We start from the raw sequence: 144179 nt of genomic DNA, 5'->3' as shown, positions 1-144179 counted from the left end.
GAGGGAAATGGAACAAGCTTTAAAAGTTAACTATAGATGACTATAATCGTCTTATAAAGTTGTTGTGGTAAACCGTTTAGCAAACAGTTGCATATTTACATGCAACAAAGCCAAATATTCACTACTTTTAGCTCTGGTTTTGGTCTCCAAATAATATATGGGAAATATTTGGCCCTTTAGCTGCTAAATGCTTCACTACGTTCAGCAACTAGTCATTAAATTTGTCAGTCTGTTGTTTGGTGCTGAGCAGGTTGTGTACAGTGGGTTGGTTTATCACAGCTGTTCTGTTGAAAACAGCTGCTTGTTGCATCTGTCAACAAGGTGGTCAGAGCATTTCCAGCTGAACTGAGACTGAACCAAAACAGTGAAGTTGCAGGTTGTAAAACCAAAACAAAGAGCTCTGTAGAGCTGAGAGGAACTTCCTTCTCTGTGGGTTCATCACTTTGAGTAACCCCTTTCACATTACACACAGTTATCTGACCCATTTTCTATATAAAGCTATTAATTGATGCAGCTTTAATAATTGGTATATGGCTATATGGTGACAATTCAATGTATCGATATGTTTATGAATTTGCCATTTCAATTACATTTTCTGAAACTATGCAAAAACACAATTGCTATAACAAACCTAGGGCACAGTGGGTGTTAATAACTAATATTAGCAATTTTATTGAAAAAAGGCACAACCACAATCGTAGTGTGAAAGAGGCGGGAGCTGGATGAATACATTATTTGTAGGAGAACTGCAGCATCAGCTGGTGGAGTTTTAATGATGATTCACTAATGGCCAATCACCTCCGCTCCTCTAATCCCCTTTGAAGGAGTAACTGCAGCCTGAAAATCCTGGTCATGCTGCCATGTAGCATTTTCTACATGCTCTGCCACACCCTCACTGCAAGACTTCAGAGGGAGCAGAGTCACACATGGGTGTGGTCCTAAGTGCAACTTTTCACACCCGACCACACCCATGTGATGTAACGTGTGTAGCTCCCTCCAGTAATGAACATGAGGCCGAGGTCATGTTTTAAAATACGAGGGTTTATTCTCATCCTTAACATCCTAATCCAACCCGTGAGAGCTGGGTTGAAACAGAAAACATAGAAGTGAACAATAAACAAATATGTATGCATATGAAATCAATCGATGCCACCAAATCACACAATAAACGGCACGCATCTAACACGCAGCATATAGCACAAGCTAACACATACAAGCATGTAGCACGTGGCATTCTAGCATTCATATACACACACGTAACCTTCAACTCAGACACAATTGCCCAAAACATTATGGAAACATACCTCGTAGGCTGCTTGTCATCTAGAGGGGCTGATGTCTTAAACTACATCTTATTGAGCTTTATATGAGTTTATATTCTAAGAGATTGCAAGCTCACACTGTGCTGCAATGGTCTGGAGCCGCGATCACTAAGTGCATCGATTAAATAAACACCACAGATTTGCTCCACCTCTATGAACCTGTACCTTAAAGGTAGGAACCAAATTAAAGTGCAGTACGAATACATAAACAGGGAAAACGTGAAGAGAGTTACAACGTGGTCTGAATGCAACACATTGAACCTTTCAACCTATATAGGTCGGTGTTTTCACACACACACACACACACACGTTTCCGATGTCAGGTTAGGAGGTCTGTGTCGACCATTTTTTGTTCGACTCAATTCCTAACCGACATTGCAACATTTACAATGAGTTGATTGGTCATGGTTTGAACGGCTGTGTTTTGTCCTCTCTACATAAATATTTCTGTCATGGTTTGTGTGAAAACCTGAGAGCAACACTATGAAAGTCTTCCAGGAGAGAATGCCTAAAAATGTGCAGCATTACACCCATATTTAAATGAAATTGTGTCTCCCCACTTACTGATAAAAGGCTTTGCGCTCCAGCTTTGAGTTTGGATCAGCTATAGACACTTTTAATTTCCGAAGTGGTCGGACAACACACCGTTCAAACTAATTTTCAATGAGCATAAAGAAACCCTGGGAAATCCTATTAAGTTATGAATTATAGCCTATTATTGTGGAGAACCATCCATTAATCATGAAATGGCCAAAACCAACAATGCTTAGCTAACCGTCAGCACTGTTACTTTAGATTAACAGTGGATCCACTGCAGTGATCCACATGGAGTGAGTCTAGTGAGTATTTGTGGCAGCAGGACGGTGTATGTGGGGTTGAGTCAAACTAAACTACAGTTTGTGTTTATGGTGAAGAGGAAACATGTGACCCAATGCAACAGTGGGGCTCATTGATATGTTTTTAATCAATTTTTGGACAACAATGGAGCTCTATGGCACCATATTGTAGTATTGTATTGTTTTTTTCATTAGATTTCCTGCTAATAGTGAAACTTTTTACTTGAAAGGAAAACTATGGTTAATTCCAACTTTGGTTATATTTTCATAGCTCTGGCCACCAATTCTATCACATAAGAAAACATCATACTTATCAAAGTAATTGCTGAGATCTGGGTCTGCAGCGACATCACTAAGCAGAAGCAGTCAATAATGTTTTTGGATGTAGCCCTGAATGTTATTATTAGCCATGCTTGTGGTATGACTCTATACAACCCTGTCTCCTACTAAATATTGCCCTCAAACAACTAAACTGCATTCTCAATTACATTTCAAGGGAAACATAACTACATAAAGTAACTCTTCCATATTGTGGGGTGTAATGAACACTGCACATTAGCTCTCTTACTGTCAGCAAAGCCTTTGTCTTTCTATTGTCCTTTCTCTATCTCCCTCTGTTGTCCACAAGATGCACATGATTCCACTCCAGCATTTATCCTCCCTCCGTTATCATTTACTGAATTCCAGTTTTTCTTGAGTTAGTGTTCTCCCTGTCCCTTCTTTTTGAGAGATTTCTGTTTGTTATATAAAAACATAAAAGGTTCTTTCCCGGCTGCTAGTAGAAAGAAAATCTGTTTTCTTTTTCCTTTTTGTTTCTGTCTGGGTCCTGCTGCTTTGCTCTGCTGCTCCCCACCCCTCTTTCCCTCCCTCTTTCTCCCCCGCCCTCCCTTCCTCTGCTTTTGCTGGCTCTGCTTTCATTCTAGCCTCCTCCCCCCTCTGCTCCTCCACCCCTCCATCTTCCCTCTGGAGAATAGGGGTCATTGCACAAATGATTACTCAGACCCCTGTCGCCATGGCAATGCTGCCATGTAACGGGCGACAGGCATGCATCGAGCACAGCAAAGACGCCGATTAGTAAGCTGGCGATGGAGAAAGCAAGCGCTGCCTTTGTGTAGCTCCGTTTTGCTTCCATTTTTTTTCAGACAGCCTGTGTTTTTCTGTGTGTCTCTAGCTAACTGGGGTGGAGGGAATGAGGGAGGGGAGCAGTGGAACAGAAAGTAGCCTGCGAACATTCTGCTCACAGCACTCCAGCTTTGTCTCCTTTTCTTGCTTGCCTTCTGTGTCTGAATGAGGACTGCTGTTGGTTTATTTCAGCAGCCGTTAAGAAACGGTTTTAACGATTCTGTTAGCGTATATCAAATCTATTCTGAACAGTAAGCCAGAATCTAGAGATGCAGGTATGGTGGCAAATGTGTACATGTAGGGCAAGATTTATAAAAAGTAATTATTTGAGTTTTGTACAAAAAACACAATATTTCCTATCTATGAGTTGAACTAGCTCCTCATTGTTTTTAAAGGCTCTCCTTTTTCCCCATTTTCTGCAGTGGGAGCTATAGAAGCCCATATAAGGCCGTAGAACCGGTCCATTTGTAGAGGTTAGAATCCCCTAAATTGGTATTTAACCCATTGGTATCTAACAATGTAGATATTTTTGGTTTTATTTAGGTAGGTTTTGCAGCTTGGTCTCCTTAACTTCCGTTCCCATACAACTAAACTGTATTACTGCATTTCAATTACTTTTTCAGGGAAGGAATACCTACGTATCACAGATATGATGTAGATGTAGGTGGGAATACTTGGTGAGTGGGGTCAACACGTGTTCAAAATGGCTACCATTTTCCAGGATAAAATGTAATTACGTTTCACTTGAAATGTAATTGATTTTGTAATGCAGTTTAGTTGTATGGGAATGTCATTTTGTAGGAGGCAGGATTTTTTTTGAGATATATACCTTTACTCCAATGCAATGGCTGGTACTGTGATTTTGTTTATGGTAGGCTAATCACAGCACTAATTAATACATTTGAAAAACAATGTCATTAGGATTAAGTAAGAAAAACCTCATTCAAAATGTAATTAACGTGTAATAAATGTAAATACAAATCCTATATGCCTTTGGATTTGAAAAAAACTGGCAAAATAAGGTTGGTCGAAGAAAAGGAAGCTCTAACTGTTTACCAGTATTTACTATTTTCACCTGTCTTTTCCTGTAGCGTTAGCTTACATGTCTTGACAACCATTGGCTGGAATGCTGTGAAATGTAGAACAGATATTTGCTAATAAGATTCCCATCGGCTTTGGCAGTCAGCTAGACTACAATATTAAACATAGTTATAGTTTTACCTGCTAAACATCAGCTTATTAACATTGTCATTGTATGCATGTGCAAAGCACCACTATGCATTAGTACTCACAGAGCTGTTGTTGTTCAATTGTTCAGTTTTCAGCTCTCTCTTTGTTACATACGCCAGGAAGGATCTTCTGAACATTTGACAAATTCACTCATCAAACTTTTGTTAATCTCTTGTCACTGCTTTTACACACGGTGATTTCACCAGAGTAGACAACTGAAGACCTAAAGCAAGGGTTCTCAACGGGGGCGGTAGCGCCCCCCAGGGGGCGTTTAGAGGACTTTGGGGGGAGGGCTGGAAGCAATATTTTAGAAAGGGGGGCGTTTACGTGTCTTTGGGGGGCGTTTGTGTGTACGGTCCGCGAGGTAATTCATAAACACACGCAAAAAATCTACTCCCAAAAAATGAATCCAAATCTAATCAGATATAGAATATAACCGGCAATTGACTGTTTTTCCTGGCCAAGGTCAGGGTCCTTGAACACAATACGAGCGGAACGTGTCATCATGTGGTCACGTCATGTCAAAAAACTTCAATATTAAACTGTCATTGACATCAGCGAACGCAGCATGGCGAGTGTAACAAAGAGAAAGGTGGATACAGAATGTTCCAGGAGAAATGGACAAACAATTATTTGTAGAAGTAAAATGCCAGTGTTTGTGTGGATGCGCCTGCGGTCATGAAAAAGGCTCTCAAGCTGCATTACAGCACGAAACATTCCAAACTGCACGAGCTGAAAGGACGAGTCGAGTGCGTTTGAATAAAGTTAACATTGTGTGTTTTTAGACTTTTATTTTTATTTTGCTGAGCGATAAAGTGCTGCTTGAAAAACAAAAACAAGCGCCGTCCCCCTCAGCCACCATTGCTCGAAAGCATTAATGTTATTCCAAAGATACACCAGGAATAAAACTAATCGGAATTAATGTTAAAACACTAACGCTCTGGTCGGGACTTGGACCAGCAGCAGACGAGCTGCACTCTGGCTGCCCGTGGCAGCAGAGCTAACATCAGCAGAGCTAACACCTGCAGAGCTAACAATCAGCAGAGCTAACACCAGCAGAGCTAACGTTATAAATCAAATCAAATCAAATCAAATTTATTTGTATAGCCCAATATCACAAATTATACATTTGTCTCAGTGTGCTTTACAGACTGTACAGGTTACGACATCCTCTGTCCTTAGACCCTCGCATTGCACAAGGAAAAACTTCCTAAAAGAAACCCCAAAATTAAAGGGGGAAAAATGGAAGAAACCTCAGGGAGAGCAACTGAGGAGGGATCCCTCTCCCAGGACGGACAGACGTGCAATAGATGTCGTGTGTACAGGATAAACAACATAGTACAAATACAACATTTGACAGAAATTATGTTGTGTTGGAAGAAAAAAAAAATAGAAAGTATGGATGAATCCAGGAAAATGTCAATAAGGCTTCCCGGTGTCCAGCAGGACCAGGGCAGCAGGCGCTGTCACGATTCATGATCCTGACGTAAACTTTATCAGTGGCAACCTGCCACATGAGAGACAGACACTCCGGGGATGATACCCCGGATGGTGAGTTAGTAACATACATTTACATAAATGCATACAGATAGAGAGGGAGAAGAAGAGAGAGGGAGAGAAGGAATAGAGCAGGGAGGTGTCCCCCGGCAGTCTAAACCTATAGCAGCATAACTAGGGGCTGATCCAGGGCAAACCTGAGCAAGCCCTAACTATAAGCTTTATCAAAAAGGAAAGTCTTTAGCCTACTCTTAAATGTGGAGAGTGTGTCTGCCTCCCGAACACAAACTGGAAGCTGGTTCCACTGGAGAGGAGCTTGATAGCTGAAGGCTCTGGCTCCCATTGTACTCTTAGAGACTCTAGGAACCACAAGTAACCCTGCAGTCTGGGAGCGTAATGCTCTAGTTGGTTTATAAGGTACTATGAGATCTTTAAGATATGCTGGAGCCTGACCTTTAATTGATTTGTAAGTCAGGAGAAGGATTTTGAATTCTATTCTGTATTTTACCGGGAGCCAGTGCAGAGCAGCTAAGACAGGAGTAATATGATCCCGTTTCCTTGTTCTAGTCAATACACGTGCCGCTGCATTTTGGATCAACTGAAGAGTCTTAAGCGACTTTTTGGGACAACCTGATAACAATGAGTTGCAGTAATCCAGCCTTGAAGTAACAGAGCTAACACCAGCAGAGCTAACACCTGCAGAGCTAACATCTGCATCACTGCTGCTGATTCAGGCTGTGTGTTTAAAAAACGTGGATATTTTTGCCTGAGTCGACGTCGCTCCTTATAATTAATGTGTTGGACTTTTGAGTTTTTTGCACTTTGTAGTTCTCTCTTCTTCTTTCCTCTCGTTGGAGAAATGGAGAGAATGTGAATGCGCAAGGCAACGCATTAAACACGAAAACGTGCACATAAATTAGATAAATAACAAGCGTTTAGTTTATTTAATAAAAGAGCACATTTGGCGCTATATATTTATATAAAATAAAACACGGGGTTCTGTTGGGTGGGGTGGGGGGGGGGGGGGGGACGGTAAGCACCTCAGACTTGTTCCTTTGTGCAAATTGTTTCACATTTCTGAGGCTGCTGTGTTTAACACCGGTTACAGTTTGAATGTCTGACCTGTCTCTGATTGGCTGCAGTCTATGGCACAGATTAAAGTTTGAATCTTCTTACCGTTGCATTTGTTTAACACTCCTTAATAAAATGTCTTTGTTTTCTCCCTGGGTACATGGTGTATCAGGGCAATTGAAGGTAAAAAAAACAACACATTTGTTTAATAATATAATATTTATTATTATTTTGAAATATTATTATGTAACTTCAATCTCAGATAATTAGAATTTTTATAATAACATAATATAGCTTAATAATAAGAAAAATATAGCCTAATAATAAGAAAATATTATAAGAATTGAAATACTAAATTAATATAATCAATATGTAATATAAATTATAAATACTAAGAATAATAATTATAATAATACAAACAGAATAATAATCAACATTAAAATTCAGGTGAGACAAACAGGAAGCCTACATTTTATTTGATGGGGGCGGTAAGGGACCTGGATAATGGATAGGGGGGCGCTGGCCCAAAAAAGATTGAGAACCACTGGCCTAAAGCTAGGTCTATACTTCCTACAGTGTCCCGGTGCAAGCCAAAAATGACCTCATCACGTAATGTGCGTAAAGCAGGAAGGCTCTGCAAGTTGTTGAATCTTCTCTAACTAGGCGCCCACTGCACCTGTCAGGCTTTTCAGACATGACTGACACAAACAAATACTGAACTAAATTAAGTAGTAAAATAATTAATTACTTACTTACTATGCCTTAGGATTTTGTAAAGATGACCAATTTGTTTTTAAATGCTATAAAAGCAGGAGATCTTAAAAATCTACATTTGAGTAAATATTTTGCCAGCCGAATCATATTGCTTACAGGATATTCAAACGTTCACCCTTCGTTTTTAATTGTAATTGTTGTTCCAAATATTTGACTCCATTCTTTACAGGAATTGTATAAAGACGATAAAGAAGGGTGTGTCCATAAATATTTGATATGAGATAGTAGTTTACAGTTAATTATTCCTCCTCGGTATTGAGGAGATTCATGTTTGGCCTCGTTAACACTTGTTGACTTCTTGCTTCATCACTGAATAATTGCATGTATGCCCCCTGACATTTTGGAGAAAACTTTGACCACCATTGCATTTATAATTTGTAAAGATTTCTCATGAAATGTTATTTGTAAATCTAAAATTCTCAGTGTGAAGTGTTGAATTTGTGGAACCACCAATATGCGCAGTAATTCCTCTTTCCGATTATCTCATTTTGAGATATTGTTTTTGCTCTTTTGCGATCCACACACACATAGCTGTTTATCCACACACAATTGTCCCCCCCCCCCCAACCCCGCGCACTACTGCACAGATCATTACTCCCTCTGGTCCATAGCCATATGTAGTCTCTTTGAGCAGCCTACAATGTGATTCTGAAGATTCTGCACTAATGGATCTGCAGCGTAAATACTCTGTAGAGTGAATGGCCTGTATGCTATTCCTGCCTTTGACACTGCTCTACCAGCTTCTGATATCTGTTCCTCTTTCCATTGTGGGGCTACTTAGTCTTGTGTTCTCCCGGCACATTCTTCTGATTTGAGTCTTCTGACAGTTGGGCTCAGTGACGTTGGTGTAATGGTCTCATAGTATCATGAAAGTTGAGCTTCCTCATATTCTGTAGTGCAGGGGTCTCCAACCTTTCTTCATCTAAGAGCTACTTTGAAAAAATTAAAGTGCTACTTGCATCACATCGCTTACATTTATTCACATAGCCCTTATCAGTTGAATTAAGCTACTTTTTGTACACGTGTGAAATTGCAATACCCAAACCATATCAAAAATCTTAACTTCACATCAAGGTCCAAGAAAATGACAATTTTTCACATATTATGGCCCACATAGTAAGTACATCACCTTAATCACCACCTTACAAGCATCTTATGGCACATGTGTACAATTAGTGCATTCACTCTTTTTTACAGTTAGTGAGATGACTGGCACTGCATGGAGTCCACCATAGAGGTGAATGCTGGAGTGTACACACTTAGATTCACTCTAATAGAATTATTTAAATGTTTATCAGTCAGTCTTGTTCTGAATTTAGATTTCATGACATTCATTTCAGAAAAAGCTGTTTCACAAAGGTATGTAGCGCCAAATAAAGCAGAAATGTTCTGTGCTGCTTGCTGAATGTTCTTATAGTTTTCTGGGTCTACAAGGCTCCAGAAATGTTGTGAGTGTTGCTGAGACTTAAGCTGAACATGATTTTGGAGATTTATAACCTCCATCTCCACAGGATTGACACTGAACAGTTCAGCCATCTTCTCTGAAATCTCTGATGTCTACCTCCATGAAGGGGTTGGCAATGAATGCCACACAGGGTTCCAGCTTATCAAAATCATTAGCACCAAGCGGTACATCAGCGGTAGCGGACATGATTTCTGTCTTACTTTTATGGTCCTTTACCGTCTCGGCCACTGTGGTCATCGCTTCCTTCACCATCCCACCTTCTGGGAATGGCATTTTGTGCTTAGCTAAGATGTGCTTCACTTTAAAAGATGCCTCCGTTGCCGCATTGGCCTTCTTCGTCGGTTGGGTGAATAAACACTGCTGTTTTTTAAGTGTTGCTTTTAGCTGGTTCACCTTTTCAGTCCGTAGCGTGCTGCTTGCAGGAAAATCCCATGCAAAGTTACTGTGGACTTGAAAGTTACGGTGGCGCTCCACGTTGCTTCTTTTGCCAACTGAAACACTGGTCTCGCAGATAAGGCACACAAAAAAAAACCTCTCTTTCCCACTCCTTGTGGAAATAGTATGTTTTCTGCTTTTTCTTGACCTGGCCACCTTCATTGTCCATCTGAATAAACTCGCTATTGTACCAAACTCCTCACTTTAGCTCAGCTAGCATAACTAACTCAACATGTAGCTATGTAACCTATGTGACTATCACCTTTTTATTGACAGCTGATAGGCCTATCTTATTATTTTGCATTGGAGGGGGTGGGACATCTATGTGTTCGATTGAATTGAAGTGGAAAGAGATGCATTTATTGTCGTCGGATGTTTTGAACACTGTATGTGAACCACGAGCTACTGAAAAGCTGCAACGTGTTGGAGACCCCTGCTGTAGTGGGTAACTGTTGGAACCCTGACTGTGGTTGGTGCTGTAACAAACTGCATAAGATTCTGAAGTGGATGGAAGGTGCTTGTTGATGTTGATGGCTGCCACTTCCTTTAGCACTTATTAATGGTGCCAGAAATAGCATCTTTTGCCCAAGGCCTTTGTTCAGCTGCTAAGGATGGGCTCAAAGGTTCCTCGATGAGGGAAAAGTTGGTACCTCACTGTTGCCCAGGCATGGAGGCAGGATATAAACAGAATAACATAGTACACAGAGGAGGTGTACAGAGACTTCATTATCTGTTCAACCAACAAAATGATCTGTCTCTGTTTTGTACACAGCCTGGATCATTAACTTGAAGCACTGGGGTTCTGCCTGCCGGATCACTCACGACAGTTCACTCTACCCTTCTAGCACACTCTACAATCTAGTCAATGCTCCCATTGGCTGCATACTTACCATCCTTGTGGCGCATTTCTCATCAACAAAGGCCATTAAATTTAACATGATCCTGCTGTAAGGTTTGCACTTTTTGTCCAACCTTAAATAAGGCATTTCTTTAATCCAAAAGGATCTGCAACTGCACCTGAGAGCTGTTGCAAAGGGGAAAAAGACAAATATCAAAACAGTAGTCAGGAATCTTTTGGGGTTATCAGCTCAGCAAGTGCTTTTGGATAAATCTTATGGCAATCCATCTTATGTGTGTGAATTGAGAACATTTGTTGGATTTTGAGAAGTGAAGCAATTTCATGGCTGCCCTGGTCTTAGAAGACATTTGATATGACTTAAGGAACCATTTGTTTTGTTGCTATTGCATCATCAGAGTGAGGGGGGCAATGAGCCGGGCCAGGCCACGGAAAATGTTCCATTATGATTCAATTACCCTGAGAGGCCAACGGTGAGTTAGCACCAGTATGTGACTTTGTCCTGTCAATCATGTGTGTAGGTCATCAGACAAGGAAGAGGACTTTATGTCCATCACTTCTCCATCTCCAAAGACATTCAGGTTCAGGTTCAGGTCCTTACACAGAGTAAGACCTTGAAGGAAAAGAGAAGAGAAGGGCAGAATTACTCTGTTATAGTGAAGCAGCCAGCAACGTAGAGGGGAACATAATACTTTATTTTTTTGTGTCTTTGTTGGAATATTATAAATTGAGTAAATGGTAGTTGAGCTGGAATATCAACCAACAAGCCTTTTTAATAATGATACATTTAAAAGAGTGGTCCAACTATTTAGTATTGCACAAAGTTGGGCGACTCACAGGAGGGAATTTTAAACAATGGTCAAGATATCCTGACTTTTAGTTCCTAGTACAGATCAAACTACTCAAAAGCATCTTGTAGATGCTTGTAGAGGATCAGCACCTTAACATCTGAGGCCATGGCTCTCAGCAGGAAATTGCCTACTCCGGGTAGGGAATGAGCCCTTACCCCAAGTTAAGGAGTTCAAGTACCTCGGGGTCTTGTTCGTGAGTGAGGGGACGATGGAGCGAGAGATTGGCCGAAGAATCGGAGCAGCGGGGGCGGTACTGCAGTCACTTTACCGCACCGTTGTGACGAAAAGAGAGCTGAGCCAGAAGGCAAAGCTCTCAATCTACGGGTCGATCTTTGTCCCTACCCTCACCTATGGTCATGAAGGCTGGGTCATGACCGAAAGAACGAGATCACGGGTACAAGCGGCCGAAATGTGTTTTCATGTCATCATGTAAGATGATGTTAAATACTTTTACGAAAATAATATCATCATTTAGTTAATTTTTAGTTGCTGTTCTGGAAATTATCATAATCACAACACAGAGTTTGCCCAGTTGTTATTGAATTCTAAACATTTTTTCCTGAGCACTTCTTCCAACATGAACTTCTCATCAATGTTGGCCTTGTTGGTTTGTACAATTTGTGTCCATGTTTTTATTAGCAACACTAGTGGCATGGCTGAAATATCTCAATAACATCCATGTTCCCAAAAGGATCTTAATCGCTTATTTTTCGCTTAGTCCAAATGCTATTTTATCCGATACTTTAGCACTAAACACAAAGTATAGGCAGATGTAAATGTCATTTGTTTGGTCATAATTAGTCAATGCTAGCATTCTAAGATTGTGAAAATAATCATATCGACACTGTCACCGTAATCATGTTTATATACTGACCGGTTGCAGCTAGTGACTCAAAATATTGCGACGGACAGGAGGAAACCCCATATCTCTTCTTTCTTTTGTTTGAGAGTAAATTAAGCATTAAAATGGCTTTCTTAAAAACAACCACTGAGACTTTGGATTGGAATGAACCCCATGTGTGCTTAATGTGTCACTAGAAGCCTGTCAGTCCAGTGAGGGCTGTTGTTGCAGAGTGAACTGGGAACTATGCTCAACTCACCTGCCAGACCTTGCAGCATGGCTACAGATGAAAGCTCAAGCAATTTGGGGCATTTGGACAGCAGAGCTACTTGACTTTATCAGGTTGACAGGGCCATACCCATCAAGAAAGACCAGCGAAGCACACGGCCCAAAGTGTAGGCACCGACGGTCTTACTTTGCGTGCGGTCTTACTAAGAGCCCGCTTAACTGAAGCCTTCTTTTTCTTCTAAACTCAAGCCTTATTGCCCGTTCTGCAACAATAAGAAAAATTATCTAAACGAGTTCAAGAAGCTAGATCCAGGTATGTAACTGGTATTGGAAGTGCAGAGCACAGTGTAAAGCACACTACCTGCACTCTTAAACCTGTAACATGAGGCCATTCAGGAGACATCTCAGAAAGTCCTGATGGTGAGCAGCTCTAGACCTAAGGTCTAACTGTGCACTGGCCAGTCAATCAATGACCAGCTCCTACCTTGACTGGGGCATCCGTGATTGGTGTCCTGCTTAGGTTTCGGCAGCATGCTGTGGCAGTAAGTGGAGATATGAAGTCCATGTCCCAACAGATCCGCTTGCTGCCGAGTGACCGGCCAGTGCTACGATTTCTCTGGCGGGACATGCAAACCACTCTGAAACCAAGCGTCTTCGAATGGATCTGATCTTGTAACGGAAACTGAGATCAGACGGTTACTGAGATCACCTTTGTTACACACTTATTGTGAGTGAAAAAAATTATATTAAGACTCACTTCTAGCAGTTTCAACATATTTTAATAAGTCACTAGAGCTTTTAATGAGACATTGAGCTTGCTTGTCTTTCATAAGCTTTGATAGTTCTCGGGGCAGTGTGGCCACAGCCGTTACCAGGCTGCTCTACACATTCAGTCTGTTCCTGTGGTTGGTTTTGATGTGAGTCAGGGCCGAGAAGGTAACTTCACACATATAAGTAGATCCAAAAGGTAAGAGTTCATTCAATGCACATTCCCCCAGCTCTGGATACTCCTTTGTAACATCACACCAAAAATCTGTCAGTGACCTTTCAGCATATGATCAGAGAACAAATCCACCAGCTTTTCCTGCAGTCTGGCAGGCAGGCTGCTGCTGCTTTCAGTCCCTCTGGATGGGTTCCTCACCCAATCCAGCTGTTCTGACTTTGCTTCAATGTCATGAAAGTACTGGTTAAAGTCAGTATTGAGTTTGGACAGATGTGTTTCCCCAATTTTCACCATAGGCTTTTTTCAGCATCATTAGTGGCAAGATAGGCATCAAGCAGTGGGAAACAGCTTATATCCCCCTTGTCGCATATCGTCTCCCAGAAATTGACTTTATTTATGAATCCATTCACTCTATCACACATGTTAAGGATATGTGAGACCTTGCCTTGAAGTGTGAGGTTAAGCTCATTATGCTAGGAGAAGACATCGGCAAGATATGCCAGCCGTGCAACCCAGCCGGGTTGACTTAGCTACAAGTAATGCCACAGCATAGGATGCCTCCATTGCTTTGCTTGGCACACTTGTCGCTTTCTTTAGTGTAGTCTGACATGACTTGAATTCTGACAGTTTTTGTTTGAAAAAATCCTCGGTTTAACTGACATTCCCGGCGTGTTTGGTGGTCTGGTGCTGCTGCAGGTGGGCTGGCTTCATATAATTATTTGCCAGCACTTCGCCGGAAGAAAAACACTGTGGCTGCTGATCAGATGTACAAGTAAATTACTCTGTTTTATATTTTGATCTCCCTCTCGCCTCTCAAAAATAGGAGCAACCTCCTCTGCGTCTATGGACCAGCCTCTTCTGATAGCATCTAAGCCTCAAGGCGGTGAGGGTGGCTGTAGACTCTTAGTATTGTTTATATCATCTTCAATGTTCTCTTTACTTGCCTTCTGTGAAAGCACTATGTTTGTTGCACTGATTTTAAAAGTCCTATTAAAATAAAGTTTACTTATTCTTCTGCGTCTGTAGTAGGCTACCACTCCTTCATCTGTGAAGTAATTTTTCACTTGTGGTATGGTATTGTACAGAAGAAAGAAGCTACAGTGTTTGTGTTACAATAATGTAATAATATATAAATAATGTATAGCATAAGAGCAAATGACAAAACAGAATGCACTTACAAATGCTGAGCAAATTCCAGTGTACAGGAGGCCAAAAATGTCCCTCTCTGCTGTTCGGACAAAAATGAAGGTAAAGAAGCATCTCAGTTATATCAACAGTTCTGGAGCTATTGAGAAAGTCATCCTTCTAATGCTGCATTTCTCTATGCTACTGCACAACTATTCTGGACTTGCTCTTTTTTGGTTTTCCATTAGCAGAAGTTGTGGACAGTACCTGGTACTTTTTTGGTATGAATATATTCTGTCTGTTGATAATACAGTGAGCTGATCCGATACTAGAAGGTGGAGTGGAAACACTGCAGATCACTGATTGGTCAGAGAGAAATCCTGCACAAACCCCCCATTTTTAAATAGGCAAGCTGCAACTGCAATCTTTTATTCACTCCACTGAGATAAAAAAAAAATGTCAGTCAAAATTATACAATGCACTACGTACACTACCCTGTACAATTATTGAAGTGCCGATGAAAGGTTTAATCGAGTGTCGCGTTGAAGATGATGTCACAATATCAGCTATGAATCCCGCCTACACGGAGGGGGTACTATCTGCATTGAAAAACGAAATAGAGAAAAGGACCTATTACCAAAAGGGAGTTGAGTTGAGTTGGGCAGTGGAAACATGGCAAAAGGTTAAAAGTCTTGAAGGGCACTCCACTGATTTTACACATCAAGATGAGTTTACTAGTCATTGGGAATAGACAGCCTTGTGGATTAATGTCTTCTGAAGCTTAGTCAAGTCTGAGAAAATAACCCTGATGATGGAACATCTGACAAAAGATTCTATCTAGTTGCATTATGGGAAGCGTAAGATGCCGTCTTTTAGAGCTTGACCAATAGTAGGGACTAATGGTCCATTAAAATGCTCTCATTTACCACTAAAATCAGAGATTAGGGAGAGATATAAGGTAAAAATAATGAGTGTAAAACAGAGATGTGGAGTGAGGAGTGCAGGATAATGCTCAGTGTTCCTGCAAGAATCCAAAAGCACAGCAAGCTTTTTCACATTTGCTGTTTAGTTCAGCTTGGTGTTTTTGTCTGTGTGTGGTTCTGTCAGCTTTGTCCCTCAAAGAGCTTTTTTTCCCCCTTGCTTTTCTTTTCCTAGAGAGAGAGAGAGAGATAGAGAGAGCAAGCAAGAGAGAGGAGAGAGAGAGAGAGTCTGGAGCCAGCAGTCTGGAACGAGCATGACAGAATTTGAATTATAGAAGCAGCACAGCAAAGAGGAGAGGGCGCGGGAGGGAGAAGGAGAGGGAGAGGGGAGGGTGTTTCAGTGTGTGTGTGTGTGTGTGTATGTGTGTGCATGTGTATGTGTATGTGTGCGTGTGCGCGTGTGTGTGCGTGTGCGTGTGTGCGTGCAACTGTTTCTGTGTGGCAGAGAAACAGAGAGAAAGGGAAAGAGAGGGAATCATTTCAGCAGTTATTTCGAAGGCATTGTTGAATAGCATATTTGGCACAATGTTTCAATGATTTTTATTTATTTACATGAGTCTCCTCACTGTGCAGTAGTGAGGAGTAAATAGTAAAGGCCTAAATGTATTCAGTAACATATAGAGTGCAACACTAATCACTCTCAAAACCACATCTGTGGCGGATGGTGACTCAAAAAACTGGGTATGACAGTAAGAGTGCAGCACTGCACGCCACAGGGAGTCCTCCCTGTCCAGCACGGAGAGCTGAAGCAACGAGGCCTGAGGCTGCACCAGTAGAGTGGAGCTCTCCAAATCCATTCTTGCTGTTAGCTTACAGCCTTTCAGGGCTGCTACAACAAGCTAAATGACAGTTGCGTTGGCTTATGCAAGTAGCTAGCTACTGCTCAATAAAAAAAGTACATTTAGTAGTACATTCTGTAAAAAGGGCCTTAATAAAATGTACATTTGTAGTGGTGTCTTTAAAGTAGTCTGCAATTTGCACATGATCATTTATTTTCTAATATACTACTGTATGGATCTTTTTGGATGCTATGGCACGCAGTGCATGTAGATTCAGTGGCATGTAGATTCAGTGGCCTGTAGCTTCCGTGAACTTAGCTACATTCTTGTTTTTAATTGTTGTCTTTGTTAAGAAATGTTGGATCTAGTCCTATAATCCTAGTCCTATATAGTCTCTGTACATATTTGGAGACTGAGACTGTCTTTCCGATGGCAAAGCATATAGAAATAGTCTTTATGTAAAAGGTCAGCCTACAGAATGTACCTTCTCAGGTCAGGCTGATCCCAATCTATAGCTCACCCTGGATGACTCCCCGGACCCAACAAACCAGAGATTCAAGTTAAGAGTTAAGATGGGCCCAGTGTATTCAGACTGGCAAGGTCAGGGAGATGCGATGGCTGTCTTACTTAGAATGTGTTGACTAGGATTTAAGGAGCCCCCTAGGGGATTTATCTTTACGTAAAAAATGTATGTAATGTCTTGTTTTAGGATAAATGTCGAGGGAAAGTGGCTGTTCGCCACTTAAGTCTCCATCAGCTCCTTTGGTTTTCAGTATGCACTGCCTCAAATTCACATCAATTAGTACATCAATGGTAATGAGTAAAAACAAGATTTAAAAGTTAAACAAACTCAAAATCAAAACTTGATATCACATTGAAAAAAGAAAAAGACGATGTAAAAGACGTGACTACGGCTGCATTCGTCTCAGAAGCAGAAGCTACAGTGCTGTTGAATGCATCACTAGAGTAAGGGTTTAAGGCAATACTGGTAAGCACCACACCACCATACACACCATAGTTTGAAGCTTCATGCTTAACGTTGACATTCAAATGATTATTTATAACTTCTTTTTTTCCAGAGTGCTCCGATTTTCTTGTGCGGCTGTTCCAAAGCTTCTAGATAAAAATCTCTTAAGTCTGCTGTTCGCCACTTAAGTCTCCATCAGCTCCTTTGGTTTCCAGTACACAGTTTTTTCGTCTTATTTTTTACCGGAGCACGTATGGCATATGACAGAGATAAACTCATCGATATTGGAGACGGAAGTGTTGTGATTGGATTAAGTGCAGAGAACCTTGAGACGATCACTGCATGTCAGCATCTTCCGACCACCCAGCCAGACCTGCCCGACCAAAACCTACCAAGGGCGGAGTGACCACCCATGAGGAGAGGGAGGAGGGCCGAGAGGTGTGCTAAACTAACCCAGCTAGGACCTAAGGCTATTCCACTACCCAGCCTGCTCCTGGTTGATGTCCGGTTTCAGGAAACTAAGTCTCAGGTTAACCCAGCAACATGTGGCTCCATCATAACATCCCGAATCAAGCTGTTGCACATGATGGGCGCAGGACAGAGCGCAAGAATCCGGTAATGCTCGGTGCTCAATTGTCAAAGTTGATGCACAATGTTTTTCTGATATCTAATTGCTTTAATGTTAAAGATGCCAGCCATATTATCTGCCCAGAAAATTCACCATTGTTTTTGTTTGTTTACATTATTCCTGTTTCAAATTTAAGAAACACATTTCAGGAATGCACTACTGTTTTGTTACGTTCTGTCATTTTTTTCGTGTGTAGCATAATTGACTATGTTACAACTGCATTTCATTTTGCAACCATGTATTGGGTTCAGTTTTTTGCCTAAGGACAATTCGTCTATGCGACCGATGGATTGAACCACCAATCTTATGATTAATGGACAACCCCCTCTACATCCTGAGTCACAGCCACTTAATAATCAGAAAGAGAGAAGATTATCTCTCTATTGCCTCTAAAAGAATAGATGCGGAGCAACCTACTCTGCATCTATGGTTCAGCCTTTTCTGATGAAATTATTGAAGACAATGTGAAACAAACCTAAATATAGTCCAAATAACAAAATAACACTAGCTAAATGCTAACCCTTGTATGCTAACATGCTTTAGAATTAAATAGTCAATATGCTGATGCTTGATAAGTAATGTTTACCATGTTCACCATCTTAGTTTAGCATCTTAGCATGCTAACAAAGACCTCTGCAACATTGTGGAAAATGCAAAAATAGAACTCACTTTTATTTTGCAAGCATATTTATTGCAAATGCAAGTAGTTAATAATAGTATAGTAGCAACAGACACTTGCTGTGACCACAGGTGTAGCCGTCTATTCCTGGCCGTGAGTTGTGCGCTGAAATACCATAGTGACCATAGTTATTGCTATTGTAATTGCTGTAGCCATTTCTGTGGCGATTGCTATGGTTATAGCTATACTTGTGGCTGAGGTTACCAAGGCAACTCTTTATAGCACCTAAGATGGTAACACTGAACAAGACAGTGTTGTAAAGCAGCCACAGTCATAACCATAGCTACGACCATAGCCATAATTAGAGCAAGAGATGGCCTTAGCTATACTGCCAAAATTCTCACCATGATTTTACATGACATTTACTTCATATTAAGTGCATTAAAAATGGAATATCAGGTTGTTTATTCATTTATCATTCATTTATTTTAAATTTCATTGTAAATACAGAAGTCATCAATCTCCAAATGTGAAAAGGTTTTGATACCAAACAACAATTTCTATGGTGTTATTGTAGTAGTTTGAAGGAATTGTTGACCTTTTTTTTTAATAATTCTTGAGTGGTCAAGAATTATTAAATGTGTTACAAATGGTATGAACCCAACAACTTAGACATAATAGAGCATGGGAATGGCCATCATATACAGTACTTCAATCATAATGTTCTAACCCCTAAACGTTCCCATTTTAATAGGAGTCTAACAACAATGCAAAGTTTGTCACAGATTTATGACTAGAGCATTTTGACACACCATGCAGAGCATCTCTAATTAATCTTCAGATTATGTAAACAACTTCTATGTGGCTTATAAACCACACCTGCTATCTCAGTCTGATAATGATGTTACAGACAACAATCACAAATTACACGGTAAAGCATTCCCTCAAGGAGACAATGAGATGGGGGTAACCTCTACACACTTCTTCTAATACCTCATTGCACAGGTAACTGTTTGCACACAATTACAGTAAGTGTGGTAGATCAAAGCTTTAGCAGTGAGTCTGTAAACTCAGATTAATTTTTCTTCTCCTTTTTCCTGTTTGGCTAACCTGAGGGAAACAAACTGTCTGGTCTGACTGCTTGTGTTTACAACTTCTCTTTAGTGACGTAACCGCATCCTCAGATCCAATCCGGTCTCACTCCTAACTCGTCGACGCTTGGTCAGTGCCCCTCTGGTCTGTTTCATACGCACCAGGCTTTTAACTAACTTCAGTGTAAACCCATCCCCGTCATTATTAGAAGGTCAAAGCAACTGATGTTTATAAAGAGTCCAAAGGTCCGCTTAGGGCGGGTGGGAGTGGAAGGTGTATGGCTCAAACAAACACAGGACTTCGTCTCCTGAGTAAAACCAAACCCATTGTTGACTCATTTCACCTTACTTTTGTTACACATTTTACTAGGGGAAGTTTCCTAAGCCTAACCCAACTGTCGTTGCCCAAACTGAATCAAGTAGTTTTTTTGCGTAAACTGAAGAACTGAGTAAACCTACGTTGGAATGTAACGAGCGGAAGTTGACACACCTTCCCTGGCGCGTCCAAAACTGATGCTAGAGAGTACCTAGAGCGTCACAGTTTAAAACATAGGGCCACTAAACAAGCTGCCATATTTGACGAGTTGTGAATGACAATAAGACCCTAGTCTAATAAAGCCGAATTACCCTATTTTGCCATTAGAGGTGATGTGTGTTTGGTTTGGTCAGTGATATCATATCAGATACCTTCACCAATTCTGTATGTCATATTGTAGAGCCTCTCTCCTTAGCTTTAGGGAGAGACAGTTGTGGATTGTGAAACGAAGTAGAGGTAAACTACTGAATTCAGTCTTTGCTGTTTAACTCTCCCAATATCTATACACATTCAGTCAATCCTGACAGCGCAGGAGGACAGAGCATGCAAACAGTTGTTATACGGTGGATATATATTGGTAGATCAGCAGCAGTAACACCCCGCAACGCACACAGAAATCTGTCAAACTGCTATGATTCGACCAGCTCAGAGCTATCGTTTCACAGAACACTTTCACACAGACAGAGAGAAAGGGAGAGGAGGTGAGGTAGGTGTCTGTGTGCGTGTTGGAGGGGAGGGAACATTCCAGGGAAGGTAGACAAAAAGAGAAACAGAGAGGGACAGACATCATTGTAATGACTGCATGCAACCCGATACTTCTGCATACTGAATATTCCCCCGGAGGGCTTTTTCCATTACCCCAGAACGGTGCAGTCGTTTAGCTGATCCAGCCCAGCTTTTCCTCTCTTTCTTTCTTTTTTTTCACTCCCTCCCTACCTTTTCTTTGCTGTTTTTTCACAGACACATTGTGCAAATGTAACCTTTTGCAAAGCCCAACTCCCCCCACTCCCCATCCCCAGGAAGTTGGCTAGCCACTTTGCTGCCAAGAAATATGAAATACTGGCAGGCTGCCCGTTTCATCTGCAAACACACATCGGAAAAGGGAGGGAGGATGGAAGCAGCAGGAGATGGAGGGAGGGAGGTGACACAGAGGAGAAGGAAATGCTGCTGCTGTGCTTGCCACGAGGAAGAAAAAAGGAATCAAAAGCAGAGCGGAGAGAGAGAGAGAGAGAGCTGCAGACAGATAAGGATGAATTTTACTTGCATGAAAAGGGGCCACATTACTGACTGAAGATAAATCATGTGAAACATTTTCTTAGCAAACACCACACAGTCACTGATGAGCAGAGTGAGCTGGTTAATACATGAGCATTCACACACATCATACACATGCAAACAAATTTGGCTTTTTCTGCTATGTGTAGTATAGACACATGCACTATAGAGAAGACATGCACATACTAATAATAATACTTTATTCAGCACCTTTTTAATAAATTCTTTATTCGAGGGAAATTCTAGTTTAGGTCTTATTCTCAAAGTCATGCTGACTTTGTAGTTACATCTACATATATACCATATATATATCCATATATACTACAAAATCCTCCTAAAGCTTTACAATAAACATAATTTTACATTAAGAGTCCTCATACAGACCTTAGCCCCCTGGATCAGCTATTGTAAATACTTAAAGCTAACCAAACTAGTACTTGAATAAAGTAACTCCACTCCGCCAATATTCTGAGCTATGTCAACCCCCAACAGTTGCCGCGCCAAGAATATATTGACATTCATTTAAACATTATTGCAATATGAGAGACTGGATCATTCTCACACTAGAAAATCAGCTAACACCGTCTCCTGGCTGCCTAATCAACAAGAGGGTTCTAACTCGTCAGACACCAAATACTTTACAGATACACATGCTGGTACAAATACACAATTAAATGCTTCATAAACTGCAGCAGCACACATTGTCCACATGCTGAAATGTCCCTGTGATCTGGTTTATGTTGGATACACTAAAAGAGATTTAAAGATTAGCATTACTGAACACAAAGCTGCAATACACACAAAACATTGATTATGCTGTTGCTCAACATTACACAGAGTAACCGTGGCTCTGCAGCGCCATTAAAGTTTTGGGGAATGGAAAACAAATCACCCTCCCCTAGAGGAGGTAACCTTGATCAACTCACTACTCTGCAGAGGGGCACGTTGGATTCAATTGTACACTTGTTCTAGGTTGACTATATACTGTATGTGTTTGCCTTATGCCTTTGTCCATTTTGACTCTGATGAAGACACCGTGGAGAGAAAACGTTTACACAAGTAAAGACTGCAAATCAATCAGTTTGCTCGACTCCTTTTTTTCCCTTGGAAATTTAGGAACATCCATCGGGATCAGATATATCCATCAATATACCAATACACCAAAATATTGTTGGACGTGACTAAATAGTCACTTATGGCTGAAGGACCACTTGCTTTGCACTGACATCTCCTCTCTTCTCTTGGACCTCCATGGACCTGACACCTACCTGGAGTTGCAGACACAGCTGGAGGTCCATATTGACAGGGCTCGAGGATCTCTGTGATATAGAGGAAAAAGGGCAGAAATAATCGTGTCTACGTGTCATTTGTCCAGGGAATGAATGCAGATTGCAACCTTTCACACTAAAGAAAATAGCCAGATGTTAGTGAGTTTATGATTTATCAATCATAACTTGTTCATAACTTGTTTCTGCTGCTCCCAAATGACCAAAAATATATTTTAATTTAAGTACTATCTACTAATTATGTTCAAAACTACATATAATAATTATTTATTATTACTTTTTTCTTAAAATGATATTTGAATAATATAAATATATATATTTGAACTTCATTGCCTCCTCTTTTTTGGCCTTGGAAATATCCTTTATCAAAGGAAACAGATATTGCAATCCCAGATTTCATTGATCCAGACATCTGTCCAATGAATGATCTGATATAAAGAATTGCTTTGAGAACTCTGTATTTCTGTAAAGTAATTCTGGATTACATTGTCTGTGTTAGATGACTAAATATATATTTGACTAATTTAGGTTATTTGTTAAAGGTGCAATGTGTAAGGTATGCCAGACGGTTAATATTTTATTAGATTATTATTGTATTAGTATTATTATTAGGCATATGTACTTTACCATTGAACTGTTTGACATTCAGTGTCCTATAGATCCACACCTGCAACACAAACCACCATTAAGAACTGTCAATTATGATCAAACCATTATTGAATGTGTGAGTATATTTCACATACTTAAATAGTAGAGTAGGATCTCCTTCATCAAAGAGACTTTCTATATTTTACTAAAATTCAAGCACATTAAACATTTTATGACTTTAATCATCCTTTTACAGTCCAGAACAGCTGCAGTATCCAGACGGCTGTGGAGCTGAGGGTGGGGCTTCTATATGAGTAGTGATAACACTTCCACATAAGCTGCACTTGTGTTTCCTCGCTTCCCTCACTTCTGGAAGCCTCCTCTCTCCTCTCTCTTCTCTCCTATCACCTCTCTCCTCTCTTCTCTCTTCTCTCTTCTCTCTTCTCTCTTCTCTCTTCTCTCGCTCCTCTCTCTCCGATCACCTCTCTCCTATCACCTCTCTCCTCTTTCCTCGACTCGAAGGAATTGGGATGTCTTTCAACATGGCGTGTCTCGATTGATTTCCGGGTCAAGTGATCGAGGAAAGAGGACAAAGGATTCTAGGAGGAACATTGGGATGAACCAAAGGGCTTGTCAGCATCACATCCATGATCCCTGCACGTTTTGATAGTTTGTTTTGATAAAATCCAAAGTGGCAGAAACGAAAAAACGACTTGCACCCACACCTCCTCCTCACTGTGGCGGGAGGCTGCTGCGGCTTGGAGACGGACGGATCTTCTGTTAGCTGCTCGAATCTTGCCAACTCCCCATCAAATTCTCTGTTGCTGCCGTTACACAGGTTAGACCCAGCGCTCCATCAGCCCGCAGTAACTCTCGGTGCTGGGATATTTACCGGCGGTATCTGAGCCGCTGGAGCCGCTGCATGCATCTCTTCCGGCAAAGGAGTCACATCACATTACAGTTCATTTAGCTGCCGACTTACAATAAGTGCAAACAATCATGAGGATACAACTCCGAACAGCGAGAATCTTGCAAGTATATTAACTTCAAATAGGTGAAATCATTTAAGTGCAGAAAAATAGTTTCAAATAAGCCAAACCAATATAAGTGCAACATACAAAGAACAGATTTGCGAGGTGGGGTGTATAGTTTGACCATGGCCTGAATGTAGGAAGGGGTTGATCCATTCACAGCACGGTAGGCCAGTATCAGAGTCTTGAAGCAGCCATCCACCGAGAGATATCAGCTAGAAAAGCCGAGATCCGTGCCTCCAGCTGGGTTTCAGATCTGGGAAAAGACAGAATCAGTTGAGTGTCATCTGCGTGGCTGTGGTAGGAGAAGCCATGAGAGTGAATGACAGAGCCAAGTGAGTTGGTGTACAGAGAAAAGAGGAAGGGACCCGGGATGGAGCCCTGAGGTACCCCAGTGGTGAGTTGACAAGGGTCCGACAGAGCCCCTCTCCAAGTTACCCTGTAGGTGTGGTCCTTTAGGTAGGATTAGAGCAGGGAGAGAGCACAGCCTGAGACTCCCAGTTCTTGGAGGGTGTAGAGGAGGATCTGGTGGTTCACTGTATCAAACACAGCAGAAAGGTCCAAAAGGATGACAACAGAGGAGATGGAAGCTGCTCTAGCAGCGTGCAGTTCCTCAGTGACAGCGAGGAGGGCAGTCTCAGTTGAGTGGCCTGCCTTGAAACCAGATTGGTGCAGATCGAGAAGGTTTTTCTGGTGAAGGTAAAACGAGAGTTGATTAAAGACTGCACGCTCAAGTGTTTTTGAAAGAAATTAAAGAAGAGAGACAGGTCTGTAGTTGTCCACTTCAGAGGGGTCGAGTGAGGGTTTATTTAGGAGAGGGTTCACTTTTGCCTCCTTAAGATGGTTAGCAAAGCAACCAGTTGTTAAGGAAGTGGCGTGGAGGACTAAAACACGAAGTCGTTCCCTTGTCTTTTTCGCGTATTCTTGCCCACAGACAGACTGACAGGCAGACAGGCTTACACAGGAGTAAAAAAATACACAGTAAATATATCAACACTAGCAGAGAGATTTAAAGGTGTAGAATACAATACACAATATAAAGAATACATTATAATACTCTAAAACTTGTAATACATAAATATGCCAAACTACTACAACTAAAATATAAACAGGTTAACATACTATAGTTGGCTTTCTTAATAAAATACAGATATGTAAATACAGATTGTATGGACCCAGTTTGGAGGAGAAATACTGCCCCCTATTTCTTTGGAGCAGGTGGCTCAGAACTACACATTGAACCTCTAAAGCTGAATAACTGCTCAGATATTCTCATTGACATCCTGGTTCTACGTGATGTGTCTTTCTGCAAGCACTTCCTGTCATTTTGACGTCTCCAATTGATGCTCTTCCTGTCTGTTGCCTGGCAACAGAAGGGGAAAAAATAGATGAGGTGATGAGTGAAGGTGAGCCCGAGGGAGATAAGAGGAGAGGAAAGAGAATGGGAACTGATGTGTGTGTGTGTGTGAGTGTGGGGGGGTTGTTATTTTCTTCTTGGCAAGCTTTCGCAGATTGTTCCATTTCTGTTCTCTAATATTCCTTTCAAAAACTAAAAGTGATGTGATGTGCTGCCCATGGTGACTGAAATAAGATTTTATCTAATTAAAGGTTCAATGTGTAGTTCTGAGCCACCTGCTCCAAAGAAATAGGGGGCAGTATTTCACCTCTAAACTGGGTCCATACAATTAACATATACAGTCATCAGTTATTAAAAAAGCCAACTATAGTATGTTAACCTGTTTATATTTTAGTTGTATTAGTTTGTCATATTGATTGTATTCTAAGTTTTAGAGTATTCTTTATATTGTGTAATGCATTCTACAGCTCTAAATCTCTTTCTTCTAGTGTTGATATATGTATCGTATTTTTTAACTCCTGTGTAATGCCTTTCAGAATACACAAAATTCGACCTGCTGAAACTCTGAGAGCCGGTCAAAAACTGGAGATTCAGTCAGCGGCAGACTGGAGCTCAGCCAGAACCAGCCCCAACACCGGCAGTCACAACAGGCTGCTGGACCTGTGTAACGGCAGCAACAGGGAGTCTGCAGTTCCTCGGGATTAGACCATATGTGCTGTGATCTCGAGCTAACTCCTGACTGAAGCCTTGCCGTTTCCCGGGGCTGCCGGCCGTTCTAAGCCAGGCGGAACAGCCTCCCGGCGGCTATTAGGACAAGGCGAGGGTGCGGGTAAACTGGAGGGGCCGGGGCTAGCCGTTAGCATGCTCATTTCAGTAGATATCTCAGCAACACAATACATAGACGTCTTTGACATAACGTCAACACTGTTACCTTTAGATTGATAGATCAGTCTTGTGATGTCATTTGCAATGACCTTCTTACACCAATTTCCTTAAATGTTGGAAAAAGTATGGGTTTTATGCTTTTTCATTATTAAATTGTACAATGTGTTTTTTTTTAATTGCCACCATTATCACATTGTACATTTTTCATGTTCATATATGGGGCTCTGTTGAGTCCTATGCTAACCACACTTTGGAGCTTTTAAATGTGTAGCCATGATTGATTAACCTGTTAGGGGGCCCCTATTGACCCAGAGAAAAAACAATACTTCTATGCTGAAAAATTAGCTGACGCCAACTTTCCTGCGGCCCAATCAGCAACTTAATATGCAGCTTAAGTGTCATGATCTTGATTTTCTACCTCCTGTTCTATTTTGAAATATTCACTTCCCCTTGTATCATGTCATGTTTTACTTCCTGTCCTTGTGTTTTTCCCTCCTTCTGTGATTGTTGATTTGATCCTCCTGTGTCCATTCACCCTGCTCTTGTGTCTTTGCCTTTTTCCTCCAGCTGTGTCTCGTTCCCTCGTTTAATATCTGTCCATTTGTCACCCTTGTTACTTGATGTTTCCTCGTGTCATCCTGGTTTGTGTTTTCAGTTGACTTTTTACCCTTTGTATTTTATAGCCAGGAGCCTCTGTTGTTTTGCTTTGTACCTTTTGTGTTCCTGCTGCCGGGCCGCGACAGACCCACTTCCTACACAGCCCCTGACCCATTCCTGGGTACTAGTCTGGCCCTGGGAGGCCTTCTGAGTTTCCAGAGGACTTCCAGGCCTCTGAGGAGGAGATCCGGCCGTTCAAGCCGCCATCATTTCAGCTCCCAGTCCCCCGTTCCTACTTCCGGGCTGCAAAAGATCCCCGTTCCTGCTACCGGGCCGCGACAGACCCCCGTTCCTGCTGCTTTGCGTTTGGGTCCTCCCCTCTGCACTGTAACAGAACGAACAGACGAAGTATGGACCCAGCAGACGTCACGGACGATGAACTCTATGATTTGCCTTATACTTTAATTTGTATTTTTGGGGAGTGGAAGAGAGCCCCCTGTTGGAGGATTCGACAGGCTGTGCTAGGGTTGGCACAAAAGGAAATGGCTAAGAAGCCTGGGCTAAAGAGTCTTTTACCCGAGTGGCCTCCAGTCCGGCCTCCAGAGCGGTTTCCTCCTTGTTTGCCCCTTGCCCCTTTGATCCTCCTGTATCCATTCACCCTGCCCTCATGTCTTTGCCTTTTTCCTCCAGCTGTGTCTCGTTCCCTCGTTTAGTATCTGTGTGTGTATATCCCTGTCTGTCCCATTGTTCCTTGTCTGTTCGTCCTTGTTACTTGATGTTTCCTCGTGCTTCCTTGTGCCTCCTCGTGCTCCCTTGTGTCATCCTGGTTTGTGTTTTCAGTTTACTTTTTACCTTTTGTATTTTATAGCCTGCTCCCTCTGTTGTTTTGCTTTGTACCTTTTGTGTTTTCAGCTTTGTTTTAATAAAGCTCGCTTTTTGTTCTCATCAACTTGTGAGTATTGCATTTGGGTCCTCCCCTCTACACCACTCCGTAACACTGAGAGCACGATATGAACTACAAATAAATCCTTAAAATTCTATTTTTCACATGTTCTCTCTGCAAGACAGAACCCAAGATTAGGCAGTAATGCAGGACACACCTATGCTGAGAGTGGTGTGAATTGTTAACTGGGGGCCTTGGGTCAGCTGATCACTTTGGGCAGCCTCGCTTTCATTCAATCATTTTCAGTCGTATCATATAAGGCATATTTTATAAAGGGAGTTCTTAATCTGTTTATATAATTTAATTCATGATTTATAACAGAGTAATAGTCCACTATAGTCTATAGTCTGGAAAAGAGCTGCAGGGCACTCAGACCTAAATCAATTCATTAACAGTTTATTAATATTTACACTGTGATGGATTATTATCATGTGAGAAACCGATGTACCTTTAATTATGGCTTTGAAAAATGGTACCGCCCATGCTTACCTTCATCGGTGCAATGAGATTCACTTTCACTAAGTGGCCAGCTAGTGATAACATGCAAATCTGAGCTTTTACCTATGTCTGACATGATAATGATGATTAGAGGAACAGTTCAACATGTTGGGAAGAATTTTTACTCACCTTTGCGTTTTTAATTTCTCTAAAATCATGATGTATAGAATACCACAGAACACAGTTCTGTGACAGGTTTTTAAAAATACTGAGGTCATGAGTCTCACTTTTTTTTATGTTCATATGGCCTTGATTAATTAACAAAATGACGTACCAGTAGGATCGCCGTTATTATACTATTATCATTTTTTAAATTATTAAATAAATCAAATAGAGCATCATTGACTATTTTCTTTCAACCACACTCAAAAAATTAAAAATAAACAAACTTAGTTATTTCATGGTTATATAAGCCATGTGGTTATATTACGACATACTGGAGACTATTTGGACCCAATTTCCATGAAAATTATAAAGTTACACTATAATGACAGACGTCTCTGTGTGTGTGTGAGTGTGTGTTTATGTATGTGTGTATCTGAGTTTTGATTAACTCGCCAACCTTTGGACTGCTCTACTTGCTGCTTGCTGTGTGTGTTGCAGAGAACCCGAGGGAGTGCAGTGCTGTAGCTGAAGTTGGGTCAGAGGTTCTGTCAAAAACTGTGAAAACTCGGTCCGCCCTGGTTTGGTTAGAGCCTCTTTCATAAAATAGCGCTTCTGTCCGTGTCATTACATTACCGGTGATAGAAATGAGGATGTGTGTGTGTGTTTTAACACGTTGCACCTTTACCATACCATCTGTACCATTAGTATAAAGTTGCAAAACCCTTTATAGGTTACAGGGGGGTGGGTCCCAGCATGCATTGGACATAAGGCACAGCTTTGGTTGTCTTACTTCCAGGAGCTTAACATCCACTACTGCCACACACACACACACACACACACACACACACACACACACACACACACACACACACACACACACACACACACACACACGTTTAGTGTCTGTGAGTCACCACAGTGACGCATTCTGACGGAACAAATGCTTTGGTGTGCAGGTGTGTGTATGCTTCAGACCGTCATATGTAGATAGTGGCAAAGGAAGAAAGTACTAGTTTTGGAGGGAGGTAATGTGGAAGTCATTTGTGGAATGTTATATAATTTCTGATGATGTGCAGTTTGTGCTTGCAGCTTGTTAATTTAAAGCTGAAGTGCGAAGCGTTTGTCTCCCTCCTCTGGCAGTGAGAGTAATTACCATAAGAGAAACCATAGGGTGGGAGCAGCAGCTAGGAGTATGGTAGAAACTATGGCGGAAAATCTTAAGAAATCTCGTAGAAAGGTTTATGGAGTGGATGCTACAGATAAAAAAGAAACTTGGCGTTCGGAGGAAAGATTAAAGTAAAAACATTTGCACAGGCAGACTTGAAGTGAGCATTCCTGGGGGCGCGGGGGGGGGGGGGGGATGTGGTGAGCTCACCTGAAGGCATACATGTGCCACAATTAACCAAATGTTTTTGTTTATTTTTAACATTGTCATTGCATGATTCACATATAGCAAATATCTGCTGTGGATGTAGCGTTAGCCTTTTGCTTATTATTAGCCTGACAATTCAAATAAACAGAGGAAATGCACACAATGAATTGTGAAACGGGATAACTTTTTTACTTTCATAATTGTCACTTATAATGTTCTAGGACGAATATAAATTGCAAATAGTTTAATCAATGGTTTAAAACAAGTGAAAATAAGTTGCAGTTTGATGGTATGGAAAATATAAAAAAATGTATACCAACCCTTTCTATAATGCTTTCATTGTAATCTGTTGTGAAGGAATGTGCAGCAATTACTTAATTGTTAACTGATGAACAAATGAAGCGAGTGATAGCTTTAATCTTATTTCATCGAAACCTTCCTTAACATGCTTGTCCCCTATTACTGGTTATAAAGGAACTATTAATGTTACAGTTAGCTAACATAACATTCCGTTAAAAAAAAAAAAATTATTATCATACAGTCCCCAGTCAGGTGTTTATATTTAACAGCCTATAGCAATGATACGAAACAAATCATTAAACTATCATACATTTCTGAACCATTCTTTGAGTTCAGTTTAACCCTTCGCTGATCTTTTGCCACAGCACGCTTTGGCTGTCAATCAATGGAGTCAGGTCGTTTAAAAAGGTACGAAACATTTAGCTATAGCTATAGTTAGATAGCTAACTGCCATCATGACTGAAAATATAACATAGGAAAAGATAGGCTAGTGTCTATTGAAGGAACCTGCTTGGCACACTGACTCCAGCCAAACTTTAAATCAGCTAAAAGTAGTAGGCCTATTGTACTGTTGCCAAAATGCCAAACAGTTTTGTCAACCTTTGCCAGCTAGCCCACCAAACGTTAGCTTGCTGATGAGACAGGATTCAGCTCTCCAAGGAGCCGAATCTAAGAGTTGGCTCTATAAGTGTAACGTGGTAATAAATATTTAGCATTTAGCCCCAGACTAAAACCTGTGGCAACCGGCATGATGTCCAAGTATTCCATCCCGCAAAAGCTGAGTCTCAACACTACACAACTCTAACGTGCATCTCAGCCATCAAACAACTTGGACACTCCTACGCAGACCTCGTTACACTCACAGAGGCTCCCGTAGAAAGTCTGTTTACCACCAGCCTGGCCCGCCTGTGTCGACCATTCCTTCCATCTGGACCACTGTCGCACGTCTGCCGCGTCATCAGAGGACTGACGCTCTCGGTGTTAGTAGCACGGGAAATACAGCGAGATCGCTACACACTGAGCACAGCGGGAAACGTGGAGTTGATTTTAGTCTACTCCGGACCCTACAGAAATCCACCATTTCATCCAGAGTCAAAATAGAACTTTTGAATTGTCCTAAATGAAGTCTGTCCCCCTGGCTACAGCTACCTAGAAAAGGCTTGCAGCACTGGTCGTGGTGGCAGCTTAGCAATAATACACAGAAAATAACTGAAACTGTCCCCCTTGCCTCTGCCTGTACTATCCTCATTTGAATGTCTTGGATTGAAATGTAAACCACCTGTCACGGTGCGGTGAAGGTGAGGACCCAAATGCAGTTCACTAGACGACAATGTTAACAAAAAAACAAGCTTTATTGAAAACAAAGCCGAAGCTGACAAAGTACAAAAATATAAAGTAACAAACCGAGCAGGACACGAGCAGGACACGAGCAGGACACGAGCATTTCAGAAATCTGAAAAACATCAACCCGGACACCATGACCTCGGATCTCCAGCATCTCTCCGCTATAAATCTCACATCAGTCAATGAATCTGTTAATTTTTACAACAAATCTCTGAGTAGTCTCCTGGATCTCCACGTCCATGTCAAAACCAGAACAGTCACATTCTCACGCTCAGCCCCCTGGTACACCTGCAAGCTGCGGAAGATGAAGACAGCGGGGCGTGTCCTCGAGTGGCGCCTCAAGGCTTCAGGACTCACTGTTCACAGACAGGCATACCGAGACCACCAAAAGGCCTACGCAAAGTCCCTCAGAGATACACGATCACTTTTCTACTCCAACATCATCAACAATAGCCCTGGCAACTCCAAGCAACTTTTTTCCACAGTAAATCATCCCCTCAAACCTCAAACTCCCTTACACCAAGACACCACAGAGGAGCAGTGTAACAATGTCATCGCATTTTTCAAAAAGAAAGTAGATACCATCCGCTCTCTCCTCTCCAACTCCGCTACTCTGCCAGTCCCGACCGTGAACCCCCAGCCCGGACCTACCCAGCCTCTTTTCCGCTTCACTGACATCTCGCAGCAAGAGGTTTAGGCCATCATCAAAAAGATGAAACCCTCCACCTGTGCCCTGGACCCCTTTCCCACAGCCCTGGTCAAGTCTAACATTTGTGCCATAAGTCCCCTCATCACTACAGTGATAAACCACTCCCTCCAGTCTGGTCATGTTCCATCCCCTTTAAAAACTGCTCTCATCAAACCACTCCCCAAAAAGCCCACCTTAGACCCAGATGTCCTTGCCAACTACAGACCCATCTCCAACCTGCCATTTCTATCCAAGGTGCTGGAAAAAGTAGATGCCACTCAGATTCAGGACCATCTCAACTTCAATAACCTCTTTGAAAAATTCCAGTCTGGTTTTCGCCCTGGCCACAGTACAGAAACTGCCCTGGTTAGGGTCACCAACGATCTGCTGATGACAGCTGATGCCGGATCTCCATCTCTCCTCATCCTCCTTGATCTAACTGCAGCATTTGATACCGTTGATCATGACATCCTCCTCAACCGTCTTCACTCCACAATCGGACTCTCTCACTCGGCCCTAAACTGGTTCACCTCATATCTCACTGGGAGGACTGAGCATGTCACCTTGGGAGTGTCAAATCCAAACACACTCTGTCACCTGTGGTGTCCCTCAAAGATCTGTCCTGGGCCTCACCCTTTTCACCATCTACATGTCCCCCCTTGGTCGTGTCATCAAGGATGGAATATCGTTCCATTGCTATGCTGATGACACACAACTCTACATCAGAACTAACCCAACCCCCTCTGCACCTCTGCCATCATCCACATTAACCACCTGCCTGGAGGAGATAGAGGCGTGGATGAAGCACAATTTCCTCCAATTAAACAACACTAAAACCGAAGCCCTTCTAGTTGGCACCCCACATCAGGTCCAGTCCTCCTCCATAACATTCCACTCTCACAAACAGTCAAATGGATCCTCACCTGACCTTTGAGGCCCACATCAGACAAACATGCAAGAACTCCTTCTACCACCTCAAAAATATTGCCAAACTCCGCCCCACACTCTCTCTGTCAGATGCTGAAAAGCTTGTCCATGCCTTTGTCTCCTCAAGACTTGAATACTGCAATGCACTTCTCATCGGGATTCCTAGCAAAAACATCCAGAAGCTGCAATACATCCAGAACAGCGCTGCTAGGATCCTGATGAGAGTGCGAAAGTACGAACACATCACACCCATCCTCAAATCACTGCACTGGCTCCCGGTCTCACTCAGGATTGATTATAAAATCTCCCTTTACACCCATCAGTGCATTCACGGAAATGCTCCATCCTACCTCAGAGAACTGCTCACCCCACAAACCTCCACAAGAAACCTCCGTTCTGTAAAGGCTAACCTCCTCCTTCCCCCCAGGACCAAGCTCAAAACCATGGGAGATCACGCCTTCTGCTCTGCCGCTCCGTGACTGTGGAATGCTCTCCCTGAACATCTGAGGACATCACAGACTGTGGATGCTTTTAAAACATGCCTAAAAACGCATCTTTTTAACAGAGCGTTTTGCTAGACTTTAACCATTTCAAAGTGTTGTCTTGTCTGTCTACCAACTGTTTTTATTTTATTTTTTAAATGTATATTTTGCTCATCGTTTTTACTCTGTAGCACTTTGAGTTTTGTTTACGCAAATGAAAAGTGCGCCTATAAATAAAATGTATTATTATTATTATTATTATTATTATTATTATTATTATTATTATTATTATTATTATTATTATAACTATAGCATTAGTTCTGTTGACTTTATTATTTGGGATTTAGTGGAGGGTTAATCGAGGTTAGGTGGTGTAAAAATGCAATAAAAAATGTGTTTTAAATTACAAATGGTACATGAGTTTGCTCCCCCATTTTAAGACATAACCCATACCCACAATCCTCTGTGCAGCGGATGATACGTCACATCGACTGAGCCGCAGAGAGAGCAGACAAATGACAGCTCATTGAAATTCCACGCTACAGACTGTGGGACATATATGAGCAAGAGGCTCAAAGTTCAAATCGCAATGTTGTGACCAAATAGTATGTCTCAATTGTATGCATACTGCATGCAACATGTACTTTGTAAGGGCAGCTGCAGTATGTACTAAAAGTAAAAAAAAAAGTATGTAGGCTAATTGGAACGCAGCCTAGGTTCATTTCAGCCGTGTGCGTCACTTTTTAGTTTCTCCTGGAGTAAGTTTCTGTTGTCGTGTGAGGTTCATGCAGGGCAATTCTCTATGTGGTTGTGTTTTCTCTATTTCTCTAGCTATAAATGTTGCCTGTGGTTTGTCAAATTGGTGAAAATGTTTCTTAATTTTCCGGTGTTTTCTTAATTTGCAGTGCATTGAGTGCTCAGTTTAACTATGTTGTGTTATGTGGTGGAAATAAAGAGATATATGTCATGCACTTGAAGGTGTTGTATGGTTTCTTCCATTCTCACATCCTTATAATGCTCCTCATGTCTAAGTGGGAGGATGTGCGTGATGAAAGCAAGGATGCATAAATGACAAGAGTCCCAAATGAAAGAGAGGGAACTACCAGGAGGGAATATGTGCTAGAGAGGGAGAGATGGAGAGAGCGGGAGGTTGGGGAGGAGATGGAAGGATCAATATCTAATTTCAGTGCTGAGTTCACTGTGGACAGTTTTCCAATAAGACTGGGATAGAACACCAAAGTTTGAATAGCCGTGTATCTCTGTTTGTCTCACTGTGCTTCTTTCTCCGTCTCTTTGTCTTTCTTTTCCCCTCTGCCTTTCTCCCTCTCTGCAGCCTCATGGGGGGATCACACCTCCATTTGCCACTGTGTCCACTGCTAATAATGTTCAGGCTTGGACTGAATTACACCAGCTATTAGAATCACTGCTATGCCAAGATGTGAAGTCACTCGTAAAGAATGAGTAGCATCTGTATTTCTAAGCAGTGTTAATTACAGTAGATGTGGTTACATCACCAGTAGAGGTCTAGAACCCTTAATTAAAAAGGGCTGGATTACTCACTATGCGAAGATGGCAACTGCTCCGGGGCCCCAAAAAAAACGTTGCCCAAAGCTTACTGTGTGTCAACTGGTTTGTGCTAATGTAATTGACAATTAATTTAGGAATATGCACCATGTAAACAAATCATGAAGAGACATGAAAAGGACCTCAAATTGCATGTTAGGGACTTAAAAGAGACATATTAAATAGAGAAGGGTCAAAGATATCCTGGCTTTTAGAAAACTATACATTTGAGAAGCATTAAAGATTTACATCTTCAGCAGGAACCAGTGGGCTTGGGGCTGCGTGCCAGAGACAGGGTAGGGAAGTGACAAAGTACAAGCATTGGTTTTGTTCTTTTTATGGGATTTGTTGCCAATAAGAAAACATATAGAATAACTTGGTTGGTTGACTTTATAAATGTAGAGTCAGCAATGCTATGGATCCACCAAAACCCCCTGAAGTAGTTCAGCATGCCATGAAAAAAAGAAACAAAAAAGTGATTTTCCACTTTTCCACAGAAGCTGCTGGTTTTTTGTTGTTGTTAAATCATACCAGAGCTGAGGTAATGGTGAGGTCAATTTATATTTTTTCTGTCTTTCTCTCTGCAGTCCAAACAGCGACAGTGAGTGCAGAATGGAGGTGTTGAGGGGGAGTTTACCTCACTGAAATATTTATGAGAAAAAGCACCAATGCAACTGTGCAGCAGCCACTACTCTACTTCTCTCCCTCTGTCCCTCCCCTTCTCTCTTCCATCCATGAATCTTTCAATCTCTCTAATGTCTTTTAATTCTTCTTCTTTGTGTCTATCTTTTTTCCGGATTATTTTCATTTACCTTAATGTACATCGCCTTTATAATCAACATGTTACGCCCCCTTCATTGCTTCTCATGTCTTTGGTCTCACACAGACCATCATTATGTGAGGAACATATTCTATTAGCAGCAGTATTTAGAATGGACATAGTAGTAGCTGTTTAGTGTGTGTGCCCAGACTACATGGACTTGTAATTCAACTGCAGTGGTGAAACAATATTTGTCAGAAGAGAAAATAACTTTTTACATAGAACATCACATTGCAGACAGAAAACTTTGTCTCTCCAGGGTTTACAAATAAAATCACGAGGAACAGCTTTACTGAGCATCACCATTATTTAAATGATAAATAAAATAATCATAATCATAATCATAATCATAATCATAATCATAATCATACAACTCTACACCAAATCCATGTCATAAATCCATTCATGCAAAATGTTCCAATTGAAGATTCATTCATTTTCCCCCTTTAATTGTGGGGTTTCTTTTAGGAAGTTTTTCCTTGTGTGGTGCGAAGGTCTAAGGACAGAGGGTGTCGTATCCTGTACAGTCTGTAAAGCACACTGAGACAAATGTGTCATTTGTGATATTGGGCTATATAAATACATTTGATTTGATGATTTGATTTGAAGATCCTTTTTGTGATATGTGCCTTCACGATGGTCTAAATGTTGTTTAAAACATCCTCTGGACAGCCAGGGAATAATTCTGGCAGAGAAATACGAACAACCTTGTTATATTTCAATTTTAGGCTGCAACAATCAGTATTTTTAAATTAACAATGGCCCAAATGACTACTCGAATATGAAAAGAGTTACTCATAGTGATGAAATCACAGAGCTTTATGGCATCTTTCAGCTCATGGTTTTGGTTTTCTGGCCCACAACTTCACTCTCACCACTCTCAGTGTCTTTGTCAGTCACAGCAGGCAGATGTTTGCAGTTAAAAGCTCTGATAATCCCACTTTACACGACCTGTTGAGCACCAAACAGCAGACAGACACAGTTAGAGACTAACTGGTGAACATAGTTGTGCATTTAGCATCGAAAAAGACAGATTTTATCAGAAGTTGATGGAGACCGATCAAAAACACGACTCCTAATGAATGCTAATAATGCTCTGCGTCTGTCAATAAGCAACTGTTTGCTGTTAGCCATTTCAACACAAACGTTGATAATAGACCTTTCTTTAAACATTGAAACTTGTCATCGCAGGAAAAGCACAAGTAAAACAAATGTCACAATACCAGGACCTACATGGAATCCAAATGTTTTTATTGTTATCAATTACACCTGCTATCATAAGCCAAAACCGTCGCTGTGAAAAAGGTTTATTTCTCAGTGTTGTGAAAAAAGAAAAGAAAAATGTTTTATTGTAGGGTCTGATGTATTGCTTTTCAAAAAAAACAGATTAACTTAAAAGATAATTGGTCCAACAGTGTAAAAATAAGCCATCATAAGCGCAGCTATCTCAACGGCAGCTATCTCAACGGCAGCTATCCTGGGTCTTAAACATTCCAGCATAACATGTTGCCACCATGATAATACATGATGAGGAAAGCTCACATGCTCATAACAAGGCTACTTAGCAAAAATGTAGCCAATGTATCATCATCCTTTTTTTGTTGTTGAAGTGCACAGTTTAACCCTTGTTTTTTTTCCTCCAACAGTCAGGGAACTGGTAACTATGGTTACCCAAGCGCATGTGTTCACACTGGAAAAGTAAAGAACGCAGTATAAATACTAGCTTCGTTTCATTTATGAGTGTGCTGTTCATGTTCCACAACACAAAGCACAAACAGGACATGGAGGAGCTCATCACAACTACAAGAAAAGCAAAACCAATTGTGGATGGTGCTGACGCAGCTCCAAGAAGATCACAGGAAACCAAACAAAGAAGTGTTTCATATTTGGAAAATAATGTTGCCTCCTCTTTGAAAAGTGAAATTAGCAGTGACATGTGGTTTGAGTTTCATCTCGGTGCAATACAGAAAAGTGAGTTTATCTTCTTATTGCAAAAACAGTACACTATAATTGTTAGTATAAATACATAATACATATTATTAGTATGTAGTATAGTATTAGGACACCGCTGTATTTCCTTATTCTTCCACCTGAATGAGAATTCCCTCTATTTCCAACTATGTTTATGTTATTTTCATCTACGGTGTGTCTTTCTTTCATGTGCCCACATCCATCCATCCATCGTCTACCGCTTATCCGGGATCAGGTCGCGGGGGCAGCAGCTCCAGTAAGGAACCCAATCTTCCCTTCTCCGGGCCACATCCTCCAGCTCCGACTGGGGGATCCTGAGGCGTTCCCAGGCCAGTGAGGAGATATAATCTCTCCACCGAGTCCTGGGTCTTCCCCGGGGTCTCCTCCCAGCTGGACGTGCCTGGAACACCTCCCTAGGGAGGCGCCCAGGTGGCATCCTTACTAGATGCCCGAACCACCTCAACTGGCTCCTTTCAACGTAAAGGAGCAGCGGCTCTACTCCGAGTCTCTCACTGATAGCTGAGCTTCTCCCCCTATCTCTAAGGGAGACGCCAGCCACCCGTTTAGAAAACCCATTTCGGCCGCTTGAACCCGTGATCTCGTTCTTTCGTTCTTTCGGTCATGCCCCAGCCTTCATGACCATAGGTGAAGGTAGGAACGAAGATCGACCGACATATTGAGAGCTTTGCCTTCTAGCTCAGCTCTCTTTTTGTCACAACGGTGCGGTAAAGTGACTGTAATACCGCCCCCGCTGCTCCGATTCTCCGGCCAATCTCTCGCTCCATCGTCCCCTCACTCGCGAACAAGACCCCGAGGTACTTGAACTCCTTTACTTGGGATAATGGCTCATTCCCTATCCGGAGTAGGCAATCCACCGGTTTCCTGCTGAGAGCCCACATTGATCTTACAATTCATTTTAATTAGCATACTGTTCATACACACATGCATAATATTCTCACATAGCCAACACATACATTTTCACATACATGCTCTCTCTTTCTCACAAGCAACTTTGTGTTCTGTACAGGAATGAACAAATCTTCAACACCAGATCCTCAAGCTAAACTGAATATACTGAACACTAGTGTCACCAACAGAAATGGTAGATTTTTGCACAAGAGCTCCTCTCACTGGTGACTGAAGGCTCTGACAGCTCAGCCTTGATGTGTTGTGTGTTCTTTTCTGGTTATGAACTATAAGATAGCCAAAACTACAGACACAAATATGTCTGTTGATGAGTTCTTAACCTCAGAAAGAGGGCTTATAGTCTTACCGAACTGAATGAAACCGACTGAATGTAGTTAGAATCAAAGACTGAACTGAAGACTGTCAGAAGCAGCCCCTTAGTGTCCCAGAATGTTTCAACAACGTGCTTGTTGGATTGTCTAACAGCATCTGAAACCTCTTTCCGATGGGCAATCAGGTGGGACTGCAGCCGAAAAAAAATTCTGAAACAGACAATCTGACTTTTGTGTGACTAGTCTTTTTCCACTCCCCAGTGCAGAAAAGACACTGTGGCAGACAGCAATTCTACACATTGTAGCTTTAGAAATGCACAAACTACATAGTCAGGTAGACAGAATAATTGTAACTCTAGCTTCTTCTGGAGGTTTCAACCATAAGGTCTTCATTGGCTCAGTCATCATGGAAACACATAGTGAATGAATATGTACAGAATTTTGGGATGTCAATTACTTGGTGTCAAATACCAGCAGATTACAGTTTTCACAGGGAAACCAGTAAGGTATATACACAGTAAAAGACTTGAACGGACAGTAAACTGCTCTGACAAAGATTTCACAAAGGGACAGGACAGAAGCTGATCATTCATAGCTTTATACTGCACTGCCCTCCTGTGGTTAATTTGTACACTGCAGCTCTTCTGTAAGAATCTCCAACTGCACCTATTTGTAATGATGACTGCAGTAATGTGCAGAAAGCACGAGCAGTGTCACACACACTCACACCAGACAGTTGGTCAGAACACCCACAGCCTCATACTGCCAGTGAGGCTTATTTCACAACAGACATTTCGACTTGTCTTTGTAAGAGAAGGTTTTACTAACAACGTTAACGATGGCTCTGTACTATTCAAGTGTCCCAGTAAACCATGGGTATTCAGAGTTACTGCCAAATTATTGTTTGATAATGTTCTTAATTTTTTTTCTTCCAAAAATTTAAATATGTCTGAAAATACAAATTACAGTGACACAAACTAAACATATTATGTAAAGTATAGATAAAGATAAATCTGCCTATTTGTACATAGAAAACATTGATGATAGTCACATGTTACCCATGAATCCTCGCACAATCAGGAGAGCTAGCTAACCTATGCTAAATCACTGTGTGGCACCTATCTATAACAGCAAACTGCGTGTTATTATTTTAACAGCTTAGTATTGTATGCACAATAAAAAAGGTATGTTTATACATTTTATTGTAGGTTCAGTTTAATATGCAACTCAATTTTATGTAAACAAGAGATTTACTTGTCTTTGTAGAGAAAGCTTCAAAACATAATCAAGTCCTCCACAATTTTTTACAGAAATAACTATCAAAAACAAAGAAATCCAAATAACAGAATACCTTTTAGGGAGGACTTGGACTCATAAACTCAGTATATCCTAAATCCTTGCTACAGAACTGTGCATGTGCATTAATTGTTATCTTAATTCAGCGTTAAGTGAAGTGACACTCCCTCCCCAAACAATGAATCCATTGAGTGTAAATATTTAGTCTAAATAATTCTTTGACTAGACACTACTGTTTGTCCACGGGTACTATTATGTGAAAGTAAAACCATTCATTCAGTCATTTTAAATTGGGCTACTAAACAAGGGAGGGATGAACAAATATATCTTATTCCAAATTGTTGGTGGTCAGAGACAAAGGCATACACATACAGTCCATTTGTGATAGTTTTTCTACCTTCCAGACTGCCTCTATTTTTCATATTTCCAACATGTTGTGTGTTTTTTAAGTCACAAAATACATTAAAAAATCCAAAACATGATCTACCCACGTACATGGAGAACAATTGTACAGTGTTACCCAAATGAAATAAGAAGCAAAGATGCAAAATCTCCTTATTATCAACAGTTATACCTCAGGTAAATCAGAGTTAAATAAGCAATTAGTATTTAAGCTTTGTATTCTAATGAGCCTTTAAAAAGTGTTTTAATAACTGGCAAAGTGCATTATTTTGAAGAATAAAGTTTTATTGTATTAAATGTTTTAATTCTTTACTTGTTTAATATGAACAATGTATAAGAAGACATTAATAAGTTCAACCAGCGGAGGCGCTGTTGTCTCTTCTTCGCCCGGAATCCAAATAAGGAAATGACGTGCTGCATGCGCTGTCTCAAATAGAAGACTGAAACACTGACACCGGGGCACCGGGATTGTGAGAGGTTACCGAAAGAGTGGGACCTGGCGCTTAAACCAGACGAGGTTAGTTCCTATTTTAAAGACTGGCTTCTGTGAAGTCTAGAATACCAGAGGTCTCTTTTTCCCTGGAAACAGAACTGTCGCCAACTAACTAGCTGCTTGGCTTAAACTGTAATATCTAACTTAGCACGTGCAAGGTTTATTAGCGTCACTTAACGGTACAAGTGTGGAAGTGTATTATAAACTGATAGCAATGTAAAACTCAAAGTGTGGTGGGAAACGACAAGTATGTGTAAAGTTTATTACTATATAGTTATTTGTACAAGCTTATAACGTCTACGAGTTAGTTAAATGTCTAATTTTAAAGGTTCTGCCCTTCTTACAACGTTAACTTTCCACGTGCAAGTGGTCATGACGTTGACTCCCTGTTCTTCGAACTTTAATAGCAGCTATAGCTAAATTATTACTATCAGTGTGTTTTTAAAGTGTACTTAACTTCGGTTAAACACATCAGCTTCAGTAGTCTGGACTTAAAGTCATGTCAACTTTCTATGGTGTAACTTTAGGACACATGCATTCGTGTTATTTCATAATAATTACACAAATTGAGTCGAATGGTCTGGGATGTTCTGTTGAAAAACCTCCCAGTTGTGTTATGTTTTATATACACTTCCTAATCAATGTGATCATCATCACTTGTGTACCACACCAATAAGTTAGTAGCTTTGAAATAGTAATGATAAATTCGGGCAGCTAGTTTGGCATACTTTATGAAGTGTCTCATGCATTCTGCCTGTGCTCTCAGTGATGTATGCCCTGGTCACAAGATAGGAGCTGACAGCTGAACTGCTGTGTGTGTGTGTGTGTGTGTGTGTGTGTGTGTGTGTGTGTGTGTGTGTGTGTGTCGAGCAGGTGATAGACCTCCCCTCCACTTTAAACATGGCTGAGGTGGGATTATACATCTTTATAGATACAACCTCTACAGAGCCAAATAAATATGGATGATAACCCCTTAGTTTCAGAGTTGAATGGAGCTTGCAAAACAGACGGATGACCGCTCACATGAAACAATAACTAGCCTAGAGACAACAGACTGTATACTGAAAAGCGCAATTGTGACGGGTTGTACATTATAAATGCAAAGACATCTTTTAAGTACAGACACACAGGGATGTAAAAAAAACATTAACTATTGCAATTGGAATAATAAAATGACTTCCAGTTGAGTCTGTTTTACTAGTCAACAATAGCAAAATATCTTGGTATGTCTACATCAAAATAAGAGCTAGGTGCCAAAAAATACAGTTTCAAAGGGATTTTTGAAGAGAGACAAAACAATGAAGGGGAAAAAGACAGACAAGTTAGTATACATTGGTATAATGTGATGACACATTATAATGTGTTATTTGCCATCTTCATTGTTGCTATGATATGAGGATGTGTTGAAATTGCTAGACATTAGGACAAGCAACATGAGCCAATATTTAAATCACTTGGAGGCGAAGAAAGTATTACACAAATTCTGTCCATTTAATTTTTCAGGGGTATCTTATGCTTCAGTGTTGATATTATATGTAATGAATGCAAGTTGTTTTGACACTGTCACTGTTTTATCTTGATGTGGAGTGCACTGTCTAATATGTATGATACATGCGGAAGAGTCCGTCATTGTTATTGTTGTACATTCAGTAAAGATACACAGAAAAACGAACTTGCGATGTCAGATCATTCTGTTATGAGAAAATATTCATTATGTCAGTAACATTAACATATCCAGTCTGCATACTTTCATCTTTGTACATCACAAAGCATTACTTTTGTATACAACAGTCAGAATTTTGGCTTGCTGCACTTTATGATGCATGTTACTAGACAGAAGTAAAAGAGTAAACTGATTTAGCTGCTACTTGTAGCACATGTTACTCTTCAGCACACATTAAACATCAAATCAAACAGAGTGTTCAATTATGTTATCATTTCTGTTTTATACCTCATCAGCTTTAATTAACATTGGGACACTACAGGTCCCTTTTTGTCTGGCTGCCTGCCAAGACATGTGACAGCTGTTATCAGGGACAACGGTGATCCAAACTGAGCAAGGATTCCACATCCCAACCTGGTTTACATTTTGATCCGACTGTTATATGAGACCCCCGACTGTTCACTTTATGAGAAAAACAACACTGTCAAACCACAAAGGAATTATATTTTTAGTTCAAGAAGGCTTTGTCTCTTTCACTATTCGTTCACTATTTGTATGCAAGTTGTGAATAGTAGTTTTCTGTGAGTGAACCATGTTATCTGTGTACTATGACAGGATGGGGGACATAACTGAAGGTGAGACTAGCTTCTACTCCAATGCAGAGGGCTACTGGAGGGAGGTCCCCCCCACAGTAGATGGCATGCTGGGTGGCTACGGCAGCATCTCCAGCATCGATATCAATGGATCCAAGGCTTTCCTGAAGAAGTTCCTTGGTGTAAGAAACTTTTTAAAGATTGTGTGTGTGTGTGTGTGTGTGTGTGTGTGTGTGTGTGTTGACGCGTAGACTGTAGCATTGCTACGGTAAACACGTGCAAAGACTCACTTCAAATCCCAAGAAGCTGCGGCACGAACATGTCCCTAACGGGCACTGCAGTAGTGCCATTAAATTGTCAGTGGTGAAGTGCTTCTAGCTACGAAGACCAAGTTTAGGAATTGGTCTTGACTTGGGGAGAGTCTATGGGATTATGTCTGATGCTTGGTAGATGGGTACCTATGATGTTCCGGGCTGTTATAATCACCCGCAGCAGAGCCCTCCTTTCCTCTGCCGTGCACAAACCATGCCAATTTGTAATGTTTCCAGTAATGCTTTCTATTGCTCCTCTGTAAAAGTTTATATGCTGTTTCAAAGCCTTTGACCGAAGTATTCATTCGTGACCTCGTGTGTTTTTGCCGTTGAAGGAAGGGGAAGGGAAGACAGGCACAGGCTGTGCTCTGGATTGTGGAGCAGGCATCGGGAGGATCACCAAACGCTTACTGCTGCCTCTGTTCAAGACCGTGGACCTAGTGGACGTGACGGAGGAGTTTCTGGATAAAGCCAAGACATACCTAGGAGAGGAAGGCAAGAGAGTGGGGAAGTACCACTGCAGCGGCCTGCAGGACTTTGTACCAGAGAGCGGACGCTATGATGTCATCTGGATCCAGTGGGTTATTGGTGAGTCTGCCACAATGGCTGCCATCAGTAAGCAATGGTTGGTGTTTGACACTGCTGGACTTTTCTGTGTTGTGCTGTTTTATGTAGTGTATTTGTTGTTCTAATTTACATTGTTTTGTCTACCTGCCCAGGTAGACAAAACAATGTAAATTATGTAAACAATGTAAATGAGTTGCTAGCTAACTCTGGTGCTATTACTTTTAACTGTGCACTGTCCCTGCGAAAATAAACAATAAATAAAATAATAATAATGAATTGGTAAACCACATACCCGTTTCTACAGTAGTTTTTGTACAGCTCCTGTGTTCTTACAGATAAAATGGTTAGTTTGTTTTAATGAAATCAATATGACAACTTGACGGGTGTCTGTGGCTCAGGAGGTAGAGCGGTCCTCCACCAATCAGTGTCGGTGCAGCCCTGCAGTCAACAAATGATACTGAACCCCAAATTGCGTGCGTGTGCGTGTGTCCATTTGTCGAGATGATGTGGATTTATGACGGGGTTAATTTCGGTTATATTGAAACCTTAAGACTGAGGGAGGACCAGAAGTGCTTGATCAGAGTACCTACGTTAATTGCAAAACCCCTCAATCAGTGCTCTGTGGTCAATAATTAAAACACTTTTTTCCTGATTTTTCCCTTCAGGCCACCTGACAGACGACCACCTGGTGGACTTCCTGCGGCGTAGCCAGAAAGCACTGCGGCCCAACGGCCTCCTCATCATCAAGGACAATGTGTCGTATGAGGGCGTGGTGCCCGATGAGGTGGACAGCAGCGTCTGCCGTGACCTGGAAATACTTCACACTCTAGTGGGCAGAGCGGGCCTCCGCATTGTCCATGAGGAACAACAAATTGACTTCCCAAAGGAAATCTACCAAGTCCACACACTTGCTCTAAGATAGAACTGTTCCCTCCTCCATGTGATAGGCCTTGTGTATATGCAGCATTTCTGATGTGGAAATAATGTTTTTCTAGTCAGGAATCCAAGTATTATCTGTGAAATGATCTGCAAGTGTGTGTTCCTCATGCCCTGCATTGGTCTTCTGCTCTATGCTAATTGCTGAGTTATCTTTTCTGAGCTATCCTGCCACATTACACTTCTGTTTTAGGAATATTTGTTTTAGAACAAAAAAACAGCATCACTCTTACACGGTTTATAGTTTGTCATCATCGCGCAAAAAATATTTATTTATTACACACAGGGCAGATTCATTGAAGTCTAATATGATCCTTACCCCGATGTCCACTGGAAGCTTTTCAGAAGAGAAGCATCTTCAGTCTAATATCACGCAGACACATTTTCAATGTTATTGAGTATTTTAATAGATTTTTAATGTTTTACAGCTTATTGACAACATGTTTGCAGATCAATGTGGTAATGGTCTTTGTGGCTGTATTTGACTGATTTTATTAGGGATGTCTCAAGATGTCTCTTGCCTAAATAATGGGTACTGCCAATTCTGATTCCGATCCGATACTTATATTTACATAAATGTTTATTAAATGTATCTGACAAATTTGAATACTGAGAAGCTGCTACCTGAATGTTTTGTACACTGCTCTTCAAGATAAAAGTAGAGGTAATGGCTCCTTAATACTCAGTATTAATTGTAGATAAGTATTTTGATAGATAATCGTTTGAGTAAAATTTGCTTGTAATTGCTATTCCAGTGTGAGGCCTAACTGCTTGTCTCTGTTTTATATCATAGTAAACTACATAGCTCTAAATTGTTAATTGATTATAAAAATAATCATTAATTTCAGTCCCTGAACCAAAGCAGTACTTTGGAGAAGTGACATAAATTAATAACCAATTATAAAATAACGAATAATTAAAACTAGTTTTGCTCTGACAAAGTCGATATGTAAAAGGCATCACTGAGTATTGAATGTATGTACATTGACAAAAAATATATAGGCTTCAGAGACTAAAGCTCGAAAACAAGACCCTCATGAGCTAAAAGCTAGATGCTCCTGTCATGCAACCTGTGGACACATAATGCAATGGAAGGAGATATTTCTTCTAATTGAAGTTGCTCGTTGCTTATCTGGGGTCGGGTCGCGGGAGCAGCATCTTCAGTAAGGAACCCCAAACTTCCCTTTTCCGGGCCAGGCCAGTGAGGGGGTATAATCTCTCCACCGAGACCTGGGTCTTCTTGGGAGGCGCCCAGGTGGCATCCTTACTAGATGCCCGAACCACCTCAACTGGGAGGCTGTGGCTCAGGAGTGGTCGGGGGTTCGATCCCCAACCCCTGCAGTCAGCATGTCAAAGTGTCCTTGGGCAAGATACTGAACCCCAAATTGCTCCCGATGGCCAACAGTGTGTGTGTGTGTGTGAATGGTTATCCCTACTGACAAACTGACTGCACCTTGTATGGTAGCCACTAACTGGGTGAATGCTGACGTGTTGTAATGTGCCAAGATTGGAAAAGCGCAATATAAATGCAGTCCATTTAACATTTAACTGGCTCCTTTCAACGCAAAATGACCAGTGGCTCTACAACGAGTCTCTCACGGATGGCTGAGCTTCTCAACCTATCTCTAATGGAGCCACCCGCCTGAGAAAACTAATTTGGGCCTTGTACCCGTAATCTCGTTCTTGGCCTAGGGTGCTCTGGTACCACGTACACTTATGAGCATCCTTATGTTCGAACATGGTGTTTGTTATGCCCATTCCATGACTAGCACAGAAGTCCAACAACAAACAACCGTTCAGGTTTAGATCAGAGAGGCTGTTCCTCCCAATCACGCCTCTCCAGGTGTCTCCATCGTTACCCACGTGCGCGTTGAAGTCTCCCAGCAAAACTACAGTGTCCCCTACTGGAGCCCCCCGCAGGACTCCATTTAGGGTCTCCAAGCTCCGGCCGGGCTCCGTGGCAAAAACCAGCCACCAGGAGCTCGCTGTCAGGCCATCCCTCTGGGCCTGGCTCCAGACGTAGGCCCCAGGCTTCCTCCAGGCAGGGTCTCTCCCTCTCTTTCCCTATTTTTTATGCGGTCGTTTTGAACCATTTTTAGTCTGGCCCCTTGCCTGAGACCAATTTGCCTTGGGAGACCCTACCAGGAGCACCAGGGTCCAGACAACACAGCTCTCAGGTTCATAGGGACACACAATTGCTATATTCTGTTGTTGTCCCCAGATCCCCACCGAGTCAGCTGACCGTTCCCAGATATCACTCAGGGAACACTTGCATCTAGAAGGAGACTGCCCATTATTCCGAAACCCCAATATTTAGTAAAATGTTCCATTTGACCGAAAGCCTATTTGTCCGACAGCCCGTTATCCCAAAAACAACTGCCGAAAATAACGTTCCCTGGCTAATAATTATGCAGAATGACGTCATCGGACCTTACCTTCTTTCAAACATCAACAACCTATACATCAAGATGAAGCTTAGACCTGTAATATTTAACTATAAAAGAAATACGTTTTACCATTTCAGTCAAAAATTCACCATTACGCTGAATTAGTGGGAGCCCTGAGCTTGTGTCTCTGCAACGAGCTTGTCCAATCTAGGGGTAATGGAAGACAATGACACCCGAAGTTTGTTCCTAATGTCCAGTCGTCTCCTTAATTTTGTTTTGGTCGCAGTAACTGCAGAAAACCCCGCTTTACAAAGATAGGATGTTGGAAATGGAATCAGGGTTTTCAGTGCTTTGTTGGCGTCTCAGGATATTCTCCCTTGATTTTAATCCAGAACACCGGCAGAGTTGTTGTTGTCAAACATACTTTTAAGGCCACCGTCATTTGCAATCTCCAGCAGTTGATCTTCTTCTGGCACGGACAGGCTCGATTCACCTGGTTTGTTCACAAATGGGTCACGGATCCATTCTTAGCCATTATACTTCTGTGTATAAGAGAAGGCATTTGTACTCTGCGTCCATCTCCTCACAAAGCTGCTTGAACAGACGCGAGTTAAGGGCATGTGCTTTGATGTAGTTAATAACTTTATTGACATAATTCAATACGCTGTTAAGTTCAGGTGACATTTTCCGGCTAGCTAGCATTTCCCTGTGAATGACACAGTGCGTAGACTCACATTCAGGTGCAACCTCCTTAACCCGAGCACTCAGACCAGAAAGCCATCCAGTCATGGAAGCAGCTCCGTCCGTGCAAATGCCGACACAAAAGGACCAATTCAGTTTTCCAGATATGTAATCATTCAGAGACTTGAATAGTTATACAGCTGTGGTGTTGGTTGGCAACAATAGTGCACATAACATATGCTCATGCACATCCTCCTGATATATATATCGAACATAAACAAGTAGTATTGCCTTGTTGTCGATATCAGTAGACTCATCAACTTGGATTGCGTACCACGTGATTTATTAATCCTTTCCAACAACTGTGTCTCAATGCCCTCTGCTATTTTCTCAATTCACCTAGTGACAGTGCTACCCGAAAGAGGAACCTGTTCTATCTTTTTAACTGCCGCCTCTCCTAGAAGTTCACAGCAAATATCCTTAGCGGTGGGCAGGATCAATTCTTCACCAATCGTAAAGGGCTTCTTCGCCTTAGCAATACGGTTAACCACTAAGTATGATGCTCTCAGTGCACTCGCATTTGTTGATGTGGTGGCCAGCAGTAATTGCTTCTGGCCTTCTTGTTCATGTTTTTTCCTTTCATAAAGGTCCAAAGGCTTGTCTTTTATTTCAGGGTGCTTGGTCTCCATGTGCCGAAGCAGTTTTGAAGGCTTCATTGCCTCATTTGCTAGCCTGTCGCCACATATTATGCAGAGCAGGTTTGGCGCATGACAATCACCAGTAGCGATAAACCCGTATTTTAAATAGGACTCCTGAGATTGTCTTTTAAATGCTGCTTTCTTTTTTTTGGAAGTCGTAGGCTGTTCTTCTTCTGTCTCCTCATTGGGTCTTTTCCCCTTTCCAAAAAAGCTCTTTAAAGACGTTTGTCTTCCACTAATTTTTGCTAGCTTGTGGGCTACATTTTTTAAGTAAAGTATCATGTGGATTAAGCCGAGCCTCTTGACCTATGGCAGGGGTCGGCAACCTGCGGCTCAGGAGCCACATGCGGCTAATTAACCCCTCTGCAGTGGCTCCCTGTAGCTTTGACAAAAAAAAACATTATTTGTATGTATTTTTTTGTTGCACAGTGAAGAATCTTTCAAACTGAACACCTCTTATCTTGGAGTTCGAGGTGATATTGTGACACTGAAATACATTTGATTTAATTTTTACATTTCGTCCACTAAAATATGCGTCACATTCTCCTGCGTCTACGGGCGCGGCACCTTTCCCTGGAGGTGGCTAATCTTTAGTTTCCGACCCCCGGCTAACTCGGTAAACTAACAATGGATTAAACTGTAAAAATAAAAGTCTCGGAGGAAATAATAGAATTTCATTCTGCGTGGACATTTGCTTTTACTGCCAACGATGCTGGCTTACCTGTCTGCTTGATATGTGGCGAGAAATGAGCTAACAACAAAAAATTTAATGTCGAATGTCGATTTCTGAACTTCTGCTGAAAGCGGAGCAGAGCAAATATTCTTTCAAGAAATGGATGAAATCTTCAAACTCATCTACTGCTGCTAGTTTTGTAGCCACTCAGGAGATAGTATGGCGTGGAAAGTCGTGCACAGATGGAGAATACATGAAAGAAGCATTCTTAAAAATATCAGAACATCTATTTTCGGACTTCAAAAACAAAGATGAAATTGTTCAGAAAATTAGAGATATGTCTCTCTCTGCAAAGACCGTCAACGACAGGGTCATTATAATGGCAACAAACATCACCAAACAGCAAATTGAGGACATCAATTCAGCTGAAGCATATTCAATCGCCTGTGATGAGTCAAGTGATGTAAATGATGTTGAACAGACAGCTCTGTTATGCAGGTATGTGAACTCTGATGGGGTGCAGGAAGAAATAATTGAGTTGATACAGCTAAAAGAGTTTGGTGTTGTCCTAATCCGAATGGTAGTACAATTACCATTAAAGGATCTCAGATGGCATGATGATGGAGAAGTAAGTCTGGGAGTTTTGCGCTGAGCAAAGCCACTACACACCCAAAGTATTTTGTGCTGATTGCGTCGCAAATATATTAGTCATGTTAACCAGGTGCATATTACCTGGCCTTAGTCATGTTGACATGCCTTAGGAGTAGGGTGGACTTCAAACCTTTTAGGGGGGTCTGGGGGTATGCTCCCCTGGGCAGAATTTTAAAAACATTTTAAAGTGAAACACTAATATGAAAAATATATCTGCCTCTCCTGCATGACTCTTTAAAATAAGTTTAAACAATGATTTATTAACTGATTGAGACACTAAAGTAAATTTCATGACATCCAAACGTCATGTTCAAAATGCAAACTGGTGACATGTATGGTGTAAGTGTGTTCACTGTCATGTGTGTTAAACAAATGCATTATTCTCTGGAACTTCGGGCTATGTGTTTTCATTAATGATTTATTTAGCTAGTACTGTGGCCTATTACAGGAATTTAATCCAAAAATTGCTCATTTACTCCTAGACCTGAACTAACCTCCATCACACTGTTGGCTCCGAAATCCCTTGTTCTTTGCTGCTGCTTCCCTGTGGTAGAGCTGCCACCTTTCCTTAGGAATCTTCTTATATCCATCTGATCAATGAACATTGGCAGATTATGATAGTTAGAATAGCTATTCACCCTTTCCGGCTTACAATTATTTTAGGCCTAGCTACGCCACTCTCTGACTGTAACATTAGAATGGAGCTCTTTTCTAGGATACACGTGCACTGTTGAAGACTGTCGTAGATTTCTTGCTAAAGAAAAGTTCGTATCCACTTTTCTTCAGAGGTTTTACTACTTTTACCAAAAAATGCCAAAGACATCGTCCATTACACCGTCGGGATTAAACCACGACCATCTGCAAATGTTTTTCCTCGCGCTGGGACGATGGCCTCCAACTCGCCGAACATCTTATTCTGGTTGCTCTGGAGACGGACCTTCCTCGCGGTGTGGCTGTGTGCGCTAGTGGTGCGTGGAGGAGCGGAGGATGACAGCACCTTCAACTCAGAGGTAAATACACAGCAGTGTTATTAGTGAATAGACAGGCAAAATAATGCTAGTTGCTTAGCCTACTAACCACGATGGAACCATGAAGATGCAGATGCTAGAGAGGACTTCATAATATTGACATAAACTATTTTAAGTCGGCACCCTTCCAAAAGGACCAAAAGTAATTGTGGCAGTGGGGTGTGGCTTGTGACGAGCTTCCACCGTTACGTCCGGTGGAGGACTTTCCCCTCGAGCAGTCTCGAGATGAGACCCTCCGTCACGCGTTCGAGAAAGTAGTGTGTGTGGATGGTTCCCCACTACACCCGAACGTCGCACTGACACACCCCCACTTCTCGGTGATTAGGGACAGACTGTACCGTGTGAGCCGTGACACACAGACAGGAGAGTTAAATACCCAGTTGTTGGTTCCGAAAAGCCGCCGGGAAACGGTTTTCCAGGCGGCTCATCATAACCCCATGTCCGGTCATCTCGGGTACGACAAGTCACTCAACCGGATCATGGCCCGATTCTATTGGCCTGGCATTCGCGCGGACGTGAAGCGGTGGTGTGCGTCCTGCCGTGAATGTCAGCTGGTTAACCCGCCGGCCACTCAAAGAGCGCCGTTGCGCCCATTGCCATTAATTGAGGTGCCGTTTGACAGAATTGGTATGGACCTCATCGGGCCATTAGACCGGAGCGCACGGGGATATCGCTTTGTGTTGGTCCTAGTGGATTACGCAACGCGATATCCGGAAGCAGTGCCGCTGCGTAACATCTCGGCAAAGAGTGTGGCGCAGGCACTGTTCCAGGTCATCTCCCGAGTTGGGATCCCGAAAGAGATCTTGACTGACCAGGGCACATCCTTTATGTCACGCACTTTACGCGAGCTGTACGGGCTACTCGGCGTCCGCTCCATTAGGACTAGTGTGTACCACCCGCAGACAGACGGGCTGGTGGAGCGGTTTAACAAAACGCTGAAGAATATGGTTCGTAAGTTCGTTCACGAAGATAGTTGCAATTGGGACAAATGGTTAGACCCTCTGTTGTTCGCAGTGCGGGAGGTTCCCCAGGCCTCCACGGGATTTTCTCCCTTTGAGTTGTTTTGGACCTGGTTAAAGAAAACTGGGAGGAGGGTCCTAGCACAAGTAAGAATGAAGTTCAGTACGTCCTGGACCTGAGAGCGAAACTCCATTCACTGGGACAGTTATCACGTGAGAATTTACTCCAGGCCCAGGAATGTCAGCAGCGGCTGTATAACAGAGGGTCGAGACTCAGGCAATTTTCACCGGGAGATAAAGTACTTGTATTGCTCCCTACCTCTAGCTCCAAATTACTCGCCAAGTGGCAAGGGCCCTTTGTGGTCACCCGGCAGGTGGGGGACGTCGATTACGAGGTGGTGCGGTCGGACAGGGGGGGAGCGACACAAATTTACCACCTCAATCTCTTAAAAGAGTGGAGAGAGGTGGCCTCTGTCTCTCTGGCTACTACGGTGATGGAGAAAGATGAGCTGGGGCCGGAGGTATTAAAAACGGTAAAATCAGCCCCGGTTTTTTGTGACAGCCAGCTTTCACCGGGTCAGAGAGCGGACGTTGCCACGTTGCAAGGGCTTTTTGCCGATGTGTTCTCCCCCCTGCCCGGGCTCACCACCCTTGCACACCACCACATAGAGACTCCCCTGGGCGTGACGGTACGGTCACGACCCTATCGGCTGCCTGAACACAAGAGGAAAATTGTTCAGGCGGAGCTTCAGGCCATGCTGGAGATGGGAGTAATAGAAGAGTCCAGCAGTGCTTGGTCTTGTCCCGTTGTGCTGGTCCACAAGTCCGACGGGTCAATTCGGTTCTGTGTGGACTATCGCAGGGTTAATGAGGTGTCCAAATTCGATGCGTACCCAATGCCCCGGGTCGACGAACTCCTGGACCGGTTGGGCACGGCTCGCTTTTATACGACACTGGATTTGACCAAGGGTTACTGGCAGATTCCCCTGTCTCCAGAGTCCAGGGAAAAAACGGCATTCTCCACTCCGTATGGCTTATACCAATTTGTGACTCTTCCTTTCGGGTTGTTTGGGGCCCCCGCCACCTTTCAGCGGCTCATGGACCGGGTTCTGCGTCCTCACTCGGCGTATGCTGCTGCCTACTTAGACGACGTGATCATACACAGCGAGACGTGGGAGCAGCATATGCAGCAGGTGGGGGCAGTGCTCGAGTCCCTGAGGAGCGCGGGGCTCACAGCCAACCCGAAGAAGTGTGCGGTTGGGCGGAGGGAGGTACGGTATCTGGGGTACCACTTGGGTGGTGGGCAGGTGCGGCCTCAGCTGGAAAAGACTGCCGCCATTTCCGCCTGCTCGGCACCTAAGACGAAAAAAGAGGTCAGGAGGTTTATGGGGCTGGCCGGCTACTATCGTCGGTTCATTCCGGGGTTCGCGGAGCTGACCTGCCCCTTGACCGACCTGACCCGAAAGGGTGCTTCAGATCCGGTCCAGTGGACGGAGCCGTGCCAGTGGGCGTTTGAGAGGGTAAAGAAAGCCCTCTGTGGGGAGCCACTACTGTTCTCTCCTAACTTTGCTCTCCCTTTTGTTTTGCAGACCGACGCCTCGAACAGCGGAGTGGGAGCCGTTCTGTCCCAGGAGGTGGAGGGGGTCGACCGCCCCGTACTGTACATTAGCCGGAAGCTGGCTCAGCGGGAGGCGAACTACAGTACGGTGGAGAAAGAATGCCTCGCCATACGGTGGGCGGTCGACGCCCTGCGTTATTACCTCCTGGGGCGCTCTTTCACTCTCTGGTCGGACCATGCCCCGCTCCAGTGGCTCCACCGCATGAAGGATGCCAACGCCCGGATCACCCGTTGGTATCTGGCGTTGCAACCGTTCAACTTCAAGGTGATCCACAGGCCGGGTAACCGGATGGTTGTGGCTGATTACCTCTCCCGCTCGGCGGAGGGGGGGGGGGGGAGTTAGCTTGCGGCCGGCGGGCTCCCGGCCTGAGTCGGGCGGTGGGGGTGTGTGGCAGTGGGGTGTGGTTAGGGCGCCGGCTGCTGTGGAGAGACAGGAGTGTCCCAGCTGGAGGCCAGACAGCTGAACGGAATCAGGTAATCAGTCACATAATAAATGCATGGTGATGGCCTGGTTCTGGGCTCTTGCAGTAGGCTGGGTTCGAGACTCGACGGAGACGCTTATGCAGCCACGCAGGACAGTCGAAGAGCAGCAGAGCGACCGACCGACAGGAGAGCGACCTGTGTCAGCTGTGCCTGTGTACCTTTGTGAGAATAAAGCGTGTGTGTGACACTACCCCTCCTCTCCGTCATAATTATCCCTGACTGTGGACAAGAGGGTCCACAGTAATGTTCTTAGTTTTCAGGAATTAAGTAGTAATTTGTTGTTTGGTGAAATCATATCATTTTAAATAACCACACACCTGTGCTTTACAAATGTTATTCATCAGGTAAGCAATACACTGTAGCACATTTTCTAAATATAGGCTTATACTAGGCCTATATAGGCTACTATACAATATATTATAGCCTGGTTGAATAGTCACTTTTGTGTGCCTCATTTTAATCAACTAATATGAACATACCTGTGTAACAGCTTCAGACATGACCTAACCAATCATAAGTTATGCCATCCATTGCACAACATCTGGTTTATGACACTATTTATATTTACATTGTTATTATAATGCCCTTACCACATTTGTATTTCCCCATGTGGGTCACCACACTTGTTTGTTTTAAGAGACAATGTAATTGATAGGAGCTGACTTTATACATATAAGAAGGATTAGTAGTGGAGCTCTTAGTTGTTGTTTGAAAGAGAGCAAGAGAGACATGACAGGCGGAGAAACCGCTCGGTCATTAGAAGGGGTCTGCTTTTTAGACAGGTTACAACATATTCTGATGGGCCATTGTGTGTGTGTGTAAGTGTGTGTGTGTGTGTGTGTGTGTGTGTGTGTGTGTAGGTGTGTGTGTGTGTGTAGGTGTGTAGGTGTGTAGGAGTGTGTGTGTGTGTAGGTGTGTAGGTGTGTAGGAGTGTGTGTGTGTGTGTGTGTGTGTGTAGGAGTGTGTGTGTGTGTGTGTGTGTGTGTGTGTGTGTGTGTGTGTGTGTGTGTGTGTGTGTGTGTGTGTGTGCGTGTGTGTGTGTTTGCTAATGTGTCAAGAGATGGCGGGTTTACAAAACATGTGGACTGATGAGAAATTCCTAAGCACTTGTTGTATGTGTTTGTGTGTGTCAGCTGAAATAGTAGCAACCCATGTTGTGTAGTTAACATCGTGAATGCTCCATATAAGCATAGATCTCTGAAACTACAGTGCACTTGCTGTTCCAACAAGTCAATTATGGCTGCTGGAGAAGAAAGACTTGACAGCCTCCCAAATAGGATATTCTTGCATTGAATGCCTATAAAAATCATGCCAACAACCAATATTGTTTCCCCCTGTCAGTTCTTTACAATATAGCTATGTATTTAACAACATACTTTATTACAAAGCATTGGCAAAAATAAAGATGACACCACAGGCTACTATCTTAAAAACGTTCACGTCCAATTATAAAAAAAATGACGCGTCTGACTGTCACTCCTAACATGATCACATTAAAGACAAATACAAAGCCAAACACTCCCACTGTAGTCACCATCTTCACTGTGGTATTGCCTATATAGCATCTACAAAAACAAAGAGAGAGAGTATAATAAGGGTTTGATCTCATACACTGAAAAATCTAATATGAATTCTGTAATAAAAATGCCAATTCAGGGGCTCCATGTATTTTAAAGTGTCCCTCGGGATTCAGTGTCTCAACTTGAGCCAATTAGATGCTTTGTGACTTGAGGTTTTCTGTTGAGGAAATAGAATCAGTACATCCCAGCTATTCAATCTTGTGTAATAACAGCTGTCACTGTAAAGGGGGTTTGTGCACCATTTCCAAATACATTCAAATACACAGAAACGTTAATGCACATGCAATACACTTAATACATATAAGTGAATTATTAGTTTAGATTGTACATGCTTGCAAATGTGTTCCAGCTTCTCCCTTACATTTCCGTGCTGTTGGGGTTAAGAGTCTAGAGGGACACGACCGTACGAGCTTCTGTCGATGATGACCACGAGCAACACAATGACTGCAGGCGTTCCTGAAACCCAAGGGTTAAACAAGAGGTCAATCCTTTCACTTAAGGGCAGTAGTGGGCAGTAACTAAGTACATTTACTGAGATACTGTACTTAAGTACAGTCTTTGTGTACTTGAGTATTTACATCTTGAGCTACTTTATACCTCTACTCCACCACGTTTACTTTTCACTGCACTGCATGTATTTGTTACTTTAGTTGCTTTGCAGATTCAGATTCATATTACAAAATATAATCAAAAAAAATTTTATGATGTATTGGATGAAGAACAGACTGTATTGATCCCGTGGTAAAATTCACAAGCTGGCAGCAAAAACTAAACCCCACATGTATCAGCTGCAACCTGTGTCAATAATTAGAATCCAATAATCCAATATATATATATATATATATATATATATATATATATATATATATATATATATTATTCTGAAATGGGCCGTAACGACTTCATGAAAGAAAAGGAAAGGAAAGGAGAGACCCTGCCCGGAGGAAGCCCGGGGCCCCCGTCTGGAGCCAGGCCCAGAGGGAGGGCCCGACAGTGAGCGCCTGGTGGCCGGGTTTGCCACGGAGCCCGGTCGGGCACAGCCCGAAGAAGCTACGTGGTGCCTCCCATCCATCCATCCTGTGGGCCCACCACTCATGGGAAAAACCGCTGGGGTCGGGTGCGCCGTCACACGGGTGGCAGTGATGGTCAGGGACCTCGACGGACCAGACCCGAGCAGCAGAGGCTGGCTCTGGGGACGTGGAACGTCACCTCTCTGTGGGGGAAGGAGCCGGAACTAGTGCGGGAGGTGGATCGCTACCAGTTGGATCTGGTGGGGCTTACCTCCACGCACAGTCTTGGCTCTGGAACCGTACTCCTGGATAGGGGTTGGACTCTATTCTTCTCCGGAGTTGCCCAAGGTGTGAGGCGTCGGGCCGGGGTGGGGATACTCACTAGCCCCCGGCTGAGCGCCGCTACGTTGGAGTTTATCCCGGTGGACGAGAGGGTCGCCTCCCTACGCCTTCGGGTTATGGGGGGGAAAACTCTGACTGTTGTTTGTGCCTATGCCCCAAACCGCAGTTCTGAGTATTCGGCCTTCTTGGAGACCCTGAATGGAGCCCTGCAGGGGGCTCCAGTAGGGGACTCCGTAGTCTTGCTGGGAGACTTCAACGCACACGTGGGAAACGATGGAGACACCTGGAGAGGCGTGATTGGGAGGAAGGGCCTCCCTGATCTAAAACCGAACGGTCGTTTGTTGTTGGACTTCTGTGCTAGTCATGGAATGGCCATAACAAACACCATGTTCGAACATAAGGATGCTCATAAGTGCACGTGGTACCAGAGCACCCTAGGCCAAAGGTCAATGATCGATTTCGTAATCGTATCATCTGATCTGAGGCCACATGTTTTGGACACTCGGGTGAAGAGAGGGGCGGAGCTGTCGACTGATCACCATCTGGTGGTGAGTTGGATCAAGGGGTGGGGGAAGACTCTGGACAGACCTGGTAAACCCAAACGGGTAGTGCGGGTGAACTGGGAACGTCTGGAGGAAGCCCCTGTCCTGGGGATCTTTAACTCACACCTCCGGCGGAGCTTTTCAGCTATCCCTGTGGAGGTTGGGGGCATTGAACCTGAGTGGGCGATGTTCAAAACCTCTATTGCTGAAGCTGCGGTGATGAGCTGTGGTCTCAAGGTCTTAGGTGCCTCAAAGGGCGGTAACCCTCGAACACCGCGGTGGACCCCGGTGGTCAGGGAAGCCGTCCGACTGAAGAAGGAGTCCTTCCGGGTTATGTTATCCGGGAGGACTCCGGAAACAGTTGCAGGGTATCGAAGGACTAGAAGGGCGGCAGCTTCTGCCGTGTCAGAGGCAAAGCAGCGGGTGTGGGAGAAGTTCGGAGAAGCTATGGAGAAGGACTTTCGGTCGGCACCAAGGTGCTTCTGGAAAACCATCCGGCACCTCAGGAGGGGGAAGCGAGGAACCATCCAAGCTGTGTACAGCAAGGGTGGGACCCTGCTGACTTCAACTGAGAAGGTTATCGGCCGCTGGAAGGAGCACTTTGAGGAACTCCTGAATCCGACTAACACGCCCTCTATGGTTGAGGCAGAGCTGGAAGCTGATGGGGGATCATCGTCAATTTCCCTGATGGAAGTCACTGAGGTAGTCAAACAACTCCACAGTGGCAAAGCCGCAGGGGTTGATGAGATCCGTCCAGAAATGCTGAAAGCTTTGGGTGTTGAGGGGCTGTCTTGGTTGACACGCCTCGTCAACATTGCGTGGAAGTCTGGGACAGTGCCTAGGGGTTGGCAGACCGGGGTGGTGGTTCCCCTATTTAAAAAGGGGGACCAGAGAGTGTGTGCCAACTACAGGGGTATCACACTTCTCAGCCTCCCTGGTAAAGTCTACTCCAAGGTACTGGAAAGGAGGGTTCGGCCGGTAGTCGAACCTCTGATTGAAGAGGAACAATGCGGATTCCGTCCTGGTCGTGGAACAACAGACCAACTCTTTACTCTTGCAAGGATCCTGGAGGGGGCCTGGGAGTACGCCCATCCGGTCTACATTTGTTTTGTGGCTCTGGAGAAGGCGTATGACCGGGTCCCCCGGGTGATACTGTGGGAGGTGCTGCGGGAGTATGGGGTGAGGGGGTCACTTTTGAGGGCCATCCAATCCCTGTACGCCCAAAGTGAGAGTTGTGTCCGGATACTCGGCAGTAAGTCGGACTCGTTTCCCGTGAATGTTGGCCTCCGACAGGGCTGCGCTTTATCACCAATCCTGTTCGTGATTTTCATGGATAGGATATCGAGGCGTAGTCGTGGAGGAGAGGGGTTGCAGTTCGGTGACCTGAGGATCTCATCGCTGCTCTTTGCAGATGATGTGGTCCTTATGGCCTCATCGGTCTGTGACCTTCAACAGTCACTGGATCGGTTCGCAGCCGAGTGTGCAGCGGTTGGGATGAGGATCAGCACCTCCAAATCTGAGGCCATGGCTCTCAGCAGGAAACCGGTGGATTGCCTACTCCGGGTAGGGAATGAGCCATTACCCCAAGTGAAGGAGTTCAAGTACCTCGGGGTCTTGTTCGCGAGTGAGGGGACAATGGAGCGAGAGATTGGCCGGAGAATCAGGAGCAGCGGGGGCGGTATTACAGTCACTTTACCGCACCGTTGTGACAAAAAGAGAGCTGAGCTAGAAGGCAAAGCTCTCAATATACCGGTCGATCTTCGTTCCTACCCTCACCTATGGTCATGAAGGCTGGGTCATGACCGAAAGAACGAGATCACGGGTACAAGCGGCCGAAATGGGTTTTCTCAGACGGGTGGCTGGCGTCTCCCTTAGAGATAGGGTGAGAAGCTCAGCCATCCGTGAGAGACTCGGAGTAGAGCCGCTGCTCCTTTACGTTGAAAGGAGCCAGTTGAGGTGGTTCGGGCATCTAGTAAGGATGCCACCTGGGCGCCTCCCTAGGGAGGTGTTCCAGGCACATCCAGCTGGGAGGAGACCCCGGGGAAGACCCAGGACTCGGTGGAGAGATTATATCTCCTCACTGGCCTGGGAACGCCTCAGGATCCCCCAGTCGGAGCTGGAGGATGTGGCCCGGAGAAGGGAAGATTGGGGTTCCTTACTGGAGCTGCTGCCCCCGCGACCCGATCCCGGATAAGCGGTAGACGATGGATGGATGGATGGATGAAATGGGCCGTGGTACAGAATGAGTACTTTTACTTTTGGTACTTTAAGTACAATTTTGATGCTATTACCTTTGTAGTAACATTTTAAAGGCAGGATTTATACACTGTACTATTGCTACTTCTACTTGAGTGATGTTGGCCACTTGTAGGAGCCTGGCCTTGGCGACTCACCCCATCCCACCATGCTGAGTTTGATCAAGTATCTCCTGATATAAATGTTGAAGACTTTGACTAAGAGAAGGTAGAGGTGGAACCCCTCCAGGGCCATCCAGCTGAAGGTGGCCAGCAGGAAGTAGTAAAGAGCAAGGGCCATGTAAAGGCAAAGGCCAGTGGAGGACAGTCCTGCCACCACCTGGCTGGGGAGGAAGTGCAGGTTGAGGAAGATCAGGGCGAGGGCGAGGTTGATGTGGACCTTCATAGAGACATCTGCCCTGACTTTTTCTTTTTACTTCACTACATTTATTTGATGGAGCAGATTAGGATTACACATCCAACTATGATAATCTTATAAATTAGGATACATAGTTGCAAATTAAACTAGTCAAAGGCATATAATGTAGTTTAAATAAGCTCTATTCTCACCAGCTTCAGTATTAAATACCTTGTGTTGATTTATCAGTATGTTATGTAATAACGATAAAACATCCTTGTGTTTAATGCCCACTTCTATTTGTGATAATATTTCAATATACCAGGACACTGTGCTGATAATACTTGTGTCATTGCACTTGTATCTTTATATTGTGGTATTGATATTTTTACCTAAAGTCACAGTGTGTAGAATTGGATATTTTAAACTTGTGTGCCATATCCTGTCATGGCTGGTAATGACACTCCAGCAGGCAGCAATGCAAGATCTCATGCAATCCGGCTATCCACTATATTTATTTGATGACGAAGGCCAAGCCTACCATGAGCACGCTGAAGTATGTGAGGTGGTACAGGAGCAGGTGATGTGGCTCTGACCACGTTCCCACAGGCTTAGGCAGCCATGACTGCTAAAGTTTGGTAGGTCCATCAAACAGACAGAGAGAACATTATCCATAATATCCATTATATAAATGATCCTGACACTTTTGAATTACATCAACCCACTTTGCTGGTCGTGTGTGAAACCACACTGAAGCCAACAAGTCGTTGTTCTTTATACTCACCCTTTGTTGAAAAGTTAAAGAATACACAGCTGGGCACCTGGTTCTCCTGTGACACGACAATAAAACATGTTTACAATATTGTACAAACTGTATGTGTGGATGTTTAAACGTACTTTTGTTCAACTCTACAAGGTTATAAAGGTTAAGGTTAAAGTAAATGATTTGTGGAATGAAGCTGTATATACGTTTACAGAAAGAGCGACTGTGATGTTGACACGCTCCTGTAGTCCTGAGATCTTCTTGCCCCGCACACTCAGGCCAACCAGTCTGCTCTCATATAACTCATCTGAGGCTCCCCATAGGGTCTACAGTACAACATACAGGCAGTCAATTAGTTTGACACATTAAGCAAGAGAATTAGTGTGTAACACTTGATCACTCCTGAAGTACCTGTATTGTGTTTAAAGGAACAAGTCCCCCTGTGATCCTCTTCACTGCTTCATATTATCAGTCTGTCAGTATTGCTGTACACACTTTCCTTCATAGAAACGTTTACAACTAATTATGTTTTGCATCATGATTAGCAAAAGAGCAATTTCTTCAGAAGGGTTAGGGTTAGGGTTAGAAGGGTTAACTTCAGAAGAAGCTTTTGGTTATCGCATGATTTGAAGTACGATTGCATTTGAGGATATTGTATTTTGTCAGAAATTGACATCTCTTCCTCTCTGTGAAGGATTTCTGCCTGTGCTTGTTGAACAGTTGTACAACATAGTGACGTGAGAGAACTTTTTAACGGTGAGGAAGTAAAAGAAAAACACACACCAACAGTGCACGTTTAAGATAACTACAATAGTGTTCCTAATTACATTCAACAGCAGCTCTAGGTGTCCTTTGTATATACCATATTATCTACATTTGATAACATAGAAAACAAATGTTGTTTTAGTAGCTCTACTAGGTTAGCACTATGTGATACAATTAAATTAATGAAATAAAACAATGCTGGTCATATCATCAGCATGTTCTAAAGAATGAACCTGTGCCCTATGGATCTCATTTCACGTGACAGTTTGTCCTCCTGTGGTTAAAAGGTGTAGCTGGTGGCCAGTTGGAGAAGGTGGCTATTCCAACATCGATGAGCTTACATACAACATATTAAGTCATTTAGTTTGGGAAATTAGCTCAGTCCTGCTATGAATGCAGATTTGCAACTTTGCACAGGGTAACTCTTTTTATCAACTGAGCCAAAACCTTGTTCACTCTTCTGAGGCGCACCCAGTCCACTTCCTGAATCATGCAGCCGGTAGAGAGAAGCTCATACTGCTCATAAAGTCAATGTGATAGGGTGGATTTGTTTCCTTAACCAAAAAAAAAGCAAAGCATTGCATGAATTTTAAGTCTACTTTTGTAATTTGATGTATTTCCAAAAATGTCAACATCAAGGACCACGCTGGTTTCAAACTGCCTCTGCTCGCTGAAACAACACCGTGACACCACTAACATGTTACTGACACATGAAAACAAGGACATGTTCCCTGTGTTCCCCTGGTTACTGATTACTCTCTGTAAATGGATTTTAACGGACAAACAATGGCTGCCTAGAATGCAAGAAATAATTCCCAAAACAAGATTTGAAATTAGGCAGCAGTTATATACAATTTGTTGTTATTTTCTTTTTTACAATCTGAGTTTTATATTAAAATATATTTAGCCATTATTAATATTTGTTATTATAACATTTGACTCTCTAGCTGGAGTGAGGATACAGAGAGTGTTATCTTACGCAAGAGACCGGGCCGCTTCCAAATAAATCCTTGTTCAACCATTTATCTAAATCTTATGATGAGCATGAAAACAACAGTGAACATGTGAAATGTCCTGTAACATCCAACTGTACTGCAATACTGCAGGCGTCCACAACTATGACACAAACCGCAGGTCAAAGTTGAACCAGGGAGCAGTGTGGAAAGTATTATGGACAATTTGGCTGCTGGGTGTCAACATATATGGTTTCACTATATCAGAGGCACAAAGCGAAACACAGAAACATTCCAAGTAAATAACTGTAACAGAATAAAGCAACTTTCACAGATACATTTGTCCCTTATTATTGTACCTGTTCACAGAATAGTCGACTATCAAAACCACGATGAAATGAGGGTTCAATTACGACTGGACAGGAGTTGATGATTGGAGCAGTGGAGAGACATAGCTAACTGAGACGGTTTGATTATTTTTATTGTTTTTGTCGAGTTTGAATTGAGTGACTTTATGATGCTCAGACACTCGCGGGGGGATTACATAAAAGTATTTAATGAATATTATTTTTTTTACTTTAAATATGAACTGCAGTGTGTTAAATGTCAAGGCATGATTTTGAGTTTAAGTCAATGTGTTTGACTGATGAGTGATTAAAAAGAACAACACGAGAGACTCATACATATTGAGTTTAGTCAACATAAAAGAGTGTGTTTGTGTACTTCTAATGATATTGTTTTAGAAGCAGTGTATCCTGAACATGTCAGCTGCACTTTACAACTACCACCACCGGCAGTAGAACATTAAAGGTGTAACAAGCTGTTGAAAACTGAATGCGAGTGTTAAATCCTCCAGTTTGTATATGTTGGGTTTTTCCCTCAAATATGACAAGAATGTGTCCTCACAGGACAATAAGTCAAAAATTTGCAAACACGTATTACAATAATGGAAAATATTTGAATTGTGTCTCTCCTGGTAGCTTGATCAACAAAGTCCACATGAAACCCTGGATCTGTATTAGAATTCATGCACTTCTTACTCCGATACTTTCTATCTCTCTATTTTAACATTTAATGGAGGAACTACAAATGCATTAATTTGAACACTATTACAGATAGAAACAAAAGCTATGTTTATGGAACCCCCAAATATTAAATAAATAAAATAGACATTTTGAAATAAATAATATTTGTAAATACATTGTGTTAAATTTAGAAATGAATTAACATCTTGTGAAATCAATGAAGAGTTTATTAAAACTCAAGTCATTGCTACAAAATCATTCATTCATTTTCATTCATTCATTCATTGTTTCATCGTAGATATTTAATTTTAAAATGCATTCTTTCAAAAGGAGGATTCCACGGTTGCTATGTTTGGTCTCCAGGTGCACAAGTTTAATTTAAACAGAAACAAACTTTCTGACGGCCAGAAAAACGGAACATTTCTACTTTCACTCGACGATTTATCTGAAAAGAAAACATCAACTTGCGACTTTTAGCATCTGGACCTCTACGGACACTGTCAACAGGACTTTTTTCGTGGAAGACGTGAGATTTATACACTTTTTAAACCCTTGTTTTCTATGTATTTTACCATTGAGACTTTCCGAACCTCCTCAAAAATCACTGATATAATTGCAATATTTCAATTTTCCTTGTAAATTAATCAAATATGACTGAAGTTTGACTGTTGTGACTGTTGACAAATTAGCATGCCGAAAAAAGTCTCCTAGGCAAATAAAATATAATATAAACCATACACTGACTATGTGATGCAAGCAGTGATAATAATATTTCATCCTTATTATTTGAATATGCTCATAATTCACAAATGTTCTCTATATATTGTATAGTACGGTTTTCATGTAAACGTATTTTATACAAAACGTTGCTTGAAAAATATTAAAATGTCATTGTGCCCCAAACAATACACACGGTGAGCAGCAGAGAGGTGATTATTAAGATACAGTCATACAGTCAAGATAGAAAGTCATTATGGTATAACACTTCATGGTGTGTTAACATGATGTGGAGCAGTAGTCTGAAGGTTGTATTTGTTTTTACCTTCAGATGGACCAACACTACACGCTGACACCTGTCCTCTTTCCCAACGGCGGCCAGCCCAGCACCCCGGCACCAGACTCCCAGACTGGCTCCCCAGCTGCACCTGACCATGTCTCCTTCTCTTATTCGCCCTCTAGGACCTTCTACAGCTTTACCCCTAGTTCCCCCTACGGCTCCTTAACTGGACCTGACCCTGAGCCGAAGTGGATGAAGAACTATAGGCTTCTGATGAAGGACAGGGACCAGTTTGGCGGCAGGTGGACCAACACAGGCGCTGAACCTGCATATAAGTGTGACCCTGGATCCCACCATGGCACCCCACCAGGCTTGGGCCCTGGATCCCACCATGGCTCCCCACCTGGCTCCTACCCTGGATTCCGTCATCGCTCCCCACCTGGCTCTGACGCTGGATTCCACCATGGCTCCCCACCAGGCTTGGGCCCTGGATCCCACCATGGCTCCCCACCTGGCTCTGATGCTGGATCCCACCATGGCTCACCACCTGGATCACCACCTGGCTGCTTCACTTGGACCTCCCCCAAAACTCCCTTTTCCGCCTCTTCCAGCTCTTCCTCTCGCTCTTCTTCTAACCTCTCCTGCAGCATAGCCCCAAGGTCATGTAAATCTGCAAGTGAGTCTGCAAGTGAGTCTGCAAGTGAGTCTGCAAGTGAGTCTGCAAGTAAGTGCTTTTGTTCTTAACCTCTTAACGGGTGTACTGTCCGCCGGCGGGCCGTCATGTGATAGTTTTGCATTTGAGGCTGTATCTTGCCCTGTGTTGTTTACAGTCCGCCATGATGGAGTTGTTACACAATGCTACATATCGTTAGAAAGCTTAGAATCTCGGCTATTTAGTGAGCAAAACGGTTTTGAGATCAAAATCACAACAGCAAGTAGGCTACAGTAGGCATATCACACAAGCAAGCAAACTCACAATCAAACCCATAACTTTGAGCCAACTCACCTATGAAGTCTCATCATAATCCTGTAAAAATATATCCATCTTGAACATCTTCACATTGATAAAAGCCCATGAACAGCTGTTGCAATCTTTGAAATCAGCTGATCGATGTGTTTATTTTCGCGATGATACACGATAAAAATGGCATGTATCAAGCTATTAACGCTATTTTGATGCTTGCTAACTGGATGCCGAACTCTGACCTTTCGATTGACACCTCATTTGAGCCAATAGGAGCTTCCATGCATTATCTACAGCCATCAAGAGCCAATGAGTGTCAACTTGATAAGGAAGTGCCAGCCCTCTTCTTTTGTTTACAGACGGAGCCAGCAGCAGCCGAGTCTCCCGGTGACTTGCGTATCGTGTAGCCCAGTGGTCCCCAACCACCGGTCCGTGGGTCATTTGGTACTGGGCCGCACAGAAATAATGAATAAAAAATATATTTTATTTTGAAAGAGGTTTTATTTTGAAAAATCACCAGATAAATCCCGCTGTGTCTCTTGACACATGTCAAGACCATAGGTCAAGACGGTCATCTTAGTCACGTGATACTTTACTTCAAAAATGAAGCCCACAAGCTAGCAAGAAATGAGTGGAAAACAAACGTCTAGAGATTTTTTGGAAAAGGGAAAAGACCCAACGAGGAGACAAAAGAAGAAGAGACTTCCAAGAAAAAGACAGCTGCAATTAAAAGACAATATCAGGAGTCCTACTTAAAATATGTGTTTACCGCTGGCTGGCACATGAGGCAACGAAGCCTTCATAACGGCTTCGGCACATGAAGACCAAGCACCTGGCGTTAAAAGACAAGACCTTGGAGTTTTTTTTAAAGAAAAAAACATTAACAAGAAGGACATAAACAATTACTGATGGTCACCATCAACAAATGCGAGTGCACTGAGAGCGTCATACTTAGTGACAAACCGTATTGCTAAGAGAAGAAACCTTTTACTATAGATCGTGTGCATGTGACGTCACGCTTATTTCCCAACCCAGAAGTCAGCCATGTTGGTTGGAATACACAACCAAGACGGCGGCCGTTCACGTGTGAGTTGCTGCAACGCTTCGTAATTTTCTTTGTATTTAAACGTCTAAGATTGAAAGAAAATGCCAATCGTGTGCGCAGTGTATAATTGTGGTCATAACGCTCATCGTGACCCAGAGAAACGGTTCTTTAGATTTCCTAAAATCATCACAAACAACGATCCACAAAAGAGGGATGAATTACTGTCTACCGAACGCCCTAAGCTGTGGTTTAGCAACATAACTCGTAAGGATTTAACAGAAGAAAAAGCACAATTCACCCGTGTGTGTGGCGTCCACTTTATATCTGGTAAGAGTTCATGCTAAAGCTATGTTTTCAATGTTTACGTTAAACATTTGTGCTTATGATATACCCGAACATTGTAAGACCTTACTTCTCCATATCGCTGACTGGTAAATAAAGCACTTTCTTTACATGTGATGGCAGCCATTTGCTCTTTTCTTCTGTGCATGTTTTTGTTTTGCTTATTCTTGAGACTACTTCACTTGCGACAAGCAAAGCACCAATGTGAGAACATGCTTCGCTTAATCCAGCCATACAATCACAGTGTGCGAGGATAACATCGCTGCTCTTCTCACTCACATACCACGGGTTGAGCGGTGTATCTCGAGCTCTTTGCGAGTGATTTACACGACATGGACGAGCACCCTGTCATCTTTCAGTGGTTTGGTAAGAAGACTACCAACCCAGCCAGAAACAAAGAAATTCTAAGCATCTAAGCTCTTGTATGCCTTCATTTGTGCGTTAGTTGCCCACGACGTTTGTAGCACAAGGTAGTTCACAATATCAGGATATTCAATCGGCGGTAATGAATCTAAATCCTCAATATGATCCGACGGCTTTAGCGTGTACGGGTCAAGGCCGCAAATTTGGACTTTTTCTCTGAATCTTGCCTTTACAGAGGACTCCAGAGAGTCAACATACTTTGAAGAAGTCGGAGTTGTATTGTTGTTGTTGTTCGCTTTAGACGCCATTGTTGATTTGTTATCCAACCAACATGGAGTCGCACGCATACGTCACACAGTTTTGTCACATGTTTGCACACTGCCTATTGGAGAAGAATTTATACTCCTAGATTGGACCGGCTCGTTGCAGAGACACAAGCTCAGGGCTAATGGTGAGTTTTTGTTTTTATGCCGGTCGTATCATTTTATTTACTTTGAAGGCCGGTCCGTCAAAATATTGTCTTACATGACGAGAAGATAAAAGCCGAAAAGACACGAGATGAGACGATAAGAAGCAAGAAGTGAAGACAAAGTTACCCAAACTCCCCAATTCTACCTGCCATCAAACTGTACCTACTGAATCACATGTGTTTTAAACAGTGTTTAAAATAAAAAGTAAAAACTACAGGAAATGTCTCAGTTTGGTTTCTAAGGTTTATGTTTGCAATTTTAAGTTTCTATGTTGGAAAATCACAAGGCACTGTATGTTCATATTGTTTTACATTATATTTTGTACAGAGCACACATCTTAAACAACACTAACGGTGCAAACCATTTCACACATTTCCAAATGCATCAGCTAATGATGTGTCAATGATAACCCTAAGCAAACAAATAAAACAAAAAATAATATGTGGTATAATAAATAACATATACAAACATTATATAATTGTGGATTTATATTTTCATTTTCAACTTTACATGATCCTGTTAATAGTCTAACAGTCTCACGACCAGCCTGTAAATCTGTGTCACTAATAATAACATGGTGGACCTGCTGATGCCTTCCTGGTAATGTTTGGACTGATCTATGCACCTCAGCTATCCTAAAGGACTCACCAACAGTAGATTTATACTCACCATTGACTTAAAATGGTCCAAACTGCACAATGTGCCTTTGTACTTGTTAATGTAATATTAATGTAACACTTTTACTTGACCGTTGTTAGTGATAAGTATGGCCTGGGCAAAAAATATCACCGTATCTTTGATTTTGTAGACATTAGAAAAGTACAAATTACCTTTGCATTTCATGTATTTTTTTTAATAAATATTTATTTTTCTGTACTTTAAATATGAGCAGAGAGAGAATTATGGAGGACTGATAAATACAAAGGGACATGAAGAGGGTCGAAGAAGAACATTAGGATCAGACATAATACATTTATGTATTTTTATTTGTCCTTAATTCCTTCATATTTTCTCCTTGATTTCTTTATATTTGAAATGTTCCAAAACTGCTAATTTTATAAAAAATAAAAATTATTTGCTTTCTTCTCTAACATTATGAAGAAAAGAAGGCCTGCTGGGAAAGGCTCATTTGTCCAATGAACTTGCTCCCTGTGATTTGTGATAATGTGGACTGTGAGAAGCGTTCGTCAGCAAATACACAAAGTATAATAGCAGCATAATGTTTAGCAAGCACAAAACATAAACGTAAAAAAGAGGGAGGATAAAAGAGAACAGAATACCACTAAACTGACTAAATCCTGTTTCATCATTATCCAATGTAACAGTTGGAGGCTCTCAATAGAGAACAGCAGAAATTGGACTTGAGCAGCGTTGTTAGTGACTATACGGAAGTGCCAACAACTGCAGTTCATCAAATGGCCACATGAGGCTCTAAAGAGAGTTAATCTCCATAGACCCCATGTTAAAATGCCAAACTTTACAGCAGAAATAAACATGTTTACAGCCTGGTACAAAAAACGGGTTTGGTCTCTATAGCTAATTTCTCAAACCTGTTAAAATCTGATTATGGTTTAAAGTCATGCATTATTAGGAGTGTGGCCTTTTTTGGATTAGCTGGAGTTAGATGGTGATGTTACTGTCGGAGCCGCCTACTTTGAGCTTTACAACGGCTCTTTAGAATCCAATGAATGACATCAAGGAGATGAGGTCCATATTTTATGCACAGGTGAGTACATGTTTCTCTTTGTTATGGCGTGGGATCAGGGATTTAAATCTATAGCAACGTAGCCTATTACCTCTCATACGTTGGAAAATGTGCATCTACAGTAAGATGTGTGCAACCAACCGACAAATGTAACATACTACACTCTGAAATACAAAACATGCTAAACCTATTACAATTACAACCATTTGAACTGGGAAAAGTCATTTGTTTTAAGCTCCATCAACCCTACACTTACAGCTTTACTTTACGGTTCCACAGTATCTGCAAATTGCAATCACAGAAATCTGCCCTCTGTATGAAGATTGCATTTCCTTGCTGTAATCATTCCTCCTGTTCACACTGGCCATTAAGACATCCCTTGCTAATGCACTATTAATGTAAGTGATGGTGGACACAATCCACAGTCCTCAGTCTGTCCACATTGAGCTAAAGGTTATTTGAGGCTTCAGAAGTGTGATCTCGGTAAATACAGTATTAGTTTTTAGTACAAAATTCCCGCTTTTTGTTTCCGTCTTTCCCTGCTGAGTGTGTGACACAGCTGGAGAGCCGGCACATTTTCACATCTAACTCGGTGAAGTAAAGGTTTATTTGGACCAAACCAGAGTTGGTGATTGAAACAGTGGAAGGACAATTTTTGGTGAGTATTATTTTGTTTTCTGTCGACTTTGAATGAAGTGTGGTTTTCCTTTTGCCCTGCCACCTGCCGGGGGTCTGCCCTGAAGAGCGAGTAAGAGCCACTGTGCAGCGGACAGAGAGAGACAGTGGGGGGAAATATCGTCTGCACATTTTCACATCTAACTCGGTGAAGTAAAGGTAGAATTAGACAGTTGGAATCGTGGGAGGATTAACCTAAACAAGTTTGAATGAGGCGTGTTTTATATCTTATGTCTGCAATAGCCATCTGTTGGGCTGAAGGTGGCCGGTAGGAACATGCTTAACATAAATGCCCGACCCTAACACCTATTGTCTAACTGAGACTGTTGTAGCCTCATATCAGCTTCAGGATGAACATGAATCTTTACACAGGTCAAAGACAGTGGATTTTGTCCCCCAACGCTCACAGTGAAGTTGATTTGGATGGATCACTTCACTCCAGTATCCACAGGAGGAACGATTACTGCTGTCACGTTCATATGGGCAAATGATTATTGACTTAAAGAATGATGAATCTATGCTTTAAGGTGAAAGTACCAAGACTTTAACAAAAAGAATCCGCTCACTGTCTTTACATATCATTAATAATAATAATACAGATTAATGATCTAATTCTATGAGGTGTTTATATTGTGTTAGATATTACACAAATAAAGGTGTACACATTATTAGAAACTCGTCCATTTAACACAATCCACATCAGCACGGGTCTTCAGCAGAGGGTCCTCAGAGTTACTGCAAGGGCACCGCCAAATTATAGTTTGACAATGTTCTAAAAGTTGTTGTTTTTATTTAAAAAAATATATATATATTAAAGAAATATTACAGTAACATGAATTCAACATATTAGCCAAGATAAATCAACCTATCAATAAAAACAACAACAACATGATAGTCTAACTGTATGATGCAGTGTGCAATCACGAGAGCGAGCTAACCTGTGCTAAATCCCTGTGCTAAATCCCTGTGCGCCACATATCCATGTTTTACTTGATGTGTATGACTTAGTTAGAGAACATACATGACCATGTGCCAGCTGTTGTTTCCTTATTCACAGATGCGGATGCTCGATGCATCAGCATTCTGTTCAAGATGACGTCATCCTCATCAGTACAGACTGATTTATTTTTGTGTATTTGGTGCACTGTTTACAAAGTGCTGGGCAGGACAGTGAATGTTTGCATGTAGAACATGTAACTGAGTGATTGAGCGTCAGTGTAGCAACCCTAGAACCACCACTGAACAAGGTGTTAGAAAGCAACGTGTGGGTAATGGACATTGTCTGAGACACAAAGATTTCAGCTGACATGAACCTGACTGCAGTCAGAGGTTCACGGCTCGTGAAAGAAGAACTACAGCTACAGTTGTTTGACCTTACGGGGTATCACAGCATCCAACACTTTTCCTGGAATCAGGAAACAAATATAATAAATTAATATAATATAATATGAAATATAAATTGTAACAGCCCAGGAAAGTTAATGATCTAGATCTAGTTCATTGTTCATCAGCTGTCTGAGTTGGATGTACAGGTCAATGGTTTCAAACACATCATTTGTTAATGTCAGGTTATACTGACATTAGGTCCACACAGATATGGACACATCTTCATCACATGGGAAGTCCTTGAACACACACTCATCAAGGCAGACTTGAACCTTCTCCAGGTCCAGAGTGCAAACACTCTCTGCCTCTGTACAGATGAGGGACTGCATGCAATATGGAGGGACGTCCATGGGGTGATCGTGAGTTCTGGACTAGACGGACTCTGTGGTTGTTCCAAGTCAATACAACCTCATTAAGTTCTTCCTAGGAGGCAAATAATATTCAGTCAGTCAGATGTGTTAAATATTGAGCATTGGTGATTACTGCCTTAGTCAAGTCATTTGTTATATTTGAGAGTTTTATCTTTTAGTTGTATAATGGTAGGTTGGCACAATAATATTAATACCTATAATGTACTGCAGCCGTGCAACTAATGTTATATCTTCACAGCTTTAAAAATGTGCAGGATAAACCCGTAAATAAAAATGGGCTTTTAGATTGTTATGTCATGCAAATCATTACACTGGACAATTCATAAAGCCCTACTTTTTTGACACAGAGCTACACTGAATACCCACATTATTGTTTTTGACAACTGTTAAAAAATAACTTATTATTCATTCTCTGCACAGGAACACAAGAAATGACTTTTTACACATTAATTTTTTTAAATATTCAACATATTTAACAGTTCTTCATTTCATAATGTGTCATCTACCTGTACTGTTTGAAGAAAGCAGAACTGGATCAGGGACTTGTCCAAGAAGTAGTCTGAGAAGTAGCCATCTTCTCTCAGTTTGTCAAATAGGTCTATCCAAAACTGGACTAACTCACTTCGCAAGGTCAGCCACCATCTTTCAATACGCTGGTTTCCACTGCTTGGACCAAAAGTGACACTGTCTGTTTCTGCTTGATTCCTAGGAAAATGCAAAAACTGCTGCATTTCAGCCATATGGCCATTTTCTGTTCCTAAATCAAGTCTGATTCTGGCAGGGCACCCACCAGCATTGATAACAGCATCAATGAAGTAGCCAGCGATGATCATTTGGTCATTGTTTGTTTTGTAAGCTTCAAGCCATATCATCTTTCTGGAAAACCCATCAATGCATCCACTGATTGCAATTCCATATGGCTTCAGCTTGTCGTAGCCGTCATTGTGCCATACATAGTTTGGACCACAGCTGTGGTAAACACACCTTTGCAGTATTTTTCTTGACCTCATATCAACACCTTCACCATCCAATAACTGCAGCAGTAGTCGCACTGTTTCTTTGCAGTTACAATTCCATGTAACCAACATTTTTGGTGCATTCAAGTTGCCACCTCAGCTATCGGTTTTATTCTTTCGACGCCACAGCTGCTTCCTGCTCAAAATTCTTTCAAGGGTGCGTTTGCTTAGTTCAACTCCATGTGAATCAGCAAGCAAATTAAGTATTTCATCTTTTGTAACTCCAGTCCTCAATGTGCTCACAATCCGTTTCAAGATAAATAGCAGAACATACGCCAAAAAGCTGCTAGCTTGTCTGTTGTGTAAAATATCTCATAATTATGACTTTCCATTAGGATTTTATTTTTTTTACTGGCGAAAATAGGCTTCCATATTAGACCCTCGTACCACACAAGGAAAAACTTCCTCAAAGAAACCCCACAATTAAAGGGGCAAAATGGAAGAAACCTCAGAGAGAGACTGAGGAGGGATCCCTCTCCCAGGACGGACAGACTGTAGTAGATGACGTGTGTACAGGATAAACAACATAGCACAAATACAACATCCATGTGACAGAAATTATGTTGTTATCAAAAAAGAGAAAGTATGGATGAATCCAGCGTAATGTCAAAAAGGCTTCTCTAAAAAATTTTAAAACCTGCCAGATGAAAGACACAGAAACGCGGGGGAATTTTTACACTTTGCAAAGTCATCCCGCTGGCCAGATTGGACCCTTTGGCAGGCCAGTTTTGGCCCCCGGGCCGCATGTTTGACACCCCTGCTCTATTGGTTTATAAGGTACTATGAGATCTTTAAGATATGCTGGAGCCTGACCATTAATTGATTTGTAAGTCAGGAGAAGGATTTTGAATTCTATTCTGTATTTTACCGGGAGCCAGTGCAGAGCAGCTAATACAGGAGTAATATGATCCCGTTTCCTTGTTCTTGTCAAAACACGTGCCGCTGCATTTTGGATCAACTGAAGAGTCTTAAGCAACTTTTTTGGGACAACCTGATAACAATGAGTTGCAGTAATCCAGCCTTGAAGTAACAAATGCATGGACTAGTTCATTTTGATCAATCATTTTGAGACAGGATGTGTCTTATTTTTGCAATGTTACGTTCATTCCTCGCTACTTGTTTGGCTCGGCTGCATCACATTATGACAATATGATTATATTAGTTTAACAGAACAAATAGTTGATATAGTTACTTTAATATGCAATTCTGATAATGAAGAATACATGTGTTGGGTTGTATTAATTATATAAAAGCATTTTATGATTTCAAGGCCCTGTCACATATCCGTATGGCAGAAACGTATGCTGGCGTATATGAAACTTTGTCAGAGTCCAAATACGTCCAACTTTTCATCGGTTCGGAAAAGTGAACATATACAGATACACATGTCTAACCTATTGATAGAGTATCACTTACTTATACAAAATGTATCAGACGAATGCCCAACGAATGCATAACGTATACAAAAATATGGCGTATACAAAATATCAGCAACACGCTGGTGTACGTTGATATAAGGTAAGGTATAAGTAGTATTCGTTAAGAGCTCACTGTGTTACGCTGGTGTACGTTGATATAAGGTAAGGTATAAGTAGTATTCGTTAAGAGCTCACTGTGTTACGCTGGTGTACGTTGATATAAGGTAAGGTATAAGTAGTATTCATTAAGAGCTCACTGTGTTACGCTGGTGTACGTTGATATAAGGTAAGGTATAAGTAGTATTCATTAAGAGCTCACTGTGTTACGCTGGTGTACGTTGATATAATGTAAGGTATAAGTAGTATTCATTAAGAGCTCACTGTGTTACACTGGTGTACGTTGATATAAGGTAAGGTATAAGTAGTATTCATTAAGAGCTCACTGTGTTACGCTGGTGTACGTTGATATAAGGTAAGGTATAAGTAGTATTCATTAAGAGCTCACTGTGTTACGCTGGTGTACGTTGATATAAGGTAAGGTATAAGTAGTATTCATTAAGAGCTCACTGTGTTACGCTGGTGTACGATGATATAAGGTAAGGTATAAGTAGTATTCATTAAGAGCTCACTGTGTTACGCTGGTGTACGTTGATATAAGGTAAGGTATAAGTAGTATTCATTAAGAGCTCACTGTGTTACGCTGGTGTACGTTGATATAAGGTAAGGTATAAGTAGTATTCATTAAGAGCTCACTGTGTTACGCTGGTGTACGTTGATATAAGGTAAGGTATAAGTAGTATTCATTAAGAGCTCACTGTGTTACGCTGGTGTACGTTGATATAATGTAAGGTATAAGTAGTATTCATTAAGAGCTCACTGTGTTACGCTGGTGTACGTTGATATAAGGTAAGGTATAAGTAGTATTCATTAAGAGCTCACTGTGTTACGCTGGTGTACGTTGATATAAGGTAAGGTATAAGTAGTATTCATTAAGAGCTCACTGTGTTACGCTGGTGTACGTTGATATAATGTAAGGTATAAGTAGCATTCATTAAGAGCTCTGTGTTACGCTGGTATCACGTAAGGTATTCTGAAACTAAAACAAAAAGTGAATAGTCAAAGCAGCCTGATGCAGTTTTCAGATTAGGATACTTTATTAGGGCATATTTCATCACAGCTATATTTTACAATGTGTGCTGCGTGCATTGGTCCATACTCTATATGTCAACAAGTCAAGTTTACAGCTTCCTCAAGTTAGGACTCACCAACTCCCAATACTTCAATCCAATTCACATTTTTATGCATTACATTTAACATAATTTTTTCTATTTGGCTGTCTTAGTTAGCCAATGACACATACAGACTGTGCTCAGTAAGTATCATACACATCTAGTTACAATTATCAAGTAAGGATGAAAATACCCTTCTTGTCCGGTCATCCTTTAAATTTATGTGGAAATCTGTAATAACAAAATATAGTGTGCGTTATTTATATGAGTTTTTAAGTGTCAAAATGTGTTTTCCCACACTTGCTGCTTTAAAGATAGTCACCTAATTAACCAGAATTACCGCCTCGCAGTTAAATGCCTCCAATTGATCATTAAGTTTGTGGGACCTTCACAGCAAGTACAAAGCAGCAATAGTGATTAGTTCTTCCATTGTTGATGGTGAAAAGAAATGTCAGAAATAAATACATTTAGTTTCTATGGAGTTTAAGCCCCGCCTTCTCTCCGGCGTGCCTATTACGATTGACGTGAGTAAACACAAATGATGCCGTAGTCATAGTTGCTTGAGTAAGAGGGGGCGAAAATTAGCTTGGCGTGCGGTGTGAACGGCCCATTAGTCAGGCTTCTTTTTTAGTCGGTCTGAACGCAGTCTTTGCACTTGTGATTTTAACTGGAGCACTTCAATACAACCTGTTGACCCAAGAATGGAATTTAGGTCATGTGATGACACTTGAGCAAGTCTGAATAAAGACGATGAGATATGGTTGAAAGCTCCAAAAAGCTAGTAAGTGGACCATTGAGTTTAGATAATTTTTTCACACATGTTCAACTTTCATACTAGAATATGCTGATGTTTACTGATGGATGAATTAACTTAGATTTGTAGGTCATGTGATCAGGACCAGGTCTCACTCTGGAATCGGCCTGTCCTCTCCATGGTTGCCAGCATCTGCTCAGCGTCCTTGGCGGACATGCTCCCCTCCTTCTGGAACACTTCTTTCAGAGCATCACACACACTTGTTGGCATCTCTTTAGCATTACTGCATAGGAAGAAAAGTAGGCCATCACACACACACACACACACACACACACACACACACACACACACACACACACACACACACACACACACACACACACACACACACACACACACACACACACACACACACACACACACACACAGAGTTTTGTACTGTCCTTTTTTACTGTCCAGCAAACTGGGAACTTGTGCTACATGCCAGCATCAAGCACAAAAAGTGGTACATTTATTTGTGTCCCACATCCCTGCTGAAGATTCTGGAGCATCATGAATTGAGTTCTCCAGCTCCAGTGAGTGTTTAGAAGATTTGAGTCTGAACAAGTTGTCTCAAGAAGCTGGTTACTGAGTGACATGAGAGATGTCTTTTCTCATGTTTGTCTATTGTCTGTGTTGTTTTAAAAATGTGTGTCACGTCATATCGTTTCTGTTTACTGCAAACCAAATCTACCAACAGGTACAAATAAAATAACCTGAACCTCTCTCTCTAAATGTCAGTAAAGCATCTTCACATTAAAGGGTAATATTCTATATTTCTCTTTTTGTCAATAAATTCCATGTGCAGACCCAAACCAACAATGAATGTATCTACTAACAAGTACTGTGTGTGTATCAAAGCCTGATATACTGTATCTTCTTCTTCTGTGGCCATATTGGTCACTATTGTTGTTATGATATGACATTGACAGAGCTCCATTGTTGTTAAAAACACATCAATGAGCCACAAAGTTGCACTGGCTCACATGTTCCTTCATTACCATGAACACACACACACAAGGATTACTGTGGATTAATCTGCAGCTGAGTCACCAACTGACGCACCATTTCTTCCTGTTTGAGTATTGTTTGCTAACAACTACAGTGACCAGCTGTTTTTAGGAAATTATTGAGAATTTACATTTAACTTTTTTAAAAGATTTACATTTCAGGACAGGAAAACTGTGCTTCCAGCTGAGAGCCACAGACAGGAAGTTGGAATGTATTGAGAGACGACTAGCACATTGTTGGTTGTTGTAATTGTATCCTATTTAACAAGGATATAAAATAACAATAATATAAAATAGCATCAGACTGTTCCTTTCACAGTAACACTGTTGCTGCTGCTGAGGCAGGAAGCATTACTGGAAGTGACGTGCAGACTGTAAGTGCTCAATTAAAGGCTTGAAGGGCAGAATGCTATGAAGGTCTGTGTGACTGAAAAGTTACATGCATAAATCCTTATAAAATTGTCATTTGGGCGCAGAGGGCATACTTTTTTTTTTATCATATCGTGCCCTAGTGAGAAGTGAGCCAGACTCATGAAATCAGAGATCCTGGATTAAACTCAAAGGTGGAAAACAGCAGTGTAGAGGGGGGAGCAGCGCTCAAAAATCCTAATTGTCTCAAGTGTCTCTTTTGTGGTTTCAAAAAGCCCTATTATCAGAATCAAATCTCAGTGGATGGTCATTAGAGATCTGTAACTTTGGAAGATATCCATTTGATTTGTCTAACTCAGACTGCTGAAGCTTCAGATAAACTATGGAACATATTTTTGAATGGAATGATGACTGTCCATCATCTATAGCTCTATAAGAAGGGGTTTCTTAATGGCCAGTATAAATAGGAGGAAAGATAAATATTTATATGGGTACCTGACTATTGTTTTAAGACAGATTTGAAAAATTGTGAACCTATCTTTGTGAACAAAGGAAATGTTTGGTTATGGTGCCTTGGACTCACCCAGCGATGTAAAAGCAGGCACGTCTATTGGCAATCAGGTCCCATAGGAGCTCAGCGTTCTCCCTCACACGGTCCTGCACATACACCTTTTCCTCCTATAATACAAAAACATTCAGTTTTATTATTAGCCACAAATGATACACACAGTTCCAATGCTAGCTGGGGTAGGTAGCTAGGTGGCGTTAGCACATGGCGGCATGAGTGCAGTATTAACAGTGAATCTGGCTTTACTGAGTGTCAAATCCTAAACCTGTTTTCAATTCATATATTATACGAGTGTATATATATGTATTATTATAAATACCTGTACTTTTGTTCCCCCTCAGCAGAATTTTGTCAATTTATACAACTACTGTATATTAATGAACTCATAGTATAGAGTATTTTATACAATAAACAACAACCATCGATTGATCTGATTTCACCAAGTTTGTTTTCTTGTGTTGCTTTTAAATTAATATTCTGTCCTTTCCTGTGATCATTGACATGTGTGCTGAGTGAGTGTGTGTGACCTGGTCTCGTGAGAAGGCAGTGAAGAGGGTCAGATATCCAGTCTTCATTATCTCCTCCCACTCTGACCTGAAGTAGAAGTCTTTGGATTCAGAGCGACAGCCAAAGAACAGGACGTTGTCTAAACAGCAGGAAGATTAGGAGGTGTGTCATGTCAGAGCTGTGAAAGGATGTGAAGTGAGGTCATTCATTTAGAAATAAGAGACAACTTCAGAGAGGTAAAGGTCTCACTGTTTTTTCCCTCAGCAATCCTCTCTTGTAAAGCCGACCTGAAGGGCGCTACTCCTGTTCCGGGTCCAACCATTATCACAGGGGGGTCCTTCTCTTTGGGGAACTTCAGACTTCCCTTCTTCACCCACAGAGGCACATACACCTCCCCTGCAACACCGTTTAATACAGCACGTATGTCACATGACCTTTTTAATGTAATGCAACATATAATCAACATTTTTTGCATCAGGATGTACATATTGTCCAAGTTATGTGGTATTTCTTATGAACTGTACGACTTGGTGATGATTACAGTATTTGGTAAGGACACAAAAACAATTCTTTAAGACCTTCAAATAGCAGTGTTTCCTCAGTTGCAGGAAAAAAATAAGCATTTAATCTAAACTGGCTTATATTTGCGATGAGTCCTTAGTCATAATTTCCCATGTTTGTGAATATATTTAATCATATTTTAGTAACATGTCTCAGTTTTTGTGATCTTGTTGATCTTCATGTTGATCTGTTTTCTTGATCAATTCTGTAATTTAGCACTAATTCTACCACTACGACAGTCATATTGTCACTTTACTGCTCTTAGTATCTCTATTTAAAAGAAATACTGTAATTGACTGCAGTCTGTTCTATTTTGCGGTTTTTAGTTTTTTCGGCCAAGCTGACACAATGAAATACTTCCTGCATGGATTTATTATATTAAAGTGTTCCAGTATGTATCTAACTTATGAGTGTGCACAGTAAATAAGTGTGTGTGTGTGTGTGCGAGTGTGTGTGTGCAGTAAATAAGTGTGTGTGCGTGTGTGTGTGTGTGTGTGTGTGTGCGTGTGTAGTAAATAAGTGTGTGTGCGTGTGTATGTGTGTGTGCGAGTGTGTGTGTGCAGTAAATAAGTGTGTGTGTGTGCAGTAAATAAGTGTGTGTGTGTGCGTGTGTGCAGTAAATAAGTGTGTGTGTGTGTGTGTGTGCGTGTGTGTATGTGCAGTAAATAAGTGTGTGTGTGTGTGTGTGTGTGCAGTAAATAAGTGTGTGCGTGCGTGTGTGTGTGTGTGCAGTAAATGTGTGAGTGTAACCCCCTAATATATTTTAACTAAACTGTATCAGTGATCACCCTTCATGTATTCATTATCAATTAAGACTCAACAACTCTTGTTGTGTAGTACTAATTGTGTATATATGTAGAACTTAGTTGGTACCAAAAAGAAAAGAAATTAGGAAATTAGTGAATTAAATTACTTGTATAAGCCACTTAAGAAAGAATCTGTACATACAGCACACATTTCAACAAGCTGTATGCTTGTCTGAACACACAACCTCGAGCCAATCAGAATGCAGTAATCTCTGTGGCTATGATCTAAGCACTTGTAAAGTGTTGTGAGACCTTGTGCAGGGTCCAGGGATGCTAACCAGGTGGAGCAGAGGCCTCTTCGTGGTTTGTACAGCTTGGTTTTGTAACGAACCACAGCTACCAGGATCTGAAGCCTGTGTGGGTGAGCCTATGTGGAGAGGAGGATCTTTTAGAATAAGTCAACTTTTACCTTGTTTTTACTTCTCAATGAATTTCATTTACAACTTTGCCTCAGGCATCCAATAATACAGCATATTTAAAAAAGTTAAATAGTTGTCATGAAGGATGATATACCTGGAGAGAGGAGGCAATGGAGAATGAGCGAGGCTGGATTTCAGGGAATAGATCTAGCAGATAGTCTGCATTGAGTTCGGCTGTAGTATGGGGGAAATCTGCCAAAACCTGCAGAGAGCACAACACACTCACTAAGCAGGCTAAAGGACATGTTTACAGGTTTAAAGCTTCCATGTGTAGGAGGCTTAAAACAGCAATGATCTGACTTTGACTCCATTTTCAGCAGAATTGCCTACGTTTTCTACAAACAGAAATGGATGCTATAAAAGTAATAAAAAAAGATACTATAACCACATACAATTATACACAAGGGTCTTTACAAAAGTAAAAAGCTAAATCAGAGTGTAATGTTATTTTTCCTTGATTCTTTTTTTCACAGCCGACTGACTAACTCTGAGCTTCACCTCCAGCGCAGTGCGGCGCGGCCTGTTGCAGTAGCTGTGCAGCTCGTCCTGGCCTGCCGCTGAGCTGAACTCGAGCAGCTTCTCCTGCTCCACATCGTTGGTGGCAAAGGAAGACAGCAGTTCAAAGAAGGAGCGTCGAGGCACAGCGGCTATGTCCAGGTAGCTTTCTACCAGGTGGCGCACAGTGCAGGGCTGAGGAAGCCTGGCTGGCACTGAGAAGACAGAGGTTCATGGTTATTCCACCATCAAGAGTCTTTCAAAGGAGCATTGTTGATTTTCAACCGGCTTTGTATCATTGCAATGTGGGTTGTTTGTGCAGATGAACAATTATGTTTTTTAAAGTGACGATTCTGCTTTAATGCTGCACTAATCAGTCATTTTATCGTGACACAAACAAAAACACAGAATGATCAACGGACTCCGCATTCCCCCCAGCTCTGAGTCCCTTTTAGCCTCTTTCAGTCCATTGTTTTGGTTTTATGAACAACTTTACTGTCTGGTTGAGTCTCACCACTTATGCACTTCAGCAGGCAGCAGTTTTAAACTCTGATAAACCCACTGTACACTCTCTGTCCAGCACCAACCACCACACAGACACACAGGTGGTTACAATCATCAGGTGGACACAAACACAACTCCAGATGAAAGTCAATGTTAGAGATTAGTCAGTGAGCTTGCTGGGCAGCATGTCATTGGTTAAAAGGTGGAGAGGCAGGTATTGATCCAAATGTAGTGAAAAGTGACAAAAGTGACCTGATAAAAAGAGTCATTAAATAAAATAAGATGTGAAACTTTAAGAATTTCTTAAATTATTTCACAATTATTTTGTTCATTTATACATTTCTATGAATGTATTGATATTATTAATTTATAAAGTGTTATTTATTTCCAATTGAACTCTAGGCTGTCAAAAGAAGGTTACAGGGTTGTTAATGATGGAGCAAGTAATTAGCTGAAATGACACCTCTGGAACTGGAATATACTCTATAATATAATATAATATAATATAATATAATATACATTTTAAGGCAGTACTAGGATTACTTGTTTTTAGCTTACTTGATTTCTTTGCAATTAACCAAAAGTCTTGGATAATGCACACATTAAAAAAGCAAACACACTGGCCTACCTGCAGTGTTGTCTGTGGGCCTGAGAGTGAGGCTGGCCTCTGGATCTAATCTCAGCAGTTGACAGAATTGCTGTACGTCCTCAGGTGTGTTACATGGATGCATCATCACCACGTCACCAGCAGCAAACCTACACAACAATACCACAACTCATGTCCAAGAAGGCATACAACTTTCATTTTGCATTCAAAAGAAGAAAACAAGTGTATCCCACAACTCATCACAGTGGTGCACAACTCCAGTCTAGTTGGCAGAGTGAGTTGCTGTTATGACTTAAAACGTTATGATTGCAAGGAAGAGAAGAGTACCCAGGATGCATCACTGATGGATTGTAAAACTTATCTTACTTCCAATAAGGTCTTAATGAATGACTATCATGATCGCTCGCTCTGCTTCTCATAATGAATCCACTGATACACGTTATTAGAGGGGGTGGTGACAGCCTAGTGGTCTTGTGGTACGGCTTCCAAATACAACACCAGATGGTTGTGAGTTCAACACCTGAGCAAGGTACTTAACCCTGAGCTTCTCCAGGGAGACTGTCCCTGTAGTAAGTCGCTCTGGATAAGAGTGTCTGCTAAATGACCTGTAATAATTAGAGTGAAATATGCTGCCTGTTATATAATATCAGTGCAAAAGCACTGAACTACAGGACCTTAAGTTGAATTCCTATTTGCTCATATGCTGCATGTGAAGCATTTTGATGATATTCATTTATTCATCCATGTTTGCGTAAATGAAAATGAAAATATAGAGGGAGAGTGCTGGTTAGATTATCACTGTGGTTGTACAAAGGTTTATTAAGGTTTTATTTTACTTTTTTTATTGACTGATCTGATAAGAGAAGAATCACCTCAACGGGTGACATTGGCTCATATACATTAATGAAAAATGGGAAAAGGAATTGAACGATAGATATTATGAGAGGTTTATATGATGGAAAAAAGTGACCAATCAACTTAGAACAAGAGAGAATATTTTGTTAGTAAATGGAAGAAATGGATGATTTATGACACAGTGGAAAATTACAAACTGATATACAGTTGTGGTCAAAAGTTTACATACACTTGTAAAGAACATGTATGTCATGGCAGTCTTAAGTTTCCAATAATTTCTAAAACTCTGATTTTTCTGTGACTGAGTGATTGAAGTACATACTTCTTTGTCACAAAAAAGATTTTTGAAGTTTGGTTATGTTATGAATTTATTATGGGTCTACTGAAAATGTGACCAAATCTGCTGGGTCAAAAATATACATACAGCAATGCTAATATTTAGTTATATGTCCTTTGGCCATTTTCACCTCAATTAGGGGCTTTTGGTAGCCATCCACAAGCTTCTGGTTGAATCTTTGACCACTCCTCGACAGAATCGGTGCAGGTCAGCAAAATTTGTTGGCTTTCTGACATGGACTTGTTTCTTCAGCACTGTCCACATTAAGGTTTAAAAGTCAGGACTTTGTAAAGGCCATTCTAAAGCCTTAATTCTAGCTTGATTTAACTGTTCCTTTACCACTTTTGATGTGTGTTTGGGGTCATTGTCCTGTTAGAACACCAAACTGCAGTCAAGACCCAACCATCTGGCTGATGATTTTAGGTTCTCCTGAAGAATTTGGAGGTAATTCTTAATTCTTTATTATTCCATTTACTTTCTGTAAAGCACCAGTTCCATTGGCAGCAAAACAGGCCCAGAGCATAATACTACTACCACCATGCTTGACATTAGGCATGGTGTTCTTGGGGTTAAAGGCCTCACCTTCTCTCCTCCAAACATATTTCTGGTCATTGTGGCCAAAAAGCTCATTTTTAGTTTGATCTGACCACAGAACTTTCCTCCAGAAGGCCTTTTTTTTGTCAATGTGATCAGCAGCAAACTCCAGTCGAGCCTTAAGGTGCCGCTTCTGGAGCAAGAGCTCCCTTCTTGCACGGCAGCCTCTCAGACCATGCCGATGTAAAACACGCTTGACTGTGGGCACTCACACCTGTGTTCCAGCAGCTTCTACTTCATAGTTCACAGATCTGCTTTCTGGTGGTTCTCGTTTGAATCTTGACCATCCTGACCAATGTTCTCTCAGCAGCAGGTGATAGCTTGCGTTTTCTTCCTGGTCGTGGCAGTGACACAACTGTGCCATGCACTTTATACTTACAAACAATTGTTTGCAGTTAATCTTGGGACCTGTAGCGGCTCCAAGTGACTTTTTCAAGTCAATGATCCACTTTTTCATATCCATGCTGAGCTCCTTTGACTTTCCCATTGTAGCGTTTGTGGTCTAATGCTAAAGTCTAATGATTGTATCAAATGAACACTATTTAAATGTATTGACAGCTGTAGTCAATCATAATCACTCACAAGAAGTTAAGAGGCCATACTACAAAGCTCATTTGATTAACACAACTTTCTACATTACCAAAATTAATAATTCATGTTGCTGTATGTATATGTTTGACCCAGCAGATTTGGTCACATTTTCAGTAGACCCATAATAAATTCATAAAATAACCAAACTTCAAAAATCTTTTTTGTGACAAAGAAGTATGTACTCCAATCAGTCTATCACAGAAAAATAAGAGTTTTAGACATTATTGGAAACTCAAGACTGCCATGACATACATGTTCTTTACAAGTGTAAACTTTTGACCACAACTGTGACCTTCAATAATGGACACTTATAACCATGGGTACTGACATTTTCAAAAAAATGGAAATTGAGGATTTTTAATCCTCTTTTAACAGTTACACACATATACACAGCACACACAGTGACATTTAGACTCTGCATTTAACCCATCGTAGTATCAGGAGCAGTGGGCAGCTACTATATTATCTGCTCAAAGGCCACCTCGCAGTGCACAGGAGGTGGACTGGTACTTTGAGAGAAGTCCCTATAGACTGAGCTACTACCGCCCCCAATTTCAGTTTGTTTATTTCGTTTTTTCTTCCTCTGGTTTATGGCTACAAAAAAGTTTAAATACTTCTGGTAACAAAAACTCAAAACATTTTTTTTTAATTGCCATAAGATTAAGGTAATGGTGTGCATATTTGTAAGGGACTCAAGATTACTTACTCAATGTTGGATCCACTGATGTCAAACTCTTTGTGCCTCACATCCTGAAAGTGTGACATGTCCGTTACTCTCTGACTGGAAACTAGTCTGGCAGGGAAGGGGTGGGACTGGGAGGGGACTGTTTGCTCCATGGGAATCCTCAGCCTGTCATCTGTCTTCTCTTTTACACCATCCAGGAAATGGAAAGTGTATGTTGGAGGGAGCCTGCCACAAGAGTCAAGCAAAAAATACATATGTATCAAACTAGTAGGATTTAACACGAAACCCAAACAGGAATTAATAATAGGCTTTTGAAACACAATTTATATAAAAATATGCAACCACAGAATGAGATTCTGTGTCAAATCAAGAGGATACTCACGGTTCATCTTCCCTCAGTGGAATCACATTGGCCATAGATGGGTACAGAGCAAACACTTTCTCCCAAAACGATGTAAGCCACGGGTCAATCACAGCGTCCGACCTGGTTCACAGAGTTTGTGGTAAGTAAACGCAGCGTCCACGGTTCGATTCCAGCTGGAAACGTTTCTGCCTTTCTCCCCACGTTTCCAGACTCACTTCACTTTTCTCGATGAATTGAAAGATTCTGGATAATGTACATTTCCATAACAGTTTTGTCAAACTCACCACTCTGCTGCTCTGAACTTTAGGTATGGTTTTAATCACACATTTAAAAACGATTTTATTTAAAGTGTTGTTTTTTTGCAATCGCTGTTGAGTTATTGTCAAAGATAAAGCAATTGGAATAAATTAAAACATTATTTGTGTTAAAAAGAGAAACTGACAGCAGCAGGGTGGCGAGTATGACATGACAGGTACTAACATATTTGTCCTTGACCAAGGAATCAAAAGGAAAACATTTTTTTTGTTTTCATACCTCATGGTTCAAGAGTTATGAGCCCAAATATAAAGTACTTTATGAATGCCCACATTGGATCTGCACCAAAACCTAAACACTTTCTCAGTTCTTACTTGGCCCAAAGCCAAACTATGCACACAATGTTACAAAAAAAAAGTGTTGTAGTAAAACAGAAACTCTAATGTGGATAGAGATAGATGTTATATCAGTTACCTCCTGAAATTTACTTGTTTTATGAACAATTTTTCTTTCCATAATTCAAATCCCATTCCAATAAGCTAAGGCCAGTCCCCTGCCCAGCCTGCTGCTGGTTGATGTCCAGTCCCAAGAAAATAAGACTCAGGCTCACAAAGCAACAGAACTGTGTGGCTCCAAAGTTGATGGACAAAGTTTCCCCAATGTCAAATGTTTTAATGTTAAAGATGCATATTATCTTCTTAGAGAATTCATCATTGTTTTGGTTTCTTTACATTCCTCCTGTTGCATATACATAAAAATTGCACTTCAGGAATGCACTACTGTTTCTGTTCTGTTCTGTTTTGTCATGTTTTCGTGTTTAACATAATGGACTAAGCTACAACTGCATTTCGTTGTTATTAATATAAAACCACTCTTTCTGGTATTACTGTTAAAAAAGGTCAGCTCAGAGAAAAACTTATATGGAAACATTGTCTTTTAATGAAAACATACAGTATATCTGATTCCCCTCCCAGTTAATGAGGTGATAAACCAGCTCCTTCTGACGTGTTGTTTCTTACCCCAGGTCATGTTGGTCATCTGCCAGCCCAACAGGCAACAGCACACTGGCACCCAGCTGCAGAAGGCGCTTATGAAGCTTCTTAGCCACAAAATTGAACCTATGGGTAAAAGTGATTGACTATGAGTCATTCTGACTGTGTACTGTGAGAACTGTTAACCTGAAAAGTACTGACTTAGGATACGAGGAGTCCCCCAGGCCCAGTATGGCACAGTCCAAGCGACTCAGAGAGCCAACAGGCAAAGACTTCCTAAAGACAAACTTCCAGAAGTTCTTTGAAGAAAGTAGAGAGGGACAGTAGACATAGATGAACAGGGTTAGACATACACACATTCATGGGTTTTCTTGTTTCAATGTATCTGTCTGTATTTTGACAAATCTAACGTCTAGTATGAGATCAGAACAAAACTACTCACACATACAACCCTATGGTTTTCTACACCGGTTATAGAACAAATGTAAGTGATAAGCCACTTCAAAACTCAATTAAACTATTCTCCCTTTCACTGTATGTCTCTTTGTTATTTATCTATCTGTATATTTACCTTCATATTGTCTGGAGGGTCTCCCTGGCCAGCGGTGGCGCAAACAAAAACAACCAGAGACTCTGAGATCAAGTTTGCCTGTTTGATGAGAGGTAACACACAAGGGCATTTTCATGTAGGCTTTAACATACCCAAACAAATGTCACCCATTACTGCAGGGAACTGTGTTCAATCCCCGGACCTGGTGCTGTAACTATAAATGGCCAGAGCAATAATAATCCACTCTCCTTGCTGGACATAATACCACCACACTCACCACGTTGTAGTTATCCAAAGGTAACACTTGAACCTGCAGCTGCCTTCTCTGCGCCTGCCGTGCAATCCTCTGGGCTGTATCCTGGGCTGTACCAGTTTGACTCCCATACAGGACGAGCACAGAGGGGTTTGACATCATTACTGAGAGAGACAGAGGTCACAAAAGGCTCTGTTATTAAAAGAACATGGACTTGGAATAGTAAAAATAATACTAGAAAGGATTAACACAAATTAAACAAAACAAGAGCGTGAGGTCACACACAAGAAGAGAATGTTTAGACAAATGAATAATTTGATAATTTGAGTGACCTCTGCATCTCTAAAGAAGTAAACCGAAAATAGATGTGATGCTTTATAGTAATATGACTTAATAACAGTATATGGCCCAATTGATGGGAATGCACTGTGCCGTGTGATGTGATTTGTATGACCACTATTTTATTGTATTTTTATTATTCTAATATTTTCACATCATTGTAATATTTAGTGTCCTTGCACGTGGTCACTTCATCATGTAATGGAATGTTTACTTTCAGACAGGGTAGTCCATATAGTGAACCAGCTGCAATCAATCTGTTTTACATATGCTCCATATGTTACTAATTATTTTAATGTGACATTGTGTATTGTGACAAGTCGACAATAAAAGTACATTAGCCTTGACCAGTAAATATTTCAATTATTTGTACAGTAAATATTACATTACATTACCAAGACTAACTCTCTTAAAACACAGATAGTTAGCTTATATCAAGTATATGCACGTAGGCTACTCATAACTTCCATTTCCTACATTATTTCACGAAGTTAGTTACATGACATTACATGACTGGGTTGCTAGCTGCTAGCAGGCTAGTTAGCTGGCTTGAAAATATGGTCTATTATTTTTGTTCGTATATATTTATTTTCTCAATAAGTCCCATATATCCCTGAATACCAATGCAACATGAAACATACCGCTGTTGTCTTTGTCAAAAGTAGCCTTAAATGCTAATAAACTAAACAGACAGTAAGGCAGGCAGCTCTACATTCAACATCAACGCTACACTTTACTGCAAGCCAGTTTCACATTGTGATTGGCTCGTGCGTTGATGCTACATTTAAAGACACATATAGAAAATCAGAGATTTGTGTTTTCTAATTGAAAATATATATTTTCTTCAAAGTTCATTGGACGAGCCACTAGTCATTTACAGGGTCTAAAATGATATATAGGCTATTCTTTGTGTCCGATAATGTCTTCTGTCCTGTTTTTTATAGGTCTTCTTTAGGGTACATCCGGCCACACTGGTCACTTGGGTTCTTGTTTTGTCTTATTTGTCTTGTTTGTTTGTCTTATTGGTGAACACACCACCCACAGTCGTTAAGTTATGTAAGCTTCTACCAAGTGCTGCAAGTACTGTAACAATATTTGTAAGTTAATATATATATATATATATATATATATATATATATATATATATATATATATATATATATATATATATATATATTAAAAATACCTATACAAAATACAATGTGCTGCCACCTTGATATTCTTGATATGCTTTTTCAAAAATGTTTTAAATTTCATGGCCTCAGATCTACAAATCATAAACACATCTCTTCTCTCAGGTGTATTTCTACAGGCCCTAAAAACTGCATTCATCAAGCCACCCTTAAAGAAATACAAACCTCCCATTTTTTTGTAAAATCATTGGAAAAGTTTTTTTTCAACAATTGTTTTGATGTCTTTCAGCCAGGCTTTCGACCTCATCACATCACTGGGACTGCTCTTGTTAATGTCTTCAATGACATACACTTAAACACAGACAGTGGTAGAATTTCAGAATTATTAGATCTGAGTGCTGCACCACAACATTTGAGGTCTTTCCATACTGTCTGTCAAAGAATTGACTTCAAAATACAACTGTTGGTTTATAAATCACTGAATGGTTTATTCTGATCTTCTGCAACATTAGCAAACATCTAGAGCTCTCAGTTTCTGCTTTCTGTCCCCAGAGTCAAAACTGAACATGGAGAAAACTGCATGTCCACTGCAACTCTCACTTCTTTTAAATCAAGGCTGAATACTTTTCTGTTTGCTGCTGCTTTTTATTGCTGCTTCTTACATGGCACTGTAACTTTCATTCTTGTATTTTATACCTGTCTTATTACAATTTAGCTTGTTTGTATGTCTGTTCTCTTGTCTTAATGCTTTTAATGTTGTTTGTAAAGCACTTGGAATTGCCAATAGAATTGCCAATTTTCTATTATATTTCTAATGAGTTGTTCCTGAATAAAAACGGATAAAGTCTTCCATCTACATCATTTTCATAGTTACACATGCACATTCACTACCCTCTGCCCAGTTAAACCACAAACACTTTTCAATTTTAGAACACTAATGTTGCCCCTCCGGCCATTAATGATTGACTTACACCGGAGACGGTTTAGAACATAGGTCTTCAACAGGGGGTCCACGACCCCCAGGGGGTCCGCGGAGGTACTGCAGGGGGGTCGCAAAATTGTTTGTAGATAAAGTAAAAATTATAATGTATTATTTTATTTATTTTTTCTTTGCGCATTCACATTCCCTCCTCCACTGTGTTGCGCGAAGGGCGGAACTCCCGACACACACAGTCAGAGACAGAGCGGAGGAAAGGATGGGGTGAACTAAAATAAATTTGCGCCACGCCCATCCCCCCCCCCCCTTTGTTAATTATACAGTTATATCAAACAATCATAATGTACTTACCAGAAAATAGACAATATTGGGTCTATCTGACAAATTGGACAAATTTGAGGTCTATGTCTCAAACGGCTTTAAAGTTAACAGGGTCTATCTGCATCACTAATTTATGCAGATTTTGTAAATATTTGCTGAGTCAGTGAGATCTACAAAGGTCTATCTCCACATGTTCAAGCATAATTTTAGTATCACAAAGGTCTATCTGCTGACAACCAATAGCAGGGCGGGAAATGAATCATGATCATTTTCAAGATGGCTGCCAGAGAGCGAGGAAGAACCTTAAATTAACAAGAAATTGTGATATTTTTCAATTGACAAACCTTGTCAATCGTTAACTAACAGGATATTGACTTTTGACAGAAAAGTATAATATCTAACTTGCAATATTATTATAAACCGTCTTTGAACATTAATAAAGTTTGTATAAGTTAGTTGCAGCACAGGAATAATTTATTCAAAACGTTTTGCTGCCAACTGTTTTATATGTATGTAATCTAGTAGATAGTAGTTCAAGTTAAGATCATTCGTAGTTTAATAAAAAGTCTTAAAAATTCAGATTTATTAGCAAATATAATTTTCACTTTTAAGTTTCCTGCCACGTGGAACTTGTGTAAACATTTTTAGAGCTTAAAATGAAGCTAAGTTGCATAAAATACAGTTGAGGGTTAAATTTTCAATTTTCGGGTGGGGAAATGTCAGATAGACTTGGGACTCTGGTTTTCCAACAATTTCCGAACCTCAAAGGTCTATCTGCAAAATTAGTTTTGTTTCTACCCATAATACACACTGAATTGGATGGATAGTCTTAACTTCACTACCTAGTGTGTAGCATGTGATATGTCAAAATTGGTTGGAATTGGTTTTATAGTGTCCACGTTATGAACTGTTGAATTTTCAAATGCGTTTTTCTCAAAACTCGTCAAAGTGCAGATAGACCTTGTTAACCCTCAGTTGACGAAATGGAAACCTTTTGTGAATGAATTAACTGGAAAGTTTCAATGCTTCACTCTTGGCTGCGGTGGAAAAGTTGATGTATCGATAAAAGCAAAATTCAACAACCTGTGCACACTTTAGTTTTCTATAGTTTATACTCAATAATTAATTTTCTCCCCATTTAGTGTTGTTGACCTTTTGCTCTCATGCACATTGCACACACATCAGCAAACCGATAAATGACTCGGAGCCTTTGTTCTATACATCATTGTTTATTGAGTATTGGTAGTACATTAGTTGCTATTTGTAGTGCACACATTTAGTTAATATCAGTAGTCACATTACTTTGTCTTTACATAAGTTTGCCTGAAGCCATTTTGTATGAGTTACCAGTGCTGGCGGTTCTGCTGCTGCTGCTGGAGGGACATCTTGGCAGGCTGGAGCAAAGGATCCCCTAAAGCAGATCATTTACATCGCTGGTTCCCAACCAGGGGGTCCTGACCCCCACCAGGAGTCGTTAAAGCTTCATGGGGGGTGTCGGGCCTTCTTGATTTTGTTGTAAGACAAGTTAAAAAAATTATATATACAGTTGGCCTTTATATCAGGATTCTATTCATTTCTGTGAAGAGAACTAAATACATTTTTTTTTTTAATGTTAAGACTATTATTTCAGATATAAACTATACAAAAAAATCTCAAAGGATAAGGGCATGTATTGAACACAATACGAAATATCCATAAAATCAAGTCAGCGGTTGTTTACTCAAGGATAGAAAAAGGGTCCCCGAAGGAAAAAGGTTGGGAACCTCAGCTTTAAATACAGGAAGTGGCCAATTGGAACATACCAAGGGTCCACCATTATGGGCTGGGGTGTTGGGAAAGAAAAGCATTTATAGTTCAGAGATTTTGTTTGAAGAGTACATTACTTTTTGATGCTTCTTGTCTTGGTTAATTACTGAAATATTTATATTGATAAGGTAACTGTTTTTGTTTTATTTGTAATTTAGTTGTTAGTGTTTGTCTTCATTTCATTGGGTCATATTTTGGTCAGTCTGTTCACTTTATGTTAAGTAAGCATAGCCTGAATTAAGTTCTGTGTTGTTGACCTCTTTTATGGGCCCAGAACTTAATTTCTCATTTTGTTATTGTTTGTTTAATGATTTTTTTTTAAAATCCCACCAGTGACTTCACAACATAACTCTGTAAACTGTATTTCAGTATGTTTCAGATGTTGCTGGCTGTGTAGCATAGCAACTCTTCAGCAACACAAAGCTTTTGAATGGACCACAAGGTGAGTGCACGACAATGCATATATTTTATATCACATTGTCTGTTGACATGAAATGTCAGATTTGTATAGAAGTGAAATCTCTATACACTACATTTAACAGTCATATACAGTAAGTAAAGCTATTTCCTGAAACATGCTGGGATGTCGAAGTTAAGAGCACTTGAAAGAGTGGAATAGCATTAGTGATAGCTACAAACAGGTGGTGTGTTATTAGTTCATACATCTGCATCGTATATAGCAATTAAAATAATAGAGGGAACCAAAGATATGTCAGTGACAAGTGGGGAAGAAACTAAAGTGAGGTCCACGACTGGATTATCATCCCAGTAAGAAGGCATCTGCCCATGGACCCCAGACCCAAAGGAGTCCTGGGTTGTGGTCATTTGTTTGGAGAAGTAAGAATATATCCAGCGCTGAATCACCATATCCACTGGCATGATAAGGGCATAGGATTCCGTTTTATTACCTGATCTTAAAGAGTGTCAAAATAATGTTTTTAAAGGGGTACTCCACCAATTTAACATGGCACTTTAAAGCAGGACAGAAGGGTCAAAGCAGCAGAGGCTGAGAGGTCCTGACTTTTAGTCCTTAGCAAGGGGCAAGCTCCAAAATCCCTGGATCCTACATTTCCCATAAAGCAACTCAATAGGGTCTTTAACTAGTTGGGTAAACATCCATGTTTTTCAAAGTCCATGCCCCCTCTTTGTAATGCAGGCTGCAGAATGTGCAGTCTCCAAGGACAAGCTGAGATAAGCTTTTTTTTCCTCTCACTACATTTGTAAATTTCTTTGCGCTTTAGATTACCACACACCAAACCTGGGGCCAGGTAATAAAATATTTGATTTATAGTAATATAGAGTAAGAAGAACTGATGGTGTTAACAGCTGCTCATCTTTGACCAGGGCAGAAATTAGTTTCCCCTTAACTTGTCTTGATATGCATTGATAAAGTCAGCCACAGTAACGGTAAATAAAGAGATTTCCAGAAAAAGGCACACAGCAATTGAGAAACTATAATAAGGCAAAGAACAGTCAGTGAGTGGTGTAGTCCACTTGGCTCTAAATATATAAGTGACAAACAAAAACACAATGCTATTAAAAATAATTCTATTCAGACTGGTTTCTGCATATACATCAAAGTACTGTTTGCTTATTACAGGAAAGTGATTCGGCTCTTTGATAACCTACCAAAACCTTTTTTTTAGATGACAAGGTCAGCTTTATTATCATGCATAAATAAAGAGCGATGTGGTCGGTGAAGGAGCAGCACAGTGCAGTTGGTCCTAGCTGTGGTAGAGGCGTATGCGCTGCGATATGTTGCTACGACACAGAGGGCAGTTCTGCAGAGCCTCGTTGCAGCCCTGACAACAGCATACATGACCACAGGGCAGGAAGATGACCTGCGACTGGAGAGGGAAAGACACAATCAGTCGTCTGGAACACAACAAACACAAAGTCTGACACTGTTGCCCCCCAAAACATTTACTTTAATTTTAAAAACAAAATTATTTTAAAAATGAAGGAACTATCCATCCCATAAATCATTACGAATAGCAACTTGCCGCCTCTGGAATCTCCTGAAAAACGTTTTAACTAACCGTTGTCCATCTAAGCTGAAGACAGATTCAGTAACTGCATGGCTTATTTCTCTCCTCGAATATATTCAAAACCCATTTCCGTGCATTCTTTTCGTAACTAAAACCAAACTGAAATGACTGACGTCCACATCTAAATATGAGCACTTAAGACATTCTGCGTAATTAAGACATCATGTGTGATCCTGTAAACATGTTGATCTGAAACAACAAGTGTCGTATTGATTATTACCGAGACTGAATGTAATACTTTCTGCTTTTTCTTACCCCGGTCTCCATGCAGACCACACACTCTGAGCTCCCTGGTCCCTCCACAGGGCTGGGGGCTGAGGGGGTGACGGGGGTCCCTGGGGTGAGCGGTGGGCTGGGGATCTGGAAGGTGGAGGTGTTGGAAAGTGTTGGAGGGGAGAAAGGGGATGGAGCTGTGGGGACGACCTCTGCCTCCTCCTCCTCCTGCTGGACAGCCTTACAAGCTCCTGGTGGAGGAGAGAGTGAACAGCAAACAGGTTCATCGACTTCCACACATCCGCCTTTCCATAGGTTAAAAAATAAATATGTTTTTGCTATTTAAACATTTATCCATTTGTAGAATTTGCCAACATTTCCTGCGTTTATTGAAAATTGAACAAAAAAACGTCACTTCTATTTCTTGGATTTCAGGTCTGAAACTTCTGTGACCGACGGTAACCCTCCTTTGTTATGTTAAATATCCCTTCTTCTATTTTTTACTGTTCTATGATGAGAAATTTCATCCATTGATTAAATCAAAAAAAGAAAATGACCCTGATATTAGTAAGAATAATCCTAATTTTTTTTTAAAATAAATATACACACACACACATATATACACACACACACATATATATATATACACATACATACACACATACATACATACATATATATATACACATATACACACACACACACACATACATAAAATTAAAATCTGTGCAGAAATCTGAAGGCAGCAGGACTGCAGACAGTCTGTAGCCTCTGGTTTGAAATATTCTGCAGCAGAGCGCAGTGCCATTACACACTGCTCACTGTGTTGTTGTGATTAAATCAAATAAGACACTACCAGGCTGCTACAGTACAAAATAACCACACACACCTCTGCACACAGACGAGTCAGCTATAACTCAGCATTCTGCCCGTTTATGTGGGAGACATCAGATTACCAGGGCTCATTAATAAAGTTAATAAAGTTTTTAAAAAACAAGTTCAGGGGTTAATTTTTGAATTTTTGAAATGCATAATGAAGCAGATGCTGCAAAGTCAAAGGACATGAGATACAGTAGAATTATGACTGACGAAGCATCTGATTAGTGCTGCTGTATGATTGCACCAATCTATTATGTTTAATGTTAAATGGTTTCCATCATTGTAACTAAAAACCTCCACACCATCGGCCTCTAGCAGCAGATTTGTGCTGCTGTATGATTTCCTGGAAAAATCCATTTGTCCAAATGTGTTGCCGTTTCAGCACAAAGAGACAATTAATGTGATAAGCTGAGGGCATATTAATAATCACCACACCCTCCGTAAAACACAACTGTACAGCAATGCAACAGTTCTGCCATAAAGTTACTTCTATGATACCAATAATGTTCTGTTTTTGTTGTTATTCAGTTATGTTTTAGCATTGAGGTCATAACAAAGAAAATTGAAACATATTTCCATATAATATAGTCGAGAGGTTTAAACACCTTCAAAACATCAAATTCAAGGACTTTTCAATGACTTTCCAGGCCCATTTCCCTCAAATTCAAGGACCCAACACGGGATAGTTTGAGACACAGATCAAATCAACAATTTCTATTCTTGCACAAAATATATAATATTTTCAAAAACTTTCAAATCCTTGATTCCCCCCCCACTCAATATCACAAACTTTAAACTTGATTTGTGATCAGTGTGGGCACAGATGATTTATTTTGCGATGAAAACTCCCACAGTTGCACGATAATTGTATATTATATAGAAGAAGTAGGATGTGTGTAATATACCTTGAGGGTAGCATTCCCGAGCCCAGTTGAGAAGAGCTTTCTGGATTCCCATTTCATTAATGCCAAGCTGAAAACAGAGGAATTAATAATGTTGATCATTCTGCACATTCATGAAGTAGTTAAACCTGCATAATTGTTTTGGCCCCATGGGGCAGCACAAACAGCTGTAAACACAACACATCTTTTAAGTGGATATGTCTAAGGATAAGGGCGAAGCTACCCGTTTACACATCCAGTTACAGAACAACATTATCATTCATTTGGAGTTTCTGTCCTTTCAGCTCGGTTTTTGGTCCCCACCAACTCCTGAAGGAAATATCTGGAAGCATCTGCTAAATGCTCCATTATGTTTACCAGATAGTCTCTAACATTATGCGTTTGCTGCGTGCTGCTGGGCAGGTAGTACAGTGGGGTTTGAGAGCTTAAAAAGAGCTGAGAGTGAAGCAAAACAGCAAAGTTGCAGCCAGGAAACCAAAACAATGAGCTGAAAGTCTGTATAAAGATCTGTAGAGCTGAAAGGAACTGCAGAGTCAGGTGATTATTCTCTGTGGGTTTGTCACTACAAGTGACCCTTTTCATATTTACAGTAGTTAGTCATTTGATCGTTATGATAATATATTTAATATAGCTGCATTAAAAATGATAGTTGAGTTGTCTTTAAGTTAAGTGCTCATGGCAAATGTTGCCCCAGCTTCTGTGTTGAAAATTATGTTGAAGGGACAAATACGTCCCACGCTAAATAAACATAAACATAAACATAGTGAGGGGGTGAATTTCTCCAGACTGCAATTCAATGGGACTCTGTACCAAAGCAAATGCAGCACCACAGTAGTGGTTCAGTGTTAGAGTGACACATAATAATCGGATGTTGCTATAGTATATGGTGAAAGATGTCCATTATCAAAGTGGCAACTGATAGTGATGTGTTAGTAATGATGTTGCAGACAGACCTTCTTGAGGTCAGAGGAGTTCATGTGGTGAAGGGCCTTAGTTGTCACCCGATGATGAGCCAGGATGGGCAGGTAGTGCTGAGCTGACAGTTTACATAACAGGTTGACCAATTCCTTCTCTACGCCCGCTTCCTGCAACAGGATTACAGTTTAACAACAGCACAGCTTGGTTTCACAGATTGTGAATCCTCCCTGCTCTGTACTGTACCTGCATACGCAGTGACAGGGGCTTGGCATCCAAAAGTCTCTGATACTGGATCATCCAGTAGTTCTGCTGGTTGGACTCAGACTTTAGCTCCATCTCCACCTGGACACAAAGTGATCTCATTTAACCACCTGACCCCAGGATGAGAAAGACAACATCATGTTTGGAATTATAAAACAGGCAGCTAAAAATCAAGCAATCTGATTGGTTCATAGCTGTAATATAATAACCATATGCCAACAGCTATGACAGGGTCACGGGAGGATCACTTCTGCCAACACAGTACAGTTTTCAGATACTAGGTGACAAAGTTAGCTAGCTAAAGCCTGCTGCAAATGGAAACATTTAAGGTTTCTCAATTCTATAGAGGATTGGATTGAGCAGTCCCCGTCTCCAGAGAAAATGAGACCTGCCAAAGAGCTACGGAAAGAGGTCGACGACCTGGAAACTACATGATCAGAACACCGTGAAGCAAACAAAATGGGCAGTGAAATGCTTTGAACAAAAGGTGTTGGAATAAATGTGTGGTTATAGACTTTCAGTCAGCGAAAAAAGAGAGGCTCAGTTATTTTTACTATTATGATGCTAGCTGCTCGTGTACGTTCCATAGCAACCACCTCGGTATGTGCAGCCAGCCCAACAGGGCCTTTTTTATTATAAACATTATTATTTTTTATTAAACTATTTAAATTGGAACGTGTCTATAACTTTACTTGATCGTTTTATAAAAGCAATAGCTCACGTCAGGCCATGATATGTTGTGATATTTTTGAATGACCAACTGAAGACAACTGTGAGCCTCCCAGAGCATCGCTGTTCTGACGCCCCCAGCAGTGAACACTGAAGCCTGGTCAGCTGCCGCTTCCTCACCAGAACCTGCCGCAGCTCCTGCTCTCTCTGCTCTCTCTGCTTCAGGAACTGCTGCAACAAATCACCGAGAGCTGTTCGCTGCTCCACCATAACCTCCTACACACACACACACACACACACACACAAACACACACTAGTAAAGCGATGACATACACTTATCAGTAAATGTTGTTGAACTAAAAATGAAACACTAGCCTGGCTCTGATATGATTAATACAATTATTATTATCGCTCAAAGGAAATCATGTATTTAATATCCTTTTACTTCGGATTATTTTCTTGAACCTTAATGTGCACAATGATAAATTGTTGACATGGAGCAATGACATGAAAATAGCTCAAATAAATAATATAGTAATCAATAGGAAGAAGGATAAAAATCAAGTAAATGTGAGAAGGCAATGAAAGAAGGCGGTGACACCCACCTGCAGGTTCTCTGCATCCAGATTGCGTCTTTTGATCTCCAATCTAGTCAGCTGCATTAATTCACCCTCTATGAGCTTGATCTGGGGACAGTGGAGAAGCAAGCATGAAGCTAGCAGGGAGAAGGGACATGCTGCTCAACGCAAAGTCAGGATGAAAACCGTGATGCAATGATTTCTGTCTGTGGGTCATAATACACAGGGTTGTGTGGGTACCTGACATGTAACCAAAAAGTAAATAAATAAAAACTTAACAAGTATGAGTAAAAATAAGTTAGCTATGGACGGACTGCGGGTGACATAAGAGAAAGGAAAAACAACTCAACAGGAAAAAGAAATGACAATAATGCCCAGTATACGCAGTCTTGATTTCCATCTTTACAGCTGACACCACCACGTGTGTAACGCTGAACTAAAGGTGTAATACCGAGCCACAGAGAGCACTATTCCACCTCTACTACTGGCTGCATACAATCTGCATTTACAGTCATCCGTTATTAAAAATGCCAACTATAGTGTGTTATCCTATGTTTATATTTTAGTTGTAGTAGTTCGTCATTTATATTTTATTTGAAGTTTTTGGAGGGTTCAGTATCTCAGAGACTCCGGCAGGGACTAGAGATACAACCCACCTTCCGATCGGAGGATGACCGCTCTACCACGCATTCATTTGCTCAAAACTGTAATTACCAAGAAACATAATTATATTTTGAAAAATTAATTGTGATAGCGCTTCCTATATTGGTGTTCTCTCAAGGACGTAGTTTAGAATAAGGATGGAGACTTTTCAAAATCCTAATGCAATCTCCCTCACGGTTACAGTTTCAGTTTGATACGTTTACTAAACAGTGTCCTCTTACAGTCCAACCGGCAGCTCCGAGTTAAAGTTAAAACAACTCTGGTGTTTTAAAGGTTCAATGGTTCAGTGTAAGATGTGAAGAAGTACAGCAGCACTGACTTGCTTGTCAAAATACATACATGGTCTGAATTTCTCTTCCATATTTACCGTAGACTAATGTTTACAGAAGAAAGATATCTGCGGGCTGTGATTGGGTTCCTGTCACATGACAATGGTGTGCGTTGCTGCGTTCCAAAAGTTGAACTACTTTTAACTCAGGACACAGCCGTCACGCTCTGGTCGCACCCTGAAACGCTGTTGCTGTCGCGTTTGAGCATTATTGATAACAATGAATTAGAGCATGCATAAAAACATGACATGTGTGACTGAACAACAACATGAGTCTACATCCTCCATTGTACAGCTTTCCATGGGATGGTGACCTTCACCCCACCCATCTCCGCCCGTGCACACAGACCTGGTTGCGGATGTAGCCGTGTACGGCATCTTTCTGCAGCTGCAGGGCCTGGAACGCTGCTTTCTGCATCTCCTCCTGCAGAGAACCATCAATAAGTGTCATTTTGATTCACACTGTTAGATTTCTACAGGACACTGGTGACAACTACAGAAGACACGTACCTCCTGCAAGATGTGGGCGATGGCTTTAGAGTTGTCCAAAACCTGGAGGGACAGCATCTTATCAAACTTCCTGTCCAAACTCTCCATACTGTTATAAAACAAGGGGAGAGAAACCATACGCTGAGTTTACAACATGCTTCTCACAGCTTGATTGGTTATATCCACACAAGATATGCTGTGTGTGTGTGTGTGTGTGTGTGTGTGTGTGTGTGTGTGTGTAACCTTCTGGAGGCCTCAGACACCAGGCTCTTTCTGCGAAAGTCACTAGCCTCCTGGAGGAGGCTCATAACACAGCTGTCTGACAGCATCTTCTGCATGGCCACTAAAAACACAGAGGAAAGAGAGGAGATAGGGTTTAGAGGAGAACATGTGTTGTGAGGATATGAATGCTGAATAATATGAAAGAGCTGAATGAAATGAACAACACACCATACTAAAGACATAATAGGGTACAATATGTAAACTAATGGGAATACTACTAAATATTCAAATGACGTTTTGTCTGCTTTGCTAAAGTTACAATGGATCACTGGTTAGTGTCAAACAGTCCAGTCAGGACTCTATATAAAGAACCCTGTATAGTTAAATTACATTAGCTAAGCTGCTTACCTGCCACCTCCTTCTTCCTCAGCGAGTTGGCTTCTTCCTGTGTGATGGCAGTCAGATGCTCCATACGGATCCTAAAGGGGAATAGTTTTATAGTAAAGATCTGTAGAGTTTTTACAGTAACCATGCTTTAACACTTATGATAATGGATCTTCCGCTGTAGTGGCTCACATTAGTTTCAGCTGAAATTAAAAAGTAACCACAGATCTGTATCCGTCTCTTCTCCCCAGACTTGATGCCATTTTTCCAGGGTACTTACGTTGCCTTGGAGGACTTATGTCAGGGAACAAAAGTCTATGTACCCGGTAAACGCCACAGATCGCCTACACTACTGTATGCTGTGTCAAAGCTTTGATTCATTACGAGGAAGTTTGTAAGGCCTCGTGTGTCCTGTCATTGTGCTTTTATTTTCCTTCTCCCAGAAAGCACTTTGTGCCTCGTACTTGAGTACTTTATAAATAGAGTGTGTGCTATGAGTTAGAGTGCCTCGTATCCTTTTGCTGTAATAGATCAGTAAATTATGCATCCATCAGTAGATTATGCATCCATCGGTCTGTCCACTCACCGATCTTCCTCCATGGCTTGAAGAAACTCTGCACTTTTTTTCTGCCTGGAGAGATCGAAAAAACCCCTGCAGTTAGCAGAGAGTCATCTGTGGACACTGCAGAAAGCATCCATTATGTGACACTGACTCTTTACAACAAACTGTATATTACATAGCTCCTTCAGGTCCTACCTGGTTTTCTCCAGCAGCATGTTGCTGATGCGACTGCTGATGCCGTCTTCAGCTCGTCTGACTCTCTCCAGCACCAGCAGCCTCTCGGCCTCCTGAGCCCTCTGCTGCTGGCTGAGGCCCAGCTCCAGACGCTCATGCTCCTAAACATCACATTAATGGAGCTGAAATCAACCCACAAATAAATAGCAACAGCTTCCAAACACACAGAAAAGAAAAACTCCCTAATAGGTAGTAACTTTGCTGGGGAATGCAATTTCTCATGAGTTTAAAATGTTTGCTTTTTGAGACAGGAAGCCATTCAACCAGTGAGTAGTAATGTAATGAGGCACACGTGTGTAGAAAAAGCAATGCCAAAATGTCGCCTCAGCTCATTGTTAATATCTTGTTTCGTATCTTGTCTAGTTTCATAACAACAACAGATTATTTAGGATTAGAATACATCAACATACAAACACATAGTCCCATCAAAGATTTAATAAAATGCATGTCCATCGGACGCGGATGCGAGTGAGCGACTCGTTTACCTGTCGGACTGAGTTGAGGATGCTTTCCTTGCGGGAGGTGTTCATGAGCATAAACTGGGTGTGCTCTTTTTTCTTCTCCTCCAGCTGCCACTCGAAAGCCTGCTTCTCCTGCTGCTTCTGCTCCTGGTGGACAAGTCAGAGTGGAATTATTCTCTACTGTATGTGTACAGTGTCAACGGCTAAGATTTGTTACAAGCCAGCAATGCATCTACCACAACAAAGATCAGACAGTAAAATAAAAAAAATAATTTAAATATACAAATAAAAACCAACCAATAAGACGCTAAAAAACAATGACTATGAATAAAGCATCTTCAGGGCTTCACACCATATCTGCAGACTCACACACCACCACAACCCTCTTTGTTCATGTCCCCAGTAGCTGTACTCGTTGTCTCATGAAGGATGGTTTGTCCATGAATGAGCTGAACATCATTATGCTAATCATTAATGTGAGGGACTGACAAACACTTTGAGGAATCTGACATGAAAAGCCATCCTCATGGGAATTTGAGACTAAAATCTGCATCAATCCCCTGACGTGACGTCCCTGCAGGTGTCCTCTGATGAGTGAACCGAAACACTAAAGTTACAGCAGACCTTAAAACCAGAACAATGAGCTGAAAAATGCTAAAAATAACACAGGGGAACTGCAGAGACGGTGATGATCATCTGCAGGTTGGTCACTACGAGTGACCCCTTTCACATTACACATAAAGGTCTGCAACAGAGACACCCTAATGTCAGGCTGACTAACAGTGAGTGTGTCCCATACCTTCCTCTTCTCATAGTCACTGAATTTGCTCTGCAACAGAAAGTGAGGAAAGATTGAATGAGACTTCCAGTATCATCAAGTGAAACCAGTTAATACAGAGCAAGCAACAATGAACAAGATCCAGGTAAACAGCACTACATGGTCATACAACGGACTTTCTTCTCCTGTACAAGGTTGTGTGTGTTAGTGTGCCGCCTACTGTACCTGCCAGGCCAAATCCAAGCCATCCACACAGTCAGAGTTGTGTTTGCTGCACTCACTCTCCAGCACCGGCAGGAGATACTGGGATGGGGGCAGTACTCCTCTCCCAGCTCTGAAAACCATGTCACACCAAGAAATCCAACATCATTCTCTAATACAGTTTTAATATATCGACACAAGAATACCAGTTTTTCCCCGACCGTTGACTTGGGTGGCGCTGCACCCCACCTCAACGGAACCTCGTGCCGCTTGGGGATATGGTAATTGTCGTAAACAGCCTACACAGGCATGTTATCTAATACAACAGTACGGCCCCCTTAATGAGTTTTAAATATTCTTAGGAGTATATCAGGCTTGTTCTTCAATATTGCATTGTTGTGTAGGATGCATAACTATATAGTCACATTTGTTAATAATTCCAACCTTGCACAGTATTTGATAATCATTTTCCAACCTTAAATATACACAGACAGCAGTCCACCAGCGATCGAGCGAGCTAAGCGAGCTAGCGAGCGAGCGAGCGAGCGAGCGAGCGAGGATAGAGCGAGCGAGCGAGCGGGCGAGCGAGTCGAGCGAGCTATCTATCTATCTATCTATCTATCTATCTATCTATCTATCTATCTATCTATCTATCTATCTATCTATCTATCTATCTATCTATCTATCTATCTATCTATCTATCTATCTATCTATCTATCTATCTATCTATCTATCTATCTATCTATCTATCTATCTATCTATCTATCTATATATATATATATATATATATATATATATATATATATATATATATATATATATATATATATATATATATATATATATATATATATATATATATATCTGCGTAGTGAAAGCAGCCCATTAGCAGAGCAGCAGCTCCAGTGCACCAGGCACAGTGCTGAGAGGCAGTCGTCTGCTCTGGCAGAGCTCAGAGCCCAACAAACAATCATTGTGAATGAGCGCTCTGTGGCCTGAGCAGACAGTTGGATCAATTCAAATAGAAGCATCGCGGTTCTGCCAGACATGCGTAAGACAGACTACTGAAAAACACTGAAAGCCTTCTGTGTATATGCAATTTATTAAATGGACTTTAACATTTATGTAATACAGCTAAAACTATTGTTATAATAAACAAACAAAAAAAGTTTGATAACTGACACTATCTAACTGAGTTAATGTAATCCTTGTTGATGCTGACACTATTTAAAACCCTGTTGGATAAACTCAATCTAAAAAAGTTGGTCCTGTTCTATTGACAATTTGTAAAAATGGCTTTTTACCAAGATGCAAAAATGTGTGTGTGTGTGTTGTGTGTGTGTGTGTGTGTGTGTGTGTGTGTGTGTGTGTGTCATAAAGTAAAGCCTCACCGGAGCATAGGAAGCGCTGGATACTCTCTGTACCCTCTGTACACACAGATGCAGGTGGGTAGGACATCATGGCAGCATCCAGTATAAAGCTCTGACACACAGCACACATACAGGGTTTGTTTAAAACTATATCTTAGTGTTTAGCCTTCCTGTATTTCTGTTAGTTTGAATTCCAAGAAACACACCTCTAGGGTGCGGATGTAGACCAGAGCTTTGGGGAGCTGGACCACGTTGTTGTCACTCAGGTCCAAAGTGCGCAAGCTTCTCAAAGAACCAACCGAGGACGGCAGCTCACTGAGACAGTTGCCTATACACATACACAGTGATGTAGGAAAACCTAAGCAATGCCATTTGACTTGTACATGTCCTCTCATTCCTGAGAGTATGCAGGAAGACTCATACCTTTCAAATTAAGTGTCTGAAGAAGCCGCAGATCCCCGATGCAGTCCGGCAGGGCCTTTAGACAGTTCTTCTCCACATTCAGAATCTGACAGGACACAAAATAGACACACATGGATGATGAGCAGTATTCATTCACACTCTTGTCCCTTGTATCAGGAGTCCATTTCAGTGCAGCATTACCTGCAGTGACGCCAGCTTCCCAATGTCTTCTGGCAGTGAAGCTAGCTTGTTCTCATGTAGGTCCAGAACCTTTGGAGGCAGATGGATTCAGTCATGTGTTTTTGTGATGAAGCAGGGGTCAGAGCTTCTAGCAGAAATTTGTAGTTTATAAAAAATCTGGTCTTCTGGTAAACTATTATAACTGTCATTGTCAGACGGGATGCTTTCTCACAGTTTAAATATGAAACAGAATGACTAGCTGTGTCTTTATACTCTCTGCTTATGCACAGAAAACCTAGCCTCACAGAGCTTTGTGTTGAAAGTGAGCAGTAGAAAGAGAACCGCCACTTACACCAAAACTCATAACATTGTAATATGCTTTTAACAGGCACTTACTGTACATTTCCCATTATGATTGCATCTGGTTTACGTTACCTTTAAAGTGGCTAGAGTGCAGATGTCACATCCTTTGGGAAGCATTGACCTCAGCTCGTTGTTATGGAGGATAAGGACCTGAAGGAGCGCATCAGAGGACAACATGTCAGACAGTTCAGCCAGAGACACACTAATACTGACACAGCGGTGTGGTTTACATATTGGTCATGTACTATTTAATACATGAATAGAAACAGAAAAGAAAAATACTATGACTCCATATTGCATTCTTACCTTTTTCTGTAGCACCTTGCAAATGGAAAAGGCAGACGAGGGAACCTGTGACAGAACAGACCATTAATGTGATCATCTGCAGTACTAGCTACACACTAACCAATACAGAGCAGTTGCTTCTGCAGGTGCAGTAGTAATGTATACATGGAAGGGACACATCCACACACAAGAGGATGACACAAGTCACTATCAGTCCTGAAGCATACGTAATGAAGCAGCTTTCATTCATGAAGAGAGCCGAACTTTTCCTCTTTTTTCGTCCTGTTGCCAGTAGGTGGTGCTATGATTATGTCTCAATGTTGACCTGTAATTATCCTCAGATCTGAACCATTATCATGCATGTGAGATTTGGAGCCAATTAGATAATGTACATTGGAGTTACAACAACATCCTGATTAATGGCGAATCAGGCAAAACGTCCGCCACACCAAAGCAAAGTCGTTTATGAAAACTCCCCATTTTGATAACATTTCATCCTTAAGGTCTTCAGAATGTACTGACCAAAGCAGATTCAATCTGTAGGAGTTTGTTAAAGTACAATTTACAAAAGCTTCCTTTTGCCAGTAGGTGGTGCGATGATTATGGGTCAATATTGGCATTTCGATGTCCCCAGACATGAACAATGATCATTTAAGGGACATTTGGGTTGGCCCATGTACATTGGAGCAGAGGTTGCGTTAACCGAATATTTTCCATTATTGACGTGTATATTTTTTAAAGAATGCTGGAAATATCTGAAGGTCACAATGGTAGCAACAGGTTCAAAGTATTTATAGTGAATAATAAATACTATCTCACACGTGTGCCTGGTTAATGTTCCACGACATTTATATAGCCTATATATCGCGTTCTGCTATTAAACATGCTAAACAAGTATTTAGATAGTTGGCTCTAAATGTCTGTTATTGATTAGTCAGACTGACTAAGGTGTTAGATGACACAGACCTAACATTATACAATCCTTTATTAAAGACAGAACATATTTATTTATGAGAGATATGCATCAGGGGACGTTACTGGCGTGACATCAAAATAACGGACGATGAGAAAGTCTAACGCAAGGGCCGTGGCTTACGCAATTTTCACGACCAAGGACGAGACCCCTAAAATATATATCTTTTTTTTTTACCAATCCTGAGAAGTTTCTTGAGTTTTTGAGCATTGTAAGGCCCTCAAAACTGTGATTCATTTTGTGAAATAATAATAATTTCAGCCCTCTGGAGTAATGCTCAGACCCTAATGATAGCCGTCGATCCTCCCATGAAAATGAAAAAGGATAATTCCAAAATATTGAACTATTCCTTTTTTTTTTTAAAATAGTAAAAAAAATAAGATAAAACATTTATTGTATCATCAATAGACGTTCTGTCACAAATGGGTGAAGCTCTCCTCACACCTGCTGACAGGAACACTCACCTCTGAGAGCTCACAAGCTGACAGGTCCAGGATGTCATCAGCACCTGCCTCCTTAGACTGCACAACAAGGAATTCATTATTGGGATTGTTTGGAATATACATTCACAGCAAAGACGCAATATGTTATGTTAACAAAGAAAAAAATCAACACAAGGGGCAATGCGTTTTTGATGAATAAAGAAAATAGTCTCATTATCATAATCACACAAAAATGGCTGCAGGCTGTGCCAGTAATATCATGCAGGTGTGTGATACAACCAGCAGCAGCGTTTACAAGCAGTGAGATGGTGACTGGAGTTTTTCTGGTACACATTGTAACATCCCCTCATTGTGGTGGAGGAGTTTGTGTGACCCTGGAAGCTGTGTTGTCTGGAGCAATAGCTACATCTGAACATTAACACACTCTTCTTACCCGGCACAGCTGATATTCCAGTCTCTTCTGGGAGTCCTCGCTGGGTTTCCTCTTTCTGAAGAACAGAGGCATCCTGAGTCCTGCCTGTCCTGCCGTCTCTCTGCCTGCTGGGTTTCCTTCCTGTCCCTCCACTACAACAAGAGCCACTCCAGAGGACTGGTGGACAGGTTGGGAAGCACAGACAGTGCCTGCACACTGAAAAGTTAGAACATTTAAACTAAAACAGAAAAAGCAATATGGCTTGATCTCACATTGCAACAAACATTTAGAAGTTCCACAATATGCCATATGTAAACTATAATTAAATGTGGAAATCATGCAACACCGACATGTTATCATCTTAAAAAGTTGTTATTGTGTATTTGTTAGCCTCCAACTGTCTATTGAGTTTATGGAGTCATGGTTCTGACCACCTGATTGATCTAAGTTTTAAATATCTGGCTCTTTAGCAGCTAAATGCTCTAAACATTTTAACAGATGGTTGCTAACTGTGTATGTCAGCTGTTTGGTAGTGTACAGTGCTTTTTAGCTATAAACAGCTGCCTACCACGTCTGGAAACAAAGTTCATGAGAGCGGAGTTTAAATTATCTAAATGTGTAAGAAAGAAAATCTAAAAAGCTAATTATTTCCATCACCTCCAAACAGTACATTCATTCAAAAATTATTCTAACTCTTTAATTAACTCTTTTTCCATTTTCTCAGTTCCATTATTTCACCGTCAAGTGTTTTATGGTGGACGTATGTCATCTTACCCGAAATAAAGACAACTTCTGCTATAATCACAAAAATGAATATACCCTTTGATAAACTAGACTAAAACAGTAAAGGAAAATAGCAGAGGAAGTGTTGATGGTAAAATACTAATAACTAAATTGATCATGAGACAAGATGCCAGGATCTGCATGACTTTCCCATTCTGCTAGTTTCCTGAGGGAAGCTTCCTGATTTCTAACGCCTCACGTTCGTATTCCTCAGCCAACCGGTCAAGTCCAAAATATAATCTTTCATTATTTTATCCTTTTATACATTTGTGTAAAATTGTCATAATTATCATATGAATTATTGAGTTAGGGCCAAAACATGTTTTGTGAGGTCACAGTGACCATGACCTTTGACCCCCAAAATATAATCAGTTCATCCTTGAGTCCAAGTGGACGTTTGAGACAAATTTAAGGAAATTCCGGAAAGGCGTTCTTGAGATATCACGTTCACAACAATGGGACGGCAAGCCCAAAACATAAATAAATAAAAAGATTGTAAAAGCACTAAAACAAATTGTGTGGTGAAATAATTTACTTGCAAAACTGTTTTACCACTGACATAGCGAACACAATCAGGACTGATGGCCAACGCAGCAAAACAAATTGTTGGTGCTGGACTTCAGTAGCAAACAATAGAGATGAAAAATACAACTCAAGTTGTACTGCCTCTAGGTCTGGCCCTATGAGACTGCTTGAAAAGGTGTTTGATGCAGAAGGGACTTCCCTGAACTGCTAAAAGGACTACCACTACCAATGCTTCAGAAAGGGCTGATTCTGCATATTATCTTGACATTTAAATAAGCAGAAATAGGCAGCCATTACAGCTCCCATGCATTTTAGCAACAATCACAGCTGACAAATGCTGATGCAGTATCTCTAATAACAACTGATCACGTAGGAGGTAAATGTCAAAAGCCCAAACTTCTCCAGAAAAGTCAAAGTCCACATTTGTTTTCTAAAACAAGTTAGGGCATCAGAAGCTAATTTGACCTCTCCTAATGTGTTTTTATGGAGATGTACACGATTAAAAGTCTGATGTTTGCCTTTATTGATAGCAGTCAGCCTACCACAATCACTAGCCACTTGTTTGCTCTGTTTAGTGACCAGCGATGGCAGCCAGCATTAGACAACCAGTCTATGTCAATTTAGAAAGGGTGACCCTGACTATATTCAGGACTCTATTATGGCCCTTATCTTATTTAAGATAAGAAAAAAATAGAAAGATTGTTTAAAGAAAATGAGATATTGATAAGTATTAACGAACCCAGGGAATCTGAAATTGAGAAATTGAAAAACATAACGCGAATAGAAAGCCATTTTCTTTTTGACAAGTTGAGGGGAGAAAGAAATTAACTGTAGTTACGTTCTCAACCCAATTCAGCTACTCATTCATTTATCTTTTAAAGAAAACTTCTGATTCAGTGACATTCATAACTACTGAGACGCCTATCTAAACTCTCTTCAGAGACTTAATTGAACCACTCTATTTATTTCCAGATTATAGATGTTCAAGTGTTTTGTATGGGATCGGTGTAACATGAGCCCTGTGGGTGTGGATTATCGTAAATTACGTAGCTGTCGTTACGTATTTTAAGAGCGTAACATTAACTAGCAAAAATATTGCCAAAAGGTGAACCTATGTTAGACGTTGCACCATATAACAACCGCTGTAAGACTACCCATTTTAATATTAACAGCAACCATATGAACAAAGCTGTAAGTAGGTCCTCGCTTCCCATCGATAAAGGCTTAATGTCAAGGCAGATGTTAGCTTCCCCATAAACAATTTGCCACTCTGACTACATTTAGCAAACACGAGCTAACAAAGCTAGCGTGTATAAAATAACCCAGACAAACGATAACAACACAACGAGGTTCAACTAAAGGCAGATGTTATACTCACAGGCTCTGTGATGAGGCTGTTTCACTGCTGCTCGCTGCTCTGTGTAACGTTAGCTGACAACATTAAAATGAGGAGTTCCGATGTCTGCTTCGTTGAACATTAACATTGAACGTTAACGTTAGTTAGTAATTGGCAAAGCCAGTCGTTGAAAGCAGAACGGAAACCGAAATTGTAGTCTACGTTATTTTCCTATGCCATACAGATATGATAAATACAGCAATATCCCCGACATACGCCCTGTCCAGCTGATACCTCTTCCTCTACGAAGACTATTGTAATCATAACAAATAACTGCACTTTATCTTCCTCTTTATTAGCAGAGTGGATTACAACGAGCTAGAGGATGCATATCGCCCTCTACAGGACGGAGTGTGTAGTATCATGACCTAACGGTAACAGTATAGCAGTGATACACTATGTCGGCTAGTCCACACATGTGTACAAATGTTTTATGTAGAAAAAGAGAAGCTCACATGTGATTTTACATATCCCACATATTATGGCATGTAAATGTACAATCATAGGAAACCTTTTGGAGAAGACAATTCAGTACTGGTCTGCAATCACTGTAGGTACCCACAGTTACCTGCAGTGCAGAGAGCCTGCAGAGCAGAGTTTAAAGACACAATGGGCACATGAATTTCCTAGTACAGTGTTACTTCCTGTAAAACGAAAATTGTTCACAGATGTGTCAATAAAAAAAACACATTTTATGGCAAACTGTGGTTCACTAATGATATTACTGTCCCCCACCCCCCGGGATGCTACAATGTAATGCATGTCCAATGTAATGTACCTTTTCTATTTTATATACCATTTCTGTACGGCATTCATCCTTGCATGTTAGCAGTTTGTCCACCAGAGGTCCCACTCAGACTTGCACACTTGCAAGGTAGGAAACATACAGTACAATATGGCTGCATGTGGTAGTGATTCCAATCTTGGTTAAAATAAATTCTGCAACATGTCAAATGAAATAGAAATGCAAGTAGCCTCCACTCTATTATAGCTATGAACTAATACAGTCCAATGTGTTTGGATGTGGTTTTAAGCCACACCACATCTTCATGTTGTATAGTCACCTCAGCTGGTTGCAGCTGGAGCAAATACCACAGTCAGTTTCACTTGTACTTTATTATTCCTGCCTGTTAACTGAACAGATTAGTTCCCCAATGTCTTCACATATAAACCTATTCTGGTTAATAAGACTATTAACATAACCAGACAACATATGAGACTCTGGATCCCTGAGCAGCACTATCCCAGGCAGTAAAAGTCTGCTGTGCTTATTATAGACCTGCAGGTGTGATGTAGGACTGTGGTTCCGACCGTAGGCTTAGTTAACCACAAGAGGCACTCGGAGCAGACTATAAATAACCACATAATTAAAGGCGTTGACAGGGAACTGACATAGTGGTAAGAACAGTTTCCCCTCAGCCCCCTTTGGTAAAAAATAAAAATAAAAAGACCCACTGCACTGCAACCATAAAAACACTAGAAGATGTGCATATCAATAGAGAATTTGCAATGAACTTTAACTTTAATCTGAAATCATGACATCACAAGAGTTTTATTTGTTTTCTATTTATACTCACAGTAAACTAAACAGTAACTTAAAGTGATCTTATTATAAGTAGTGGGCCTTTAATAGACATAGTAAGGGCATCAAAAAGTCCACAATATACCACTTGTGCTTTAGCACAGCCATCTGAGCTTTTTTTAAATTATTCATTTAAAGGGACAGTGTGTAGGATTTTGCTGCATTTCGCGTTGCGTTTGCAGATTGCAACCAACTGAATCCCCCTCCGCTCAGCCCTCTCTTTACAAGACTGCAGTAACACCGTGGTATCTGTCAGGACCTTCACCTCGCTAACAGCCATCCTTACCATAATACTACTTTAGGAGCAATGACATTCAGGCGGCAGCTGGTGTTTTACAAGTGTGTCTGGGAACTACAGTGGCCTTCAGGTAAACCCGCCTTCAGGTGAAAGCTCGAAAGGCCCTCTGCTGTAGAAACATGGCGGTCCAACACGGCGGACTCCGTGGATCTGCTCCCTATGTAGATATGTAGGGCTCATTCTAAGCTAACGAAAACACAACAATTCTTAGTTTCAGGTGATTATACACTAATGAAAACAAAGTTATGAATATTATTATTCAATTTCTGCTAATAGATCCCCCTAAATAGCCTACTATACACTGGCCATTTGATGATGTTTTGGACACCGAGCAGCATTAGTATTCAGTTTGAATCTCCTGACAAATGTCAAATGGGCTGAAAGACGGCGAAAAAGAGTTGGTGATAATTCTCTGTGCAGTTTTCACTACCAGCAACACTTCTGACACGATGCATTCATTTTATCCATTGTTAATGTAAAAATATTGATTAGTGCAACTTTGAGTCATACATACGCTCTTAGGAGGACCTCCATGATCCTCTTTTGGTCGTCCGCAGAATCCTAGTTGGTGACCTTTGACCCCTTCTCAGTGGATGCTGTGATAGGTTTGAAGCATGTTAATACTTCTCCCACTGCTGATAATAAGTAGACTTTGGGGACAATGTTTGTTTTTTACTATTCTAATACAAGGGAAACAAATCGTTGCTGTTCTTGCAGCTACAAGGATGATTGTGACTTATTGTGAACATCCTGAAGCAAAGTATGCAAAAGTCTCCTCCAGCAGTCAACCATTATCCTGACAAGAGGCAGGAGCCACACCCCCTGTACGACGTCAGAGGAGGAGTCGTCAGAAAGGTTTCAATGACCGAAGATAACTTAGCTCTGTTCTCTGTTCGCGGGAGCACAGCTCATTCAGGACAAAGACAGAAGCTGGTCAGAGAAGTGACGGGCTGTCAGTGAGCTGTTGGTGTCCGTCCGCAGCCACAGACACAAAGCTTTGTGAATGGGAAAGGAAGAGGACTTGCCTAACACTCTGACAAACGGGCGCGTGGAGAATATAGCAGCTGAGAAGTTCACGGCTCTTTCTGTAACATCTGGCACTTTCCTGTACTTTAGCTGAAACCGAGAGAAGCTATACATTTAGCTATTCACAAAGACGATTCCAAGTTCCAGCAGTAAGGTGAGTTGGATACATGTCACTGCAGCACCTTCACTTGACGCATATTCACAAACCAACATGCTTCTTGACGCCCTTCGTAGTTTTTATATAGCCCATCTTTGAAAAATCACACTTTTCTTTACATTTTCCCCCATAATGTTTGAACTCATTTGTACTTTCGCCTAACTAGAAAGAAAAACATTAGGCAGTAGAAATATTTTTTTTAAATAATGATAATAATAATAATAATAATAATAATAATAATAATAATAATAATAATAATAATACTTTTAGTAATAATAATAACTAGTAGAAAAATGCTGCCACAAGATACTTTCCTGTTATTTGTTAAGGAATTATTTTCGGAGAACAAAATAGTAACAACTGTAATAATAACAATAACAATAACAGTTATAACAATACTTATTGTTGTTGTTATTATTATCATTACAATTGCTACTGTTTTAATGTTGTTGTTGTTATTAACTATTATTATCATCTTATCAAACATGTTACTGCAGATTTACCTGCTTCTTCATTTAAAAAACCCAGAATACTTTTCTATCTGTGCGGCCTGCTTTGCTTTGTGTGTGTCTCTAGCACTGAAAGCGCATCTTTATAACTTGACTGAAATGTAGTTTCCTGCAAGAGAGCACTTCTGCCACATGAGCTCATGCCCTTGGTGTTAATTAAAGAGAAACGTTTTAATGAAACAGCATGAAGAAAGTGAATGTGCCAGTCTGACCATCACTCTCTACAGTGCTGAGACTGCTTTCAGTCATGTGCACTAAGTAGCTTCCCCAGACCTGTATGACCAGAGGTTATTTGTTAATTGTGTGTGTGTGTGTGTGTGTGTGTGTGTGTGTGTGTGTGTGTGTGTGTGTGTGTGTGTGTGTGTTTGGGATCCATGATTTAATCAGTGTTAAAGTCGGTTAAAGTCAGAAAATATGAATATGAATGCCCATCTCACGAGAAAGTATTGATATTGCTGCAAATGCAATGCAAAAATATATTACGTGTACACGGATATAAAACAGAGAAATACAGCAAATCCATATATTTGAGTAACTGGGACCAGAGAATGTTTTGCATTTTAGGTTGATGAATAACTTAAATCTATTTGCAGATGAATGTTTCTGTTGATTTATCAATGAATTGTTTTACAGTCCTTTCTGTCCTAATCCTAACACATGTAGAAAACTCATTTTCTGCTTGTAGACAATGAGCAGTCATCATTGTGGAAACACTAAAGGCTCAGAGATACTATAATTATTTACTCAATGTGATACATTATTTGATAGCAATACTACTGGATCTGTCACACAATGCCATGACCTCATAACACCTCTAATGCAGCAAGCTTGTGTCCAGAAACATTGCAACAGATAACATATGATAGCATTATACCCATGCCTTTTTATATGAATTAAGATAGTACTGTTGTAATGGAGTCCAGGAATACATTACAATACAATAGTTATTCCTGTATGAGAGGCATCACTTGCATTCAGCTTGTGGAAAATGAGCCATTATTGTCTCTGTCATGCTGCATGCAATTCATCAGTGGGTCCAGAATGTAGTGGAATTGTGTTTCTCTTCATTATCTCCTGTTTCTATTCACTGCTTGATCAGTCAGTTTATTACTAGGGCAGAACACAAGTAGCTGCTTATTCACTAACTTTGTCTTGCATGGGGAGGGCGCAGGTATCTAGTGAAGAGCAATGGAGTGAGAACAAGCTGCCGTCAAGTCAGACAGTTATTATCAGCGTCACCAGTCGATACATAAAGTCACATAAACATGTATTACAAACTAACTGAATAAAATAGGATTTATTCATTCATCCAGCTCTTACTAAGTGTTGCTTATCCAAGCCTGTGCCCTGAATATTTTTGCTTTTCAAGCCACGTTGAATTGTACAAATGGAGGTTAGTCTTTCAGACAATCCCTCCTCAAAGGCATTCATAGTGTAGAAGACGAGAAGTAGTTGTGTGAAGGATGAAAGAAGGAGCTTGAGAGAGAAGTTGAAATCCTTCTCATGTTCTCAACTCCACACACCTGACCAAACACTCCATAAAGTGGGAGGGATTGTCAGACTGTCAGTTTTGGAAAATAACAAAAATTGTCAGATGCAGCCCCAGAAATTCAGCTGCAAGAAAGGAGCTTTCAGACGTTTTAGACGACCCGGGAAGCACTTACATTGTTTCCTGTAAGGGAAGTAAATAAATGGATAAAATAGAGACAGCAGTCAGCAAAATGTAGGCTACTCAAAGAAGTACTCATGATACAGATGTGTTTATCATATTGTATGTTACTGATGTCTTAAAGTGTAAATAGCATTTTAAAGTTATAGCAAGCATTTGATAAACGTACACCAGTGGAAGTGTGTATAAACTTCCCTGTGTGACCGATTTTCACCAAATATATGCTTTGATAAGCTCCTATGTCTGGAACACATCAGTCTCTATAACTCAACATAATATTTTTAGGGAAAATAACAAAGTAGGTCTTCAATTTGAGAATAGTTGTTTTCCCCAGCAGACATTTTGACTTGTCATGGTAGGAAAAGCTCAGCGCAGCGGATCAAAATTAAACGTGTAAACAATGTAAAAGTATTGTTTTTACTTTAGCAAGAGGATAAATGAACCTTGTTCCACACCATAAGTATACATTCATTCTTTTCTCTTAATATTAGAAAGGTTGTCATTTTTTATATAGATTTATAAAGTAGGATGGATTCAGCATGGTCAGCACTTCCTACATATTCAGCAATGTGTACTGTGTATTGTGTTCCCCAGTCAGATTCAACAGAATAATACCACAGACTTGTTATTGTTCACTTTCCACAGTCTGGATTCTCAGTCTTTGTTCACACTGAAATATCAACATCCCTGACACTGATGACACATATCAAGGCTTTGCGTTACAGAAAATGATTAAATGCAGGATTTGCATTCTAATTGGATAAGAATTGTATCTGAAAGCTATTTGGCAAATGTCTTGAAACTTCTTGAATCAACACATGACGATTGCATTGGCTGCACCTCTGCAATTAGCTTCACACGTGGAAACTAAGAATATGTAACTTGTACTCAGATGAAGGAAGTGTAACATTAGTAATGTTGTGTTTACTTTTAAAAGATGCAAGTATTCATTAAAAGCGGCCTCTTATCCTTTTTGGTTGAACCTTGACTGCTGTTTCTTCCCCTTAACATTCATTATATGTCTAAGCATGGGGCACCAGCAACCAGCTGTACAACCCAGAGGAAGTGTTCATATCTATATATAGATGCTCGTAATAACTGCAAGTGAATGACAAAAGGAGAGACAAACTGCAAGGTAGAAGAAGTGTTCATGTTGGTCGATGTTTGATCCATCCAGAAATTGCTTCCACTTTATTTCACACACAGAGGTGGAAGCTGTTGTATCATGTAGACTCTGCATCTGGGGATGTGCCACCCAAAGGAATCTGGCACTGAAGACAGGAAATAGATGGGGGGAGAAACAGCAAGTCCATTGAGGGACAGGGTGACATAAGACATCCTGTGTTGACAAAGTTGTCTTGTTTGAAAGGCTCCTCCAAATGCAGTCAAGAACTTCTGCTTTTTATGCCTTTATTTGGTTAACTTGTGTTCTTCAATTTGACAAAATTCATTGTGCGCTGCTCAGTTGTGTATGGTGTTTTCACATAGTCCTTGTCAACTTATTCATCTATATGATGTATGCAAAATGGATTTAACAGGCGTTTACTTGAGGGGGCATCCTGGTTATGATTGGGCTTTGGATGTAACCCAAATATGCTGGCTGGAGTACTGATAAAAACCAGGAGGCTGTGGCACGGAAATAGTTAGTCAGGAAAACTACAGACATGATGATAAAAGGATTTCTTTGAAAATCTACAAGCTGAAATAAAAGTGAAAGTCTGACACCAGTAAGGCAGAGGGTACATTATACTGTCGCCCTAGTGAGGTGACTCACCTGGTACAGAAATTAAAGAAAGTGGTTGAGATGTTAAATCAAACACACCCCTAAATGTATATAACATTCATACAAAACATGCACACTAACGCACCTGAGACACTTTCAATTATACATTAAAGACTCACCCCATAAGGGAAAGACAGACACAGTAAAGTGGAAACATGCATCATTACAATGCCCAAAAATGACAAGCAGCCATATCAGAAACCTGGATGCTGTAACCAGGAATATGAATGACCAGATTTCTTATGTTCCAGCATGCTAATATTGGGAACACTATAATTGAAGTGGTTTGATTTGAATGTAACATTTGTGAATTAGATAGTTGGACTCACTTTTTTAATTAATTCATGAATAAGTCTTCACTAATAGGAAGGTTTGGTCCTGGTGCAGGAGGCTGTTTGTGGTTTAATGCAGCCTTGGGCTTCTTAACATGGTGTTCCTGTGGCTGATTAGAGCCAGGTGTCTACTCTACAAAATGAGGGTATTGAGGGCAGCATGCTTCACTGCAGAGGACCAGCTGCTGCAATCTCAAATAATCTTGTGGGAAGGCTAGTCGTAAAGCTTAACATGCCCTTGCTGAAATTAGACGCTTTAGAGGACAAATTGTGCTGCTGTTGCTCATTTGGAAAATGAAATCTAGCCCTGCAATTATTTTATGTTGTTGTTGGCGCTAATTATAAATCATGTAAGCGGCTGAAAAGGCAGTGTTGCTGACTCATTGCTGAGTAGCACACACTGCTATGGTTGTACTCAGTGTGATTCAAAAGCAATATTATTCCCAGCTGTGCATGAAATCAGTTCAGTTTTGTAATGGAAAAATTAAGAAAGGACAAATACAGCAAATGTTGCCTGATGGCATACTGTATGTGTAACACTGTTTCCACTAACAACTACAGTAACTTTACTTTTTTTAACTTCCATTTCATTTTGAAACTCTTTTACAATTAGTTAGGGTTTTATTTATATGACGTTAGAAATAGATGATGAGGAATGAGCAGCTGAATCAAATAAACTACATTTCCAGAAAGTGTAGGCCTCTGCATCCTCTCAATGAGCAGCCTCAAAGCTTCAAAGAGCCGCTTGGGACATATTATCAAGTTAAAGTTATTCGTAGGCCCAAAAAGTGTGTGTGTGGTTTTGTATGAGTTGGACACTACTTTGAACTTCTGTGGCTTAAAAGAGCAACTTTGATGTGTGTGTGTGCATGTGCGTGTGCGTGTTGCAGTTTCACTGTTTCACATTCCCTAACCCCACAAGTAAATAGCCCCAAGCTTTTTACCAGGAAGTTCCGAAACCAATCGATTGGATGCCGTGCCAAGAGCCACATTTGGAAAGTCAGGGCTGTGTTCCTGTCTGTCGTAATTCTCTCTACATTCTCTGCACAGTAAATGTACTGAAGATAATATGTGATAACTTGAATGAACTGTTCCTCTTCATACAGGTGTAGTCACACAGTCAAAAACAAAACATAACCTGCTTGGTAGGGGTAATGAATAAAAGAAAATAATCGGGAGTTCATGCCCTAAGTTAATGACCGCTTTAGCAGAGAGGCTTCCATGACAAGTTCTAGTTTTGATTCTACGTTTGTGATCCCAATAACAACAATTTAGTCACCTAACGTCACTTTTTGTACTGACTGAAAATGTTTTAAGAATTATCTAACACCATTTCGAAAAACCTCTAAAAAACACACACACACACACACACACACACACACACACACACACACACACACACGACTTTTGAGGCCGATACCAAATTTTAATATACAGCGTTATATCGATGGATATTCAAACCATTTTTGATTAGGATAATTGTGGATAGAGACATTAATTTCAGAAAAGTAAGTAGTTTGGAGCTTTTCATTTAAGGATGCCATATATTTAACTGTTTCCATTGAATATTTCCACTGTCCTGCTCAATTGTTTGTCCTCTCTTGTCCTGTCTTCAGGTTGCTATGGTGAACAGCAGGGTGGAGGCGCCCACAGTGGCAGTGATGGGCGGGGCCGGGGCTGCAGCGGGGAGGTTGTGCGCAGGATGTGGAGGTCGAATCGCAGACCGCTTCCTGCTCTTCTCCATGGAGCGTTACTGGCACACACGATGTCTCAAGTGCTCCTGCTGCCACGCTCAGCTGGGCGAGTACAGCAGCACCTGCTACAGCAAAGGAGGCATGATCCTCTGCAAGAACGACTACATCAGGTGAGCTCTGATGGTCTTTACATTTGTCAAGTAAATATATACACGATAATTGATTTTTTGTCTTTTCTTTTTTTGATGATGAAACTGACTCCATGTTAGTGTTACTAACGAGGTACTGCATGAGGTAAATTGTCCAAATTGTGAAAGAAGTCCAAGAAAATATCTTCTTATAAATGGTTGTTTCAGACCTACAGTCCAAAATACAAATATATTCAGTTTACTATCACATAAGACAAAGAAAAGCAGCTGGAAATATGTAATGTGAGACCATTTTAACCTGAAAAATTACATAAATTATGAACCAATTTCAAATACACGATGACATTGAGGGACCTGCGACTTGCGACCTGCAAGCTCTATTTTCTTTTATCTCCAGTAGTGCAGGCGAAGGATTGTTCTATTGCACCCATCGTTACCAGCTTCTCTTACACTAAAAGGTCCGAAACATAAAAAGTGAAGCAAATTAATACCCAAATATGAGTAAATACAAAGTGTCTGCCTGATGCCAGCATAGTTCGCTGGTTACGTTTCTTTGCTTACGTCTGTTAAATGTTAATCAATTGATGACTTGCAGCTTCATTAAGCCTTGAGAGGCAAGGGAGCGCTGATAAACAGGAGAAGGCAGCTCAAAGGGAAGAGAGCACTACAGCATGAGCACAAGGGACGCCACACTGCAGGATATGAATGCAGCCAATCAGAGTTCTAGAAAAACGATTACACACAGTTTCTCAAAAACAAAGAACCGGTTTTGCCTTTCCTCATTTACTGCTTTACCACAGCAAAACTTCTCTGCAGAAAGTAATTATTCTGCTTGTGGCCATTTAACCTACTGTAATTTTAGTAGGAAAACATTAGTATTAATTATTTTATTTTGCCAATTTAGTAAAGTTGAGTAACTTGTTGTTAGTCGTTTGTCTGTGAAAAACAAAGCAGGGGAGGGAGAGAACCAACAAAATAATCATCATAGAGAATGTTTCTGAAATAAACACAAACGATGAAGGTCATGTTAAAACTGGTGTAGTAAACATGATATGACATGCCTTTCTTTTGCTCTTTGTAGACTGTGTGGCATGAGGCAGATTGGTGTAACACAGATGGGGACATTGTGGGTGCCCACATCTCCGGGGTAAATACTGGGCTGGATGTTAAAAGCTGCAGCTCAGGCTCTGCTGAGGAGGGCCTGAGACACAGCTGACTTTGTATATCAGGCCAGTCATAATACAGTGGCTTTTAGGACCTCTCTCATGAAAAGATAATGTTCTTACTGTACACTTAAATTACACCGTCATCTGCAACAACAGACACTGTGTAGTCATGAGAGGTCTGTTCTGTATTAAAGAGATTCCACATTCAGTCCACAAGTAAAATGGGTTAGCAATTCAGATGTTTATTCAGGTGCATACCAACATTTTTATTTAGCCTTTATTTATACAGGTAAAATCTCATTGAGACACAGGGTGTCATTCTCAAGAGAGACCTGATCAGATGGTAACAGTAACAAGTTACAGACTTACAGGACACTAAACACTAAGCTATTTTAATTCAGCTATTTTTATACAATTTTAATTCTGCTATATTATATTATTTTAATTCTGCAATTTTATCTGCTATTTTATACTATTTTAATTCAGCTATTTTTATACAATTTTAATTCTGCTACATTATATTATTTTAATTCTGCAATTTTATCTGCTATTTTATACTATTTTAATTTGGCTATTTTTATAATTATAATATAAACTTCAGACTCATTTACATCTACACTGTGATTATTGTACTGTAAATGCTCTTATTCTGTCCTTGTACTAATTGTTATGTTTTTGCTGTGAAGCACTTTGGGCTACAATTCTTGTATGAAAGGTGCTATACAAATAAAGCTTATTATTATTATTATTATTATTATTATTATTATTATTATTATTATTATTATTATTATTATTATTATTATTATTATTAAACACAGAGGCAACAGTCAAATAAAACATCATAAAAAAATCGTCATTGAAAGTGCAAAGTGCGTAGAATTAGGTATTGCAAGAACAAACATAGACAGATGATTTCTCCAGATTGTTTTAAATGAGTTTAAAATCTCCTCAGGGCATCAAGCTGGGCAGCTTAAGTTCCTGCTGAAAATGCTCCTGATCAATATTTATGTGGTACTACAGTGGCGTTACTCCAAATTAGAAGTTGGATGTGGATTAGGTTCCCGAAGTATTTGTGTCTAGCCCCGTTGAGCTTCTTCAAATTATTCTAAACCGAACAGGGCCGTCTTACTGTACATGGCACAAATCTGGCTCCAAACGGCCCAAAGGGAATTCTTAGCTAACTCAAAAAATGTGGTTATGTCCCAATGTCCACTGGACGTGGCTGTGACATGTTTGTGCTCCATCGCTGCTGCCAGATACCATCAGCTGCCAGTCTAGGCAGTGTGCCACTCAATACCTTTACCTGAGAGGATGCATCTAAGAAGCAGTCAACCAGCCTGTTATGTTTAGAGTTGTTTTGTTTTGTGTTTTGTGTTGTTTTACAAGAATTTAATACACATTTATAATGTTCTACATTATGCCATGATAAATAAACAGAATTGAAGGTATTTAGAAAAGGAATGCATACATTTGCTTGTTAACCCACTGAAACAAGCATTTACGGGTGCTACATTTTAACCTTAAGTGAGAGAGAGCATGAATTTTACTTGACTTCTGCCTCAAGATAGCACACATCTGCCTCACAAGTCACTAACTAGACTTCACTTGACTTGGCTGAGTAGATTCTATTTTGAATGGGTTTCTATTTGCTGGGTTGTGATGTATTTATTGTCAATTGCCTGTTTTTAAATTGCTGAATAGCATAACAATTTTGCATAGAAGGGTTGTTTAGAATTGCTTTTTTTAAGTTGATGAGCTTGATTATTACTTATGTTTGTTTATTTGGTGTATTTCTACTTGTGTACTGTTTCTCAGTTGTGCCTGGCGTGGACTTAACTATTGACCTACCACTTGGCATTCATCTGTTCAGTTCTGTGGCTGTGATTAACAAAAAAAAAGAAAAAAAGGGAGAAGACAAGCTCATAAATGTGTATGAAAAGGCTTAAAGTGAAAGTTGGACTTGCTAATTCAGAGAAAGTCTCAGTAGCTCTCAAAGTGTCTGACATAATTAAAACATATCATCCTTTGGTTTGATTAATTAAAGATGCACGGGACCCAAAGCACGGGGTTAGTGGGACCCAACCCTGAGCGAAGGTGGAATGGAAAGTGCTGACCTAAGACCTGGTTCGGGTCGGGTCCTCCGATTCTTGCCTCTCATGTCAGTAAAGCAGGGTGAGATGTAACTGAGCCTTGAGAAGAGTGTGTGTGTGTGTGTGTGTGTGTGTGTGTGTGGGGGGGGTTAATTACGGAGAACAGGAATCCTCTCAGGCGTACTCATTAAATGACTGTTTGGATTAAGATAAAAAATTCATTACTCTGTGCAGTCATTGAAAGTGAGAGACAGGAAGCACCCAGACTGGTGAGGTAAGTGTCACAAGAGCTTGTAATGATGACAGGGGCTTCCTATTAAAACTGCAACCTGCTGCAGTTCAGGTGCTGACATGCATCCAGCTCTGGCAGATCAGGGCTGACAGCTGCTGTGTGCTGCTACATTCAAAGAACAGAGAGGTGACTTCCTCTTCTTTGGTTTAATGTGTTTGTTAAATGTGCTTTTTGTTTGGAGCTGTTGTTTAAAGTTGCAGAAGTTTTTATCTATAACTGTGCATTTTAATTAGATGTGCATATAAATAAGAATTGATATATGGTGTGGGAAAGAATGTGGAGGAACCCTGCAGTAATTTCCAAGTTGGTCAGATTCAGAAATATACAATTGAAAATCCTTCACAGAGCATATATCACTCCCCTCAGAAAAAAATAGATCCAAGCTCCTCTGATCTCTGCTGCCATGGTTAGTGGGAACCTTGCTTCATATGTGGTGTCTTGTCTGTTTCATACGATTTCAGAAATAATGAAGATAAATCTCCCTATTTGTCCTATTGTTGGCTTGCCAGGGCATAGGGCAGCACAGCCAAGTTCAATAAAAGACAGGCTGCTAAAAGAATGATTTTGTTAGATTGGAAGATTTGTAAGCCAAAAGGTTTTTGAATGGTTATTGGAATGTTTTAATCTTATGGTATGGATAGAGTAACTCATATGATCAGCAATACTAAATACAATTCTGGAATGAATTGGGATCAAGTTTAGGAATTAATTTCAGCACTACGTACTGTATGTGTAGTTAATACAGACTATTACTGAGCAGCCCTCCAGTATGTGAATATAATTTGAAACCTTGGTTCCCAGATACAGATGTTTGCGTCATTGGTTGTTTATTTACTTTTTTTTATGTCTATCTTGTAAAAATGGTCAAGTGTGAAAAGAACATAAAAAAGGAGGTATACGAAAAACTTAAGATACTATATAATATGGAATATCTTTGAACTGTCTAGTTGTTATAATGCAATATTGTATTGTAATTAAATCAATTAACACCTTTTTCTGTTGTACTCTTAAACGACCAACATAAATAAATAAATGGGGCAAACACACTGCACAACAGTTAAAAATCAACACAGAACTCTGTAAAGGTACGATGGCGACAGTCCCACAGCAACATTATTAATTATCTAAGCGTCTTTGAGTTTCTAGAAAAGCTCTATACAAATCTAATGTATTATTATTATTATTATTATTATTATTATTATTATTATTATTAGTATTATTAGTATTATTATTATGAGTCACAGGCTGTATTATAAAGTGCAACCAACAGTTCTATGAATTTTGAGTGGTACATCGGCACCAATATAATTTCAATCTGCATTGCACACAGTGTTGTGTGGGAACGGAGAGCATAACAGACAGTATCTAAAGGGGGCTTAAATAATGGTTAAATCATTTTGGGCTAAGTTACCTGCTGTGAACGCTGTACATCTACTCAACACTCAGAACCAGGACACAGAGATCTCCTTCATCAACTGAAAACAAAATGACAGGACTCTAAACTTTCCAACGTGAAAATAATTATCTAACAGTCAATTAGCACAAAACTAGGACTGAAAACAGTGCGGCTTTTGTTCCAAAACAGAAAATTCCATTCAGAGAACGGATCAGCCAGCTGCAGATTTCACAGCTGTATGTCTAATTTGAATTTGAACCCCTTCTTACAAGAACACCTGGTGAAGTGCATAATCAGTTAATGCAGAAAGAAATGGACAAGCTGTGGACCACTGGGCTATAATGATGCTGTATCAAATAAAACAAATTCAAATCAAATGTATTTATATAGCCCAATATCACAAATTACACATTTGTCTCAGTGGGCTTTACAGACTGTACAGGATACAACACCCTATGTCCTTAGACCCTCACACCACACAAGGAAAAACTCCCTCAAAGAAACCCCACCAGGGCCAGGGCAACAAATGCAGCCATGATTCATGATCCAGACGTAACCATTACCTGCCAGATGAGACAGAAACATCAGAAACTGCTGCTGAGTTGGTAACATGCATTTAAAGGACAGGATGTGCATACAGATAGAGAAGGAGAGGAGGAGAGAGAGATGGGGAGAGAAGGAGGAGGGGGATGTAAGTGCCCCGGCACTCTAAGCCTGTAGCAGCATAACTAGGGGCTGCCTGAGCCAGCCCTAAATATAAGCTTTATCAAAGAGGAAAGTCTTTAGCCTGCTCTTAAATGTGGAGATTGTATCTGCCTCCCGAACACAAACTGGAAGCTGGTTCCACTGGAGAGGAGCTTGATAGCTGAAGGCTCTGGCTCCCATTGTACTCTTAGAGACTCTAGGAACTACAAGTAACCCTGCAGTCTGGGAGCGCAATGCTCTAGTTGGTTTATAAGGTTCTATGAGATCTTTAAGATATGCTGGAGCCTGACCATTAATTGCTTTGTAAATCAGGAGAAGGATTTTAAATTATATTCTGTATTTTATTGGGAGCCAGTGCAGAGCAGCTAATACAGGAGTAATATGATCCCGTTTCCTTGTTCTTGTCAATACACGTGCCGCTGCATTTTGGATCAACTGAAGAGTCTTACGGGACTTTTTGGACAACCTGATAACAATGAGTTGCAGTAATCCAGCCTTGAAGTAACAAATGCATGGACTAGTTTTTCTGCATCGTTTTGAGACGGGATGCGTCTTATTTTTGCAATGCAGAGATTCCTTACAGTGGTGCTGGAGGCCAAATTAATGCCATCCAGAGTTACTATGTCATTAGAAAATGCGTTTCGGAGGCATTTGGGGCCAAGTATGATAACTTCAGTTTTGTCTGTGTTTAAATCTATGCTAAATAAGAGATAGCCTTTTTGTTATGTTCTTTTTGTCAGTTAGGGACAATGCCAGCTCAGTTAACTTCACGTAGCCAAACCGCTGTTTCATTGAGGTCTGGATGAAGTGCAGTTTGGTTATCTGTTAGCTAGAGTCATTTTATTGAGTAACTGGGTAATTTAAAATGAACTTTTAAAGTGATACACTTTAAATCTACCTTTTGATTATTAAACAGTGACTCACTCTAGGCTTGAAAGACTGTAAACAGATTGTAGTTTGCTCCATTACAAAGAACAGCAAATGGTCTGATTGACTTCCTGCCACTTACAATAAAATCCAATAGTTACAAGTGTTCCCTCCTACAGTGCCTTCTTTGGAGTTTGGAGATTTGCAGAGGGTGACGGAAATAGACACAGACATCTTAACAAAAAATAAATCAGATAGTCGTGAAATGATCAGTTCCTTGTCAAAAACAACATGCACATTGGCAGCAAAGTGCTGATGTAGCTGTTGATGCAATGGTTTTAACACAGTTGAAATGACAGACTTGTGCCATGTTTTAATGTGCAGGCTGTTTGGACACAGTGGAGCCTGCAGTGCTTGTGGACAGTCTATACCTGCAAGTGAGATGGTGATGCGAGCACAAGGCAATGTTTACCACCTTAAGGTGAGTGTCACTCCAGCATTGACATGACCATAGATCTTCCTGATGTTATTAATGAGCTCATCGTGATAATAACTTGGTAATATATAATTACATGTGACACTGTTCCTCTCTGTTTTTCCCAGTGTTTTACCTGTGCGACCTGTAGGAACCGGCTGGTCCCTGGCGATCGCTTTCACTACGTCAATGGGACGATCTTCTGTGAACATGACCGGCCGGGAGGAGGTCTGCTCAGTGGACATCCAACTCCCCTGCAGGCCAACAGCATGATGTCTGACCAGAAGGTGAGAGGTCATGTGATGCTACCAAGCATTTCTTTATCCATGTTTTATAATGAGCATAAAAAGGTAACTTTGGGCAACAGGGTATAGTGTTGTTCTCTTTGTTCACACAAAACGAAGGAAATAAAGGGAGGTAAAAAAAACTTGATGGTGCCATCGGTTCATAGAACTGATGGTGTGGTGTGAACATTGAAACACAGGCTGTCAACAATTTATTAATATGGCAATCAGGAATGGAAGAACTGATGATTTTTTTCTATACACACAAAGGATACATAACAAAGCACAAACACTAACAAAGGAGTAAATTAGTAAAGTAAATCAAGTCATTAAATCAATTAATGCATCGATATCTTGGGATTTACAACCTTTAGGATTTAATATAATGTAATATACAACAATCCATAAACTCCTTAATTGATCCATAACATTTTAACCAATGAAATAAGATTGTTAAATGTCTGTTAAATTCTGTATGTTTAAAAAATGCAAGTCACAGTAACATTACCACGACAACAAATCGGAAGTCACCTTGTTACTTTAATTACACATTGGATTAAGATTAGGCTTCAGGATCTGCGTTCAAATTTATTTGTACAAATGACATGTTAGTCCTCATTTGTTCAAAGGTAATTTTTTTCCAAAAATGTGAGCCCTAGTTCAAGCCAATCACAACAACGCACCCCTCTCAAGACCATAACAACATAATACAAGTCTTGCCCAAGTGAAGAATCTGTTTACATTTTTTGAACACTAGAAATGGTGGAAATCTCGGTACAGCATACCTTCTTAATTCAGTACTATTCAGAATTTATAGCACTGTGCTTGTATACTGTACATAACTCTTGCTTGGCGATGCAATTTGAAAAGAAATCAATAGCACCTAGGTTGGACATTTTGACTTAATACTTAAATCATAAATCAAGTTTAATACAAATGCAAAATTAGCAAATTGACAAAAGAAAATGAAAATTAATGTGCATTTCCATTCACTACTGTTAAGCAAATATTATAAATGGGGTGCTTTGAGATAAATAGCTACTGGCCTTATTCTCCAGTCAGGATATGGCACAACAAAATGAAAGGAGCGCCAGTTGCATCCAAGGATTACTTATGCAGAAATGTATAATGAGCATAACAACAGGTGGTTGGAAACTCTCTCACTGTATGGTTCTAACATTTACATCCTCTTCTCTCCACTGATTACAGGTCTGCTGAGGAAGAGGAGGAAAAACCAAATGTGTGCCTTCTCCCCCACCTTCCTCCTCTGTCTCTCCTTCACCCTCTTCCTCTACCTGTAAATCCGGCCATTGGTTGACCATCCTCCAGTCTGATGTACTGTCACTCCACAGTCTGGATGAAGTCATTACTGCGACTCGTTTAGATTTCAACATCCCAACAGAAACTGGCTTCTCTTAGCAGACTGTGAGGAGTGAAATCTGGACCTGCAGTACTCTGTTGGAGAGATGAGGATGCTGAGGATGGTTGGAATTTATTTATACAGTAGACTGTTGTCTATTGTGAACTGTGGCAATATTACTGATAAGAACTGGCATGGATAACAGGAAAAATGGAAGACTGCCATGGAATTATCAAATTTGGGTGATTCCATCATCCATTACCTTTACCCAGCTAGCCAGTTACAGTGGGCATTGAATACAGTGGGAAGACCGACCGAAATGCGTTTCCTTCAGGAGGTGAAATATATTTCCAACATCACAAAGACCACACACATAGTTTGATAATTATTTCAGTTTGAGGGGGAAACAAAGTATGGATCTCCTAAATCTTTATTGCAGCTGCTGGATGTTTTCTTCCCCTTCCCCACTCCACGAGACAGGTGAACAAGAAAACATCTGTATTGATACCTACACTATTTCTCTGTTTAATTCTCTTTGAAATATTCAACAAATATATTAGTCTTCAGATTTTTCTACCAGTGTGTTGAGGAAAGTGATAGTTGCCCTCTGTTGGTAGCGTTCCCAGCTCCGACAGAAGCAGATTGAATTCTCTATTCACAATTTTTGTACAAAACTGATCTCAGGCAACATTGCAGTAATAAAGGACCATACTTTTTTTTTTCTGTTATAGCCCATTAACTGTCTTGTGTTCAACTCAACAAACATTGCTGCGCAAAGTAGGTAATTTATCCCAATCAATGATTTACAACCTTTTAATTACAACATGAACATTTTATACTGGCATGGACTAGCTGGAAGGAAATAATTAGTGTCTAAAACTGGAATATATGCTTTTGAAAATGGTCATCTTCATGAACTTTTGTGCATACCTTTATGTTGTCCTGAGGATGAGATGGAATGCCTTAACATTTCCTCTAACATCATCAGGTCAACATTTTTATTTGTCCAATACTTTGTGACCAAATATCGGCAAAACTGCAAAATCAGCCTCAGCTGTACTTTGTGTTTCGTGCTACAGTAATTAGCATGACAGCAAATGTTAGCATGCTAACAATGTAAACTAAAAGGGTGAACATGGTAGACATTACCTGATAATCATCAGCATGTTAAAGAAAAATTATGGTTTATTACAACTTTAATTTTATTGTTGTTGCTTTGGATTTCAGAACACAGCGACGTTGCTAAGAAAAATAAATCCAACAGTGCAAGCAACCAGCAGTCAGGTTGTAAACAAATCCTCAGCTTAGCCAAAACACCTGTTTCGCATGTTAACAGCCCATTAAATGGTCATTATCAGTTGTTATCACTACCATTATAATGCTTCAGACAGGGCAAACTACACCTACCCTCACGTTGTGAAACAGTCACTGTTTTAAAGTCCGGGTAAATCAAAAGCCTCTTATGCTGTGCTTCAATTTGCGTACTTCTGTTCTTCTTTTGTACTTATTTTGTACTTCTGTACTCACCCTCAACGGTCGCTATCCTGGCTCTGTGAGAGGGGAGGGACCAGCAGTGATGGCGGTGGCTCCTGTGAACAGCGCACTACACAAATATAAGTTATGAATGTGAATTATTTTTCACTAAGTATCACTAAACTGTTGTTGGATAGAAGCCATCAGTATGTTTATTGTGGTAATTTAGTTAGTCTTTAATGATTAAGTACCGCAAACAATTACTCTGCTAGCTAACAGCGGGGATCGACATTTCCGGTGAGTGCACAACATTACCATGTTCAAATTCACGCACTACGTAGTTAAATGCATAGTGTACACAGTGTACTACATTGCCGTGTACTAACCTCAGTATCCAAATTAAGTTAATGGGCTATTACAGGCAAAATCCCCAGTAAAGTCCTTTCAGGCAGCGATGCAACTTACAATTGGTTTAAGTCATCTTAACTAGAAGAACAAGGTCTCTAACAGTGGGGGTTCTTCCTTTATTTTATTGTTTTGTATTTCCCCAAAGGCCTGTGATTCCAAAAACTAAGCTTTTCTGGATTTATAATCATTTCTACACAATCATTGGAGATATACATAGTGATTTTTGTCTTTGGTAGGAATGCAACTGAAGTACAGGGCCTGGAAGATCAATGCTCTCCCTCCATATTCATTTATTTTCTTAATACTTTATTATGATGTACCTTCTCTTCATCAGCTGTTGATGGCAGTTCCAGACATCATGAGTACTTTTGGGGTTAATTAGTGTTTGGAAGTGTGTTTGGAAAGAAGATTCTACATGAGATTTAGCAGCAGTAATGTACACTGTACTTTCTAAATGTTTATTGCAGCAATGGTCAAGTTCTTACAATTTAAACTGATCTGTTCATAGTTTATGAATAAGTAAAGGAAGATTGGAAAGATATGTTTAAAGTGCACTAATATCATGTTATGTTGTGTGCTACAGAATATGAATGATGTTTTCTGTGTTGCAGTTTGTGTTGCTTCTTTTCAACCAAGAGTGTTATTAATAATAATAAGTCTCAGAAGAACTAATGATAATTTAGCCATTCAGCTGTGTCTTATATGTGATGAGTGTGTTGAGGATGATCTGGCTAAAGCTACGGAAAGTGTGTGGCAACGAATTACAGGTAGCCGATGCAGACTGAGGAGTAAGTAAGAAATGCTTGTGGTTCTCAGACAAACATGGCTGATTACCCACAGGAATGGGATTTCAAAGGCCTGAGTCGAAGCCATTACAGAAGCAATTAAAGTGGGATGCGCTGGAGGCCTGCATGGGCTTTAGCTGCACTCCAGTGTTGCAGCCTAATGAGGCCTAATCTGGTGAGCTGGTCTAATTAAAAGGGAGGGAGCTTTTTCCTGTGGGCACCAGGCAGTCAGCAGTTTGTGCTCTCCATAGCTGTCTGAGGGTAAAAGGCAAAGTCCAAGTCAGAAAATGCATTGTTTTCAACCATGAAACGTTTCATATTCCTCCATTCCCTGTCCGTTCAAATTAAAATATTTAACTTGACATTTTTAACATCTTTTCTGGTCTCTGATCTTTCCAAGGTCTCTACTCTGGTTTGTCGTGATTGCTTTTTGGCACGAAATGTGCCTTTAAATTGGCCTTTTTTCTGTGTACATTTGGCATGGAAACTACACTATCATCTCTTCCATGCTTATTTTAGGATCTCTCCTTTTCCATATTGTTTGTGTGGCTTTCTACAGAGCAAAATTAAATTCAGATTTGAAGCAGGCAGAACGGGTTGAGGCACATATGAATAGCCAGCTGTGACTCTTCAAATTAACAGCCCGCAGAATTCAGCAGCTCGTCTCACATGGTAAGTCCAATTAGCTTCACATTCACAGAAACAATGAGGCTTTTAATGGTAGTGTTTCAAAGTGCTCTTTCATAACGATGGAGGGGGAGCACATTCCTTTGGTTTTTCCGTCATGACTCCAAACCTGAGTCACACAAGTTTCTTCTGAATCCAATATTATTGTTTTGTCGGGCTGTTGCTTCAGATCACCATGAAGATTCAGTGAATAATGAATAAATAATAATGAATTGAATGAATGAATAAAAAAGCCAAAATACAGTTTCTCCCAACACAGTTAGCTTGTGTTCATTTCAATTAAAGGGTTGCTCAAATCTCACTTACCTCTTGTGGTACTGTATGTATTTCTCTTAATGGATAATGCAAAATTGCATTTTAAAGCAGGACCTGATATTCATCTGAGTGGAGACATTTTAGCTCTAGAAATGGAAATGTTAGTCAGTCCACCACTTCGGCCCAAAATGGATGTCTTGACAAATATTGGCTGGATTGCTATGACAAATTTAAACAAATACTCACGGTTTGATGACACCTTAACTTTTCATCTAGCACCATCAACAGGTCCAAACATCTGTCCAATAGTCATCCAATAGTTTATGATCAAATACCGGCAAAACTAACGACATTGCCTTTTTGTGATCATCTTTTAAATAAACAATTTACAACAAGCAGATAAAAAACATTCCCCACACCCCCAAGAGATCGCAAAATAATCAGGTCGATATTGTTCCAGTGACACAGTGATAGAAGTCACTTCTTGAAGGCTCACAAACAAAAAGCATGTTAGAAATGATCTAAGACTAAAACTAAATATGTAAAGACTCCAGGCCCCTGAAAACTGGATTCAAACATAAGAAATAAATATACATGTCAATAAAGAATTCAATCAAGTTAATTTCTCTCTGAAGCTGATTAAGACCAAGTCTCAAAAAGCCCCCTGAATTCTAACAATATACCATCCCTTATTAATGATATCCAGAAACAGATATGTGCGAGTGTGTGAGAGAATGGGAAACTTGATGTGAATCCAGCGAGAAATACAATTTTTCTGCCCGATTGAGAGATCCTAAAAAATAACATTCCCATACAGCAAAACGGCATTGTCCATTACGTTATGAGGGAAACCTATTTTCTCTTGGATTATGTTTGTTTTTGACATATTACAAATTTTTAATCAAAGTTACAGAAGTCCATACAGGGAGGTAGATGGGATGAATTGGGTGAAAGTCCTGAGTTTGTTTGACCCAACAGACTTCTGTTTCGGTCCCGTGTTAAACCAAAAGACTACATTGACTTTAAATGTATGTCTGTAACTTAAATAACTGTCTCTTTCACAATTTAGGATTTTTGGGCTATGAAAACTATGAAAATTGGCTTCAAAAATTGGCACTCTTCCTGGAGGCTTGATACTAACATACTTAGCATTGTTTCATGGTAACAGCTGCCAAACATCAATACATCAACATTTTCCTATCCTAGTGTATTAGCATGGTGAATTTAGTATCGAGCCTAAAGCGCTTCTGTGCCTCAGTAGGATTTACATCTTTACAGGAAATCGAACTGAAGATGAAAGCTTGGACTAAAGCAGACTGATCGTACTGCTGAACCTAAGACCGTTAGAACCGCTGAACATTGAGACGCATGAACTGTGATGCGTTCACTTACCGTTGAACTTACTGGCATATGTATGGTGATGCAACTACTACTAAAAACAGACAAACTACATAGTCAGTGACTATGAATCTTTCAACTGAACTCAATATTCGTGCTACTGAAGGAAATATCTTACTTACTGCTAAATGCTCCACCATGTTCACCACCTAGTGACTAACTTTGTCTTTCCTCCTAAATGATAAAGTTGCAGGTGGTCAAACCAGAACAATGAGCTGAAAAATGCTCAAACGTCCATAGAGCTGAGGAGAACTGCAGAGTTGGTGTTAACTCTCTGTGGGTTTGTCAGTATGAGCTTCACCTTGTCACATAACAAATAGTCATTTGACCCATTGTTAATGAAAAGCTAGTTGTTAGTGCACACTTATACATGAATTGCTCCACTGCACCATTATCAGCCTTTATGTTCAACAACTTTTATATGAAAGAAGAATTTATTTCAGTAAAAACCTGGTGTGTTTATCGTGCAACGAATGTATTTCCGTGATGAAAGAATACACTGGGAAATTAACCGTTAAGTCACGGCTCCTTTTCTGCCAGATTTCCTCTGGGCTCAGAGGAATGGAGAAGGAAAGTACAGGGACCGCTAGCATCATTTAACGGAGTCAAGCGGCTTATGGTCGCTTTTGCACGGAACAAGAGAGCCACGATAGCAGCCCTGCTTTTTTAGTTCTCTCCTCTCCTTTTCTCTGCTCTGACTAACTGACTGACTGACTGACTGTAGGTGTGTGCGCACGTGTCGTGTGTGTGTGTGTGTGTGTGTGTGTGTCGGGGCAGGGGGCGGAGATTTATGTGCACGGAAACGTGCACATAAACAAGATAAATATAATTTAATAAAACAGCACCTGTTCAATGTGAAAACTGAGTTCTGAATATAAAAAACCAGACAGGCTCAACATGACTGTCATGATTGGTTTCTATATCCTGTTTTATTTTGAAGTGTTCACTCCCCCTTATGTCATGTCTAGTTATACTTCCTGTCTGTGTGTTTTCCTTCTGTGATTGTTGATTTGTTCCTCCTGTGTCCATTTACTCTGCCCTTGTGTTTCTGCCTTTCTCCCCAGCGGTGTCTTGTTCCCTTTGGTGTCTGTGTATTTAGCACTGTCTGCCCCAGTGTGTTTTGTGGGATTGTCATTTGATGTCAGGTCGTGGTCTGCTCGTGTTCTGCTTGTGTGTGTTCTGCTTGTGTGTGTTCTACTCGTGTTCAGCTCTACCCCGGATTGGTTTGTGTTTTGGTTACTTTGTATTTGTATTCTAGATTCGGCTTTGTTTTAATAAAGCTCGCTTTTTGTTAAGTCCTCGTCATGCATTCTGCTTTTGGGTCCTAACCTTTATCACACCGTGACAGTACAATCCCACCAAAGATGGACCCAGCAGTGCTTGACGACGAGGATTATCTAAATCTTTATGTTGAGCTAACACTTATTTTGCGGGAATGGAAAGAGGCCGCATGTAGCAGGCCCTTCTTCAAGAGGCCCACAGCGAGGTAGCTAAGAAGCCTTGGTTGAGGAGTCTTCTGCTTGTGGTACTGAGGAATTTCCTCCACTTTGCCGATCATTCTGCCTTTGCGGCAGCTCGGTAGACCTCCGTTCCTGCAACCGGCCGTCCCCCTGCCGCCTCTGCAGACGCCGGCCGTCCACCTGCCGCCTCTGCAGACCCCGGCCGTCCACCTGCCGCCTCTGCAGATCCCGGCCGTCCAATTGCTGCCTCTGCAGACCCCGGCCGTCTCCCTGCCGCCTCCCTGCCGCCTCCCTGCCGCCTCCCTGCCGCCTCCCTGCGCCTCCCTGCCGCCTCCCTGCCGCCTCCCTGCCACCTCTGCAGACCCCGGCTGTCTCCCTGCCGCCTCCCTGCCGCCTCTGCAGACCCCGGCCGTCTGCTTGCCGCCTCTGCAGACCCCGGCTGTTCCCCAGCTGCCCCTCGAGGCCCCAGCTGTTCCCCAGCGGCCCCTCGATACCCCAGCCCCTATGCTCCCTCCTTTGCGGCAGCTCGGCAGACCTCCGTTCCTACAACCGGACCTCTGCAGCCCCTGTGCTCCCTCTGTCCCTTGATACCCCAGCCCCTGTGCTGCCTCTGTCCCTCGACACCCCAGCCCCTGTGCTCCCACCTCTTCCAGATACCCCTTCGCTCCCCTTTACTCCCGAGACCCCCGTGTCCCTGTTGACGCTCGAGATCCCCATGTTTTCCCTGACTGTCGAGACCCCAGTGACTCCGGCCCGGTCTCCTGTGCGGCTCCTCCGGCCCCTCCGACCTCCAGCCCGGCTTCCCGAGCGACTACTCCAGCCCGGCTTCCCGAGCGACTACTCAGTCGGCCTCCCGAGCGACTACTCAGTCGGCCTTCAGCCCGGCCTCCCGAGCGACTACTCCAACGGCCTCCCGAGCGACTACTCCGTCAGAGTCAGCGCCGGCCTCCTGAGCGGCTCCGCCCGCATCCTGCCTGGCCTCCGCGCCGGCCTCCTGAGTGGCTCCAGTCTCATCCAGCCCAGGCTCTCCGTCCGCCTCGCCGTCCGCCTCGCCGTCCTCCAGAGCGGTCTCCTGCCCCGGCTCCGGCGCCCCTCCACCTTCCCTGTTGGATTTTTGGCACGTCTGGGATCCGTCCCTTGAGGGGGGGTTATGTCATGATTGGTTTCTATATCCTGTTTTATTTTGAAGTGTTCACTCCCCCTTATGTCATGTCTAGTTATACTTCCTGTCTGTGTGTTTTCCCTCTGTGATTGTTGATTTGTTCCTCCTGTGTCCATTTACTCTGCCCTTGTGTTTCTGCCTTTCTCCCCAGCGGTGTCTTGTTCCCTTTGGTGTCTGTGTATTTAGCACTGTCTGCCCCAGTGTGTTTTGTGGGATTGTCATTTGATGTCAGGTCGTGGTCTGCTCGTGTTCTGCTTGTGTGTGTTCTGCTTGTGTGTGTTCTACTCGTGTTCAGCTCTACCCCGGATTGGTTTGTGTTTTGGTTACTTTGTATTTGTATTCTAGATTCGGCGTTGTTTTAATAAAGCTCGCTTTTTGTTAAGTCCTCGTCATACATTCTGTTTTTGGGTCCTCACCTTTATCACATCGTGACAATGATAGAAGTCTGATATGTTTGTTAGTTCTATAGGAGTACATCACATGACTTAATGTAATGCATTCTTAGTGTAAATGCAAAGACAGATCCGTTTATGATTCAAGCAAGCCTACTTACTGTTAAATTGTAAAAATGTACAAGATATGTATGTTGTTGTGAGTCTGATGCTACTGTTTTACTATGTTCTATTTGCATTTAGTATTTAATTTTATGGATATGGACTTGTTTTCAAAGCACCTTATGTATGCTTGGAAGGGTTGAGGATATTATAAACAGGGCTACTTACTGGTAATGTGGTGAATACTGTTTTACATGGACCTGTTGGGAAAACAAACTCATGTCTCCTTGGTTTTAAAGATGCAACATTTTGCACTTTTGTGTGAAGCCTTGTAACCATAGCTTTCTTACTGTTTTGAATGGACTGGTTGCTTTCTGTAATGAATTAAGGTGATACAAATAAAGTGAAAAAGGGGATGCACGTGACTAGTTCATTTTATGTATTAGTAACTGTAAATTATTTGTAGTGATTCATTGACAAAGTATTGTGTGGCCCACAAACCCCCAGTGATTTTCCAATTCGGCCCACTTGCTAATGAAGTTGAATAGCCCTGCTGTACAATATACCAGGGCTGTAGTACTTGAGTCTGGTCTCAGTCTTGAGTCTGGACTTGAGTCCTCTTTTTTGGTCTTGACTACAGCCCTGTAATATACTGTAGATCTAAATGATTACACATTCAGATGGTAAAATGATCCAAACTACTGAACCTGGATAATGTCCTGGTATTTAAAGGACACTTTTGTTCAACCAAAGCATTGCATTTGCATCATAAAATGAAGAAAAGCCAACACTGGAACACTCAAATTGTATCTTAACATGACTGAAGCAGCTTGAGATAATAGCAAAGATAATAATTATAATTCTGAAATTGAACTTGAAATAATTGCTCACAGATGTTGACATACATCTTCATGCGTGTTGTTCTATATGTATGTACATATGAGGCCAATGGTGAGTCATACCCTCTGAACTTTTATCCGCCTCACCTTGTATCTTTGCAGTCTTGCTAATTGGTTCTTGAACCCATCAGGCTAATTAATGATATGCAGATGAGGCTTGATTGGTTTGAGTGTGGCATGGAACTTGCACCATGGAGGGAGATTGGGAGACCCCCCTCTTTGCTTATCAAGATATGAAGATAATTGCAATTAAAGTAATTTGCATGCGCTAATGAATGTGTCTTATGCTTTTCATGATCAGAGACATGGAGTAAATAATTGATTTCCTATCAGCACTGAGCATGTCAAACTGCCTTTGTCACAACCGTGTGAAGTCAACAAACAGAAAGCAGCCTGTATTATTCAAGTGAAAGAAATTGTACTAATAGTAATACAAAGCAATAGTTTAGAACTGTAAATGTATGTTAACATATTTGCCATCACCCAGACAGACAATCCTGACCTGGACCCCAGCTCATCCTCCGTCTCTCGTTACGTGAAGGATGTGTTCACTGGGGAGCTTTACATGAAATGTAAATGTACTTTACTTTACACGAGATACGACTTGTAGGACTTTGAAAAACATGAAAACCTAAATATTAAGGCAAAATTTCTAAAGTTGGTGTCAAGTTCTGTGGTGTAGACATCACAGAGCCAGTGCGACTAGGTCTAATCGGCTCACTATATATTTTTTTATGAAAGAGCAGAAAAGTTTTATTGTGCAAAATATAGCTAAGATGATGAGAAAATGTTGACAGTATGAAGTATGAATATACATAGAATAGTCATTTTATGAGAACCATAAAACTATGGGACAAAGTTGACATTTTACGAGTAAAAGTCATAATATTTAATGAAGTCCTTATTACATATATGAGAATAAATATATATTGTGAGAAAGAGGTTGAAATTTGGAGAACAAACTGTTGAAACCTAAAAGTGAATGCTATAACCAGGTCATCCAAAAGCCTCTTTTGACTAGTAAACCGACAGACTGCTCTCTCAACGGAGTATTGAAATTAACCTCTTAAAATATTAATATTGAGACTTTTCATAAAATTGCATCTTTCTCATAAAAATGTAAACTTTTTGTAATATAGTCATTTTTGCCAAAGGATCTCAGTATTTCAACTCTTGAGAAAAGGTTCACACATTGATTCTGTTGTATTGAGCCGGAACGAAGACCTTATGTGGCATGCACACCACTCTGCTACCAAGCCGCTCATCTCAAATGGTACCCTCAACATCGACGGTTCCTCAGTTTCCACCTCCCCTCACATCTGGAATCTTGGCATCATCTTTGATCAAACCCTCTCTTTTGACCAACACACTAAACAGCTCACCAAGACGGCCTTCTTTCATCTTAAAAACATTGCCCGTCTCAGCTACAGAAACCCTCATCCATGCCTTCATCACCTCCCGTCTGGACTACTGTAACAGTCTACCCCGTGTGTCTACCCCGTGTCTACCCCGTGTCTACCCCTGGTTGGTTTATGCTTTCAGTGTTATTTGTTACTTTGTATTTTTGCAAGCTTTCGTAAAATAAAGCTCTCTTTTGGTTAAAATCATCGTCTGCCTACTGCATTTGGGTCCTCCTGTACCAAACCGTAACAGTGACCACATCACCTCTGTCCTCTACCAGCTACCCTGGCTCCCCATCCCCCAGAGAATCCAGTACAAGATCCTCCTCATGACCTACAAAGCCCTCCATAACCTGCCCCCTCCTACCTGACTGACCTCCTCCACAGACACACCCCCAGCCTCCGCTCTGCTGCTGCTAACCTCCTGTCCCCCCCATCCGGACCAAACTCAGATCCTGGGGGGACAGGGCCATCTCCATCAGTGCTCACAAACTCTCAGAGACTCCTCCTCACTCACCACATTCAAATCATCACTTAAGACTCACCTGTTCAACACTGCCTTCAACCACTCACCATCTCTTCTGCTTATCCTTCCTTTGTTTGTTTGTTTATTTATTTATTGTTTTGTTTTAACGTACTCTGTCAAGCGTCTTTGAGTTTCCAGAAAAGCGCTATATAAGTAAAAAAAAATATTAACAATAGCACCAGTGATCTTATGCCAGTTCTGATTCAAACCACCCAGATAAAGCAGGCTCACCATGAAGGCTTCCAACTGGTCGGTGCAGCATTGGAGGTGAAGTTTTCTTTGAGATGCATTATGGGACACAATCACCATTGTGGATGTGATTGAAATATTTCCCCCTCTCTCTCTCCCCTTTTCCTGTCTATATTCATCTGTACTATCAACAGATGTGTTTTAAAGTGAGCATAGTTCCCACATCAACACCAATGACTTGCACTCCATTCAGTGTTTTTATATATGAGCTTTTGACTTAATAGATGTCTGAATGTTTTAAATCAAAGAAAGGTAGTTGTTCCATAATAACTCATGCACACCACATATGTTAAACAATGCAGGCATCTTACTGAAAGCTAACAGCATGATGTGGCACAGCCTTTTCACCTATAAATATCCATTTCCCAAAAAAGACCTCATGGAATGTTCCATTAATTATTTGCATTGCCCCAGGTTCTCAAAGCCTACAATGTGGTGATGAAATCCCGGGGACATCATTTGCTCTATGGAATTGCATTCAGCACCCTCAGCTTCACATGTGGGAACACAAAGGATTTAAGGGACAAATCAAGACAAAATCATATGCTGCTTTCCTCTTAAAATCCCGACAGACTGCCGGCTGAAGCTGAAAGACAAAAAATGCTTTTTTTCCTTGCATGCAGTAAAAATGCGTTATTGTTACCTATTCTAAAGTAGTGTATTTGAATAGGCTGTGTTCTAGAGAAATTGGGTATGACTGGAAACCTGAATCTCTTGTGGAAGTTTTTGATACCAAATCACAGCATGAATTTTTCTATGGTGTTGCTCAAGGTCTATGTGCATTAATGTGATATTTTGGAAGGACTTTTTACCATTTTTCCAAGTTCTCTAGTGTTAAACAATTGTTACATTTATCACAAAATGTGTGTACCAAATGGTATCAACCCAAGAAAACATTTGAATAGGCCTAAAACCGAAACACAATGTTTATTACAGATTTATGACCTGAAACACAGTACTGAGCTGCATCTCAAATTCATCTTCAGGTTCCCAGCTTTCAAATTATGTACACCATTCTATGTGGCATCTACAGTTGACATCCCCTGGCCAAAATATATATTTAATGCTATGACATTTGTAATAATGGTTTGTGTTTTTGATACATGATCCACTTTGAAATATTCACTTAGTGGCCACTTTATTCTTAAAAAGTCTGCCTTAGTCCTGCTTTTCCCATTCTGCCTCTCTGTCCCTTACTCAGATTTTCCCACCTGTACCAGGCACCTGACTCTTCATGTCACATGCTCACCTGTTTCCACTTTCCCTCATCAGCCCTGAATTATATGAATAATGAATGAGGACATATTGACTTGTCAGTAGTAAAAAGCACAGGTGTTACAGATAACATTAACAACAACTCTGTTGACAGTGAGCCAGCATGCAAAATACAAGGACCCTGAAACTGAAGCAGCTAAATGGAATTCAGCCATGCTCTATTTATCTTTTCCAGTTTGCCTGGATACAGTAAATTAATTATTTAGATTTAGATTTGGTCGTCCATGTTAATTGTAGATGTTAAATCTGATGGAATAGGGTTAGTGTTGTTCCATGATGCTTGTACAGTGTGTTTTGGTATGTGTGTACTATTAATTAGCCCAACTGTCTGTGGGGATAAAGAAGACTTTAAAGCAGCTGGTACATGTTTAAATGATCTGGTAGTGTTTTCCAGATGGCAGTAGGGAGCTGTCTTCTGTCCTTGATGACGTAGATATTGTTAAGTGATGGAACATTCCTTCCAGTCATTCCTGCCTCTACAGTCTCATGCAGCAGTCTCAGTATGTGATGTGTGCACCTTACTCATCACTTTACTTTCATTACTCAACCCAGATCTGTTAAAGGTGCCTTTAAACAACACATGTAGAAATAGAAAACAAGACATTGGGGTTTAATGAGCAGCAGCCTGACAATTTACATCCTGCAGTGACTTCAAGTGATGTGTTTACAACATCACCTCTACAAACAAGCCCCTGGTAAATGATCAGTCACCTGACCCCTGAATACAACCTTAAACAGCTCATGTAATGTATTCTGGGATACTACAAAAAAACAGCAACAACTTTCGACCTGAGTTGAAGGAGTCTTTGAAATGAGATGGACCAACAGTATTATGATGTATTGGATCTGGAATGCGGATTTCAGATGAGTCGGAGTCTGAAATAGAGTAGGGTCCAACTGCAGGAGCTCAGGACTGGGCACCCCGGCTGGCAAGCCAATGGGAAGTGGTCTTATCACTTGATTAGGGTCCCCAGAAGTGAGTTGCTACTTCCTTTGCTGCCTATAAAAGTGTACAAGTAAAAAGGCTTATTTTTGCTGTGTTTTAACTTATTTTCGCTTAGGATGAGATAACAGTACTGAAATGTCATTGTCTAAATATGAAAATAAGTGAAATAAAAGACCATTTGTGAGAAAAATGGAAAATAAAATGTTCAAATGTTACTCTGCTTACTTCTGTGTAAATCTTTATTTTGTAACTAATGTTATTATTTTAGCACTGACTGACTGAAGCCTCCATACAATTTGAAGGCAGAAAGAGTTTAGGCACATGAAAAAACAAAAAACCGACAAAAGACAACACAAGAGCGGTTCATATTACAGGTCATCTAGCACAGTGGTCCCCAACCACCGGTCTGCGGACCGGTCCATGGGTCATTCGGTATTTGATTTTGAAAGGTTTTATTTTGAAAAATCACCGGATACATCTGTCTGTGCGTCTGTTTCTCTTGACACATGTCAAGACGCTCGTCTGTGACGTGATACTTTACTTTACTTAAAAAATAAGCCCACAAGCAACAATGAGTCTAAACAAACATCTTTAAAGAGCTTTTTTGGAAAAGGGAAAAGACCCAATGAAGAGACATTTAAAAGACAACATCAGGAGTCCACCAAAAGACAAGACCTTGGAGTTGTTTTAAAGAAAAAAACATGAACAAGAAGGACATAAACAATTACTGATGGTCACCACATCAACACATGCGAGTGCACTGAGAGCGTCATACTTAGTGACTAACCGTGTCGCTAAGAGAAGAAACCTTTAATTATTGGTGAAGAATTTATACCCCTATATTGGACCGGCTCGTTGCAGAAACACAAGCTCACGGCTCCCACTAATTCAGCGTAATGCTGAGTTTTTTATGCACTTTATATTAGTTTTTATGCCGGACGTATCATTTTATTTCATCATATTTATTCCTCCCCCGGTCCGCGAACATATTGTCTTACATGAAACCGGTCCATGGCATAAAAAACATTGGGGACCACTGATCCAGCAGACGCTCTGATCCAGAGAGACTTACAGTGAACTAACTACAGGGACAGTCTCCCTGGAGCAACTCAGAGTTAAGTACCTTGCTATGGGGCACAATGGTGGCAGCCCTGGTGTTGAACTCACAACCTTCTGGTGTTACAATTGGAAGCCGTACCACTAGGCCACCACCACACTCATATCTTCAGTTTTATATAAGAGAATATTGTATATGATCATGTGGGACACATGGCAGGCTGGTCCTGGACTAACCAATACTAAATACACGTCTTTAACCTCGTATTTATTTATCTAATTAGTGTTTCTATGTAGGAAACAACATTTAGCTAGTTTGGGGGATTTTCCTGTGGCTTATATTTGACAAAGAACATATAAAGTCCTGTGAGAAAAAATTCTGCAAACATTTTTAAATAAACTTGTTGGGGGGAAGGGGTAATACATCTCACTTCTGAGGGCTCAACACTCTTTCCAATGCTCTCAGACCTGGTGTCTGGGCCCTTTTGCAGAAATGGGAAACATCTTTTAATTATTAATGTTGCCTTCTTACCCTCCCCTCCTGAAGGTGAAATGATAAGGGAAGGGCCTGGATTCAATGAACTCCTCCTTTTTTGTCATTGGAAAATTGTTTGAGGAACACAGACATTGCTGGTAATTTGATTAAAGATTTGAGCTGCATCCGTTACTATAATATGAAATAGATATGAATATGTGTAAAATGGGATTTTGAAGCGGGAATGTTTGGTGGGTGAGAAGAGGGGGATGGGGTAGTAATTTCATCCAATCAGAGTACTTTGAATAATTAAACTGATCAACTTAATTAGCTCAATTAAGTTGATTTGACCACGGAACATTGCCATATGGCGCAAGGAAACAAAAGAGGGGGGAACTAATTAAAAGTAAAATAATGAGGATTTTAATTAACTGGTTCCCCAGACGTCAGCAAGCGGGATGTGGAGTTGTAATTAAAAAGTCCTGTAGTGCTGGCAACATTCTCTCCCTCTCTGTTTTAATAACGGCAAGGGCTCCATCCATCTAATTAAATCTGTAAATGAATTAGCAACATTGAGGGTCCCTGC

The 144179-nt window shown here is 40.9% G+C and overlaps 4 protein-coding genes across 4 annotated transcripts; 2 read left to right on the top strand and 2 right to left on the bottom strand.

Moving 5' to 3' along the window:
- The first annotated feature begins 41331 nt into the window (after positions 1–41331).
- Positions 41332–46186, top strand: ntmt1 (N-terminal Xaa-Pro-Lys N-methyltransferase 1). The gene is made up of 4 exons (XM_029444648.1): positions 41332–41461; positions 43716–43875; positions 44340–44592; positions 45237–46186. The coding sequence occupies exons 2-4, from the start codon at positions 43717–43719 to the stop codon at positions 45491–45493; spliced, it is 669 nt and encodes a 222-aa protein (XP_029300508.1). The 5' UTR covers positions 41332–41461; position 43716; the 3' UTR covers positions 45494–46186.
- Positions 46187–76877: 30691 nt separating this feature from the next.
- Positions 76878–89441, bottom strand: ndor1 (NADPH dependent diflavin oxidoreductase 1). Its single transcript, XM_029444273.1, has 15 exons — positions 89334–89441; positions 88378–88517; positions 88122–88199; positions 87752–87849; positions 87578–87676; positions 86322–86423; positions 85961–86164; positions 82899–83026; positions 81770–81981; positions 81366–81473; positions 81105–81219; positions 79735–79881; positions 79506–79624; positions 78994–79088; positions 76878–77275 (listed from the first exon to the last, which is right to left on the bottom strand). Exons 2-15 carry the CDS (start codon positions 88513–88515, stop codon positions 77131–77133), a joined length of 1788 nt encoding a protein of 595 aa, XP_029300133.1. The 5' UTR covers positions 88516–88517; positions 89334–89441; the 3' UTR covers positions 76878–77130.
- A 3736-nt stretch (positions 89442–93177) lies between these two features.
- Positions 93178–111091, bottom strand: lrsam1 (leucine rich repeat and sterile alpha motif containing 1). The gene is given in 26 exon segments (XM_029444272.1): positions 93178–94736; positions 95193–95401; positions 96935–97001; positions 97885–98016; positions 98093–98191; positions 98960–99055; positions 99385–99465; positions 100698–100772; positions 100859–100946; positions 101081–101180; positions 101468–101538; positions 102030–102074; positions 102201–102340; positions 102725–102847; positions 103500–103529; positions 103704–103792; positions 103795–103812; positions 105071–105161; positions 105256–105377; positions 105473–105557; positions 105653–105721; positions 106067–106144; positions 106301–106345; positions 107717–107773; positions 108129–108316; positions 110794–111091. Coding segments are annotated over 25 exon segments (2205 nt in total). The 5' UTR covers positions 108201–108316; positions 110794–111091; the 3' UTR covers positions 93178–94613.
- Positions 111092–113615: 2524 nt separating this feature from the next.
- On the top strand, positions 113616–131665 carry lmo4a (LIM domain only 4a). The gene is made up of 5 exons (XM_029443996.1): positions 113616–113871; positions 119784–120031; positions 126911–127007; positions 127130–127288; positions 128495–131665. The coding sequence occupies exons 2-5, from the start codon at positions 119790–119792 to the stop codon at positions 128501–128503; spliced, it is 507 nt and encodes a 168-aa protein (XP_029299856.1). The 5' UTR covers positions 113616–113871; positions 119784–119789; the 3' UTR covers positions 128504–131665.
- Positions 131666–144179: the final 12514 nt, after the last annotated feature.

The sequence above is a fragment of the Cottoperca gobio genome, chromosome 12, assembly GCF_900634415.1.
Source record: "Cottoperca gobio chromosome 12, fCotGob3.1, whole genome shotgun sequence".
NCBI lineage: Eukaryota > Metazoa > Chordata > Actinopteri > Perciformes > Bovichtidae > Cottoperca > Cottoperca gobio.
The sequence above is the reverse complement of the archived record's forward strand: the minus strand, read 5'-3'. Positions and strand labels throughout refer to the sequence as shown.

Excerpts from the sequence above, each read along its gene's own strand:
- ndor1 (XM_029444273.1), bottom strand. The coding sequence starts at position 88,515 with ATGATGTCAAACCCCTCTGTGCTCGTCCTGTATGGGAGTCAAACTGGT. Across the intron at positions 81,982-82,898 it reads GCCCACAGACAACACTGCAG|TGCCAGCCAGGCTTCCTCAG; the intron begins GTAGGCCAGTGT and ends CTGTCTTCTCAG. Across the intron at positions 79,882-81,104 it reads ATCCCTGGACCCTGCACAAG|GGGAGGTGTATGTGCCTCTG; the intron begins GTCTCACAACAC and ends ACGGTGTTGCAG.
- lmo4a (XM_029443996.1), top strand. The coding sequence starts at position 119,790 with ATGGTGAACAGCAGGGTGGAGGCGCCCACAGTGGCAGTGATGGGCGGG. Across the intron at positions 120,032-126,910 it reads TGCAAGAACGACTACATCAG|GCTGTTTGGACACAGTGGAG; the intron begins GTGAGCTCTGAT and ends TTTAATGTGCAG. Across the intron at positions 127,008-127,129 it reads GCAATGTTTACCACCTTAAG|TGTTTTACCTGTGCGACCTG; the intron begins GTGAGTGTCACT and ends TGTTTTTCCCAG.
- ntmt1 (XM_029444648.1), top strand. The coding sequence starts at position 43,717 with ATGGGGGACATAACTGAAGGTGAGACTAGCTTCTACTCCAATGCAGAG. Across the intron at positions 43,876-44,339 it reads TCCTGAAGAAGTTCCTTGGT|GAAGGGGAAGGGAAGACAGG; the intron begins GTAAGAAACTTT and ends TTGCCGTTGAAG. Across the intron at positions 44,593-45,236 it reads CTGGATCCAGTGGGTTATTG|GCCACCTGACAGACGACCAC; the intron begins GTGAGTCTGCCA and ends TTTTCCCTTCAG.